The sequence below is a fragment of the Falco peregrinus genome, chromosome 2, assembly GCF_023634155.1.
Source record: "Falco peregrinus isolate bFalPer1 chromosome 2, bFalPer1.pri, whole genome shotgun sequence".
In the NCBI taxonomy this organism is placed as follows: domain Eukaryota; kingdom Metazoa; phylum Chordata; class Aves; order Falconiformes; family Falconidae; genus Falco; species Falco peregrinus.
In genome coordinates this window covers 14,285,149-14,409,821 of record NC_073722.1, presented here as the reverse complement: position 1 = coordinate 14,409,821, position 124,673 = coordinate 14,285,149, and the positions used below count along the sequence as shown (strand labels likewise).

Here is a 124,673-nt window from a genome sequence, read left to right as displayed (position 1 = left end):
GTTAGCTCTTTCAGACTCTCCTCATATGACAGATGTTCCAGTCCCCTAATAATCTTTGTGGCCTTGTGCTGGACTTGCTCAGCAAGTCCAGATCTTTCTTGTACCAAGGAGCCCTGAATGAGGCACAGCACTCCAGATGTAGCCTCACCAGGGCTAAGCAGAGGTGTAGGATCAGCCACTTAGGCCTGCTAGCAGCAGTCTTCTGATGGCTGGCCTTCTTGGCTGCAAGGGATCTACCAGGATCCCAATGTCCTTCTTGGCAAAGCTGCTTTTCAGCTGGTAGGCACCCAGGATGTGATGGTGCCTGGGGCTATTCCTCCCTAGATGCAGGACTTTGCATTTCCTGTTTTGAACGTCATGAGATTCCTCTCTGCCCACTTCTCCCGACTGTCAAGGTAGTACTTCTGAAAGGTGGCACAACTGTCTGGTGTATCAGCCAGTCCTTCCAGTATTATATCATCTGCAAACTTGTTGAGAGTGCATTCCTCAGCTTTTTTTGTGTGGAAACATAAGCTGCTTCCCTCCAGGCATTACCTCTTCTCCTTTCTTCACATTCAGGAAGTTTTGTGCTACTCTGTGTAATTTTTCACTGTTGTTAGGCTACTTCTTATGGACAAATAATTTACTTACTGTAAACTACAAACTTGAAAACACTGGGTGGCCTTAATGTTCCTGAGAAGTAGGGACTAGAAACAGTATTTTCATCAGTGTCAGCAGGGGCTGAGGAAGCTAGACTTTATTCCTAGTATCTCAAAAGGCAAATAACCTTTTCTTCTGTGCTGCCTGGTACAATGGGGAAGTGCCAATGCAAGAAGATATTCCTTACAGGAGGGGACTGGCCACATGACTTCATGCTCAGCAGGCAGTGGTGACAGCAGGCTGACTTGTAGCCCAGACCCTTCTGCTTGCCAGTAGGTGAGGGCTGATTATTGAGGACATGCAGCATGGTGAAGCATAGCTGAATGCCACGTGAAATTCATTGCACCAGGCAGGTGAAGTCTGCTAGAAGCTTGATCTCCACATACTCCTCCTCTCCCTTACCTTTATGTGTTTCGTTTCCCTGGCAATGTAAAATCTCAGCAACACCATGTTTTGTTGTGTCCCAATTGCCCTTCTATTCTAACTTACCCTTCTCTAAGATGTTAAAGTATTGCGAAGAGGGCATAGTTGGCATCAGTACTGCTAACACCTGCTTCTGTGCCTGCCTTCTTCCTGCTGTATTTCTGGTAAGGTGCTATGTCAGAGAGATGAGTTGGGAAAATGCACAGTCCTAGATGGTAGATGAGCTCCTTGGGATCCTGTAGTTCTTCTGGTCCAAAGCAGTTTCAAGTAGTACTCTAGTGTTTTAACAGAAAACTAGCTAGTTAATTGAGAAACCAGAATTGATTTCCCTGAGGAATTTGCCACCTCGCTGGTGCAGCAGAGACTCTGCCTCTCAACGTGTATGTAACAAGGTGTTTAAGAACTTAGACACACTTTCATTTAGCAGACAGCTGTGGCTTAAAATGCTATTGCCTTGCTACTTTACTAAACTGAAAGACTTCACAGTGAAGCAGATGAGGAGGCCAAATGTATTCTGTTTTGCCAGTTTGGGGGCAGAAGCAGTTAACTTCTCCAGGAGGACAGTAATGTCTTAAACCTTGGCAGATGTTTGCTAATGAGTATGTGCCTAAACCTTCAATTAACCAGTGACTAACAAAATGTTAAGCGGAAGCAAAATGATGGAGGGACTGCTCTGGGTCTTACTCTGATTTAACTTAAATCAGTCTTAGGATGGGGTAAAGTTACTGATTTCAGTGCATTGAAATGGATAATGGAAAATGGTGCAAAAAGGTCAGGATGGGAGCAGATATTTATCCTTTTTTATTTCCACATTTGTAACTGTAATAGCCCTGAGCTAAGTCTTCCAGTCCTCAGTCGACTAAACAGATTTTTTCTCATCAGTTCAGAAATTGCTTAGTATTTTATGTTGTAAAATATTAATTTATTTTTTCTATATTTAATCTGTGCTGGGTAGGATGTTGCTGGCTGAGATTTGGGGGAGAAATTTTGCCTGTCAAGTATCTGTAGACTTGAGTCTAATAGTCATAGGCTCAAGTGAGTGTTTTTTCAAAACGTGCTTATGGAAAAGGGATGTGAAAGAGATGGTATAGTGAATTACAGAACTGAAAAGCCAGCTGCACATACGGTAAGATAAGAATCACAGGACATCCTTGGTAAACCTGAAAAAACATCCCATAGGATTTGAGTAGTGACAAAAAGATGTGGACTCTAATGTATTTCCTCTCCAGACCTGTAGACAGCGCATTTCTGGCCTACAATATCTAGGATTATATATCAGCATGGGTTTAAGGCTAGCAGCCTTTTTAATTGAAATTAGCAGCTATATCACCTTTCCTAGGTAGTACACTGTGCTAACAGTGGGAAGATACAAACATCATGGTTCTTCTGAGGAAGTATTAACGTGTTAAATTTGCATTTCAACTAGAAGCATCTTGTCTTTAAATTACTATAAAATGATTATGGCTAGTTTGTTTGCCAGGATTTAGACAAGGTTCTTAGAAAAGCAGTTGTGGTTTAGCTAAGAGATGCAGGATATATTGAACTCCTGTTTCTTGATGCCTTTGCACTCTGAGGCTGCAAGATTGTATTGGAGTTCACAAGAATCTTGGTCTTGAAGAATATTCCCGATTCAATCTGCTCTCTGTTCACAAGCATGGCATAGGCAGCTAAAGAGTTGGGAGAGCACTGCCAGTGATTTGCAAAAGAAGTTCTCATCTAGGTTGCTGGGTAGTTCACTGACTGTGGTCATTTCATTTTCCTTTCATTTTAAGAAGGAAGAGGTTAAGGACTTTGGGGAAGGAGAACTTGGTTGCCTTTTACAAAAGCTAAAGCCTGTCTGTCATTTAGGATCCACTAGTTGTGCAACTCCACCTCCCACTTTCTAATTGTTATCTGTCCCAAGATAATAATTGTCAGATAGTAATGACTTCTGATCATTGTTTATTGGCCTTTGTGAAACTGGTTGGTCGCTTTGCCAGTCACTAACTTGTCGTTATTTATTTATATTACAAATCCATTACTTAATGTTATATGCTTACAGAGCATTTGCAAACATGGATGGAGGTATCCATGAGCTTTTATCCTATGGATTTGTTCATCCCCTTGTATCTGCCTCTTAAATGCTTTAGAACAAAGATAAGTTTGTATTCAAAACTTGTTTACATGATTGATTCATAGTTACTGCTGAGCATAGAGGTATTGACATCATTAAAATAGAAAAGAGGAGTTTAGGCCATTAAGGGTATCCCTCCAAGAGATGTGAGAAGGAGAGCATAATTTTGATGAAAAAGTGTGCCTTGTATTAGATACTGAAGATACAGAGGCTATAGGCAAGTGTCTTCTATGTTCAACAGAAAACTAATCTGAAGATAGTACCATTAAAGAGAGCCCATGGAGCCTGAGTAGCTCTTCTCTGCGTGCTCACAGGCACACAGCTGACCTGACCATCATTTTGGTAGGCTGTATTTAAGCAGAGGTGGCCTAATAACGTAGTTTGGTTTGATGCCCAAGAACTGGTTAAAATGGTCCTGTTTGTCCACTCAGTATGCTTTTTTTAAAAAAATCTGAGCCTGGGAACGGAACTCTTTAAAATTTCAAAGAATAGTGCAAGGATGTCAGCTAATTTTTAAGTTTCTGTTTAGCAACCTTTTCAAGTATTTGCTACATTACATAAAGATAGTTTGGATGCTAGACATCCTGCAAAGGTTTTAAGAATGTTACATCATTTATTACTGTGTAAAATCTTATTTACTCAACTTGTTTCATTTTTCTCATGTGTAAGTGAAAAAAATATTTACTTTGTTCAAAAGCAGTTTCTGAGGCTGAACTTAATTCATATGTGTAACTAGGTTTGGTGTTTGGAAGGTGCCATACAATCATTACTTATTAATAGCGAGACCTGCAGAAGCAATGCATTATTTATATTATGTTATCTCTGGAAGACCCGCAACTATTTTCTTGTGTTTGGACTAGAAATGTTCAAAAGTATGGTCAGCTGACTTCATTCTTTTTTGTACTATACCATGAAACATATAATGGAAGATTATTTAAAAAATGGCATTATACCCTTAGTCATCTTCCTTAAACCAATCTATAAAAACATGTAAAGTTAGGGCTGATGTGTCTTTGATTTTGATGTGATGGCTGGATACGATCTGCTGATGAGGACAGTATGTGGAGTAATGCAATTGTTAAGGATAGGTATGAGGAATCAAGTTCTTCCCATATAGTGCGTTTTCAGGCGTGAGATTAGAAACTTTTCAAAACCACAGTATATAAAGTTTCTCCCTGGTAATTCATTCAGCCATTGGGATTTCTTTCACTGCAGAAAAGGCTTAAGTCTTGGCCCACTAAACTCTTAGGCAAACTGTTGGGATGTCTATCTAAGCCAAGGTCACCCTCGGAGAGATTTAGTGCTGCTCTATTGCTTGCCAGTCCCCATGGCCTTTTCAAAGAGCTGTGTTCCTGTAGTGTCTTTGCTGCAGCCACCTCAACTCCCCTAAAGACGGTTTCGAATGATGGAGGGGGGAAAAAAACGACACAGCATGTTGTAAATTAATGCTGACAGTGTCAACATTAATTTATGCCAGAAATGCATGAGGAATAGAGGGTGGAAAGAATGATGATGCAGAACACTATTTCCTACAACCCATTCTCCTGGAGCACCTGAAGGAGGGCTGCCACAGCAGCGGTGGATCAGAGCACAGAGCCAGTATTCTTTCCCCTTCTGAAGTGGCTACTTTGCGGCCACCTGCACAGATAGGATCATTCTGACAGGCAGAAAGCTACTGCTCACAAAGCTGGCTTAGTTCAACACAATTGCCATTAAACCATATTTAAAAAATAATTAAGGGGTTTAGCACTGCAACTCTTACTAGGGAACGAAGTTCTGTTGCTAGTCCCAGGCATGCCAAAAATTGAGGTTTGTGAGCAACAGTAGAGAATGCCTCTGATACTTTTGTTTATAGTTATTAATGCTATACAAATCTCTAAACCCAACATAATCTGGAGAACTCAAGGAAAAGGCTGGACCTAAATATACTGAGGGAATTCTGACTCTAGTCTTCTTGATCATCAGTAAGAGTAAGCTGTTTGGATACATCTCCACCCCCAAAAATCTCCAGTCCTGTTTCTGTCCATTATACGCTTTGATTTTTACTTCTGGATTAAACGTAAGTAAACCTCTCCATGAAAATGAATTATTTTACCTGTGTTGTGAGATGATAGACTAGCTGAAGTCAGAGGGAGTCTGTCTCAGCAGAAGTGTACTTTGTACACATGGTTTTAAAACTCAGACTTGCACATGCATGCTTGTGAACCTGAGATTCTCATATATGTAATCTTTTAAATCTTATTTATGATTTTTGCACACATCCCCTCCCCCCCTAAAATATAGTCGTGGCTGTAAAATGGTTATCATATTATTTGAAAACATTGTAACTTGAGGTGATTAATAGTATAAGTTGACTCTTTTAAAGATTTTAGGTTGTAAATCTGCAGTTTTGTGTTTTCCTAGACAGTTGGTTTTTTTGGTTTTGTGATTGTTTTTTTTTTTAAAGTATTTTGAAGTTAGGATAAAAAATTATGTGATAAAATGATCAGCCAGGCTGTCAAAAGCAAAAAAAAAAAAAAAATTCTAACAGGTATACATGCTAGAATAATGCATTTTTTTATTATTGCAACATCTGACTGATGATTTAGATTATGTATTCTGCTAAGTTCAAAGTTTCCTTACACAAAGAGAGAGCTATATGAAACAACCATGCTTCAAACCATTTTACTTCAATTGTAATAACAGGTTTTAGAGTTTAAATCATTAACAACCTCTGTGTGAACTTTTATCCAAATGACTGCAAGTCACAAAGAGAGCACTTCTCTCTCACGAAGTACCTTTTGTGCTTTAGTGAGACCCAATCCCTCTTTTTCTTTTTTTCCCCCACCTTCATGTCTGTCTTTGAAGAAAGATGTGTGATTTGTGAAGTAATGGAAGTGTGTATCAGTTAATGAAAACTGCTATCCTGGCTTCATAATGCACGCCAGAATTGCTTCAGGATAAAGCTTCATATACCTGCATTACAGCAGGAAAAAAGTAAATTTCAGAAGTCCAGATTGCTGTGTGCACTGTAGAAGTATCATGTAGCAGTTAAATCAACCATTAGGGGTGACCTAATCTTGATTTCCTCCCCCCCTCCACACACACACACACACACACACTTCTCAAGGAGTTGTGATGTTCATACTGCTTGCATTCTTTCCACTTTTTAAAACCTACGCTAGAAATTGTCAGAACCTGGTACTGAAACAGCCTATCCACATCCTGACTTGCCCACCTTCCCTTCTGGCTTATTTTGTACACTGAATCTGACAGGAGGGAGTTGTGTATGACCACCCTCGCCCCCCCCATACTGAAGTTCAGTTCCAGTAAGCCCCCCGGCCCCTGTGCTTTGTGAAGGAATAGCTGAACACATGCAAGAAATTCTATGGGGTTAGCTTTGCGCTGCTGGTACAATTTATCTTTTCTTTCTAACACAGGATGACAAAACGTCTTAATTTAAAAAAAAAAAAGCTTCTTGTTATTATTTTCTTTCCCACCAGAAATAAGGCAGTTACGCTGCGAATGGTCGAGACAACACCCCCACCCCCCTTTTTTTTTTTAAGAGCGAATTAGGAGCGGGTGCAGGACTGGGGCAGCGCATCCTCCTCCCGCACCCCGCCGGCGCGCAGCGGGGGCACCTTCCCCTTTGCTCTGCCCGGCCGCGCGTGTGTGTGTGCGTGTGTGCGCGTGTGCCCGTGCCCGCCCGCCGGGGTGTGTGTGTGTGCCCGTGCCCGTGTCCCTGCCTGCCTCCCGCCGCCTGCCTGCCTGCCGCCCGCGGGCGAGCCGTGAGCGCCGCCGCCGCCGCCCTTTGATCCCGCCGTTAGTGTTAGTTAGGGGCCGGGAGGCGCGCGGGGCGCAGCCCTCGGCACCGCCGCGCCAGCCCTCGCCCCGGCCCGGCGCCCGGCGCCCGCCCGCCCGCCGGGAACACATCCCCGGCCGCTGAGGGATACTGCGACCGGGGACAAGCCAGGTGCACGACCGGGTTGGGGGGGGGGGGGAGGGGGGGGGGAGAGAGAGGAAAAAGAAAGAGGGGGAGAGGGAGCCCTTCGCGGTGGCTCCGGGAAAGCTGGCTTCAGCCCCCTTTACCCCGGCGAAGAGGGAAAACCCGCCCCGGTTAGCAGCTCCCCCGGGGGGCCCGGCTTTGTGCCTGTCTGTGCCCCCCCCCTCCCGGTCTTATTTGATCTCCCGTTAAACCAAGGAGGAGAATGTGAAAAAAGGGGGAAAATGCCCAGGAGGAAGCAGGAGCAGCCCAAGCGCCTCTCTTCACGTAAGTGCCCCCTCTTTTTGCCATTTTCTCCTTCCTCCTCTCCCCGTCTCCTTCCCCTCTGCAGCCGCCTCCGTCGTTTCGTGCATTAGTTTAGGGTTACAGAGGTGAAACTGACAAAGACACAGCCTGGGTTATTCCCTTTTAGGTCTGAGCTAAGGCAGCCATGTTGGTGATGAACAGCCTTGTGCCCTTTTAATTTTTCCTCTCTCTCCTTTCCCCCCTTCTTTCTTCGCGTCTCTCGCCCTTTCCTCCCTCTCCCTCCCCTCGCCCGTGATTGTGCATTTGTGTTGGGGGGGGCGGTGTGGGGGGGGGGGGCGGTGTGGGTTTCTCTTTGGGGCCGGAGGGGGGGGTGTCTGTTTTATTGGGGTGGGGAGGGGGGCTAGCACCGGAGGGGAGGGCGGCGAGAGGGGAAGCGGCTGCTGGCGTCTTGTGCGGAACCAGCCGAGAGGTCCGTCCCCGGCTAAAGGTTGCGGCGGGGCTGGGCGGCCCGGGAGCGGGGGGAGGCGGGCAGCAGCCGCGGCGGGGGCCGGCAGCGGCGGGGGCGCCCCACACCGACCCCACGGCCACCCCGCAGGGGGCTGGGGCCGCCGGCGGCGGCGGGGGAGGGGGCGGCGGAGAGGCAGACCGTGGCAGGCGAGGTCCCTGCAGAGCAGGGAGAGGCGGCGGCGGGCTCCGGGCTCCTCCTGGCCGCAGTGAAATGAAGGGTCAGGCGAGCCAGGCGAGACTCGGGCTTCGGCGGCGCTGCCCCAGACGAGAGCAGCAGAGCACAGGGCTAAAGTGCATCCCGATCCTCCGCCTGCGGGCACCCCGTGCGCACACGCACACATCCCCTGACACAGCTCACCCTGCCCTGCTCCTTCGCGCTCCCTCCCCCCTCCCTGCCTATTTTCTCCCCTCTTTGCAAAACAGTTAACTTTTCTCCCGCTCGCCCCCCCGCCCCCTCCCCCTTGTATTAAGTGCGAGGCAGCTGTTGAGAGGGAGGCGGAGGGGAGGGGTAGGGACCTAAAAATACCCTGCCCCTGCTTGGCCCCAGGGTTGGTTTAAGGAGAGCGGGGGGTGGATGGAGGGGTCATTTGTCTGTCTCCGGCACATCTGCTCCGAGCGTGCCTGCAGCCCCTCCGCGCTGGGCTCGGGGCAGGGCGAGAGCTGAGCCGCCGGTGCCGGAGCCGTGCTCGGTCACCGGGAGTTCACCAGGGCAGCCCCGGCCTCTGCCCCCGCGGGGGGGGGGGGGGGACACACCACCGCTGCAGGCGGAGCGCAGCCCGGCTCCCCCCCCGCTCCGCTATGCGGGCGAAGGGGCTGAGGCAGCGCTCCCCCCCGCCCTTCCAGCACCGCCACACGGGCCGGGGATGGGGGGACGGCGCGGGGGGGCGGCACTTGCAGACCCGCAGATATTTCTCTCTCCTTTTCCTTTCCGCCGGAGTCAAGGGCCTGAGTTGCGGTGGGGTTTGGGGGGGGGGGGGGGGGGGGTGTCGATGGTGGGTTTTTTGGTTTGTTTTTTGCCCGCCTTCCCCCCCCCCCCTTCCCCTTTCCTTTGCTCTCGCCGTTTGCCCCCGCTCAGCCCTTTCGCAGTCCGCCCGCTAGAGGAGACGAGCCGGCCGCCCCGGCGCTCCTTCCCCGCGCAGGGCGCCGGCCGGGGCGGCTGGCACAGGGAAGGCGGCGGGAGCGCGGCGGCCGCCTCTGCAGCGCCCCGGCCCCGGCGCGGCGGGCGGGGGCAGGGGCCAAGCCCGGGCGCGCAGGGCCTTGCGTGGCCGTGGAGGGGCGCTTCGGGGCGGGAGGGGGGGCGAGCGCCGCCGCCCCGGTTTGGCAGGAGCCCTGCGGGAGCGGGGAGGCGAAAAGGGGCTGGCGGGGCGGGAGGAGGCGGTGGGGCGGGCGCTGCGGCCGGCCCGGCGGCTGACCTTGCCCTCGCCCCCGCCCCGGTGCGGCTGCCCTCCGCCTGCCTCTCGGGCTGACATCAAACCTGGGTTCCATTTTAGCTCGGTCGGGCGTGCCGCTCCGGGCTGGGCTTCGGGGGCTGGGCTCCGGGGGCTCGGCTCCGGCGCCGGGCTCCCGCCTGCCCCTGCCTCCGGGTTGCGGCCGAGGCTCCCCTCGGCCCCGACCTCCTGACCGCCCGCGCCGGGGGAAGTCACGGCTTCTCCTGGGCTAAGGAACAATTGCCTTCATTGTGCAAATGGAGTTGTGCATGTGCTGGTGGGGGGTGTTGTTTTGGGGTTTTTTGTTTGTTTGGTTTTCGTGGTTTTTTTTTCTTTTTTTTTTTTCCTTTTTTTTTTTTTTTAATTTTTAAACGCACGGCCTAATTTGCAGTTCTTTTGGATAATTTTTAAGTTCAATTCATGGGATTGTTTTTCCCTGATGTGCAAAACATGCACATGCTATATGTCCCACACGAATGCTACTTTTTAATGGGATTTGTTTATTTTAATTTCTTGTACAACTAGATTGCACTAGATCAAAAAAGCTATTATTTGACAACAATAATATATTAAATAATTCAGGAAGAATTGCAGGAATAGTGTTCTAGTCTGCAGTCCTGCAGATTCAGAAAATGCCTTGGAATCCATTGTATTCAGTGTACAAACGCTATAAATAGTGATTTGGATTTTTTTTAGCGACATGTTGCTTTAATGGGTACTCAGTATCAAATACATTTTTATTCTACGGTTCTTGCTGATTTTAGCAGTACGTTTCTTAGAGGCACAGTGTGTGTATTTTTTTTTTTTGTATTAATGATGGCAGAAGAATGTAAAGTGCACCATACGCAACTGGGAAGAAGATGGCTAATACTGTATTCACCTTTAACTCTGCCCTGTTGTGGGTATGGCGCTGTGCTTTGCCCCTAAGTTACACTACAGGTTGCTGCTGGTGCCTGGATGCTCTCCAGTACACCTAAATGATGTAGCATCTTCCTGAACCACCCTGTGATATTTTGGATTCTGTTGCAATTGTTTGGGAAATAAGTAGCAAGATGTTGATATACAGAATCATTTACCAGTGTTACATTGTAACTGAGCAAACTTAAGTTAGTCTGGCAAGTCCCGTGGAGCCTAGCATAGCTTAGGCAGGAAGCTGTGTTCTCAGGATCACTAGGCCTTAATTAGTTTCTTCTAAATTGTTACATACCCTGAAACACACCTGAAGAACACTGTCATGCTATTTGACGTAACAGTATGCAGCTGCTGCTTGGCACCCTGATTTTATACTTCTGTTTGTTGACTTCATTGGATAAGCCCTAGTGTAAATTTAGAGATCATTTCAGAAGAGAAGACTGTGCCACCAAAATGCATGCTGTGGTGAAGAAGTTATTTGTCCAAGAGTTTGCTAGAGATATATCAGGCTGTTGCAACACTTCAGTTTCAAGGGAGTTGCTAGATACTGATACTTCAGCGACTGAAGAAAGAAAGGCTTGATATTATTAGATGCAACAATACTGTGTTTTGGTGGCATCTGCTTAAAAGGGCAGAGCTAAGGTTGAGCTTTTAGTCGTTGGATTTGTTTACAACATAATATGGTTTGGAAGGGTCCTTTGGAGGTCCACTGGCCTGGCCCCCTGCTCAAAACAGGATGAACTTCAGGACTGAGTCAGATGGATGGGCCCTTGAGACTCCAGCGTTAACATGTATTGTAAATGGAGTTTCTGTGTAAAGAAGTTAGGTTTTGAGAACTGTTTAGCACAGATGTCAGTAGAATGTCTTCTTTCACACTTGGTGAAATACAAGAGAAAGTGCGTTCTTTTAAATTTAAGATATGAGTGAATGAGGAAAGGCCTTCAGGAGTTCCTGGATAGACAGTGGGTAATCCATATCCAGACTAAATACTGTGGCAGTGTAGACTCAGTTTACGATGACAGAGTTAGGTCCATAAGTTAAAAAATTGGCCAGTGCACATGTGACTTATGACTACTTTTGGATGTGACTGACTCAGACAAATCAATTCATTTTCACTGGAATGTTTAAAGGAATTTTGCTAATTCCTTAGCGTGTGTGTGTGTTAGGGGTTTTTTTCCCCCTTCCAGCTACTTAAAAATTTCATTTTTTTCCCTCATCTATTCAGTTATCATCAGAATCTTTAAAAATACATGTATAAATACAGTTTTACTCTGTTTTTCTTCTTGTTGTTGCCTTACTTTCTATCCCACTTCACACTATTATTTTCTTTTCTGAGAATTCCTGAAAGTCTGTTTCCTCTGAACTGCACAAATGTGACTTGGAAGAGTTCAGCCTGAAAAGTAAAGGTTTTGGGGAGTTTTGAGGCATTTAAATAGAAGTTTAAAACTTAGACCACTGCATTGCCTTAAGTGTAGCAATCAATACTACTTGGGGTTTGATTCTGTCTCAGAGGCTTGTAAGCAATGCAGTTTGTGAATGAATGCCACAATACCATTTATACAAAGCTTGCATTTGTTATAGAGTATCAGGCAGAATTAGATGCTACACTGAGAAGTTTGAACTACTACCGCTTTCTGAAGAATGTGTTTAATGCAGGACAAACTGCAGTGTTTTTTTCTGTTGGATTTATTTTGTTAAAGGAGATGCAGAATTGATAGAATATTAGTTTCAGTATCAAAAACTAGATATGTGATAATGAGGAGGGCGTAACTCTTCTTGCTTTCATGGTCAGGTATAGGGTTAGAAATTCCAGATACTGTGTTGGCATGTTTAGCTGTTTCTATACAGTAAAAAAACCAAACCACACACCAACAAAAAACCACCACCACAAAAAAAAAATCACCCTTAAACTTTGTGACTCTTTTTATTATTTTGGGTTTTATTGCTGGATTATATCATCAGAGTGTAAAGAAAATAATGTCAAACAGGTAAATTAACAGTGATTCAGAGCTTCCTTCTTTTTTTTTATTTTTGCAGCTTGCTTCATTTGATACTTTCTGATAGGAAGACAGGATGTGTTGGATGGTTTTTCCAAAAATTTTCCCAATGTTAGAAAGCCCTTTACTATCATTTGGTATTGAAGAGTTGCCTTCAAGACAAAAGGCTTTTGCCAGGAACAGGAATCTTTCTCTTTTAGTAGAGTTTATTACCTTACTAGCAGACATTGCATGTACAAGGGGAAGCTTTTAACATATTTTCTATTTACTATTTTTAACCTCTTACCACTGCAGGGATCATGATATAGCTCATTGTAGACAAGAGGATCCACGTAGGGAAAATGACTATTCTTAGTATGATTAGGTTAATAATTTCATTGCTATCATCATGGTTGTCCTGGTGGTTCTGTAATGTACTCTCAAACGAACAGCAGCCTTTTGGTGGATGGAGTAACATCCACATTACTCCACCTGAAAACACTGTTCTTATTTTGTCCCTCTCATGATAGTGAGTCCTCGTAGGCTTTTCAGAGACACCTTCTCCCTTGCTGGGGATTCTCACTGACATGTAAAGTCTCTGTCTCTTTAATATTCCAAACCCCCTTATATAGACTAAGTCACTTGTATAAAATCATTTAATGATCAATGTCTAAAGCTATTCAATGGTAGGCTAAGTCTTAGTGTTGTCTGGTAGTACAAAATATGAATAAATCACAATGGGGTATAAATTGGACTACTGAAGAGTCCGTGTTGTGCTCATTAAGCTATTTAAGTCTTTAGGATCTTATGAATTAGATTTTAGAGGGGGTGGGGGTACAAAAGAATATAGAGCAAACCCACAAACTTTTTAGCTGGCCAAACAGGAAAACCTGCAGGTAGAGCAATGGAATGGGTAATGTGAGAACATGCAGACAGAATGCATTTTTACTTTTAAATTTTAAAATGGATGAAGAAAGAGTATGATTTAATCTTTGTAACAGAGTAGTTGTTGTCTTTTTCATATGTAAGAAGGCAGGAGGAGGAGGAATTAAGTTTGGGGAAGAAAAAAAAAGAAAAGCCAGGAGGAGCTGGCTGTTCAAAGTGAAGTATTAGTAATTTCCTATAATTTAATCAGACCAGATCCCAGAGCAAGATAATGAGAGCATGACCTACAAAAGAGGACTTTTTGGAAGTTAAAAGGATTTCTAACATGTAGCTTCACAAGGCATGTGATTTGTCATGAAGCACCATATAGAGAGGACTTTTTTTTTTTTTCTTTCAAATTGCTAAGAAATCATAATATAGGCATTAGTTCAGATGGTTAGGGAGAGCTAATGTGGCTTGTGCCTGGAATCCTGTTACTGTTACAGCTGTTAAAGTACTCCAGGGTCGTGCTTGAAGAGTGTATCTTCTAAAGAATATTTTGTCCTGGTTTGTAGTATACCATTTTTTGTTGGTTAGTTTGCCTGCAGGATGTATGGAGGCTGAAGTATTGTGTCTTTTACAAAAAAATAATATGCAAAAAATCTGCACCACAAAGTAGCTAGCAGTATGTAATAGAATCCAGTTTTCAAGGGGGTTGGGGGAATTCTCTTCCTCTCTCTTTCTGCCCCCCCAAAGTAAAACTTTATTTTTATTCTACTTAAAAAAAATATTTTCTATGAAGAATAATAAATTATATGGGCTGATATAGGCTTGAAGAATAATAAGTGATATTGGGTTGAATGAAAAAAAACCCACAACCTTCAGAAAGGTGGATAATATCCCTTTCTTTAAGCATTATTATTTTTTTTAATGTAGGTAAATAATAAAAACTGTGACTTGACCCATACTTCAGTTGAAACGATCAATGCCTCAGGGTGCAGTCAGCATTGGTTCTACACATATACACTGCATTGTGGCTACTTTAATGAAGGATTCAGCAACATGTATCCATAAGCTCACATGAGAGCTTGTCTTTCAGTTTTTCTTTTTTACAGACTAACTTAGGGTCACAATTATGGAAGGCTATGGTCCCAAAGACAATTTCTCTTTTCCTCACACACCTTCAGTAGCGTTTACAGGCTGGTATACTCTTTGGTCTAGACTCCAAATATTTTGACTGTTCAGTCTGAACCTGTTGGCTTAGTAGTTAGTTATTCCTTAAAGTTTCTCCTGCCTTTCAAGGGATTTCCTGCTTGTGGTGTAATTACACTGAGTAGTAGAATCCCAAGTTAAGCCTAACAGTAAGATAAGCCTGTTCCGTTTTGCAAGTGAAGAATTTGCACAGCACCCAAGTTTCATTAATTTGGAATCATGAAAGAGTTACGAGGGACATTTTTTCAGAGGCGTGCAGTAAGGAGAGAAAAACTGGACTGCAGAAATAGTCCTTTCCTTCATTCTTTTCAGTCCTTTCCTTCATTTAGGCAGCAGAGATGGAAGCTAGGGGGAAAGAATGACTAGTACTGATGGTACAGTAGACCAAGAGAGAGAAGTTTTTATACAAGACTGATGATTTAGCTGCTGTTTAGAACAAATTGTGTTAAAAATGAAAGGGTTACCAAGTGGTCTTGTAATGAATAGTTTAATCAGCCATTTCAGAAAGTGAAATTAAGTTCCAAACATCTGCACTGTTTGGTTTCTTTTATATGGGACGCTCTCTCACTAGGGTAGAAATAACATTTTTTAAGCAACTCAAAGCGAGCTATTGTCGTCATCCCTTTGAATTCTGCGTGGTCCTACCTCTAGGGATTCCTTTCCTCAAGGAAGGTTTATAGCTCTGCTGGCCCTCATCTGGGGTTTGCTGCTTGGATGTGTTTTTCCTCTGTTGGGGAGCTTTCTATGCAGGTACAAAGAATTCTTCCCTGCATGTTCTTAAGTTTTTTTCTGAAAGATTCTGTAAGGAAGGAGATTTGGCACAAGCTTACTTTAAAATTACAACTTCCTATTTTAAGTGAAAGTTTTGGACGTATCCTGAATCTTGGTGCCTGTTAGAATTTGTAAGATGCTGTATCGGGGCAAAAAGGAGAATTCTGGTAAATTCTTAAAAATAAATGGCAAGTAGCTTTTAGAAAAACACAGTAAAAAAAATCAATGGCTTTAACAAGTATGTATTTAGCTTAATGAGTGATCCCCATGTGTGACTTCATTAATGAACACAGATGCTTTGGAAGATACTTCTAGACTTCACTTTGACTTGTGTAGTAGTACAAATAATTACTTATAAAAAAAAATAAAAATAAACCACCCTCAAAAGTTAAGATAAGAACAGATCTTCAGATAATCATGTAGTGAAAAGTAGGTAAGGAATAGAGGTGGTGGCAGGCAAGCGGATTTAGATAGCAGTTGGTGGTCGTGGCTGTTTGTTTGCTTACTTTCCTGAAGCACAGCCAGAGTCTCTCCCCTTATAGACCACTGTGCCAAATCAAGACCTGGCAACTAATGACTAAGGATGCGTTTCTTTATCTGTGTTTGGAGCAGAACTTCCCCTTATCTACCTCTATATTTCTAGCACTTTGAGTCCATGAAGAGCCCTTCTCAGGTACCAGTGTAAGCGTAACAGCCTAGAGCTGCTCTAATTTCTGCTGTCTCTAGGCTCTCACCCTGCTCCTTGTTCTGGAAAGGAAGGGCTGACATAATCCTTTTGTCAATTCTGCATTGCCAAAGGGAGTTCTTTGTACAGCGAATAACTCTGAAGGGAGCTCTTCTGCCCACCTTGAGGTACTTTTACATTGCCCATAAGGTCTAAATAGACTTCACCATAATTGCTTATATTGTCTTCCTGCACAGTGCTGGGCCACATTGAGATAACAAAGCAAGCTCTAAATAAGCTACCTTGTGTACGGGAGGCAGTTATCACAGCAGTCTACCCAGGTTAATTCAGCTATAATACTTGTGGGTATACTCAAACTGGCTCAGATATCACTACATAGCATTGCGTTATTTAGTATAGACATAATCTCATGAGAATCAGAGTTGTTGTCTTTGAAAGCATTTACTGGCCTGCATAAAAAGTGTTGGTAAAGCCCAGAGTTTTCAGCCAGGAAATGCACTTTGGAAAAATAAAATCAAATCCTACTGCCATTGGCACACTTTGTTTGTTCAACAGAAAAGCCAGCAATGGACATGAACACAAAACTTCCTCTTAGTGTCTAGCTATTTCTCTGCATCTGGATTTTAGGTGAATTTTTAGGCAGAATGTAGAAATAGGTTGCTGCCATTTATGCTGTGTCTGTGCCCTAAGTAGCCATAGCATTAGTTTCTTGTACCAGGAGCTTGGCACAGAATCCTAAATCTCTTTAAAATAAGATAAGGTTTGAGGAATGTCCACTTTTTATTCAGTACTTGCACATTAATTATATGACCTCTGACTTTCCTCAAGGTTGAAAGCTGAGGCAGTGCCTTAAGCGGTGTGTCTAGGAGAGAGGAGTGCCTGTTCCACATGGAAAGGTCTGCTTCTGTGTGTTCACCTACCACTACGAGTAGCTTCCTAATCCTCTCTCATTTGGCTTTGCTTGTTAACCCCAAGCAATCCTCTCAGGGACAGAGAAAGCTGCTGTCTTTGGTAGCAAACACAGCATGACAAAACAAACACTTCTTGAAGCTTCCCTTAGATGCGTTACTGTAATATCGTCCTTGTGGGAGAAATTAGAAACACAGAGAATATAATTTGCCATGTTTTAATCTGAATTTGGGAGAGAAAAAAAATACATTATAGGGAACTAGATTCCTGTGACACAGGAAGGAATAATTTCAGTATCTGAAACCTAAACCTTTTGTTTCTGAACCAGTCGGGAAGCTAATGTGCATAAAGCACCTCAGGTGAGTAACAGGGCATGGTAAATCAAGAGCACATTATTTACCAAAAATAGAACAGGAGAAGCTGCATGTAGCAAAAATAAATAGAAAGTAGTAAAAAACAAAGGAGACCTTTGTTAAAGCAGGTATGTTGGTCTGATGTCACTTGCTGTGGTTGAATATTGTCCCACATAAGGTTTGTGAGCTCTTCCCTTCTTGATAGAGGTTGTAAACACAGTTGGGATAATTAAAGGCACCGTAGCGGCTTGATCTGAGGCTTCCTATGTTTTGTTTATTGCATCCTACAAACTAAGGCAACAGGAATTTCTGGTTGATTTTGTGGTTTCTTTTGCTTTATTGATCACTGGAACAACCTTCATAAATGTGTTCTAAAGTGGCAATTCCATATATTTTAAGTCTTTTTCTATGAGTCAATGTTTTGAGTGGTTAGTGTTGGGTTTTCTCTTTCCGTATGTTAATAAAAGGGAAAGTTCACAGTATTTGCTGTCACTACCTTTCCAACTTCAATATTTAGAATAATTTAAGGTGATTTCACTGAGTTCCACTTGACATTATTTTTAAACCAGGACTTAATGTTTATTGTCATCAATGGGCCAATTTTGCAGCCATCCTCTGATCTCCCTTGTGCTGCTAGGGTGATGCAAATATTATGGAAGCTGCCTTGGCCTTCCCAGACAGGGATTCTCATTGCATGGGGATTCTAGGAGAGAAATAATACTGTTGTTTAATACATCTTCATATCACTGCAACTTAGAATAGACTCTGCATCAGAAATGGAAAGGGTCAGAGATGAAGCCACAGCTGGAATGCACTTGGATCTACTTCTTGCTAGTTAACAGCCATTTCCAGCTGCTATTGATAAGCCAGTCTCCAGGCTGAGTCTACATTAGAAAACACAAGGGAGAACCGGAGCACTGTAAAGGTTCATGCTGTGTTCGTCCTTTGCCAAGCACTCATATCACACAGGAGAGAACATGTAAACTGAACAGAAGTTCTGGATTATTTGAATATGTAGCGGTAGTGATTCGTCTGAGTGAAGTGAACCAAATTGCTTTTGCCAGAATGCCACTGGGGCTATTGGGAAGTTGAGATGTCTTATTTGTGCTCAGAGAAGGAAATAATGAGTTGACCAAAAAAGTCAATGTAAGCATAAGTCAGAATGTACAACAGTACATCATATCATCAAGGCAGGCAAATGAAGCCACTTCTTTGACAGGTTTTCAAACTCCTCCAGTGTGTCCTTTATATGAAAAACAGCCAGCCAGCCTCCTGCAGCAATAAAGAGATAGAGACACGGAGGGAGAAGCTGTGTTCTTCCTTCCTTCCTTAGAAGCTAGCTGGGCTAACTTTGTGCTCAGGAGATGAAAACCTCTCTTTGGCAAGGAAGAATTTTTCTTTTACTATTTTACTGGTGCTGTAAGTTATAATTGTTCCTTGGAACAGTTTTTGTGTGCGAGAGTTCTAGATTGCAATGGCAGAGCTATTGAGTTGTATGATATTTGTGGAGGTGTTTGGAGGCTTGGCAGGACAGTTTACAGACATGAAATCTCCCAGCTTTTTTGGGTTCTTTTTTCCTGTGGCTCAACAGGAACTTCTCTTCAGAGATTCTTCACACCTATTGGGAGAGCTTCGCACAGCTTTTTTTCCAGCTTTAATCATTGTGTAGTGCTACTATACTGAAGACTAGTTTTCTTCCTTTTTCTCCAAAACCACTTGTGATATAATCACTGCTTTTATCACTGATAATTCTTCTCTTTTTTCACTCTTTGCCAGTCAATATTTGTGGTAATTTTTCTGACCAGCTGGAGAAAATAATTAGGAAAGGTAGGAAAGTAGAGTAATACCTGTTTTTCATTTTGGTGACATCACTGCTTTATCAGTGTCACTCCCTGAAGACTACTGGCAGTTTCAGAAGTTGATAGAATGAGAAGTTATTTGGAACTGGTTCAAGAGAAGACACAGCATGTCTTTAATCCATTGGAGAGAAGAGGAAAAGTGAAGGTTGCCATTTTATCCTCAACATTGTTGGCCTGGCTTGGGAAATTAGAGCCGGTACATCAGAAATGCCATGTTCTTCTGTAGGATTTCTGATTACCCTTTCAGCTGAATGTCTCCGGGACTTCTGTTTTCTACAGTAGTGATTAGACATCAGAAAGTGCTCTCAAGGATTAACTTGTGCATGAGGGAAACAAGGAAATATTGTTTCTATCTCCTTTGTTATATTTGTATAGTGCATAGGAGTACAAGCCAGGAAGTCAGCCTGCTGTCTTAGGCACGTGTGATCCAACAAAAGATAGTTTCGGCCTGAAAAAGAGCCTATATTCTGATTAGATGTCCTGTAGGAAAGATGGACTTGGCAGTTTCTCAGGGAAACCAAGGTAACAGTGGTTGAGGTTGTGCATCTGTAGTGCAGTTGTCCCTTGGAAGAACAGAGGTAAGTGCGGAAAGAGATGGAAAACATGCTTCTTGAAATGACTAGATATGTTCTGGATGTTGCTGTACGTTTTTACAGTGCTGCTGAAACCTTCTTAAGAGCTTTCCTCGAGTACTGATGCTATGTTGGGCTTACATTAGTCTGCCCCTGTACAAACCTTGGTGGGAGTTCTCTGCTTCTCAGTTCCAAAGTTTGACTATACCTTTGAAGAGATACAGGAAACCAGGTCTATTGCACAGTCTTTCGTATTTAATAATTTCTGTGTGTAGAGGAAGCATGATGATACATCATTATCCTTTTGGTTTCAGCTTCTGTGTCATCAGTCAGGTATTTTCTGGAAATCCTTTGCTATTACCAGTGAGAGAAGTATGGAAAGGGAGATCTTACCTGAGATCACGTGCATCGACCATGCCATAGATTTAATGTTCCATTTTGAGCCCAAACCAGCTTGCTGGCAAGGACAATGGCCACTGTGGTTTTCCCATATTCTCTTGGCATCTGTGAGGATTGGACTGTTCTTTAGATTCTCACCAGCAGTACTAAAGCATCTGTGCTTTGAAGATGAAGTAAGTAACTGCAGTGCTTCAGTAATATTTGCTTATCTTATCTTATTCTGTATGTTATTTTTTTCTATTTTATAGGAGTTGGGGGAGTGTGTGGCTTGGGGAGGAAGGTGGTTTGGACTTGATAGGAGAAGCTGAGGGTAGACTGGGAACTTCAGGCCCAGCGTATATGCTTGGCCATGCAGGTGGTATCGATGGAGAGAGAGCAGGTGCTCTTGCTGTGGCATTCAGGTAGGCTGAGGGAGCACTGAGAGTCATGCATGGAGTAGGAGTAAACATGGAGACAGCATCCTCAAATAGTGACAGCAAGGGAGCTTTATCTTCTGGAGTTATCACTTTGGTGTTTAGAAACCTTTTTTAAATAAGCCTGCTGTAATCTTGTTTATAGTAATTAAGGATTTGCTAGTAATTTAAATAGTTGGTTTTGGCAACATACAGACTGTCTTCTCATAGGTACTGGTAATGTAAGCATGAAAACATTTACACAAGAATAAAAGTCAAGGAAGCAGGTAATTGACTGATTTATCAACCTTAGCAGACAATTTTTTCTGATACATCGTGGTAGCTATAGTAAATTTACTCTGGATTGCTTAAGGGCATGATCCTATACAGTGTGTGCAACACATGAGGGCAACTTCTTGAAATGAATGGATGAAGGAGGAAGTAATCAGCCAATGTGGTTTTGGTGCCTTGGTTAGCCTTTTGGTCAATGCTTTGTCCCCTAGGAAAGTTTGGAATTGCCCTGCATAGCACAGCTCACAGTATAGGTGATTTATGGCATTTTCCTGGAGCTTTTAGATCAATTGTAGTGTTTCAGGTAATATAAGAACTTTTTGTAAACTTATGGCTGTTCCCAGGCCATAACGCTAAATTGCAGTTGTGATCAGGGAGTTATTTATTTTAATTGCAAATTGTTTGTATGCAACAATGTAGCATGTTTGAACACTTTTCTCACTTTAGTCAGCCCCTTTTGCCAGCTGAATTGACACTTGCAACTTCTCATCCGCTTCCTTTCCGAGTGTAAGGGTGACTAAAATCATGTTTCTGTGGTGACCCTGTCAGTTTTAAATGGCTGGCCACACTAAAATGAGTTGTGTGTGTTGAGGGTAAATCAGTGTTACAATAATCTATAGCATAAACAGATCACTTTATTCTTGGCTGCTGTAAATTGTGAGGAACATGTGAGGATTCTTGTGCCTACTTTTTACTGTTGGGATTGTGACTGTGGCTTGCAGTGCATTTTTGGCAATTAAGATGCTTTTTTTTCTCAGTAAAGAATTGAGACAGTTATCACTGCAGCCAGTTCTGGGGAGGTGGCATGTCAGGTGCAGGCCTTAATTAGGATGTTAGCTGATGAAGGCACTAAGTATGAGCAGGCAGTTTATAGATGTAGCTCAAAACCAGAGAACGTAGGTAGGCAAAATAGAGAGTGGACCACCAATTTTATTTGTTACCAAGTTAAATAAAGATTAGAAAGCAAAGCTTTCCTGCATTTTTTGGCACCTAGATCATACAAAATGTGATGTAACAGACTGAACTATTCATGTGTAATGCCTTCAGTTTTGCGATTGAGGCTTCTTTTCTTTCAAAGTGCTTGCTATATAGAAGTGATATCATTAAGCGTGCTTCTCCCAGTTTTCTTCCGGTGTCTTCCAAAGCCTTGTGGATACCACTGACAGCCAAAAAGCAGATAATCACTTTAAAATGCCTTGAACCACCCGGTCAGCAAATAGATTCTCTAAACCTTGTCTTATGCTTAGTCTTTGTCTTGGAGACTGGTCATCACAGCACCAAAAACAATTGCAGGGTATGCAGAAGGAAATTCTGCTTGTCTTGCTTGAGCTGTTCAAGGCATAGGCTTACCTCTCTGAAAATGGAAACATTTCCTTTATTTGTGAGCCTTTTATTCCAGGTCATAGGTCAAGTTTTTGTCTAGTTCCATGATCATTCACGTGTGCCAGCCTCCTTTCTTGAAATCCGTTGCTTTTTAAGGGATGAAAGGTATAAAGAACTGACGTTGGTTTTTTTCTTTTAGATATCTTAATAACATTGTATGATCTTTCCATTTTCTCAAGTAGAATTGTCCAAGTGAATAGATCTTGTCTTCCATAACACCTGAACAGAACCATATGATGATGGATTGAGAGTGCTGAGTTACTTCATTGCTTGAGCTCATAGTGATTGTAGTCTGACCATGGTTTTCCTTCCATCTCTTTTTCTTTTGTAAGTCAGGGATAATTGCAGTCTGAGATTTCATTAGAAAAAAAAATCTGTATTTTTAAGTCTTCTACCTCAGATATACGATAGAAGACTATGACCTAGAATCCAACTACTACAAAGCAACTAGCCATTTGGAAATGAGTAACCGAGCCTCTGGTTTGCAGATAGAGGATGTTTAAGATAAGGCAGTTTTGTGTTTCTGCTTTGAATTTCCTAATAGAGACATTAGTTCTGTGTTCCAGCCATTTTTCAAAGAAGACTTCATTAATGACATGCCAAAGGAATAAAATCTCCTCTCATTCATGGAGTTAATTGTAATTCAAGGATGACTTTGAAATATTATGGATTCCTATATTGACCATTTGACATTCATGTGATTATCTTCCACAACAATTTGATCTTTAGTGGAAACTTAGTTCTCTCATTTAGGTATCTTCTGGTTGTAGCCAGCTTTTCCAAATTGTTTGCTAGAATTGTTTGGGGTTTCCTTTCTAATGAAGGCCCATGGTGGGAAATCTTGAAATATTTCCCCTCCTTTATGAAGCAGATGGAGATGAAAGGTCTTGACTCTGTATGCTAAGGATAATAGAAGTCTTGAGAATAATGTTTAACTCTTCTTATTTTTGGAGATGCCAGCATCCCTTTTTGGCATTTGATGCTTTTTACTGCATCAGCCTATTGCCATAGACATCTATCTAGAGCAAAACAAGTGAACAATGAAAGTGAATTTTGGCTAACTAGGAATAATCTTAAGGAGTTTCTAAACTTCCTTATAACTAAGAAAAAGTAGAATTTCTAATCACTGCACTGAACTTAACATGTTAAGTGAGGTCACAGTGGTAAATGTGCATTGATGTAAATGATACACTGCCACTCCAGGTAGAAGTTACAGAAGAAGGTGCAGGGAATCTCTTTGGGTTGACTTGCACGTGGACCACTTGAACCATCAACGTTTGATAAAGTTGATTCCTATTTCAAATAGAGCTGTAGGAATAATGGTTGAGCTCCCACATACTTAGTTTAGCCTCAAATTTATAATACTCTATCAGAGTCTTAATGTGATATTATAGCTAGTTTTAAAAGACCCAGGGAAGCCTGAAATTCCTGGTAAGAGATCTAGCTCAGAAGCTGCTGCTTTAAAAAGTGTTTAGTTTTATAGCAAGTAGTTTATCACATTCATTGTTTTCATCAGGCAAAAGAGGTGTACACCTTTGATATGTTAATGTACAGACTTGAAGTTTTCAGTTGGCCATATTCCTTTAGTGTCAGTCTGATCACCATCTTGTGCTTTGTGAAAGGTATGCCCAAACTCAGCTATAGGTCATTATAGGATGTTCACAAGGGCCTGTAGGAAGAACTTTCAATAAGGCTGGCTGTGGTGTTTTGCTAAGTCTCTGTTAAAGTCTTACAAGAGCAACATTGGTACCATAAAATACGTCCTGTAAGGAACATGATTTTCTATTGTTACACTGACACTTTGTGCGCTTTATGAATCTGTCATGGGGCTACTAGTCAACCTTTGCAGCATAAGCCGACCAGAAATATCCGTTTATTCTGAAAACCTCAAACACAAAAATTAACTGCCTTTGTCTATCTTCTCTCCAGGAATTTTAGGTAAGTCAGCTGATGAAAGCTTTTTGTGTAGGATGCTCTTTTGTGGCATACTAGTTGAGACATGGTCTTCAAAAATATTCTCCTCCTCTAAGGCCGTGTGTGTTCCATTTTTTCATGTGCATACCTCAAGTACTTCACCTCACTGAGCTTCAGATAGTGGCAAAATCTAGCTAGAACAAAGTAATTCTAAATTGTAGTGAGATAAATATTATACATGTATTATTATACACATATATGCGTACCTATGTATGTATATCTAACATTGTTATACATAAGTATTATGTATTAAATGTAATAGTACATATTACAATATTATCTGTATTACACTATAAGACATACTGCTCTGCCCATCTACTTTTCACAGTTGTTGATTACTGGGCCTCACTGGTAAGGTATTATTTCTGGGTCTTTAGGGCTTTTCCTCTCCCATGAAGACACTGACAATCAATTCTAGAGGAGATTTTTTTTTTTTTTTTAATTAGCATCAAAAGAGTTGATGGTGTCCAACCCAGCTGCAGATGTCCCAGATAAGGCTTCTAAAGTAGCCTGCATGATACTGACTGTGTGGCCATCCTGACTGCACAGACCAGCTCTTCTGTGAGAGGTGTAGTACATTGTTGAGATTTGGGATGGGAGGGGAGAATCCTCTGGTCTTTTTCATTGACAAGACATGATATATTTTGCACCCTAGAAGACCTCAGGAGATAGGTGGCTCAGATTGTTGACTCCTCCTTGTGCTTCCCCATTCCTGCCTCTTTCGCATCAGTTTTGTTCTGATTTCTTGGCAGAGTGAGTAGTTTTATGCCAGATGAGCAAGTTGAAATTGGCTCACCAAGCAGTCAAACAAACAACAGAGCAAATGTAAGGGAGGGCACAGGACCACCACTTCCGTCAGTCTTGAGCTTTGAGCTTAACAGTGTCTTCTGACTGCGCTTTAAGGCAACACCTGTTTGTTTGGTGCTCAAGATCTCTGAGTCATAGTGGAAGCAACACTCCTCAAACACTGATTCCACAGCTACTAACTATAACCTCTTGCCTAGAACAGAAGAACAGTTAATCCTTCTTGGAGGCAAGATGTCCAACATCCATCGTACTAGAATTTATCTTTTGAAGAACTTGTTTTGGGGAAGATCAGACTTGTTGCTATAAGGTCCTATCTTGTGATCTTTCAATGGCCCTGATAACCTTCATCAAGTAGTGACTGCTCATCTCAGGAGAAACCATGTATTTCAGTCCTCTTAGCTAGTAAAGGAAGGGTCTTTTTGGCAGGTAATGAAACCTACTTGACACATTTATTCTGGGGCTTGTGGCTGAAAGAAAAAGGCCACTGTCTCTGTTTCTTATCTACCAAAAAATTCTTGTCCTTTGAGGGAAAGGAAATAAAGGCAGATCTGTGGTGTCTGTGACAAGCTTTTTCAGTAATCTATCCTGCTTCCCTTCTTCCTCAGAAGAGTCCATCACACCTGGATTCTGCCTTTGAGAGGAAACGGAGGTGCTGTACATGCATTTTGACCTTCTATGGTTGTCTAGCAGTTGGCTCACCTGAATGCATGGTACTTCTGCACATTCACAGTTGCCTGTGTATATGGGCAAAGCATCTTGAAGAGTTCTAGTTATTGCAAGGTAATTAACTTTCTCTAATCTTGTTAGACTTGGAGCCCTTTTTTAAAAAAACAGTATTAGAGAGATTGCTGGGTGAATATTCTGGGGGTTTCTTGTAAGTGGATTTTTTTCAAAGTCACTTTAAGTTAGGGATAAAAGTAGAGGATATATGGCTTGTCTTTAAAAGCTGTGTCTTTCCTTTCCCCTCTCCTCCTTCCCTCCAGTTAGGAAAATCATTATTTTAGAAGATGTGGAGATGAAATACCGAGTCCTACCTAGGGCTTCTTTTCCTGTCTAATTGTGTGAGTACTTTCACACATCTTAAACACAGGGGAGAAGGACAGAACAGAAGAGCTATGGCTTTTTGGCAGTTCCTTTTTGCAGCTGTGCTGCTCTCTCTAGGTCAGCCTGCAGTACAGAAATTTGGTTCAAGCACCAGCAACACTGCTAAACCATTTTGTGAAGAGGTCAAGAGTTGAATAATCATCCCGTTGATAAGTGAGCGAGCCAGAAATTCTATTCAAAGAGGACAGTGACTTCCTGTGCTGCTTACCTATTATAGGTCACAGAAATCATGAAGGGAAAATGGGGGATTGAGAGTTCTCTAGCACATGACTGTTTATGTAACTGTGACTTTTAAGTTTTATTTGCTGCTATTGGTATAATAAAAGGAGTTAAGGCAGGCATTCGTGTCTTTATTAAAATTATTTTTTTACAAGCATCCCTATTGGAAAATCAACATAGTTGCTGCTATGGGTATATAGTCTAATTGGATGTGGCTGTAGGTGCTTTTTAGTGGTGGACCCTGTGGGGTGTCAGCGGTCAGTGTGCCCGGCTTCTCAGAGGTAGTCATACAGCACACACATCCGTGTGGCGCTGTGGGCGTGGGAACCCATGGAAGTTGTTCAGCCCAAAGAAAGGGCTCAGCCCAAACATTCACTCTTTTTTATTTGAAATGCTTAAAACCCAGCCTGAATACAAAACAGATAGTTTGTAGGCAGCTAGACTGAGCAGTTTATATAGGATACCACAGAATAGACTTTCCAGATATGACTGCCATTTTTAGGCCTGTGCATGTTGCTTTCTGTAGTGCCTCATGAAATCAGCAAGGGCTTATGTGAAGCTGACACCCAGAGACAGTGTGAATTAGAAAGTGATGTGATATTAGCAAGTGATCTTTTGTAATTATTTTTTACCATTGCTGAAATGATGCACTTACACAGTGTACATAGTTTACCTAAAGGTATCTACTGTATTCAGTCCTTAGCTCCTTCATTATTTTCTCCTCTGTATTATGGTCAGCACTAAATTCTGATGTGACACTCTTGTGGCTGGTAATTCTCACTGAATGTGCCATTTGCAGTTAGGACTTCAAGTTCCTTTCCTCTAATTTCATCATGGAGCTTCTCCAGTATGGCTTCTGCTTTCCTTGTTCCACTAAGACTGTTCTGCCCAGAGTGGCTAGCAACCAGTGTCTGGAAAGTTTCAAGGCTTCTGTGCCAGTGGTACTTATGGGGCTCAGCTGAAGGAAGTGAGCATCCTTCCATATTGCATTTCTAAAGGGTGTAAGTTGACTCACTGTTGCTGAGCTAAGACGGAGACATTGTGGGCCTGTGTTCTTTTCCTGGATGCACAGCCATTGGCGGTGATGGGAAGCTCCTCTTACCTGGATATGATGCTGATGGTAATAGCCATGATGGAACCTGGATTACAGCACCTGTAAAGAGAGAGTATTCTGAAATGAACTGCCACAAAAGCAAATTTTGGCTGTGGCCTGATCCCTAACGTCGTTTGAGGGTTCTGAGAAAGCAGGCAGGAGGGAGTAGGACATGAGAAGCCACCCTGGAGGCCAAATATGAGCACACCTCTTCCTTGTCCATGACATTGAATGCCTTTATAATTGTCCATGCCTTCTTGGTTAATGCCTTTGTAGTTGTCCATGCCTTCTCAGTTGTCAGCTGCTGCTTCTTCTCATTCACTTGCCTTGTCTTACAAGTCTTGCTAAAAGTCACACAAGGCTAAGTTCTAGGTTGCTCAGGTGTTGTCTCTGCCTTAGTTTTGATGCATCTGCCTATTTACTTGGCCTTAAACTGATGGCTGCTCTGAGTCAGTCTGTGTTTCCTCGGAACTTATGGGTGGCTTACTGCTTCATTTAAGTTTAATGCATCTTTTTAAATTCTTTAGGTATCTTTGCAGAGCTCCTCAGTTCCATAGCGTAAACATATTACTTAATCCTAGCTCTTTCAGTAGCCCTAGGTATAGTGTTTAGTATCAGATAATACAGAGAGAATTGTTTATGGTGGGCATTAGAGATGGAATAAGATAAGCTGTTGGGACAACAAATTAGGAAGATGACCTGGGTGCCAAATAGTCAACAAATGCAACTGTAACTTTATTTAGATTGACACAAACTTGAATGATCATATCTGAAATCCTTATATAGATGAAATAATTTGATATCAAGATAATAAAAATGAGGTTTGCTCTCCTATCCCTTTAAATCCTGGTACTGTAGATTCCCAGATTTTTCTTGAAATGTAACTGCTGAGGTTAGGGTAATCTTACTTAATTCATCTCATCAGCAATTTTTCTGTATGCATTTCTTTGATATTATTTGACTTCTACCTGCTTTATATTTGTTTCAGTTTTCATTCTGTAATCCCATAATTACAACTTCCCTATGTTTCATATCAATGTAGCATATGGATTTGCAATGTTAATTTTGTATTGAAGTTCTTTAATTATTACAGTGAATGATTAAAGTGAAATTTTATCCCTCTTAGTATGAAAATTCGGTCTCTTTAGGGTGGGTTCATTAGTTGTAGCCTCTTCTCAGACAGTCTCTGGTGATCCAAATGGTGTTCTTTCAACCATGTTCTCATTGTCTATGTCTGTCACTCAGTGCCACAATTTGGAGACTTCCCTTTTATATGTGCTGCACAGGCTGTTTCTAGATCTAGCCTGCTACATTCCTGTTTCTCCACTCCAAGTCCTATGAAGTGGAACTGTGGATCATTTCACACTTGCCGCTTTGAGGAATAGCATGTGTACATTATTTTGCGTACAGTTAAAGTTTCCAGCATCTGAATTGGGTGGCTCAGTATATGAATCAACAAACATGTTAGTCCTTTTCAGTTTTCAGATATAAGTAGTTTGGGCAAGTTAATATTTACATTTCTATTGATATCAGGGTCAAATTCTAATCACCACTCCTAGTAAAAGGGCAGATGCTCGCAAAGTGAAATAACATACTTTGGGATCAATAAACTTTGTCTGCCAAACTGATCTCTTGAAGAGGAAAGAGAACTTTTCCATATTTGAAAACAAGCAGATGAGTGGGTGAGCAAGGGAAACTGGCGCTTCTTTGAACAGTGCTTCTGCACACATTTGGGACTTTGCCAGAGATTGTCTGCTACTGGACTACATCAGTGGCAGCAATCACCCAACAGTACCTTGGTGCCTTTTGTCATTGCTGACAAGAGCAGGTAGTGCTTGTGTGAGGCTCCTGGATGTGTGTGGTGGGGCAGTCCCAGATCATGCAGGGCACCTGTAACTTCCACCAGCATCTGCCAGTGGCAAATGGTTTGGGAAGCTGTTCTCCTTCTAGAACTGCCAAGGAAATCAGGGAAGTGCTGACAGGTCTTGACCCTTGAATCATGTTGAGAAGAGGCAATGTGATGAGTGGGTACTCAGTAAAAGCTGGTGAAATTTCCAGCCAGGTCTTGTTCCAGATGAAGTCAGTGATAATTTGCCTCGAACTCTGAAGTTACCTTTTCCTGCTTTGCAACTTCCACGTTGTTTCTTACCCATGTTTAGCATTTTGGACCATAATAGAAATGAAATGCCGGTAGCTTAGTGTTCATAAATAATTCTGCAATAACAAACTATGGTATGTTTATGGTGGAGAGAAGAAATTTAAATGTGGCATTACGTTTCTGTTCCTAGCTTTCAAGGGCTTCTCACTGGAGCTTCTTAGCTGTATTGCAAGAGAAAGGAAAAACATGTCATGCGGATCTTCTGCCACAGATGTGAAATACAGCTGAAGCTTCTTGACAGACATGGAGGTTGACTCCTGTTTCTGACAAACCTGATCTGGGTGTCCCATGAACCATAAGAGTTGTGAGGGAAGGTTTTATTTAATTCAAAATCATAAGGAAGTTGGTGGATTGGGCTGATTTCTTCTGGAGTTCTCAAGCTTGTTCAAACTCACAGGCTCACAAATCAATGGGAATTAAAGTCCTGCCTTGAAGGCTTTGGATGGCAGCTTAGCTTAGAAATGAAATTGCCAGGCTTCACCATTATGCTTCTAAACCAATTCACCACTGTTTAAAAGGATGCTTGACTGAGCACATGATAAGACACTGATGCTGCTTTTTTTGGCATTAACCTTACAGCCTGCAAATACAGTGGGCTTGATACTGCAGCAACTGAGGGAATTACTGAGAAGAGGAAAATTAGAACTGTGTCAGCAGTTAAAGGTCTGGTTTCTAGTTACAGAAAGAAACTGCACTGGTGGGGGAAAAAAATCCAGCTGGCTTTTGGGATAGAGATGCTGCAAAGGAAATTTGCCCTTTGTCATGGAGACTGCTTGGAGATTTGAGCATCTGAGTGGTTACAGGTAGACTAATAACAGGAGGGGGAGCTCTCACTGCATTACCCAAAGAGACGGGAACTTCTGGACTTGGTTGCAAGCCTTTAAATGAAGAATACTGCACTTCTGCTGCTCCCTGTCAATAAAATGTCGTGACTGCTCTTCATATAGGCAAGACCAATGGAGAGTGTGCATGTCTGGAAAAAGAAAGGCAATTTGTGTCCTGTCCCTATTTCTTCTTCTATTGCTACCTTATTTTTTTTGGTTCTGTGCATAATATAGTTGAGCTGTGTTACTTTCAAAGAAAGCTGTATTGCAGTTCTGCCACAGCAGATGTAGTTCCTTTCCCTGCATCCTTACCATCAACTTCGAATACTAGCGACCTGTTCCTCAGCTACTGTGAGTGTTCCCTGAGATGTCAGCTTTAGAGAGGAGGGATACATAGTGGAAATATATGTGGGACATAACTTTTATGGTTAGAGCAAAAACTGGTTCAGGTGAGAATGAAGACTCCATTTCCAGTGCAAGTAGGATGAACAAGATTGAGAGATTTGTAAAACAGTGTTGTTTAACTGGTGTTTTAAAGGCCAGTTACAACTAGGAAACATATCAACATTAAGAAATTGAGGTACATGGCAAGGAACAGAGAAGTTTGGGGGTTTAGTAAGCTGGAGATTTCTCTAAAACAGAAACCCACTTCCTTTTGTAACCATTTACACTTAAATATCTCTCAAACTGTAATTTTTGGATGACATGCTGACTGAAGGGCAATGCAATTCTCACTCCCAATTTATGGATGGGGAGCAGACACTCAGAGAGAGAGTAGGATTTGGGGGGTGGGGTGCGGGAGGAGGGGTTGTTTAACACAAAGAGATGTCAACAGACATATGGATGTAAGTGGTAGGATGCAGGCTAGCTGTGGCTCAGGAGCTGTATTGTGGTGTCAACTCTAGGCTGTGTCCCAGAGGGTGTTCACTGCTCTTGGTGTATTGGTTTGGGCAAAATGCCAGCAAGACGCTTTGTTGGCTTCCAATCTAGAACTTGCTTGCATCTGGGATGAGTGGACGGATCTCTCATCTGAGTGCACCCAACTGTACAGATATGCCTCAAGTTACTTTTTAATGTTCAAGGGTGAAAAGGGAATACATTCAGTTCTCCTTTAACCTGCGTAAGTGCTGGTTCAACTGATAAGCACCTATCTTCTTTATTTGAATGTGCATGGTATTGGCCTTTATGCACATGTTATTGTTAATAACTGTGTCTATGATGTTAACTTTGATAACGTAAAAATAATTCTAGGTAAGTGCTTTGGGTTTTGCTTGGCTTTTGTTTGTTTTGAATAGGAAAGATGAAAGATGCTAGCCCTCTTCTGCTTGAATTACTAATCTAAATTAGCTGAGTGGTTTTACTGTGGGCTCTTAAAACATTGGTGAATTCTTTTCTGAAGGGTTTTGAGTAAAAGGAACTTACTGTGACAGACTATTCCTCATATTCTGTACAACATTAAAGAAATAAATCTTTGCTTTCAGTGTATGTTGGTATCTCTACACTCATGATACATTTGGCTGTGTTTTTCCTCCTTAAATTCATTGGATCAAAGCAATAATATAAATCTAAGTTTTTATTCATCAACTTCTCTCCAGGTTTTGTAATTTGCTGGAATTAAATAGGGAACCTGGGAATAATACATTATTATAGATACAATACATATCATGCAGCCTTATTTCCAGAATGTCAGTGGAGGGTTATATTAAATCCTTTTGTTTTGCTGTAGTATGATTACAAAGATTCTTTTGTAGCTTGGGACATGGAGTCTAAAAGCAAGAAATGTGAGAGGTATCTGTCAAGTGAAGATAACATGACCTTAATTTGAGCATTGCTGCTGCTGTTAACTACGTTCTGGTTGGTCAGCAAGATCTGCAAAAAAAGTCTTGGTCATGTCTGTATGACTCTGAATACCTATCAGGAAGAAGAGCAATGCAGGGTCACAGTGCTTTAAACACTGTAAGTTAGGTCTCGGGAGAGACTAAGACGTGTTGCAGTTACTGGAGAGGAGAAAACATAACTAACTGCATTGAGAACAACACTTTTTTTTTTTTTTTTTTTTTCCTGCTGAACTAAGTTCAATTTAGGATGGTCTTTAAAACTTTAACGAAGAGTGACAAGCAAATGACAAGCTAGTAGTGTCTATATAAGAAGAAAAAAACCCCAAAGTTTAGTGCTGTGTGTATATTCCTTTCCCAAATAGCTGGAGAGATGAGAGCTTTAGCCTGCATTAATGTATTAGTCGTTTCAGCTGTTCAGGAATGAATTGTGTATTATTGGTGCAAATTTTATTTTATTTTAGATAGGGGTTACTGCAGGACTGGGCTGAGATTTGAAGTGACTGGAAGAAACTACTTTGAGTAGCTACCCACCTGACTGAATTTTGAAGCATGCCTGTGCTAGCTGTACAAAGACACAAGTATCCAGTAATTTTTGGGCCTGTTAAATCTCTGCTCTACACTACAGAGTTTGTAATATTTTGCAGGTGTACAGACTATACCAATAATGAAATATTTTCAATATATGAACATGTGTTATGTATATTTCTATTGTTGCAGTTTTAGCTGTTTTAGTTATGCTGAAAGATGACAGGCCTGTCATGATTTTGTCTTCAAAGAAAGACTGACTTATGCTCCAAAAACTCTTTCCTGGTCGTTCAATCCAGGCTGATGCCAAGTCTGTGCACTTTAGAGAGATGTTAGGTGACTGTTCAGGAGGGTCTCACAGATTTACACAAATTTGGGAATAATACTGTTGTTCTTGGTTCCACACAGATGGTACCAGACAGGAAGAAGTGGAAGGTGAACTTAGTGAAGAAGAACGCTGGTTTGGAAATTCTTCAGAAACTCCTTCAGAAGCATCATATGGAGAAGTCCAGGAGAACTTTAAGTTGTCTCTTGAGGACAGAATCCAAGAGCAGTCCACTTCCCCAGATACTTCTTTGGGAAGTGCGACTCCTAGCAGCAACACAGCAGAGCTGGGATCCATTGAAAGTGAGGCGCAAAGAGACACATTACAGAGCAAAGAGCACCTTTCTCCTGATGTGTCATCTCTGTGTGAAGAAGAACCTCCTGGTCCAAATAAGCCACTGAGTAGTAACCTGAGGCGGCTGCTGGAGGCTGGCTCCCTCAAGCTGGATGCTGCTGTTACAGTCAATGGCAGAGTCGAGTCCCCTGTAAATCTTGGCTCAAACCTCTCCTTCTCTCCACCTGCTCATCATGCCCAGCAGCTAAGTGTTCTTGCCAGAAAGCTTGCTGAGAAACAGGAACAAAGTGACCAATACAATGCAGGTAGTCACTTTATATGGAATCAAGGTAAGTGGTTGCCAAACTCAACCGCTACCTGTGGTTTGTCCCCTGATTCAGCTATCCTGAAACTGAAAGCTGCAGCCAATGCCGTTCTGCAGGACAAATCTCTCTCAAGGACTGAAGACAGTATAAGGTTTGAATCCTTTTCCTCACCTTTTAGTTCTCAGTCAGCCAGCTCCACGTTAGCAGCTTTATCTAAGAAAGTGAGTGAAAGAAGCATGACTCCTGGGCAGGAGCACCCACCTCCGGCTAGTTCTTTCCTTTCTCTGGCTTCCATGACCTCTTCAGCTGCCCTTCTCAAGGAAGTTGCTGCAAGGGCTGCAGGCACCCTGTTGGCTGAGAAAAAGAAATCGCTGGTTGCTGAGGATCCCCTGCAGCTTTCAGAGATGAAGCAAGAGAAAGCAACTCCACCACAGTCTTTGGAATTATTGTTACTTCCAGTCCCTAAGGGAAGAGCATCCAAACCCACTAGTACAGGTATGGGTAAAGTTTAAGTCACTAAGTAGAATGTATTTGTTTTGCTACAGGCTTATATAACATCTCTTCAATGGATCTGGATTTGGTTTGATTCCATGTGTTATGTGAATAAGAAATAGGTACTTTAGGTAAATAATAGAAAAGCTTCTTAAAATACCACTTGAAGACCAAACCATCACAATTGTTTCCATATTTGAAAGATATGGGTGTGTACAGTTCAGTGCTTTTTTTTTTTTTGTTCCATACAATGATATTTCCCCCTCTTACCAAGTTCAGAATAAGTCCACAAAAAATATTTAATGGAGAAGATCAAACAATCTCTGTTAGGAAGCTCACAGTATCAGTGAGCCTGTACAAAACTAGTGCTTTTGAAATATTGGACAAGGGAGAATTCTCCTTCCTGCTGTCTCTGTCACAAATAGACTTTTGTATAATCGCTTACTACCCTGTCCTAATTTACTAGAGTATGTTATTATGTTGTCACTTTTCATTAAATTTTTTTGCAGCAGTTTGGTATTTTACAATCCTTTGTCATTAAAAAAAAAAAAAAAGTGAACTGAATTTCTCTAATTTCCTCAACAAGAGCCATTTTACACTTCTGACTTCCCTCCACCAGTTCCAGCTGTTGGCAGTCAGGGAATCAGGCTTATAGGGAATAAGAAGAAATAGTCTTGGTAACAAAAGCTTTCAAAAGCAGGCAAGCCATGCAGGGAAATTTAAATGATCCATCTTCAAAATAAGGAAAAATAAGGTTTCTTTCATCTATTTCTATACAAAGTTCTCATCATGGATTCTTATTTCTGGTAGAACGTACAGCTTCAGGTGTTGTCAGTGTTCTCCCTTGAGTGGCATTCTGATGCAGAGGGGAAGGACATGTCAGCTATCCTCACAATACACACAAAGTCTTTCAGTATATTAGAGCTGAGTTTTTACATTAGTTTTTGAGTATTTTATCAGGAATAGTAGCTTGACTGTACAGGTGTAGCAAGCCAGTGTACAGATATGAAGCCTGACATGTTGTATAATTGCACTGCTGTCTTTCTGACCTAACCTTTTTGTTTAGGGATATTATGAGGTCTGATCTGTCCCTGTGCAGCTTTTGGTAAAAGCTCATAGGGTAGAAGCTATTAGATGGACAGCAATACTCATTCCTCCCTTGGAGGAGGAGGGAGAGGGATGTGATGAGATGCAGCCAGTAGCAGTTTTTTTGCTCTGAGTTACATGTGTTCTACAAATGCTTTGCTGGTGTGTTTTGCAAAGGCAATTAAAGTGGCAAACAATTCTTGGCATGTGTCTGGCCTAAGGTTTTCATTAGTTCAGATAAAGTCCTTTTTGGAGAAGCATAAGCTAAACCAAAAAAAAGGTCCTTTTGTTTGGGAAAGGAGTACCCACACTGGTTATGCCAGTGTGACTGTGGGCATTAATTTAATCTAACTTTCCCCGTGAAGACTGGCTTTCACATAAGAAAAGCAGCAATGTATAGAAAAGGAGTAAGATTAAAATTTATTTGAAGTTATTAGTTTATTTTCTGCTAGAGGAAAAGCTGTTCACATCATAAGTTTTTACTGGGGAAAGGTTGTAGTAAAGTCCAGGTTCTGTGTTTTACCAACAAACTGTGGGGATTTTTCTGTGTAGCTTGTACTAGGGGAGTGCTCTGTACCAGCGTGAGAGTGTGCTGGTAATACTGGCACTTTATAAACTAGCTCTCATGCAGCAAATTTCTAGCAACTATTCTCTTTGCTGAAGGCTCAAGCATAGTGTGCTGCTAAAAGATAACAATGGAGGCCGACTGCCTCAGGTCCTTGGTAACCAAGGAACAAGTATTCATTTTTTGTAATATATGAGACTAGTATCCCAAGAGGAAGGGTGTTTCCTTTCAGTTTATACGCGCTGGGCCAATGCCAGTTGGCATCCAAATAAACTTTATAGTGTAATGTTCATAACAAAAGTTACTTTAAGTCCATTTTCTGATATACTATTAAGCTTTATTATTATTTATTTATTATTAACTGACTGAAAATAAAAAGCAAGCTGTTGGTTAGCATATCTGGATGTTGATTATGGAAAGCCAGACTCCTTGGTTCCTTCAGCCATGGAGAAAAGCAGCTTACAAAAACAGGTCACTGTTTAGTGACCTTTGATTGAAGACTTCACTTTTGTAAAAGTTGAGTAGGGCAGCTGAGTGTGTATATTTGCCATGAAAATAAATGTCACACATTCCTGATTCCTTTTGCACATACAACCTTATGGCACTAAAAGCAAAAAGCAGTATTTCATTTGATAATGTTTTATCTTTTTATGTCTGTGTGATTGCTCCTTGAGTCATGGGTTTTTTTCTGTCTTGTTCCTGGAGAGAGACACATTTTCCCAGTAGGCGCAGCTTGAGAAGTGGGGTGTTTTATTTCCCCTCTCATACTTTGAACTTTTAAAGACACTGGTGAGTTTACTTTATTGTTAGGAATCTGATTCACCCACCAACAACATCTAGCTTTGGTTATGAGATCAATACTCTGTGAGATTAATTAGATGTCGACAAGTAAGGAACAGCAAAGATGGAGTCTATTTAAAGAGGAATAAGTTAATAACAAGAGTATGCCTCAGCTCTTTTGTCCACCATGCTGAACTATTTGCTCAGAATTATTTCAGGCAAGAAGCTGGAGCCATGGCTTATCTGAACAGTCACCTCTGAAACTGCATGTCAGGTTTGGTGGACCTAATCATTACTTGCATAGGTTATAGTAAAGTGATACAGAGAAGATTAACTTTTCTAGCAATCTGTTAATAATGCCAGTTTTATACAGAGCTCATGTGTTTGGAATGAAATTTAGAAGGAAGCCTGGAATCTCTGTTAAGCTTCTGATGTCGTTTTTGAAAGCGTGTGGTGGCAGACCCTTCTTTTACTGACTAAATGCTTGTTTGGTGTAACTTTTTTGCCTGTGATGCTTGCAGTTTTGTTCCTGGAGCTTCTTTGGGAAACACTGGCTGATTCCTTGCTGAAGTCGCTCTTTCCAACTAATTGACATCATGTGACATAAAATAGACATCAATATAAATGAAGGAAAGCTGAAGCCCATGATTTTGTGGGCTGAGGTTTATGTAGTATAGTAAAGAGCTAACATGTTTCAGCTTTGGAGAGCGCTGACAAATTCCTGTGTACCATTCATTGTCATTGTTACTGGTGAAGTCACATGTGTTCAGTCCAGTTCTTTGCATATTTTTTAATGTGCTAAATTACTGTTGATCCATCTTGTTTGCAGATTTATTTTTAATGGGGCAGAAAACGGGTAATAGCTTGGTTACATGTTACTTTTCTGGATCCTTTGTGATGATAACCAGAGACTGGAGAAAAGCTGTGATAGAAGGAAAAGAAATGATATGTAAAAATACTACCAGTATTTTTTTTCTGTGGTTTATCTTTCTCCTGCCTTTTGTGAAGAAGTAAGTAAAGATATTTAAAAACTGGAACACAAGCAAATAGAGCGTCTTAGAGGTACAGAGGGGAACAATTCGATAATACATATAATACATTAAGTGTGATAGAATATTTCACAAGGAGAATTTCTGAACTTGCAGAAGTGCATGCTTTGACAATGTGTCCTTTTTTGTACTTACAAAATGACTACATAATCAGTTGAATTACGGTGGTTTTGTTTCCTATCTAATAACAAGAAATATATTTTAGGATATGACAAATATTTCTGGAGGTTTTTATCATTTAGTTCCTCATCAAGGGAATTTGATGTTTGCTATATCCTTATCAGTAGGAAATACCTGATAATAATGAGATTAAATATTCTGAGAATTTCTAAGTAGCAGGATGCACATTGCTGAGGTCTGGATATTTGAAAATAGTCTGTCTTTTACAGTGAGGAGGAAGGCTTCCAGTTTCACAGTAACACTAGGCCTGTCTTTATAATAAGCAGAAGAAATCCTGGTGAGAGGATGGATGGATGGATGGATGGATGGTTAGTTGTTTAAAGTCAGCAGCAAGGAATTTCTCTTTTCTTCACCCTTATGATGATTCCACGCTCAGCAGACTAACCATATTTGCTTGATAAATGCATCAAATCCTTTTCTTTTCTTAGGTGAATTGGGCAGTAAAGCAGAGTGCAAACATTTAGGAAGGCAGTAGATTTAAAGCCCTGGCAGCTAGAGGAGCAGAAGGAAATCCATGACCCAAAGACCCCTGATGGCTGAAGTTGCAGCAGCATCTGCTTAAGCCATAACTAAACAGTTTCAGCAGCAGGGGTTCTGAAGTCATTCACTTCTGGAGTTAAATATATCTGATACACAATACTAGCATGCTTTTCAGTTAAGCTGTGGATTGTTCTATGCTTTATATCCTGCTTCTCTGCTTGCTAACTATCAGAATACAGGACCAACAGATACAGGAAATGTATCATTTTTTCAACAGTTTAGCTTATTTTCCATACCCTGCTACAACTGGCCTTTGATAGGAAATGAAGCTGTGAAGTGATGATTATGAGAGACATCCATCTCAGTTCAGTTAAATTATGAGGAACATTAGAACCAGGTGAGATAGAGTACCATCCCCTACTGATTAGCCAAAGGATGTTTGGGACATTAACCTTTATAAATTATGGTGACCTTTCTCAAAGGGAGAGTAACTAGATTAAGGGGAAAAGGGATATGCAGAGGGGAGGAACTGAAATTTCTGGTACATGTTGTTTAACTGATGTGTCTCTTTGCAGATTAAATTCTAGCACTGAAAAATGGTATCTTGAGTGTGTTTACAAGGGGAAAGTATTCAACAACTAGCTATAAAGGATCCTCTCTTTTTCTTCCCTCTTCTGCAAAGCTTCAGAAGAAGAAGGAGGAAAACCTTTCCAGTGTCCGATCTGTGGTTTGGTTATCAAGAGGAAGAGTTACTGGAAACGGCACATGGTGATTCATACAGGTTTAAAAAGTCATCAGTGTCCACTCTGTCCATTTCGCTGTGCACGCAAGGACAATCTCAAATCACACATGAAGGTAAGGGAAGTGTCTACTGACAACCAAAACACTTTAATCATCAATCAGAAAATGATAGTATAACAAACCTATTTACTTGCAAGAACAAAATTTCCTTAGTTGTACTACCAGTGATGCCTCTATTTAAATAAAGAGACCGTAAAAAGAGAAAGAAGAAGCTTTTTTCCCTTTGCTTCCTTTTCCATTTTATACAATGTGGAAACTACCTTGGGTTGTGTCAACTTAATGCAGCACAAGCTGTCTGTGACTGGTCTAGTTCTAGACCTGGAACCACCAAAGCAGGGATGTTAGCTGAGATGTGACATCATGCAAACACAGCAGTGCTGCTTTTCAGGGTGCCAGCTAGTGTCACTGCATCACACTAAGTGGGCATACCAACGTGGCCAGCACTAGCAGGGGATGTCTCCATTAATTTCTGCAGATAGGCCTGCAGTTTTAACTCTTCTTGCTTTAGTTTTTAACTGCAGCACCTCAGCGGTGAAGCATCCAAACCAAAATGAATGACACATTATACTGTAATGTTTCATTTTCAAGTGTTTCCATTAATTTTAAAGTGTGCTTTTAACTCACCCTAAGTTTTAGGCTCAAATTGAAGATGACCTTTTGAAGGAAGCAACATCTGTGTTGATACAGAAAAATATATGAATGTAAAGAAACTCTTTGCTTAGCTAAAGTGCTACATGGTTACATCATACAAAGTGCCTGGTTTTGCAAGCTGTAGAACATACTTGAAGTAAAAATGGTACCTGTCCCATTAGCCCATGGATGAAGAAGCTGAAGTGCAAAAAGTTTCCCTTGTTAATGCAGTTGAGTTTTATAATAACAGTGAAATATTTGATTATAGTTAGTATTTTGTCTATTTTAGACAGATGTGTGTAAGAGTACCAGACTGGTGTGGAGGGGGACAGAATGCCTGTTCAGCTTTTATGTGTGCTATTGCAGAATTGGAGATCGCTAGACAGGAGTCTAACATTGCTTCTTATACCCAAGTAGCTATTTGCTTCACTGTAAATGATTCAGATGATTCCACTGATCACAACAGCAGATCTTGCTGTATTTCAGGTCTTTGCTAGGTCTGAAATCATCCCCTTAAAGTCTGAAGGCTCATCCCTTAATGCTCCTACTGTGGATCAATGCGCTATTCCCAGGCATCCTTGGTGTATCATGCTAATCCTTATCAGGTACAAGTAGGTTTGGTGTATATGGCTCCCGCTTTTAAGATTTGGTGTTCCATGTTGACTGCGGGGCACAGATTGCCATTTCCAAGCAGAAGATGAGTAGAAAGAATTGGAACACAGCACGCTAAGAATGGTTTTTAGTTTTCAGTTGTTGACAGCCTGCACAGAAGCATGCATCACCTAAAAACTTGCTATTCCTTGGCGAAGACCTGTTGTCATCCCCTGCTTTGTAAAGGACATCCCTATTATTCCCTGCAGAAATTCTTGCTGTCTGCTTTTTTTGCTTTTTTGGAAGAATTATTTGCAGGTTGAGGGCCTATCTCTTCCTTTTTGGCATGGTGATTTCCATAGGTGGCCACAGGTAGGATATTGGAGAAAATTAGGGACTTTTTCACTGTCTCTGTGTGCTATCAGGCTGATGGTTATCTGAAGCCATTGTGCTCTTTTTTGCTCCTCACTTAACGTAAACCCCTTCCTTAACTGAGCCCATGTAATCTCAAAAACAGACTCCTTGTACAAACGTAATATGTAGTGTTAATTATTTGGTAATATACTAATTATTATCAAGTAATGCTCATTTAGACATCACTGAGATCAGAGTCAGGCCCAGAGCTGCTTGACACAGTGTAAGAGATTGCAGCCTCCTTTAGCCTATGGAGATAAGATTTGATGTCTCCCCAGTCAATGCAGCCCAGTCATGCAGGTCATGATGGACTTGGTTGGTAGCGTTTGCTGGTAAAGCTGCTGCCTATTTAAGATGAAGGCAATTGTCTTACAAAATTAGATGGCCAGTATTTGGTCTTTTGCCCTTGTTATAGTCTTATGGACAGATGTAAAGAATCACAAGCATGAGAATCTGAAAGATAACGTTTTACCTTAATTTCAATGGGTTTCATATATTTTTCTCAATTGAGTAAGCCATATGTAAGAATACTTTCTATCACATAAAATTGAAGCAGGTGAATAAGGGGGTGTGTTAGTCATGTGTCCAACAGTATCAGACATAATCAGAATTCCCTTTCGTGAAAGTATAAATTGATAACAAGATTAAAAATAAAAACCATCAGATTTCTAATTATAGAAAAGCGCTGCTTTTAAATCTGTGTGTAAGTAAGTATGAGATTATAATAACTGACACATACACAAGCCAACAGTGTTCGAGTTGGAATGAATATACATCAGAAATGATACTGCACAGCTGGGACTTACTTAGGATGCAGCATTCTGGTTATGCCAGTTGGATGTTTCAGTTCTCTTCATTGTCCTAGGATCCTTTGGGAGCTACCTGGCCATATCTGCTTCCTGGTGGGCAACCCACGTAGGTAGAGCTGCTCTAGCTCTCCACCCCTCTCTTACTCCCTGTGAGTCAGCTGTGGCTACAGGTGAAGACATGTCTTTTAAAGCTAAAAATGCTACTCAAAATTAGGGTACTAGGCTGGTGTTTGTCATTCATTATAAACCAATTTTTATTCTAGGATATTATCACAAGCCAAGCTTTTTTCCTTTTATGCTGCTGGTGCTCTTTGGTTTTCATGTTTTAAGTTCTATTGGTAAGGATCACAGACAAAACCTGTTGGGGTGTTTTGTCCAGCTGCAGTCCTCAAAATCTAATAGTGTTGCCTTTTTTCCTCCTAGGCAACATAGCTGTGAGCTGAAGCACCTCCTCTTTTTTTTCTCTAGGTTCTTGTACACATTTTCCATTGAAACTGGTCATTTAGAGAATTAATTTCCATGACTGGTTTGTGTGTGTCCATATGGATCTTCCTTATTGTGTGTATCTTTAGGTTAATGAATAATAACTATATAATACAAATAATGTGTAATTTTATGGTAATTATAACATGTCAAACTGATTGACCCAGAACGCAACATTGCCAGCATTTTTGGTGTCTTGTCCTCCCCTGCTAGATAAAATCTTTAGAGAGCTGGATTAATTCCAGCCCTGACCCATATTCAGATCTACATGTGCTACCCACCATGTTGATGAAGCATTCTTCCAGTAAGGGCACTTTGCCAGGACCAACTCACAACTGGAGGCAAGGAAGTGAAAGGCAAGAAGGGAAGCAGAAGGAAAGTTTCCACACAGGCACACAATGAACAAGGGAGGCTGAGTAGACTGCCTTTTAAGGCACGCAGTGTTATCTATAATTGTTACATTGCGTTTAGATTTCACAGTGGTAGGCACCTTATAAAAATCCTAAAATAGACACAGTATGGAGTTTTATTATTCTGGTTTGGAGACAAATTATAGTACATGCATAACCACAAGTTTTGGCCCTTATTCCCAGGACTCTGGGGGTACCATTTCAGGACTTTATTCTGGTATCATAGCTTGGTTTCCAAGGGTGCTGAGAATACTGAAAATGAAGCTGGACAAAATGAATGGGTAACTGAGACAGGTGTCCTGTCCAAGCAGGCAGCAAGGGTTGTGCCTGAGTCCTTCTCTGTGTTTATCTAAACATACATTCAGTTGGAATATGTTGGTTTCTTCTTGAGCGGGAGAGTCTCTTACGTACTACTTCTGCAGAAAGCAACAGAAAGGGGTGGTATAATCCAGTAAGATGTATTCAGGCTTTCCTATTTTTCCTGCTAGGGAGGTAGGGATTGGAGCAATACCACAAGCATCAGTCAGATATGGCCAATTGGTGTCTTTGGATCATGCACATATATTCCTCAGCAATCGGTGGACGGCTAGGCTGTGAGATCATACAGATATGTTCCAAGAAAGCAACAGGATATTAGCCTGAGCGCTTGGAAGGGGGAATGAGGAAGAGGAGCATATGGCCAAAAATAATATCTATAAATGTTCCTTGTGCTGCTATATAGACATAAGGCAGAAATGGGTGAGCCAGCTTTTCTAGCAGTGGAAAAGTTTGGCATTGTGAACACATGCTGAAGCATGATGGTATGACAGAAAATGAGGAAAGGGAAGATTAAGCTTAGCAGAAAAGTTAGATGCAATGGCAGACAGGTCATGTGATGGGCAACCATAGGACCTTCCTGCTTCTATTGCTTACGAAGAGCAACCATGTAGCGAGATCTCAGGGTAATGTTCCTCTGTAATATGAAGAGTGTTATAATCAGCCTCCTGATTAGGGAGAGGCTATTAATTACGTGACAGTGGGAATAAAGAAGGGGCTTGAAGAATGTAGCCTGGTGCTTGCTACCTCTTATGATTTGCTTTTCCCTCTTTCTTCCTCAGCTAGGGTCAGACAACAGAATAAGCATTCCTAATCCATTTTGGTGAAGTACAAGACAGGTTATTTTAAAGCATCTTCACCATATTGGGAGAAGGAGGTTGACTGTATTTTATGGGAGGGGTTTTTATTTAGTTTGGTTTAAGCTAACCCTTAAGAGCCCTGGGAGGCACCTGTGATTCCATTCTCTCTTCTCAGCGGAGGGGAGGTAATGCAAACTTGCACAGCTTTTCAACAAGTGAAATCTGTACCCTGCATCTAAAGACAGGTACCACAAGTGACTTCAAGTATCTGCCTTTTAATCTTGTCACTTTTCACATATGAGACAAGGATAATAAGGGCTATGCATTGATACCTTAAATCTTAAAGAAAAAAGAAAAAAATATTTTTTTTGGAACACTAGTCCAGTCCAGCCCTGCAGAGAGGCTTTTTTTCCTCTTTGCTTTCAAGCAAAGCAAGGAAATAGTTTCAAAAAGAAAATACTATATAAATAATGTATGTATCCTGAGGGTGAGGATCATATCAAAACTAGCACTGTAGCACTAAACTTTTGAAAGTGCAGTATTTTAAAAATGAGGGAACTTGTAAGAAAAGAGCATGGAATAAAAAAGCAAAGGGCACAAAATAGGTGCAAAATGGAGACTTCTCAAGTGTGCTCAAATGCAGTTGCAGAAGAAGGCATTTTACTTAGAGATTTAAAAAACAACAACAAAACAAAAGCCACATCAAACCAAAACCCAGAAATTAGTGGCTACACAGGTTTGACACAGGTATGCCTAAGTGGCCAGGTTGTAGTAGTGGTTGATTGTAGTAGTTGCTTAAACAGATGCCCCTCATGGAAATGTTAATCTACTTGAAAGTTGGTGAGAAAAATAAAACCTACAGTAGGCAAAGAAAAAAGTGATAATTAGGTCATAGAAAGTAAGTAAAGAGTGAGTAGCCAGAGGCAAATTAGCAGTGAATGGATTCAGCACTCTAACCCTCTTATGTTCTGATTTTGCTTAGGGATGAAGTTTCTCAGAAAAAAAACACAAACAAAACGAACAACTTTCCTCTTATTTTGAGTGTTTAAAAAATAATAGCAAAAAACCCCTGCTAAGCCCCACAAAAGAAAGGTGAATGCCAGTCCTTCCTTTCCTGTGCCTCATAACTGGAAGGAAGAGTCTGTGCAAAGCATTACCCCAACTTTAAGGGAGGGGAAAAGAAAAGACCTACCTTAACAGTACTACAAAATTGCAGGACGTACCTGTATCACTGTTGCCCTCACCCTACTCTCCATTGTATCCTGTTAGGTGAGATCACGTGTATTTGTAACTGTGGTACATCTGTACGGGCCAGTGTGTACTTCCCATAACTTAAATTTCCTGGTAAATAAGCAGAGATGTTACTTTTAAGTATGAAATGTTGATTTAAGAAACTGATTATGATACCAGAAATGTTAGTATGTCAATACAAAACATAACAGAAAAAAAATGCAATGATACAAATTATGTGGTATGATAGGGACGTGTGGTTTCTGTAAAAGAAAATCATGTGTTCTTCGACTAAGATGTTTTGAGCATGTCAGGAAAATCATGGACTTAAGAATCAGTTTAAATTTATTTGGTCTTTAAAAAAGCCTTTGGCAAAGCTTCTCACTGAGAAGCTGCCAAATAAATTAAGCAATGTGATGTACTATGGCACATTAGAAATTCACCAAGAGACAGTAAAACAAAGGGTAGGATGGAATTAGCAATTTTAAGCATGACAAAAGGCTAACAGAGGAGTGTTCCATTACTAAGGGTAGAATTGTGTATGTTTTAGCAAATACAATCTGCACAAAATGATGACTGTACGTAAGAAAGTTGTAGATGATACAACCTTATGTGCGTGAATTGAGATTAGAAAAGGCAAAGCTTGAAAGGGAATAAAAAGACGCTGGCTGACAGGTAAACAAGGGGGCAAATGAAGTTATTGTTGACAAATGCAAGGTACTGCACTTTGGAAACAGGAGTCTAATAATAATAAAGCACCTGGCTGTCTGATATAATGAACTGTAACTACTCAGGGAAAATATCTGGGTATCATTGAAGACAGTTAAATGAAAACCTTTACTTGGCACGTGCAGCAGTGATTAAAAAGTACAATTAGATACTTGAATGTCTGTAGAATAAAACAGTGATAATACTGAAAATATTACAATGCTTTTATTAACATATGGTATGCTGCCAGTTATGATAGTCACTTCTGGTCACTGCATCAAAAAAGGTGTATCAGAAATAGAAGGGATTTTAAAAGCTGGCAATGAAAATGATTAGTGGGATGGCAAGAACTCCCTTTGAAGAAAGAAGCTGTAAAGAATGGGACTGCCAGATATAGAAAGGAGGTGTGATCAAAATAATGTATGTGATAGAGAACATAAATTGAATGGCCTCTTTTTTTCTTTCTTGTAATGTAAGAATGAGGAGGCAGTAAGAGAAACTGAAAGAAACAAGTAAAAAAATAAATAAATTTGACCAATAGATAATTTGTATGCAAGTCCTCAAACTAGGCCTAAGGTTTCTAAGTATTATGTAGTTCTATTGAAAATTATTGTGTACGTCATATCAAGCACACACTGAAAAGAAACTGTAGAACCACAAAATACTATGAGACTGGGAAGACTGTATGGTTAAGAGAAAGGTGTTACAAGCACTTTGCACAGTCAAGGAGAACATCCACAGTTAAATGAAATAACTCAGAAGGCAGAAGTCCTTAGTGTTTCTGACATAAGTCAAACAGTAATTTTGTAAGATTTTGAAAGAACCGTTCGGTATGAGCAGGTTATGTGCTGTGTTTGGTTGCAGCATAATTCAGAGATACCTGAATCTGGCAGCAGCTGGGCTCAGACTAGGACTTTGGAGAAAACTGGTTAGCTGTCCTCTTATCTCTTCCTGCCTGTGGTTCCTGCAGGAACATCCTAGCAGAGTCTGAAGAGGGCATCTGCCAGTTTCGGTAGCATTAGCACAGTGTAAGAGCCATTCTCTGTCTCATGGAGGGAGAAGGCAGCTTTTTGGACTGCAACATTGCATGATCTGGATTTACCCTGTGGCTTTCTGTGTAGCTCTACAGGGTTTCTTGTTTCTTATTCTGTGCAAATAGTTGCTGCCTTGACTTTCCCTCCAAACATCATAGAATGGCAATTCTTGGCCCTTTTAGCTGCTGTCAAGTGAGAAAACAAGGGATAGTTTTCCCTTTAAAGGGACTTTAATTCTTAGCTTCTATTTCTAATAGTGTTCAAATTTTAAAATAAATATTATTATTTATTTATGTGAATTAAAAAAATATTAATAATCTTGTGGTGAAACTGGACCCAGGATTTTGGGGGGGCTAAGTACTAGGCTTGATGTTGTTTCATATGGATTTTTTGTAGGTCTAAAATTCTTCTTTTCAAAACTGTAAATATTTGGGTTTGAATTCTATCATTTCTTGGTTGCAAGTTATAAGTGTACTTTATTTTGTGAGAAATCTATTGGTGATTCTGCTATTGTCTTTGGGCAGGAGAAGAATCCAAACCAGGTGAATCACACCACACACACCCCTTCTCATCCATTCTCAAAAGATATTACAGGGGTGGCAATATCTCTTCTGGGGAGAGAAGGGTTCACACACAGACTTTGCCACCTGACTGCAGCAGTGACAGCCTTCAGAAGGCATCGTATTGATGATTGTGATAAGGGGCTTCTAGAAGAGATGGTTAAATATGTAGGCAGGGAAGTGTTGATTGAAGGGGATCCTGGAGAGAAACCCTGGCACACAGAATCTCGGTGGGTGTAAGAGATAAAGTTGCCATGGTGAGAGTGCTTGCTACCATTAGTACATCTCAGTGCTCTTCATGAAGAAGAGTGCTTACATACTGCTGTGCTCACAGACCATCCTGTTTCCAGTAACGTAGACAGGCAATCTGGTTGGCATTTTTGTTGTAACCTCTTAATATTTAGAATTTATTGGGCTGCTATTCTTCTGCAAGTTTGTTGCTTTAAAACTGTCTTAGGTTAGCATTAGCTTCTAATGTTTTTTGTCATAAGGTGCAATTATAAGATTCCAGGATTGCTTTGTCTGCAAATATCATATTTATATGATACTGAGAATGTCATTCTGTAAAGCAGCTGAGCAAGAGAAATTCTTTCTTGCTATCTGTTTGTTTAGTAACTGATCTCCAGAACCCTTGAAGAATGACTGAATGAGAAGTTATACAGCACTAATGAAATGAGTCTTCACTGAATGCAAAATGAACTAAAAGAGGGACATCTCCCATCTTCACATTTTAGCAGACCTGAATTCAGGTCCTGTGTATGTAGAGCTGGGAATGCTGATATGAGCTTGTGACTGAATTCCTCTTACTATATAGAAAACTAATTAGACCAAATCTACAATCATGGGAAACCCCAACCTGAATTTTGACAGAGCTGTGTTTGGGAAATGCCACTGTTATCCTAGAGCTTTGCAGTGTCTGCACCAGGACTCTCAGGATCTAGATCTCAGCTCTGCAGGAAACTGGAAAGTGCTGAAAGCCTTAGCTAAATCTAGTTTTTCCAGGCTCCCTGGTGTAGAGCTGAGCTTTGATTAGAGCTGGAGCTCTCAGGGCTTTTGGACTCCCAGGCTGTAGCAGTGAGCCTTGGATCCCTAGCACAGCTGGCTGCTTCTGAGCCAAGCCCAGGGAGCAGGGGGTAGAATGCCACTCAGTAGGGTAGGGGAGTCACACCTCGTTTGCCAAGAGTTCATCAAACCTCTCCATGTTTCAGGTGAAATGTTTTGTGTTCAACAAATTGCCTTTTTCCAACAAAAATCTGTCTCACTGAAATGTTTCCAACCAACTTGAGTCACAAGTGAAAGCGAATGTGTGGAGCTCAGTCTGGTTCCAGTTTGTCCTGATCACATGTTCATCAATTAGTAAGGAGCAAATGTATGTATTTGCCAGTCTTTCTACAGGGAGTAGCCTGGGGTGCTACTGTCAGGATTTAAAAATCATTTGTGAAGCTACAGCAAAATATTTTTCAATATATCTGTCACTATTATGCTAAAGCTCAATTATTCCTCCTCTTTCACGAGTATTGTGTTAAACAAGAAATTGTATAGTTATAAGTATAGAGTTCATATTAATGAATGTTTCTGTTCAAATAATTGTAAACCATTAGATATGGATGGATAGTAGAGTTCTTTTTTTAAAAGTAATCAGAATTGGGCCTGAACATGCTAGGCGTTGTAGTCATACTGGACCATACCATCTCTATGAGAAAGAGCCTGCAGGCAAAATACGAGAGTACAGTAACTATGATCATTAATTCACTGATGAAATAGAATAAATGGCAACACCATCTCTCATGTTTGTATTTTATTGTAATGGAACTGTTTATTTTCTGGTAGAATTAATTTGCAACAAGCTGTTTCAATAGTGCCTTGGTATTGCCAGGTGCTGTGTTTTTACTCTAATGATACTTGAATCAATGCAGTTTGGTGTTTTGCTGGGTTGCTCTAAACGATTGTTATTTATGAGGTTGCACAGAATGATGATGCTTAGTAGATCATGTAATAGATGGGGGGGGTGTGTGTGCTTGTTTTTTTAATCAAGCAAGCTACTAGTTATAGCTTGGAAGTCTTTTTATGCACTGGCAGGTCATCAGGATCTGGTTGTAAGGACTGTTTGATCCAAAGCAGGCTTCATTATTTCCATGATGTAGAAACTGATTTTCCTGATACTTCTTTTTTCTGTAGTTGAGTCGGATGTTTATGTTCTTTGACTTATGTGTGAAAGAATCTGACTGCCCTTAGTGTCTGACCTCTTTCCAAGTGGTCAGAATGAAGAGTTCACTCATTAGTTAACATTTTTTTTAAAACGGTGTGAGAAGTGTGGAGTTGGAATTTCTATAATGCTGGTAGACTGTTTTGCTTAATACGTGCTTTTGTCTTTCACTTCCTCAACCAGGTTCATCAGCACCAAGACAGGGGTGAGACCTTTCAATGCCAGCTATGCCCTTTTACCTCCTCCCGCCACTTCAGCCTGAAACTCCATATGCGTTGCCATCAACATTTCCTCAGGACAGAATCCAAAGTGAAGGAGGAAATACCAGAAACTGATGTGAAGGGGTCACCACAGCTAAATAGTGACTCCTGCCCAGGACCACAGAGGGAAGGAGGTGGACCTGACCTTACGGGATCAGCATCTGTATCTAAAACACCTGATGCAGCTGGGCAGCCTAGTGGAGGCATTCCACCTTTACTAGTGAAAGAAGAGCCCAAAGATGACAATGGCATTTCAGCTGCACCTTTTGCTCTTAGCACTGTTGACAGAGCCCCCAACAACACAAAGCTGAAAGACTCCTCTGACTTTGTGGCCAGTACAGCATCAGCCCTATTCAACCAAGACATCTCTGTCAAGATGGCATCAGATTTTCTTATGAAGCTGTCAGGTAATTGAACAGCAAGCAGCAGCTGCTCCTTTCTGGGCTAAGAAATGTTTTGCTTTGGGTTTGCTAAGTCATGGAATTGCAGGGAGAAAAGCGTTGCAACTTCCTTAACTTGTCATTTCTTGTTTGTTTTGATAAGGAGAGGTGCACGATGGAGGGAAGAGAGGAAATGGTGAGAGAAGAGAGGGATTTTGCTGTTTAATTGCTGTAATTGGGAGTGAGAACCTTTTCTGCAGGCTTTCATGTTCATTGACAATTACTTTGGCAAATCCCATTTGGTGTTTTTTTCAGGTATGCTGAATACCTGTAGTTCTGGTTTGAAATCACTGAGGGTCACAAGAGCATAGCAAGTTAGACAATTCAGTTCTTAAGTTCTCTGCCTTAACTCTTCTATTAAATAGGACCAATAAAGTATTGGTCACCTTCCTTTCAGAGTAGTATTTGAGGTCCAACTAGTAGATACATGTGAAGTATGAATGTTACTGCATTTCTTGATTATTAACACTTAAAAAAAGGTAGTCCTGGAGATTCATGAACAGCTTTTGAATTGTTTTACTATTTTAATGGAAATCCATATCTAATGCAAAGCATGTGTGTGTTGTGATTTCTTTCATTGTGAGATTGTTGCTGTAAGAATGGTATTTGTATGTGAGACTGAAGCAGATGATGTGTTTAGGGTGAATCTATTATATTTTATGTGCTTTTCTATTGAGTTGACTGAACGCTTCAGAATTGTGGACGTGCTGAAGGAATGTTGTATACTAAATGTTTTCAAAATTGACCTTAATTTTTAAAGATAAAGAAGCCAGGAAAAATTTCACTTAAGAAACTTCTGTTTCACAAGGACTTGGCAGTTCCTATGGCAAGTTTTAGACTTTGGAGATAGTGCATACTCTTTTCAAAAGAGAATAATTGGTCACCTTTTTCCTTTAAATGGAATGTAAGTTGCATTTTAGCAAATTTTATTGTCAGTTAAACTAAGGAATTAGCTCTATCCTAATGCCATTGCCTCAGTGTAACCACAGCCATTTATTTTGAAAAGGCTTGTGGTCCCCGTCTGCCCAGGCCTTTATACCTCTGGGATTGCAGTTCTGTGGGGAGTCAAGTAGAATGGGTAAAGGCAAGAAGTCATGTCTGAGGGTTCATGGAGCCAACCAGTTAAACGGAAGAGAACTGAGGGCAAGCAGGAGATGAAATGGGCTGGCATAAATGGTTTGCTGTGTGGGCTGGAAGAAGCCACAGAAATCTCCTCTTTTAAAAATAATCTGTTGATACAAGTTGTTATTATGCTCAATGAAAAAATGAACAACATTGAAGGTTGAGTCTGTTTTGATTTGCTTGTACTTTTTTTAAATTGGGTTTCAAATTTGGACTCAATATGAAATCCATTTTTTTTTATGTTGCCTGACAGCTGTCCCATACGTGTTGTCATTCTGATGTCTATCTTAAATTTGCGTTGCTGCGATCTAAGTGGCTCTACACATCAACTGTACTGACCCATAGATGGTAGCGCTCAGGATGGCTGCATGTAGCAGAATGAGAGCAGAAAGCAGGAGGTGGGGAAAGGCTGAAAGCTGAAAAAACAAATAACATTTTGATGTGTTGTTTTCATGTAGCAGTTGATGGGGAACTGTTTATAGTTTGGCAGACGGTCATGTTGTCAATGTCTAATCTATTGGCATCAGAAAAAGGATACAAATGTACATTATTCATGCAAAAGGCCTATGCAGTTATTTTATGGTGACTTACTAAAGGTCTTGAAACCTGACTTGTATGCACTGTTACCTAGCAACATGTTATAAAGTCACTGGGGGAGTGAGATGTATCTGTAATTTTGTATGTGTGCATATTTGGATGAAAATGTGCTGCCAGTCACCAAGTTTACTACACAAGAAAGGCAACGTTAGAAGGAAAGGAATTTCTTTTCTCCTGAGATTTATATTGTGTTATATACATTTAGCTCATGCTTTCCTCCATACACCGTGCATAAATTTAGAGTAGAAGTAGTTCTCTTTTAGCAAGTTGGCTAAGTATTAGCTGCGTTTTTTGACTGCTTGCTGTGCTGAACCCAGTTCCTTTGAGTGATTTCTTTATTATGACACTCTCGTTAGGCCCATTGGAACTTCAATTATTGGCCCTACCTTTTCAAGGATATAAAACTTTTGACATCTCAAATTGTATATGCCAATTGTAACAGCCAACACAGATTTGTTGAGACCAAATTATGTCAAAATAATCTAATTTTCTTCTCTGATGGGCCTTGTGGCTAAGAAAGAAGCAATAGATAGATATATAGACTTAGAATTTGGCATTTATTCTTATTGAATATTGATGGTTTAAATGAACATTTATTTTTGCTTGCCAATGTTTATTGCTCGTCTTCTTCTTGGTTGGTATCAGTTTGTATGCCTCCAGTTTCATAGTAGACCTCAGAGCCTGTTGGTTTTCACTTCTGTGCAGTTTCAGCCTTTTGTTTTTCCATGTGTGGAACTCAAAGAAGTGCTTCAGACCTAAGAGTTATAGTGTCCAAAGTTTAACTGGTGCACCTAGGGTGAAAGGTGGTACAAAATTGGTGGTTATTAACTATTATGAATTTGAAAATGGAATCTTAATAAGCATGTTATATAATCTGGGCTCTCAGCATTATTTCTCATTGTGCAGTGCAGTACCTTTCTAGTCTAGATGAAGTGGATATCAGATGGTTGGAAAAGAGTACATTGAAAGTAGTTCACAGTCAAAAGAGAAGAGTTGCAGTCAAAGGAGATCTGTAAAAAATGTGCAAATGTTCAACAAACAGTTGCACAAATACAAACCCAGGAACAACTAGCTGTATACAGAGAGAAATGGCCTCAAGGAAGGGGGAAACAATCCTGCTGTTCTCAGTTTTGCTGAAGTCCAAGATTTTGGCACTATAGTTTATGAAGAGTGTGGACAGTTGGAAAGACTTTGAAGGAGGAGAGCAGCAGAAATGACCAGAGGTTTAGAAAACATGTCCAGTGAGGATGGATAAAAGGGGTGAGGTTGTGAAGGCTATACAGAAGACTAAGGTGAGTCATTAATAAGTGTTTAATGCATTAAAAGGTTTGCCTTGGGGAGAAGGAAATAAACTCTGGTTGTTCATTGTAATTAGGCCAAAAAATAACAGGTTTATATTGCTGTAGGGTTTAAGTTGGCATTAGGAAAACCTTTCCAAAAGTTGGGGTCGTTAAACCTCTATGATAGTATGGCTGGAGAGATTGTGGCATCTCTGCCACTGGACAATTTTAAAAACGGATTAGATAACTACCTGTCAGATGTGGTTGTTCACATATTAGACAGTAGGATGGACTAGATCTGTCTATCTCAGTCAGTGAACCATAGGACATGAGAAGCAGTTGAAAGAAATTTCAGCTGAACAAAAAAAAGCAGCCAGCTGTAAAGAAGCAAAGTGGGGAAAAAATTTATAGGTGTTCAAAGTTAGACCTGATTTTGACTGGGCCAGGCATGAATTGTGATGACGCTGCTCAAAGTGGCCTCCGAATTTTTTCAGAAAGGCTTAGGGAGGCCTTAGATTTAAAAAGGATGAGAAATACTGGTGTGGGTGACTTTTTGAGATCCATTCAGCCCTAATTCTGTGCCATTGCTTGCCAGAAAGATTTTTAGTTACGTGTTTTATGAAATAAAGCATAACACAAATCGCCCAATATAAATCTAAAAATAAGAACAAATCTTGAATTTTTTTCCAGATTCCATTCTCTAGACCCTAGTTTAAGGTAGGAGATGCTTTTAAATTCATAAGAAATTCAAAAGGATTCTCCAAAATGCTATTTAAATTTGGAAAGGGCTATTGTTTGTAAAGTTAGTTAGCAGATGTCTCTTTAACATATAAACAGAAGAATATTTAAGCATTGGCATGTTTTTACCTTCAGATCTTCCCCCTCTTACTTCAGTAGGACTGTTTGTATGCTTCAAGTTGCAGAGTACTTTGCTGGATCTGTGCTTTGCCAGAATGTTTTCTTCCCCCAGTCCTTTATTTTTGCTTTGAAACTTTATAACTGCATTCATATCTTAATTTGCAGAGTATTTGCTTTTCCTGTTTCAGTGGCAGACATTATACAATGCATCTTTTTAAATACTAATGGCCTTCCACCCACTTCTAAGCCTTGCTTTCTTTTGTAATAAAACCCGAATTTCACAGTGGTCCAAATTACAATGGCTGGTGTTACTCTAGTGAAGTTATTACTGTGGCTGTGTTATGTGCTGCAGTTACTTTTCATAACATTCGAAAATAAATTAATCCCATCAAAATGAATGGGATTCTTGCACTATTGATCTCAAAGGAATTCTGCGCAGGAACAGTAATTGTAAAGTGTAATTCAGTGCTGGCCTCTCTCCCCTACCTCTCTGTGTTCACCAAGTGCATTACTCTAGAAAGCATCTCTTCATCTTGTGACAGTGTATATTACCACGTGTGCCCTGCTTCTGCAGTTCTTTTTATGTCCCCCAAGTTACTTGCATGGAAAAACTTTAAAATAGAGAGGAGGAATGAAAGAGAATGTACTGAGGGTTTGGGGCTGGCCATGTTAAATAAATGAGAAACTATGTTTCTCCCAGTTGAAGTCCTATCTGTTGTCACTATCACATGAGGAGTCAAATCTTTGTTTTGGAAAATAATGCCACCATGGGATTCTGGTGACTGTCCAAAGTACTTGGACTTTGCATTCATGTTTTATTAGCTGATTCCATTAATGGAATAATGACATAGTAAATCATCAGACAGCTACATACAAAATATTAGTAGATAAGCTAAGTAATCACTTAGATTATTTGTTCTGTTTGGCTCTTGAAAATTACTACACTCCTTAAAGGTAACACAAGTAATTTGAAATGTTTTAGCATTTGCCATTGACAGTACTAAACTGACTGGCTTGAAGTCTTCAAACAGCTATTTTTAATAAAATAAAAGCATGTCCAATTAAATTGTCATAATTGATGTATTTGTATAGCAAGTTCCAAAGAAAAGACCTTGCTGCCTATATTTAGGATTCATTGCTTATGCAGAATGTAAAATTTCAATTAGAAGATGTAAATGCACAGGACTAGCAATTATTGAGCCATATCCTTAGTTTTCAAATACTGTGAATTCCGTAGTGCTTCTGTCGGTGTAAATACCCTGATGTCATCAAGATCTCCATTTGAAGTGTCTATCCAGAGTCACGTTTTCGTAATTTCGTTATAGACCTTTAATTTAAAATAAAACTGAAAAGGGGCAATAGCATGGCTAATTAAAACCTGGGCAAATAAAAGCCTGTACTAATCTTTGCCACTGATTTATCACCACCCTTACAATCTTTTTTCAGCAATTGCTAGTCTTACATCCACAATTATCTGACATCCTTAAAATCATATCCATCATGTTTTAAACCTTGAAAGAATATGGAGAATTTAGCAAGATAAAACAGTGTAGACTCTGTTTTAATTCAGTCATTTAAAATGCAAGATAACAAACTGCTTTTTTGTGTACTCAACCCAATACAACTTAAAAGAAGACATGAATATGATTCTGGACCAGCTCTCTGCTTACTATTTAGCTTTAATACTTGCATGAACGCTTACATTTGGAGTATAAGACTAGACTAGACTGATGGCTCTTTTGCGTCCCTGATTACACCATTACTCTGGGCAGAAGTCCTAGCTCATGAGCCTTCTCTCACATCTGTCCAAAATGGGAATTGAACACATTGGTAGTTCAATCATCTCTGATTGTTTGTTTTGGTTTTTGTTTTCTTAAACAAATACAGAGGTCAGTCTGGTCCTGTTTCTGTTCCTTTGTAGAGAGAAGAAATTTCTATACTGCAAACAATTATTTCCTATCAGCAACAAATTTCCCTTTGCTCCTCTCACTCTCCTCCCCCTCTTTGCTCCAGCTTCCCCAGAGTTTTACCTATGCTGTTGTTTTGATTTTTACCCTGAAAGGAGAAGATGGTCTTGGGAGACAGTGCAACCTTGTTTAGCAGGTGGGACTTTGGCTGTATAACAGACATCTTGGGGTGTGTGTGGATGTATGGTCCTACAGGTGCCCTAGTAATTTGCCTAATTCCTCCATTTCACTTGAACTGGAACATTGTGATTTTTGAGAGAACAGTGGCAGGACTGTGCTGTGTCTCATTTTGCTTGACTACAGCTCCTTAAAAGCAAAGCGGCTTTAGAGACGATCAGGATAGTTAACTGGACTTTTCTTAACCTCTGCTTACACACTTTTAATGTACTTCAGCAAGATGGTTTGGAAGCCCTCATATTTTAAGTGATCTTTGGAAGCCCACTGGTGGCAAGTCTTGGCATCATCATACTTTTCATGATTGTATATCCTGCCATTCCACTGCTTTGATAAAAAAGAAACATTTCAATTCTGAGCACCCTTGAGTCATAGGTAGCTTTTTACGTTGATAGTTCCCATCCTCTTCCTTGTAGCCCTATAGGTTGGTTTATTTGGTTGAGGGCAGGGTAGAGGACTTTGAAAATGAGATGTAATTGAGTTAGCACTCCCAGGAGGGTTAGGTAACATGAGGTGCTCTGGGACAGATTAATACTCCAGGGCAGAAGGTGCTAAAAAAAACCTGAGACACCAGCTAGACTGTCCTGCCAGAACAACAGTATTTCTCCTTTTGGGCCACTTACAGTGTAGACAGCTTCTGTGTTTTATAAGTTGGACATAATTTATCAGACCAATTGGATTTTAATCTGGAGATTCTCCGATAGGTTCCAGTGGCATAGATTTTTCTTGCAAGCAATTAGCTCACCAGTGGTGGCTTGTGCGGTGTTTGTACCCCTTACTTAGCTCTTGAATGTCACCAGATTCAAGCCATTGTCGCTGTGCAGGACACCAACACCTACCTGCACGTTTCAATTACTAGAGCGAAAACAGTGGATGACTCAATGCATACCCTTCACTGACCGCAGCTGCCTTCAGGACGATGAAGCTCAGTGTTGGGGAAACGTGTCTTCCAAATACTGTAGAACTGATCTGGCAAAGGTCCTTGGTTTCTTTTAACTACGCCAGCTCACAACTTACCACCTGGAATGGAAGGCTCCCTGTGTCATTCAGGTGCTCTTGCTCCAGTAGGACCTGGATAAAACACTGTCCATTCTTCCTTAGGTAAAAGTCATACTAGGGTTCTCTTACCGTGGTGGCTCTGAGGAGAATCGCAAGGAGGTTCTCCTGCAAGATCTCAAGGACACCAGTTCAATTTGCAGTGCCTTTTTGGAATGTGTCCTTACTTTCCCTTTTTCCTTCAGCCTTGACTGGCTTGCTCTTTCTCATCTTTGAAGCTGTAGTCAGGTATCACTTGTAAAATAATAAGATGGTGCAGCGGTGTACTGCAGCATTTTCAGCACAGTTCCTTTTGACTCAAACTCTGTAGATGCTTTTTCTTATGGCCTGTTTCATGGCAGCATTTTTGTGGTGGATTCTTTTTTCTTTCTCACGTTCTTTGCTCATGAAGATGGAATGGTGACCAACTCCTTGCAGATGGTGACTTGTAACATTGAGCTTGGTTTGAAGCAATCGGCCCATTTTTCCTTTTTTAATTATAAACATTATGAGCATTTGGAAAACCTTGTAAGTGGACTGGTGCAGTTAGCAGCTTCTATCAGAGTGTTTCAGATTAGTGGCAGATGCCCAAAGCTTTTCTTGTGGCATTTGGCAGCTTGAGGAAAGTGTTATAACTTTCATCATCTACTTTCACCAAATGGATCAAATGATTCCAGTTGCCAGAAAGATAAAAATCAGCAGTCTGGAATCTTCTTTGATATGTTTTGTTGGGTTTTTTTCTGGATATGGAATGGAACAAATGGAGAATTATCAACCCTGCTTGAGAGACTGCTGCCTGTTGGTTGCGTTTGCTGGGTGGGTTTTTGTGTTGTTTGTTTGGGTTTTTTTCTTTGCTGTATATTTCAAAATTTATTTGCTGGGGTTTTTTTTTGATTCAGTCTGCAGGCAACACATCCTTCAGTCTGTTCTCATTGCAGTTCAGAATGAATGTAAATTAAATATAAATTAAGTATATGTATGTTTATCTATTTTTGTATGTAGATAGATGTTATTCCTTCTGGGGACTAATAATTTGTTGTTCAAGTAGACTGTGATAGATGTCAACACCATCTTTTTAATCCTTGTCTAGTTATAATTTTTCAAAGATTTTTCAATCATAGGTTTTAAAAACTGGTCTCAGTCAACTTTTTTTTCACCTTATTTGAAAAGTTATTTCTTACATCTGTTTATTGTTCTCCCTAATATGACTAGTGGACACGTCATTGTTGCTATTTCCCATGTGTTAGCAATTTTACCCATGATTGTGGATCCAAAATGGGACAGAGGCAAGTGATGAGGATTATTTTTGGGTGGGGTTTTTTTCCCCCTGTAGTTTTAATGCATGCATCTGATAGACTGGACAGCCTCCTCTTTTTTTTAATTCGTCCTTCTATTTAGGCTAAATTTATACTGGTATCTGCTTTACTATATTTCAATAAAAAGTGAAAGCCCTATTAATTGAAGCAGTAGGGTTAAAACTGACCCAGTAGTTGTCTGATTTTAATTGGTTTTGTTTTCTAGGGGAAGAAAATGAAGATAAATAACTCTTCCATTTTTGTGATATGCCTACAATTAAAATGTTTGATTTTTTGAAAGTATGGTTGGTTCAAAGGATGTGCTGTCTGTTAAAGAAAGAAAACTTTAATTAATATATTAATTCTATCTCCTGTCCAAAGCAAAGCAGCTAGAGTAGGCAGAACCAGCAACATAGGTAAGAACAGTAGTCTGGGTTTCTTTTCTGCTTGATGTAATACCGCCAAATGCATGTCTTCAGGACTTCCTCTGGATTGTGGGACCCCAACCATGTTTTATATTTCTCATAGGTGATGTCTTGTAGACACACAGGGACAAACTGAGTATACTGATCTCATGAAGAGCTTGTTTAGATTATGTCTGATGTTGTGCTCATGGATTTGTTCTCAACATAGTTTTGGCATTGTTATCCCATGTGGCAGCTCTGAAGTGTGAGGGAGCAACGGCTTATAGCAGCATGTGCTGTCACAGTAGGAGAGTTAATGTGTGAGGTAGGGAAAGAAAGGGAAAGTGAGACATAAGAAAGAAGGGAAACTTGACGGATACCCTGTTCAACTCATTCTGGATGTGTCGCTGTCATGAAGCTATTTAAACTCTGATGTGACCTACCTTGCATTTTTAGTTCTCTGAGCTATTAGAACTTGGCTTCATCTCAGTAGAGTTTGAGAATATCCTGAGATGAAGAGCACAGAGGTGCTGCTTAACACCTGCCCTTGGATTAGGTCAAATTGACTGCTGAGTTTTGGCATGGTGATAAAAGCGTTTAATAAATGCTAATTTCTTCTAAAAGCACCCCTTTTGATCCTCCTCTTTGTGGTAGGGGAATCCATAAGGCATCTCCCACTGCATACTGTAGCGTCTGACTCTGAAAAAAGTTCATAGTTTGACTGTGATATTACATGGATTCTGTTACAGTGCTTCTATTTGTTTATGGATGTTCTTACATTGTTCTTTATCTGGTTTATCATGGACCATGGTGTATGGTAGCAAGCTTACACTGATCTGTGTATGTGAGTTTAATATCACTCTATCTTAAATGGTAAAAGTGTATGCTGGACCTTGTTGATAGTGCTTCTTCTACCTGGTTCATTTTCTGCCCTCGTTCATCGGCAGAAACATAGCTGGCTTCACAGCTTAATGATTGTTTTCAGTGGATCATCTTTACCTCTTCACTCAGACTCATGTTTCCTTTATTTTCTGGGACAATTTGAATTAATACCTTCTTGAAATTAATAAATAAGAAAGATTATTTTAATTATTTATTTATTCTCCTCCAGGTTCTCTGAAAGTTCAGGCAGAATGTTCTGTATCAGTTGTACTCAGCTCCTGGTGAAAGTATTTTTCATATCAGTAGCAGCTAGAGCGGCATGTTTTAAAAGAGAAGGAATGTAGAAGGTAGTGTGGCATAGAAGGTATGGGCTTTTTTTATGGTTTTTTTTTTGGCTGACCATTCATCACCTCAGGTCAAACCTCAGAATAGACTGAGGTAGAAAGATGTAGACCTGGATAAAGAAGACAGATGGAAGTTTTTTTCGAAGTACCTTGGTAAAGTTAAGATTGGTTTGAGAGCCTTAACCTGTATTTTGATGAATTAAAACGTGCTTTAATGTTTCATTTTTCTGCTTTTACTCTTTTTTGTAAAAAGGAAAAAGCAACTCCTGATACTTATAAAAGTGCTTATAGGTCATATTAAAAATTACACATATAAGCTAATTTAATTTCTGAAGTAGTGAAAAGCACCAATGTGTATGTACATGCTGCTTATGTGTACACTGTTTATACCACTTGCTTTAATCTTGTTCTTTGGTAATGGCTTGCCAACCAATAAGAAAGGAGAAAAATCAAACAACCCTGGAATATAAACTGAAAAGATGCAAGTATTGTGTTACAGGGTAATGTAGTAACTTTAAAAAATAAAAAGAAAACCACAAACCAGTGGACTGTGTGAAAATGAACAAAGCTCAAAGTAGCAAATGGAAACATCTGTGGTAAAGATGACAGTTGTACCCTGTATTTTAGGGCTGAAGTCTCTGGGAGATGGTGAGCTCACAGTGGGATGCAGGAATTCACATTCTTTAGGAGTCAGATTTTGAGGGAATTGCTGAGGAGAATATCTGTTGTCAACATTGTTTTTAGCATTGTTATCCTGGGTGGCAGCTCTGAAGTGTGAGGGAGCAATGGCTCCCTGTGACGTGCTGGTTCCTTGGCTTTTCCTGTTTGTGTAATGGGTTTGTAAAGCAGTTCTCTGCAGCAGGCAAGGCACATCAGCTTCTAATGCTGATTCTTATGCATGATTCTTATGGGGTCCGAATGAGATTTGACAGAGCTCATCTGCAAGAGTCATGAGGGTAGGCAGGGGATTGTCATGTGGAAGGAGGAAAATATGTAGGAGAGGTAGTGAGGTAAATGGTGAGGGAGCTCAGAAAGATAACTAAATGGGGACAAGGCTCTATCTTTCATATTTGTGGAGACAGAGGTTTAGAGAGGTAAGAAAGATGTAAACTCATCAAAGTTTAGGGCACTGAACGAGTCATCTGCTGTGTGTTACTGGGAATTTAAAGTGAAATTTTGAACAAGAAAAAGCCGCTAAGAGACAGGGAAGGAACTATGTCTTACTGGACCAACCTAAAAAATTACAAGAAGAGCTGCTGAAAAATAGTTTGTCGTGTAGTCTGCCTGTGGAATTATATTGCTTGGGGTTTGGAAGTGTTGTTTAAGAGGTGTTCTTGGTTTTATCCCTTCAACCAAATGCAGTGCCAAGGATCTACTGCTGTCAAGGGGTATTGGAAAGACCATTCAAGAACAGCATTTTTCAGTGCGTAAATTTTAAGCAGCCCCAAGGTCACTGTACCCTTCTCTGAGGCTGTGCAGCTGCTTACATGGAGTATTTGAAAGGATTATTTTAAACTTTCTTTTTTATGGGTGTTGAACCTGAAATGGTGTCTTCTGAAAATACCAACTTTTAGGACCTAAGAATTTGCTGTCTTATCCCTTTTACTCCTTTCTTAGTTTCCTCTTTCTAGTCTTCATCTCTTGCTTCTTTTCCATGCTCAAAGAACTCAGTATGTAGTACCCACGGCTTTGCCAAATTTGCCCTTACGTGAAATGATGTTTTAAACTTCTGTCGAGCCTATAGAAGACCTACAAACCAATGATCAGGGTAATGCTCTTAGGAGGAGTAGAGGCAAAAACGTAAGAGAAGGACGGTTTCTTGAGCTCTGGTACATGCAGGTTTTGTGTTTCAAAACTGTCCCTTTGTACAAAAGATGGAGAAGTTTGTTTACTTCTTGAAGCATCTTTGAATGCTGTTTGACATGCTCACTTTCAGTACCTGCTCTAACATTTCTTGGGTTATGGTTTCTTCCTGTTACTAGCTGCTCTATGATTATATATTACATACCTCATTAAGTCTCACTTCTTTCCTTCTCTTGACAGCTGCAAATCAAAAAGAGCCCTTGACTCCTAAATTTAAAGTGAAAGAGGAGCCTAAGGATGAAGAAGCTGCAAGTTCAGCCTTGTCTCAGTCCAGCTATGTGTTCAGCCACGAATCCGAAGCCTCAGCTCCAAACATCCCTGAGGAGAAACTCAAGCCACCGGAAGTGCAGGCAAATGTGATGAGGCAGGACATGTCAGTCAAGGCAGCATCTGAGCTCCTCATGAAGCTCTCAGGTAGATATTTAATAATATTAAACTTTTTTTTTTTTTTTTTTTTTTTTGTGTCTGCTAGCAAGGTTACCTTGCAGAGGGAATGTTTAGCTTTAGTAGCAAGTGAAGGAACAATTGAAAAGGTCTGTCTGCACAGGTTCATATATGTAATACATCTCAGTTTGGTCTGTTGCCATAGTATCTAATTGTCTGTGCTCTGGTTTTCAAATTAATGACTGTAGGATAAGTCAAAAGAAATGATGCCTTAAAGCTTTTAGATGTTGTCATTTTTAAAATCTACCAAACTATGTTAATACCGATTTATTGATGTGTCACTTCATTAACATCATAAGAAAGTGTGTCTGTACTGAACTACACCTGATACAACTTTAGAAATGACGACTTTTAAAACCTTTTATTTTTTCTGACAGTATCACAAAATTATAGGATACACTATTAAACAAATAATGTAAACTGTGTCAACTTTCTGCTGTTAGGGAGATCACTTGAACTCGCCCACATTGGCTTAGTGATACATCCTTCTGCCAGAGAAGTAGACAGTGTGCATGTGTATACACATATGTACTGTTACTACTGGAGGGAGTCAAATAAAAATGTAGGTTCTGCTAATTATTCTTTGCCTGTCAGAATTAGGGTTTAACTTTAAGGGAAAGTAAAAGGGTTGAATTCTCCCTGCTGGGAACAGTTTGAGTGACGAAAAGGCTTTGAACTTTATTTAATGGACTTCAGTTTTTAGGACCAAGGCGTGAAAGTAAGTCTGAGTTTTGTACTTCCACGCCTGAAGTGAATCATTTCATTTTTAAGTCTTCTCCAAAACTGGACAAGACTTCTTTTTTTAAGTATGCCAAAGTCACACAAGAGGTGCCATTTGAAATGCTTAGAAGTCTTCTGAAATTCCTGCCAGACTATCTGAAATTATTTGGCTTGATTGGATACTGTCAAAATTGAATTTGAGCTCAAATTTCTACTTCAAAGACTTCAACTGGCTGGGATCTCTCCCATAAATTCTAACGTGTAATTGATTTCTTTTCATACCTGCACAGTTTAATTTGCAGAAGAATTTGAATTATTGTTTTGCAAGCCTTCCATGTTAATGGTGCAAAAAGTGCTTCCCAGGTACAAGAGTTGATCAGAGCAGTTTTCCAGTTTTTCACAGGCTCCCAAATACTAAACATTTGGTTATTGATATAGTGCACTGTTGCTGCTGGTAACTGATACAAGTATGGTGTTCTAGTAACAGAACTTTACAGCCTAGTGAATATTAACCCGTGACTTTATTTTTCTTGGTGCATATAAATGGATATAGCTATTTTCATAAAGAAAAAGCTCTGTAACTTAATGATTTCTCGTGTACTTCAGAAACACTAGGGTTATTGTTTGTGAATCTTGAGTTCAGCGCCAGCAGTCTGTGTTTAAATAGTTTTATTGAAGACTATTATATTAGAATATTTGTGCCTTAAGTATCTGTTTATACGAGTAAAATCTGGTATGTATAAAATCTTGGTCAAGTCTTCAGTCACTGTTGTTGGGAATTACCAGTCTTTGAAGGCTGTAGTAAGAAATACACTAGTTTAACATTTCCCTTGTGACTCCTAGTGATTGAGCAGTTTTTGCTGGTAGTGGTCTTTTTGGTTAATCTGTACATTAGAAGGCAAAGAATTACTCTAGGATTTACTTAGCCAGAATTGCTGCAGGTGGTATTCCTGAATCAGCCAGTGGGTGGGGTTATACCAAGTTTATCACATAGGCTATTTTCAACTTGCACTTTTCTGGTTTATCAACTAAGGCAGAAACTATAAAGGAGAAAAACACAAAGGTACAGTTTAATGTAGGACAAATATAGGAGGAATATCAAAGTTCAGTAGCCTCTAGTGTTTTTGAATGTTTACTTTATCTGGTAGAATACTCTGAGATCACTATTGACTTCCCAACTTACCTTAAGCAATTCTGTGCTCTGGTTTTGGTGATTTAGAACTTAAACAGTTAAGCCACTTATTCAGAATAAAGTAAAAAGAAGACCAAACTTGCTCCTTTTTTCCTAGTACTGAAAGGAGAAGAAAAAAAAAAAAAGGAAAGGGATGAGTAGTCTGGATGTTGTACCGTCTGAGGGAAATCTTCAGTCAAGTGCCCTTATTAGATTTGATATATTATATAATTGGGTTTAAGTCAGGTCCTTCCGGGCTCTATATATTCTTGGTAAAGACTGAATGGATTACATCCTCACTTCCCCGCCCCCCCCCAACCCCTTACTTCTGTGTAATACTAATTACCAAAACCTGTACTGCATACAAATTCAGCAAGGGATTTCCGGCATAATAATATTTTGCTTTTTGCATTCTTGACATACATGCTTCTGTTATTCCCCGAGCAATAATATTGCTGATTGTTGCAGCTCATGGGAACCTCTTGGGATTTAGGCCTAGACCTTGCTGTCTCCTTTCATGTGAAGGATACACTGGTTTATATTTTTCACTGGGAAATCTCTTTTCCCAAATGGAGATGCTGTGTTGCTAGCTCTTAGCTGAGCCTGTATAGTGTAGCAGAAGGCCTTTCCATCTCTGCAGCCTAGCTTGCACTGGTGCATACTGAGAGACTTACTGCAAATCACCAGCCCTTATAATGGAGGGACTTCTCAGCCACTCAGAAACTAAACCTAGGAAAATTAGAAGAATAAATATATTTTACTGTAGTAGAGCATTAACATTTACTAGTTGTCATGGTAAAGACAGATGTATAAAACCAAGAGAAAATCACATGCAGCTGTCTATTTTAGTTCTGCTGTGCAAGGTGTGCTCTTTTCTCACTAGGTTAAAAAGTTGTCAGGACACTTGCATGCTTTTAGCAGCACTCACCCAGTCTTGAAGATAAGGCCCTTACCTTGCATATTACTTTGGTGGAGCTGGACCTTACCTGGAGATGCTAAGCCCTTTTATACCATTTTTTCTCTCCACTGCGTTCCACTTGGATTCAGATCTTCCACCTCTCAGTACACAAACTTGATACCTAGTCACTTGATACCTAGTTGTACTTCTTCCAGAGAATTATTCAAGCTAAGAAGCTCAATGTCTCTTGGGCACATTTAGGTGGAACCCATTTCCATCCAGACAGTCAAAACAAAACTTCCTAACAAGTGATCTGCTATTTAAAAATAAATGAAACTCCCATTTGGAAGGTATGGTCTTTGGGGGTTAATGGGCAAAGTTCAAGCATCAGTGCAGACTTTCAACCTACATTTTACGGAACTCAAAATGACTATCATGATTTATATGAATGTACAAAGGTGAGTTGTGAATTCTGTCCATTACTAAGACTTGACTGAAACAAGGTCCAACGGTAAGCAAACAGATTTGAGGAGATAATGGAGTGGGCCAGATCACTCTCATCTCTGTCTGGAAGGGTGCCATACGTGCAAGATTTTAAATTCCTGTTAAATATTGCATGGAATTACTTGTAAGAAGTAGAAGTAATATTCCAAATACACCTGTACCAGTTTTCTACATTCTTACTAGTTCTTTTTCATGGAAAAGCTAATTTCATTCTCAAATTGTTTAATTAAGTGTGCACCCAGTGATCCCTGGTCAGTTTTACACACTCAGTCTTGTAAATTGAAAGGTAGGTTTCAGAGGAGACTGAAATTTAAAATAAATGTTTGCATTTACATGCTAATTTTTGAATCTAAACCCTCATTTTCTACTGACATAGTCATGCTGCTAATATGTTTGGGGCATGTATTATCTTTCAGAAGTGTACAGTGTTTTGCCGCCTTGTCCAACAATGAATACATAGCTGGAGGTGTATAAAATCTATTCCAGATACTAGCATTTTAAAAGTAGTGTTTTACCCTGGTGCCTTGAACTATGACATTAATATGTCCCTGTCTTTCCTAGAAATGTTGTCTGAATCACGTTTGCCTTTATTTCAGCTATATCTTATTTGTGAAATGTAGTCATTTTGCATTTCAGTAGTAACTCAGGTTGTTTTCCCTCTCTCTTTTTTCAGTGGATTGATTCCCCTTGTATTGCGCATATCCTTGTTATGACTAGCAAATGCATGACCTTTGTACTATTTGGTTCCTTTGGATTTTTTTTACTTCAATCCTCAGGTCACAGTGCTTCTTGTAATACGCCGATTCCCCAGTACCAGCAATGTATCATAATTTAGGGTTATCAGCAGATGCAATTAGTGCATACTTACTTTTTGTGCCAAGGTCATGAAGTAAAATGTTGCATACAATTGATTCCAAAAGCATTCTTGATCAACTCCATTTATTATCACCTAATTACATGACAATTTCTCTTCCAGCACAGCTGGTTATTACAGGGTTTGGGTTTTTTTTTTCCTTTTTTGATTAAGTCTTTATCCACTTGAAAATGTTGATACTAATTTCCTATTTCATACCTTGTAGTTAATTTTTTTGACACTGTATCTTACATTTTAACTGATGCCACATGGATTACAACTTCTATTTAAAAAGAGGAGGAAAAGGAAAAAAAGAATTATAGTAGAATTCTAGCATAAGATGAAGGCCAGAATACCTCAGTGCTACTCCTATTCCAAAAACGGCACATCGTGCATTAGGGAACGGCGAGAGGAAGGGCTATCTGAGAAGGCTTTAAATTACCTCATACCAAAACCAGTCCAGTCACAACAGCATAGACTTCCAGAGGAACTGAATAACAGTATCAGTTAAAAAAGTTTGCTAACTAGGAGTGCTATCTGTGTGTGTGTGGCTGGACAGCTGTTGTCAGATTTACCTCATTTTAAGGCTGGGGTGGCTTTAGGTTTGGCTGTCATCAGCAGTGTGAATTGACAACAAAAACAAGTCCATGGTTAGTAAGCTATTATTCTTGGCAGTCACAAAATATTTTCAGGTTTAGCGGGTTGTGTTAGCGTTAGCAGACTTTTTAGTTTATTGTTACTATGGTGAAGAAAAAGTACATTACTACGTTCTTTGAGTGAGGTGGGGGACAGAGAAACTAACCTTCCTACGTATTTTTTTTTTCGTAACATCGTGGACTGTTCTGGGAAGAGCTTGTATGGATCCAGGCTGCTGTCGTTGCAGGTTGCTGTTGTCAGGACCTCATAAGAGTCTCTGTACCTAGATTGCAGGGGAGCTGTCAAGTTCTTTCATCCCTGCTTAAAGAGCCTTGATAATGGGCAGAGGAGTGAAAATACAGGGAAGTCTTTTGTTCCTTGGTCTCTAAATAGCTCATTAGAAAGCTCTGGGCAGCAGCAGGTGCTTCTGTAGAAGCTCAGGAAAGTAAGTGGGGAAGTGTAGGACTCAAAATAAGACTCTCTTGAAGGGAACTGAAGAGATAGCAAGCCATGGCAAGTCACATAACCAGATTAAATCCTGCTATTAGCCAAGTGGTTTTTGTTTTTTTAACCATCAGAAATGTGAAATTGATTGTGAATGGATAGAGTGAAGCTGTGATTTAATTACATATAGAAAAAGATACAAACTTCTAGATAGCTAGATTTACTATTGCAATGTGTCAGCTTCCAGATTTGGAAAAAAAAAATCTTGAGGAAAAAAAAGACTCTGAGACTCATCTGCCAATGCTGTACTACATGAAGTTCCTGTCAGGCCATAGTATGTTCATTCAGTTTAATAAGCTTTTCCATGACATCTGCAAAGTAACATAATCCAAAAGAACTCAACTAGTAATGGATTTGTAGCTACTGATAGTTTTTACCATGTTTCAAGACAACACTTAATGTCTAAACCCAGAAGCAGTGGAAATGTAAAAAAATTCTGCCCATTCACAGAGAAATATAGGGTGGGGATTATAGAAGTCTGCAAAGTCTTTTTCAATTATAGATCTTAAAAAACCCTCACAAAACAACAAAAATCACAGAAAAACAAGTACCTTACAACAGAGCCTAGCTTTTAGTTCAGTTGATGCTATACTGTACCTTTAAGTTATTGCAGATCACCTTTTTCCTTTTTTCCATGTCAGGGTGATCTTGACATTTAATGAAAACCATGTTAATTTAAAAGATTAGGAAATCTGCAATAATAAGAAATCATAATGCCTGTGGCTCAAATGTGTTTCTTTTGGTGTTCTGGATTTATTTTATTTTATTTTATTTAGGAATTGTCACCAAAGATTTTAAACAACCCCGATCCTTTGCTTTACCGCTGTTCCTTGATGATATTCAGCCAGGTGGGAGTTGCCACAGAGCTATGGAAAGTGGGCAGTGTCAAGTTTTTTCCGCGTGTCAGGGCCTTGTGGATGCACAATATTTGCAGAGGGGCCTCTTGCAGTCCCCCTTGCCTTTAGAGAGCCAGCTTGTAAAGACAGGAGAACTGGAGTCAGGCTCTCTGCAAAGGTACAGCTTGCTGCAGAAATGCTAGACTAGAATTTTCTTGAACTGGGAGACTTACATGGACTTAGATGGAATATATTGTAAAATAACAATTCCCTGCACGTGTAGACTTTTTATCAAATTCTTCTTGATCTGTTTTGAGGGATTGGCTGTGTTCTGCAAGTAGGGTCTTTCAGGTAAGCATGATAATCCTACCATTTAAAAGGAGGGAGTAGCAGATGTGTATCATAACTCAAATTAGTCTATTGCTTTAATTTGCTCTTTTTTTCTGTTGTTGGTGTTTGCATTTTTATGAAACTAAACCTGCAGTTGCAAAATTCTGTAACATGGGAGTTCAGATGTTCCACTACAACAAATATAAGCCATTTTATGATTTATTTTTTTTTTTACGTGCAGGATCCTGTTACATTGATTCAAGGCCCATTGACATTGTCTTATATAAAACAGCAGTTTGAAAAAAATACTAGCAAAATAAAGCATCAAGCACAGGGCCCTAGGGAACATCAGATGTTACTTGTTGTGTCTGTAGCAGAACCTTCAGGGCTTGCCAACTGTTCACTACCTCTGAGATTTTATTTAAGCTGTTTTAGGGCATGTTTATTTCTAGCAAATCAAAACAATTAGCATAACAAAATGCCTGATTCTCCATACTGAAAGCTTTTGAAGTCAGTACAAGTTGACCCACTAGTTAGCCCTGTCTACTTGATTGTGAAAACTAGTGCATGAGTCCAATTTATGAGACATATGGGAAAGGCTTTATTTTCTATGTTGATTCATAAAGTTGATCTGTAAAGCTGATGGGCATTTCAGCAAATATGAGCAACTTAGAATTTTAGTTGCAGGATGAAGTTTTAAATAAAATGGTGGTAAGAAGTTTGAGTAATTTAACAAGAATTCATTTGATTTCAGCAATGGAAGGTCACTGGACAGTTACTGTATCAGAAAAGCAGTATATTTACTACATGACTTATACTTTTTATTAAATCTATGCACTTGATTTTGACTTTCATCTCAAATAAAGTGAAAAGTAGACTGTGCTCTATTAGAAGAGCGTGTTCAGTGTGTCCCCTCTAGAGCAGGCAAGTGCTTCATAAAATCATAGAATGGTTTGGCTTGGAAGGGACCTTTAAAGGTCATCTAGTCCAACCCCCCAGCAATGAGCAGGGACATCTTCAACTAGATCAGGTTGCTCAGAGCCCCGTCTAACTTGACCTTGAATGTTTCCAGGGATGGGGCATTTACCACTGATCTGTGCAACCTGTTCCAGTGTGTCACCACCCTCATTGTAAAATATTTCTGCCTTATGTCTAGTCTAAGTCTGCCCTCTTTCAGTTTAGAACCATTACCCTTTGTCCTATTACAACAGGCCCTGCTAAAAGTTTGTCCTCATCTTTCTTACAAGCCCTCTTTAAGTGCTGGAAGGCCGCTATAAGGTTCTTCCTGGAGCTTTCTCTTCTCCAGGCTGAGCAATTCTCAACTCTCTCAGCCTTTCTTCATAAGACAGGTGTTCCAGCCCTCTGAACATTTTTGTGTCTCTCCTCTGGACCCGCTCCAACAGGTCCTTTAGTTCCTTTGAGGAATTCCATTGGTGTTTCCCCCTCATCTCCTGTTACCTCAGGACCCCCTGGCTCACCTTGGTAAGACCTGAAGTGTGCTGCAGGGTAGCCAGCATGTCTCACAGAAACGGGCTGAGGGCCCTCACTGGCACCCCGTCTTGGCAATCTCTGTCCTAGGCTGTAGAGAGGCATTGTCTAAGATTAAATTACACTCTTAGTGTTACACCTTCTGGAGGTGACACTGTCAGTCCTTCAGGGCTGAATGCTGTACCCTGTGCTTTTAGGTAGCATGAGTATTGTTCTTCTGTAATGTTTGGGGTTTTTTTTTTTAGCAAGTGCCACTACTTTGCAGTTCCTTGAACTTGTGAATGCCAGAGAACCTGAAAGCTGTGGAAGAAACTGCTTTCTCCTGGAACAAGCCTGTCCGATGCTGCATTTTTCATATCTGATGTGGAAAATTGTCTCACTTGATGTGAACAGAATGTAATTGAGGCTTTTATAGATCAGCTGATTAAAAGTTATACTGCCCTGTAAAGAAAAAAACAGTATCTCTGTGGCTTGATGATAGTACATCTGTGTATGCAATAATTTTCTTTTGTTTTGTTAAGCTGTTTCCATATCACAAAGTTAACAGCAGGAAAAGGCATATTAGGTGATTTAGTTCATTTTCTGCCAGATGAGCAATGTTCACTGCTGTGCTGTTGTTCTGAGCTTCATCCAGATTAGTTTGGAATGAAGAGCAGCCCATGCTCAGGAGATCACAGCATACTTTAGAGCTACTTGAGTCTTTATCCCCTACTGATTTTTGCTAGGAATTAGATGTCTGGACTTCTATAAAAATCTGATATGAAGAAAATTACTCTCGTATACTAACTTTGTGTTCTGATATGTTGCAGTTTATTTAACCTAGCTCACCTACTGAAGGAGAAATGAAAAATTGAAAAAAACCTAAAGCTATTATGATTTTAATTATTTGAACTAGGAGACCTTTTGGTGTACCAGTCCTTCCTTGACTTGAAAAACTTCAGCTACGCTATGACCATGTGAGATACCTACGTAAGGAAATAAGGGATATCACCTTACTCCACAAATGAATAGTTTGTAGCACAGAAAGGAAAATAAATCTTCAAGAAATTACAGTTTGACTGCTGGTATGGTGAGATGGCTGTGGGTACAACCTTAACTGCTTTAACTGCTGTCTTTTACCAGCCCAAGATCTGTTACAGATGGGTTGTGTGTCTGTGGTTGCTGCTCATGGGACACACTTGACTGTGTTTCCCTGTCGTTACCTCTTGTAAAATTATTATAGGGACCTTCCTTCAGTCTTCTGTGTGTGTTTGCTTTTGGCAGTCGGAGTATGACAGGATTCACATTTGCAGGGACATTCTGTCAGATCATAGGGTGCAGCTGTGGTGATAAAGGTCAAAGGAAATGATCAAATATGTAAATTTAGTTAGGACAATTTGCCTGCCAGCTGATTGTGAGGAAGAGAAGGTCATCGGTATTGCTTGACTCTTGCCTTAGTTGGGGTCATATCAGTCTGTCTGATTCAAAAGCATCTGCTGGACAGGGAATTAAACTGTGTGGAGCAGGAACAGAAATAGAAAGAATATTTTAAAAGCAGAGAGAGCAGCAAAGGTCAGCTTGACTCTGCACCTAAATTTGGCAGTTGGGTGCAGAGCTCGGTCTGTCAGACATCTGAAGAACTCATTTGTTTGCAGTTACCTGAGCTTTTGATTGACAGTGTTACCTGATGTGTTCCTTTGCTGTTCTGTGTTCACTTTCAATGCACAGCATGCTATTTTTACACTTTTCAACACAGATGCAACATTCTGTGGTTTTATAATACAAGGATAATGGAAGCTTTAAATAAAAAAAAATTAAAAAAAATCTGCTTAACAGGACAAAAAAGGCATTATATGGTACTTCTAACTTGTCTTCAGTTGAGAAGGCACTATGAAATTTTCCAAAGTCTGAAAAGTATCTTGTAGATCATAAAGATTTTTATCAATGTTTATATATTTCTTTTAAAGTTCAAGAAATGTCATAAGAAAAGATTGAAAGCACTTCATGTAAATTGTTCCTGGAACATATCCAAGTGGCTTTTATCTTTTGGCTTTGATTTTTTATTTATTTTTATTTTAAAGACCTGTAGGCAGCAAAGCCACTTTTTTTCCACTTAAGAACAGGAATGTGGGGAGAGGGAGAAACCAGGGGAATGAAAAAGGACTTCATGACACATACCAGTTTAATTTTAGGTGGAATGCTTATGTCTTCTTGCTAAAGGGATTCTGTTCATCTTGGCTAGAGACTACAGGATGACACCAACCAGTTGACTAGCTTAAGGATGCTACCAGGGATGACCAAACCTCTGACATTCATTGTAATATTGGGTAATGGAAAACAAAAGGCCTGGTGGTGTTTGAAACATTCACACTTGGAATAAAATCTGTGAGGCTGACACAATCATATGTGAGTTAGAAAGGAGGAGAGCAGCAACAGATTAATTTATCAAGTGAAGTTAGTGGATCCCCCCATCCCCCATTTTTTTTCCTCTCTGACCTGAATTTAATAGAAAGTATTGTTTGTGTTTGGGCTTTTTCTTATGAACTGGTATTCATTTATTTATTTTAAACATCAGAGTCTTCCAAGTAGTAAAATTTGACAAATGGCAAAAAGAAACTTCCATGTGAGGAAACTCATTGCGCAGTGCCTCCATCTCCACCTAATGCTATCAGGATGGCCAGCCTCCATCTGTACCAGTTAGCATGCTGTCCCACAGTCACAGATCTGATCATGTTCCCCCAGTCTGGACAAGGGCCAGACTACTCTCTCAGTTCCTAATCCACTCAGCATCTAAGCTTTCTGCTTCTCTGGCTCTGTGTGCTGCAGTGTGCCTGTCCCTGACCTCTACCATGGCCTCTTGCTGGGTGCTAGGGTGGCCTTTTCCTCCTTTGGCTCATGAGCAATTCAAACTCATGCTTTCCCTTGACTCCAGCTGTGGAGGATACATAGGTGACAATTTGGGGCATGTGCTAAATATCTTGCAGTATCTTGGCTAGTACCAGAAGTATGTGTACAGGTTTAGGCAAAATTAATAAAACCCATGTACCTTGTTGTTGTTGGAATGATTCCTTACCTGGATGGCACTGCTGATATTTAACTGTGTCATGCATTTATTTATTTTCTTGATTCTCCTAGGCATATTGCCCATCTTAGGCTGCCTGTTTCTGGAGTCAGCATCCAGCCAGCAGAGGCAACACCTAGTTGGGCAGTTCTGCTATGATACCAGTGTCTTTTCAGGAGTGCTCTTGAATGAAAATCTTTACAAAAACCTCATTGTCATTCTCTGAAACTAAATTGAGAATAAATTCTACAGGTCTTTAACTTCTCTTTTCACAGCAGAAAGTCTGAATCAAAAAGGCTGTATAGGTATTTGGGGTGTGGTAGGGAAACCACCTTGGGGCCTTGATTTTGAGGTTTCAGAGCTTTTACTCTAAAGGAAAAATGATCACTTACCTTGCAGCCAAATCAGAGCATTCAGTAACACCCAGGGCATCTGAAGTGTAGAGAGTGAACTACAAATCAGGTTCTAGACTACGTTTTTGTTTGCTAGACCTAGGACACTGGAGAAGGCAGCAGGGAAGGAAGGATAGGGGCTTATGGAAACTGGTTATTAAGGTCACTGGATCTTGTAACGTATGAGGGAATATCTATGCTTGTTACAAAATCAGACTTCAGAAGAGCATGGGCCCCAGAATACTCCTCTCATCTGGAAAGCATATGCAGATATAACAAACTGGTTCTTCACGTAGTTGTCTCCATAAAAGAGAAAGTGCAGGAGAGGAGCAGATGAGGTTTTCTCCCCCACCCCTAGCCCCATACCAATACTTCTGACTGACTGTGCTGTTACTTCTGCTGATAGAGTAATTTAGAGTTTGTAAGAGGTCTTCCGTGCCCACCTTTGGAGAGCTGGTGTGTAGTTGCAAGTTCTATTTAATAAAACTTCACTAACTGATGTGTGATCACCCAGTATTCATAGAAAGTGATGTAACTCTTATATTTACAAATTTGCAACTATTTTCTGCTCTGTAGTTTGAAAAATTATTTTCAAGAGATTGCCTTCTATTTATAACCCCCAGGAGAATACCGTAGCAGTCAGGTGCTCGCTTCCCTTACCATTTGCAGTGATATGGTATACAAATTATAACTTTGTAATTGTGATTCCTGCTTTGAGTACTCTGAAAAATCGTAGCCTAATTAAATAACTGTGATGGTTGTTTATTTTTTTCAATACATATTTGCAGCTGAGAGTTACAAGGATACCCAGATGGTAAAGATAAAGGAAGAACCAATGGAAGTTGACATTCATGATTCGCAGGCTTCAGTGTCACCCAGCCAACCCAGCCAAAATGTTGGCTACAGCACTTTATTAGGGCGAGACATTAGTGAACACATACAGAAGACACCAGAAGGTCGTGTGCTCCCAGAAAGAAATCTATTCAGCCAAGATATATCGGTGAAGATGGCATCTGAGCTGCTCTTCCAGTTATCAGGTAAAAGCAGTGGAAATAGTTGATAGTTGAATTTAAAGAACAAAAAGAGATTGTGTATAAACTGTTAAAGTGCTATGAAAGTGTGAAATTGCTAAGGCTGAAAAATAATAGGAGTTAGAGCCCTTCTACCCTCACATTTGGAACACAAAAGCTTTACCAAACATCCTGCATAGTTAGCATATGCTTTAGAGCACTGTGACAGTCAGGTCAGGTTCACAATATTTGAACTGAATTGGAAAAGCCGGAGTTCAACTCTCGTGTTTTTGAAGGCTAATTAAATAATTTGTGCCAATGGGTTGATCCAGGCCTTGGAGTATAGGGGAACTTATAGCTACTGGCATTAAGTGGCCAGTGGCTGCAGCATGCTGTGCTCCTGGGGCTGCAATGTCCATTTCTCTTGACAAAGAAGGTGAACCTCAGCTATTACATAAAGACAACGATATCAGAACTGTGTTTAATGAATGCTTGTATTGCACACTTTACACGGAGCACTAACACTGAAATATGAGCCTCAAAAAATTTGTTGGGTGTTAGTTTAAATAGTCATGCCCATTTGCTAATCATGCTGTAATTTACCCCAAATTACTCCATATTACATATCAGAAAGCACTAAAATAGTTCTGCTGAATAAAACCTGATAGGGAAAATGTGATATATGCTAATCACAAAAAAACCCCATGTATATTCCTCTGCAGAAAAGGTGAGCAAAGAGCACAACCACAATAAAGATAATGCCCTCAGAACGACAGCCAGGTAAGTACAGTCCATTGTTATCTACAAAGCTGTAGCGTAAATGGCATTGCTTCATTTTGCCTTGTGAACTCAAACGTGTCTGCCTCCTGCAAATGTGACCAGATATTACAAGTGTAAGATATTTTCATGAGTAACTAACCCATATCTGAAAAATTACACCTATAGATCTGATTGCTTAGAGTTCATGAGACAAAAGGCCTTTGGGCCAAAATGACTGTTCTCTGATGATGTATTCACACATCATTTTAAGAATTTTTTTTCTACAAAAACTGAAATGTAAAAGAAACTGCATAGTACATGCGGTGCTTGGGGGAAGAACAGGCTGACAACTGGATTTTAAGAAGTGGACCAATGTAAGAAGAGGTGATTTTGATTCAGTGTTCTGTCAAACTTGGGTTTCTTTAATAAATTTTCAGTTTAGTATTTCTATCATCTCAATGCCTTCTAGAGGTGAATTTTTAAGTCAGACTGAGATAATGCTAATGAAACATTTAGTCTCATTAGTACAATGAATGAAATTATCCAGGAATTAAAAATATGATCCAGTTACAGCATGTGCTGTTAGAGATACGCACTTTACAGTACTGTGGCTGAGAACAAGCCCACAAGTTGTTTACATACATATGACCCCCCTATGGGGGCTCTTCAAAGCTCTTCCGTAATAAGTGGTAGCTAGACTTGGTAAAACCTTAGGAGCCCGTGGTGAGGGGAAGGTAAGAATTGGCAAGGGTACATTTATTTCCTACTTGAAAGTTCCCTATCGGTGTGGATGGGTTGGAGACTGAGCACACTGAAGTGACAGAGATTTCCTTCAAAGACAGAGTAAAACCTGTGATTCTGCAGCCCCTTCTGCAGAAGTTCCCAGCATGTTCAGTGCCTGCTAGCTAAGACAGCTTTGCCCAGACAGAAAATGAAAAGCATTTCATTTGCAGAAGAGGAGATCTCTAAAGTATGTTGTTCTTAAATTCCTAGGCCTATCCCATTCATTCATGGTAACTGTAATAAGTAAATAATTTGTTTTTAATAAACTGACCAGCTCAGTAAATGTACATTAGGGACCTTTTGGTGTTACAAGTTGAAAGATAATTAAATTCAGCTTTTAACTTCTGGCTACTGTGAATGCTTCCCATGTTTGCTAGTTTGGGAATTTGTGGGATATGCAGCCTGCATAGCCTTCCTGTGACTACTTTAAAAGCATAAGCCTGAGAGATACATATGGAGATAAATGCACATATATTGCCCAACTACTCATTAACCATCCAGCGAGCACAGCAGGGAGGGGGTGACAAACAGTCAGTTGAAAATAGATTTCAGTGTTCTCATGACGTTACCGGCAGGACTGGCGTGAGAATCCAGAGCTACTTTTGGATCTATCAAAGATACTCAAACTGGAAAAGTTGAGGCCAGTTCAAAGATAACTTCCCCTTCTTCTGGCTGCCAACTTTTAAGAGGATAGGACAATTGGCCGTTGTCAAAGTTGCAGTGAGTTTTACTGAGAAGTCCTGATAATGACTGCTACCCATCAGGGCATGAAATGCTGAGTGCCTGGTTCAGTTCTTCCGGGTGCTTTTCTTATCTTACCTCTCTATCAACAGAAGAAGACATGAATGAGAAGAGCTTCTTAAGGGGAAGTGAGTCAGTCTACTAAATCCTGCGAGTTCGAACAGATTGACTTGAAAGAACCTTGCAAAAAAAACCCCACCCAAAACCAAACAAACAGCTGGAAGTCTTTACTGGTAAGGGTATGATGCCTTCTCAAAAATAGAATGTGATGGAGCAGCCAGTGGAGGATAGAGGCACTCAGACTGCATTAAGAAAACGTGTGGTGTTGCAGTTTGGCTCACCAGCCTACATCTGGAGCACTGACAGAAAGGCATTTGAATCACAATTGTTATGTGAAGTTTGCCGACAGCTGCAGAGAGCCAAGGTGAGGTCAGTATTGTCCACCTGTGAGTAGCTGGGGAGCAAAGACATTAAGCTGTGTCATTGGTGAGAATTTTAAATCAGCAAAGCCCAGCAAGGTGGGGTACGCAGGCACTTTTTGCTGTCTTATTCCATATTAACATTTCTAACTGTCGCGTATCTGTTGCCATTTCTCCTGTGAGTATTCCTGGACTTTTATACTTCCATATGACTTTGCTTAAGTAGCTGAAACTGGCAAGGATTCCTCACAGTTCAATGGCTGAGTGAGATGGTACAGCCTGCCATCTGTGATATGAAGACAAAAAGTGGAGAAGCAAATGATCTGGAAGTGAGTACGCCAACATAAGATGCCAAGATAAGTTTCTTTCATCTAGAGAACTGTGTAGCCATAAAACTGGAGAAAGTGCAGCCAGAAAAAAAAAAATAATCCTAAAGCTTTATCTTCATCAGAAGGGGCTTTGCACGGCGATTGAGAACAATTTATGTAATTTCTTACTATGAAGCAGGAGCTCCTCCCTCCATACTTTGCACTGGAAACTGGAGGATGCATCTGCTGAAATAAAAATATTAATAGGGCCAACACTGAAGAGACTCAGCTGCCATTCTAGAGGAAGGCAGAAAAAAAGGTATCCAAGGATGGTTCTGTAATTCACTGGAGGATGATGACGGAGAGGGGAATCCTTGGGACACAATACAATGCAGTCTTCAACAGCAGCCTGCTCATGATAGATGGCCTAGCCTGAAATAGATAAGCTCTGCATCATCCATTTTGCTTAGAACCAGCAATAAGCAGTGTTCCAGTGACTGAATCTAAGGCACAAGCAGGAAGGCCAATGTGGAAACCAGAGCGGATTACAAGATTTTGAAGAGTTTCAACAGTAATAAAACTTTTTTTATTGGTGTTTTTCTTTCAAATCGTTATTAAACCAGTGAGAGGAATGTTGCAATAAACGATGCCATATTTTTATACAGCGTCAGTCTGTTTTATATTATGTCACCCCTGAGTGGAAATGTGAGTCTTGGAAAAAGTTGTTTTGCACATGTGGGCCAGAGCTGGTTTGCTTTATCCTGATTGCTTGTTTTCTTGAGCATTACACATTGTTCAGCCACCTGCATACATTGAACTGTTCAGGTTTGAGGCAGCTTCATGCCTTACCCTTCAGCACAACTGAATGTTGACAGTGTTTAAGGTTATGTTCAAACTTCTGTAGTAATACCAAAATATGCCATTAACTGTCACATATGGAACAGCACAAAATGAATAATGGCCAAAAAACTTGGTGAGAAGCTAAATGATTACCAAAAGTGTTACCAGTGTCTCAGTGGAGAACACCTTGTTCACTCTCTGCAGAAAAACTGTATGAGGGAACACGTACACAACTGCTGTTGTTTAGACTGACACGCTGGGTATCTGGACTGGTAGGGTCAACTTGGTTGGTGCTGCTGGCACGTACTTTCTGGGTATGGACTACCCACTGTGCAAGGCTTTGTGAGATCTCATGGTATATTCTTTATCCTGAAAAGGTTCTTGGATTTTATCACTGAATAAGAACAGGCTGCAGAAACGAGCTGGTCTCCCGTTCTGCACCTTTGAAACACGTACTACCAGTCTGTTAAGGATTCTCAATATGAGAGAGATCAGATTTAATGTAATTCTCATTTGGTTTGTAAGAAATCAATAGTTTGCATGCAAATGGAATACACCACCTTAGAAAAGTTTTCCAATGAAGACTGTCCTTTTCCATTTTGAATTTTTTTATGTACCTCTTACTGATAACTGTGTTGTAGACAAGGAATTCTTGTTTCTGTTATGATCTTTAATTAAGCAGAAAACAAAGTATGTTGGCAGAAATGCCAATTCACTATTGGAATTGACTTTTTACTGCCTATTAATTAAAACCAAAGCATGACTTTTTGGAGTCAAGTAGCTGATAATTTTTGCACTTAATAAATACTCTTTGAGAAGTAGCCATTCATTAGCTTATATGAATTGTTTCCTGCTTTAAAAATCGAATTCCTGGAGTCAATTTCAGTCATGAAATTCCATGTCAAAAGAGAACTATTTAGCATCTTAACCTACATTTTGAAAAAGTTTAGTTTAAAAAACAATTACAATATACCTTATTATTAAATAATAATATTTTCCACCTTTCCTGATTGTCCTCTCCAGATGTGACAGTAGAATATGATTTTTTAAAGTATCAATATTAATGATCCATATAGTATTGTGATATAGCAAATCTGAGATGTTGAAATGTACTTTAAAGCCATTTGGGAAGAAGGACTTCAGTTTTCACTCTGAGATGCAGTTTTACCAAAGTATGTCTCTTGTGCACACCTTGTCTTATGGTCTGCATATCTTTCAACATGAATTCTGTAAATGAAATAGGGTTTTTAACAAGATGGTATTTGTTACAATGTTAAGATGATAGGGTCAAAACTCATATTTACTTCTTCCATTAACTGCTATTTTGTTTACAAAAAGACATCTTATTTTTTCCTATAGCCCTTTCTTTTCTGAAGACACATTTAGACAATCACCATTCACTTCCAACTCAAAAGATCTCCTGCCTAATGAAACTACTCTTCATGGAAGGACATCTGCACCAGGTCAGATACCTTTCTATTTCATTACTTCCCATTAATATATCTGTTTAAAATTTTCTTACTGACTCCGCCACCTGACAAATGCTCTTAAAATGTAGTTTGCTTTGTGAAAAGGCAGCTATCTCTCCATCACAGTAAGTGCTTATTAAGAAGGGAAAGAAAAAAGTTAAATATTACTGAAGCATTTGTATTAATAGCTTTTAAACTACTGTTTCTGTGAATTGTACAAGAGTGCTTAACAGATAGAACTCAGCAGTATTAACAGAGGTGTGTTTTTCTCTGCATGTCTCTCCCATATGTAAAGGAACTTTACTGATGTCAGATTAACATCTGCTATTTTCCTGTTACTGGCCATTTCCATCTCTCGGGGTACAGATGAAATGTTTGCAGTACGTGTATCGGAGTGGAGTAGTTGAGCTGGCTTGGCAATACAATTTTCCTGCCTTTAACAGTAACTAAGTAATTTAGAAATCCTTTTGGAAGGATGCAGAGTTCTTATACTGAAAGGCCTCAGCATCTGTGGGTACACTTGCACTGACCTTCTGAACTACTTGATAGGTATTTGATGTCCAGATGTAGCTTGGGTTATATTCTGCGTTAAAATAAAAAAAATAGGCATGTAACAATACTGTTAAAAGGCACTGAACATGTGCAAAAACTTGATACGTGCCTTTACTGTCCTACTGCAAAATAACTCACTTGCTAGTTCACTGCTATCTGTTCTTAAATTAATAGCTCTTGGGTTCTAAAGGTCAGTAATTACACAGCCAGCTGTAGGGGGGGGTTATTCACCTTTTCTTAGCAATCAATAAAGTTTTGGGTACGTTACTGCTAATTTTCAGCTATAGACTGTCATTTAATTTACAACTTAACAGACCCTTCATTCTTTTTAATGCTTGAGTAGTCATTTGACAGCTTGTGAAGTGGCAGATAAGGGTAAGAGCTAGATGTTGTCTAAGGTTAATATGCATAGCAGGAAGAAGAAGAAAATTTGCAGCGTAAGGACAAGGGTCTTTAGGCTAGCCTCAGCCACACTTCTGCAAGCAAGTAGTGGATTTTGTAACTCTGAGCAAGGAGAACAAGATCAGGTGTGGTGCTTTAAAGTATTAAAATGTAAACCAGGTTAGCACTTCAGTCCTGGCTTTTGACCTTGGCATAACATGGAATATTCATATACCCAGATGAAAGATGAGAACTCTCAGACTCCTCAGGCAGTCCTCAGTACCTCAGAGGACATGGCCTCTAGCAGCAATACTCTTACATCATACCTAGATTAATATATAAGAATTTTAATTCTCTGTAAGGCCTCATTTTAAGTGAGGCCACTAGAACTATAGACGGGTTTTGGTGACATGTTTCATCTTCTGCTTAAAAGATGTAAAGTATCTAGTTGGTTAGGACATCCTGGAGTGTTACGATGACTTCTGAGGATCTGGGATTTGTATGTTCATGCTGCCCCGTATTCTGCCTTATGGAATAAGTATTATTTTGATAGGTCTGTGTGTTGTAATACATATTGTTCTGTGGTTATAAGACTCTGATATGTAATAGCAGCACGTACACTGAAATAAAAAATGTCGGTGTCTGCTTCAATTTTATTTTTGGAACAACCCTATCATTCAAAATATGTTGATTTTTCTCAGCTTCATAATAAATTCTTGGACCTGAAGCACAACTTCACAGTAGCACCAGGAATGTGATTTAAATTTTTAATCCATTACAAATGTGATATTCATGTAAAAGAACAGCAGAATACCCACAGGTAGATTTCCTGCTAGTTTCAGCCTTGTGAGAAGAAATAGTCTATGTAGTGCTATGGATAGCTCAGAAGAAACTTCATCCCTGCAGAGAGTAGCATAAAGGAACAGTAACAAACCAATGTAAAGGTCAACAGGATGTAACAGAAAATGGTGTGGAAATGTGTATGTGGTGTCCCATGGATAAATGGTATTTATGCTTTCACTTGAGATTTGTTTTGGGTTACTTCATCCTCGAAACAGGATAGTAAGAAGTAGAAAAGAACAGCATAAGAAAATGACAGGAAATTCCCAGTCCAGTCTCATCTTCAAGAGATCAACTAAAATCCAAGCAGATGAACTGCTAATGGTCAAGAGTGTTCATTAAGCAGTGCCAATATCCAAAAATGTGATTACGTGCCACTGCCACCACAGTTAGCAGGGTCTGATTGATGGACAGGCATGGGGTCTGAGCTGCTGCTCTGTGCTGGCTCTCTGCAACCAGGCTTGACTCAGGCAGACAAAGTGGCATGAGGATGCCTTCACTGCCAGTTGGTTTGGGTGGCCTTGGTGGAACCCGATGTACATAGTGCTTCTTTCCAAAAGAACACCAATATGGGCTGTTGTATCCCCAGACTCCTGCCAACTTTCTGTCTGCAAGGCTTCTTGGCACCCTAGCTGCAGAAGAATTGGGAAGAGTGACAGGAACATAGGACAGTAAGATACCTCATGTGTCAAATTCAATTCTTTTCTATAATAGGTAACCACATTATGTAATCTCATTCGTTAACAAGATTTATCTTAAACCTGTCATCCTTATTATTTGTATGAGGACACTGTTTGAGAAACTCACCCCTTTGAAGGGCTGAGACCACTCTCTTTTCACCCCGGATTTATTCACAGCAAGTTCTACTTCTGTTGTTTCACCAATGCTGTTCTTCATCTTTGATAATTCTTCCTTGTGATGTTCACCATCTAAATGTGCCACCTTACATCCCCCTAATTCTGTCTTCATTTTGGGAAAGTAAGCCAGTTAACATCTCTTAGTCTCTTTTAGTGTGATAAGGTTTCCATTTCCTGACCAATATCGTAGCCTTTTTCTGCTTCTGTTCAGGGAGATCAATTTCTGCAAATACAAGTAGTCAGAACTATATATGCTATTTTACAGGTCTTACCAATGAGTTTTTCAGCAGCATGCAATGTTCCAATATATATATATTGGAAATACACATATATTGTCTCTCCTGATTAATCACTATCTTTGTAACTACAGCATGATGATGACTCTCAGTTCATTTACTAATCAAATAGTAACATGTTTTTGCTTTTCCTTTACAATTTCAGCTAATGATTTCAGCATGCAACAGAAATTCTTGTTCCTACTTTCTAGACCATCTGACCTTGTAATTTCAATTGTTTCACTTGTTACTCTAGCTTTCAAGATAATTTTTTTAATACTCTGAAATTTCTGCATATGGATGATATTGCTTTCATTAATGCAGTGCTGGGATTTTTTTTTGTGTTGAAGGTATTAAAGATGATTAAGTAATGGTTGATCCAAAGTTCAGTCCTTGAGACTTCAGCTTAGTGGCCTCCTCAGCACAAAACACTTCTCCTCATAGCCAGTTTATAAGAAAATTGCAAGATCAGGTATTTAAGAGGAAGAACATTTTGTAGGATATCAAGTATGTAAGTTCTCTAAGGAGCACGAAATAATTAGGAAAGATGTATTAAAAATGTGTGAGAGCGGTGCACTTGATTGGGGCATTAATTGGGGGAAAAAAAACCCAAACCAAAACTAAATAATGACATAGTGATGGATTTGGTCTGAAATAAAGGTGAAGGAATCCTGATCAGCAGCAGTACCACAGGCAGAAGAGGTTCTCATGTAGCAGCTTTTAAGTCTGGTACCCAAGGAAATAACAATGAAATCGCCAACAGCAATCAGAAGGGGACGCAACAGCCCTGCACAAGTCATGGTAACTCCCTGGTAAATCTGTGGTGAATTAATATTCTGAGAAGGGAAGAAAATAATTTCCTATAGTATGTAGTTCAAAAGTGTTGGATAGATTTGGGGAACTATTTCCCTTCCTTTTTTAAGGTATTTTGTGCATTAATAACCACACCAAGTTAATTGTAGTTACATTACACTTTTCGTTATCTATTACAAATAGTCCAACTAAGCTCATTTACTGAAAAATGGAAATAAAATAAAACAGTATTGATGTCCACATCAAACACACTTCACTCAAAAATTACCATAGCATCAAAGTCATATCTAAGACAAAGTCATATCCAAAACAATAATTTCGGCTTTCCCCCATAAGAATAGCAAAATGACCTTTTTTGGCCTAGCAAAAGGTAGGGAGAAGAAATAAAAAATTTCATTTCAAACAGTCACTTTAAAAGTGCATTTTTGTCTTCTGTTTTGTAAGACTCTTCTTTTGACAGAACAGAGTTTTATGTCAGACTATGTAGTTCAGTCCAGATCACTAGATAAATTAAAAACTTGATATTATGCTCGTGTTCCTGACCCTCAGCCAATCTTTAATGTGTTTTAATAGTTTTCCACTATCTCACTGACTCATTCTGTAAATCAAACTTGCCTTCATGAAACGCAGATGAGTGATATCCACTGTTCCTCTTCTGGTCAGTTCATTAATATCGGTGAAGACCTCAGCCATGGGGTTTTGGGAGTATTTTTTCTACATGCGTATCTGTGTGTAGTATAATAATAGTTCATTATTTTTCCTCCTGTTCACTAAGGACCTGGTATTCTCCTTCATTTACATTGACAGTGTCAAATACTGAAACACTTTTATCTGTAGAGGATTAAGTTTAAAAAAAGATAAAAATCCATCTTTTTGTGAAAATGTACTACTTCCTGCAAAACTGTGATTTTGATTGTGATAAGTGAAATTTTACATGGCTAAAATAGACCTTTGGAACTGGAGGATGTAGGGTTTGGGGAGTTGTACTCCATGAATAGCCCTGGCTTTTTAAATTTTGTCCATTGGTGCCAGAGCTAAATTTACCGGTGTTACTTATTTCAGTGAAATAAAGCCAATAAAGCTTCTGCCCTCAAGTACCTTTTCGAAAATGCATCAGAGCCTCTCCTGTCACTGTGTCTCTACACCCTTTACTGACCTGTAAGGTGACAGGCAGGCCATGCTTCCTCTCCAGAAGTGTCCAGAAGCCAATGTTGAATCAGTAGTGTGATACTTAGTTCAGTAGAAAACTCGAAACATAGTGCAAAAATTTTGGGTCTTGGTACCATTAGTAGTATTTTTATTGACAACGAAATCAGTGGCATTTCCCATATTTATGTTTATCAAACTAAGGTAATATTTGTAACAGATTCTTGTATGTTTGGAACTACAGAACTATTCAGGAGACGTACATGTTTGTTCTGTTACTGTTCATACGCCCTCCTTCGAATTCTTCTCTTTAAAGCAGTAATTCCACTGTAACTTTAATATACTTGAATAGGAAAATCTGCCGGCTCCCTGGGCCTCATCTTTGCACGTTCTCCAACACAACAGTACCAACATTTGTGTGGCCACATTTTAAACCAGATCAGGGGAAGCAGTGAACTAATTTTATTTTATTTTTTTCCTAATAGTTTGTAGGAATGTTGGGATGTGAGTAGGCTAAAGGCAAGGCTGTATCTTTCGGCCATGTGAAATTTCAGCATTTGTGTGAGACTGATGTGGCTGTGGCCACACATAATTTGGTTTACTTTCTTCTGTGACTGCAGTTGAAAAATACCTCCTGATGGTTTAGAGTTTTAACTTGGAACCTGATAAATGATCAAGCTGTTCATGTTGCACAGATACCACACACTTCAGTATGAAGTATTTTGCATGTGTCTTCTCCTTCCCAATCTGTTTTTAAAGACACTTTAAGGTCAATACACCTCTTGATGTTGTAATTTTGTATGGCTTAAAGCATCTTAAAGCATCTGGTCCAACCTGCAGATGTGCTCATTCATATACACTTTTTTCCGGCAGTATTTCTGCTTGATTCTGATCTCCTGTGCTCCACAGCAAACTAAACATCTGCAACCAGCTCTGAATTGTGGGGCATCACTAGGTTAGTTAAGAAAGTCAGGACCTTAATAAATTGAATATGAGGTTAGAGTAAATCCAACTATAGTTTCTGTTTCTTCACAAGTTGCCAGTGACAATTTTCCTTCTTTCCTCTTTCAGCCTGCTGCCAGACTTGCTACTTTTAACGTACCTTACACTGACCCTGAGACCGCTGTTACTGCACTGCAGAAATGCAGGGACACCTTGAGGGTTTGATTTCTGTGTAGGGGACTGTTGGCACTCTTGTCACCCTGGAAAATGTCCTTAGGCCTTAAGGGACTGTGAAAGCACAAGCCCCGAGGATTTCTGCTAAACTGATCAGCGATGAAATGTTGGCATTTAAATTGCCCTTGTATAGCTTCCCAGCTATGTACCCATGGAGTTAATTAGAACAATTCACACCTTACTGTGGTTGTTGTTTGCTTACACCTGCCAAAACCCCTTCAACTTCACATTGTGGGTAATCCTCTGTTTACTTTAGGAAGACTTTCTTCACAGTCCTAAATGCTAGAAAGCTGGGATTTAAGAGCACAGTTACAAGCAACTGATTTCTAATTCATTCAGGACACCAGAACCTGTGGATTATTATTTTTGAGAGAGTTTCAGAATGGTTGATATAGGAAGTCTAGTTCCACCCCCTTCCTCAGAGCAGAGTCAAGCTTGTTGCTGAAGACTTCGTCCAGTCAGGTTTTGACTATCTTCAGGGATGGAGAGTCTCTGGGCAACCTGCGCCAGTGCCAGACCACACTCAACAGTAAAAAAAGCATTTTCTTATATTTAAATGGAATTTCCTGTGTGTTAATTTGTTCCCTTGCCTCCTCTCTGTTGGGCATCACTGAAAAGACCCTGGTTTCATCTCATTCCTGCCCCCATCAGGTATTTATGCAGATTGGAAAGATCCCATCAAGCCTTCTCTTCTCCAGGCTGAACAGTCCTAGCTCTCTCAGGCTCTCCTTCTATGAAGCTCCACTCCCTTAATTATGTTTGTGGGACTTCAGACTTCTTTAAAAGTCTAAAATAATATTTCAAGATCCTGGCAGCTTTTCTGTCCCTGTGGTGGAACAGCAATTTTTATTGCCAATATAGTTGCCGAGGGAGTGCATGTGCATGTGAATTGACTTTTATATACTGCATTTTCCCCATCCCTCCACTTTATCCCATTATTAGCGTGTTTGGTCATTTTATTTTCTTTCAGTTTTGGTCGGAGTTATGAGCTCTGCCCACCCAGGACATTAGATAACCCCTTCAGTTTCTTGATGATGAGAGTGCCTGACCCCTATTGGCTTCCGGGCAGGGTAGAAAAGCGTAGTGGCACTTAATTCAGCACGCAAGGCATGCTCCATCAGGAACTTGGTCCTGTTTATTTCTATTTTAGTATTTCTGTGGAATGTGCTTGTTGAAAGCAGAGCTGGAGGTGGGTGCCACACTGCTGTAACTGCTGCCTGGAGAACTCAATGGTAGGTACTCACTAAGCCCTGCAGTGTCTGGTTCTCTTGGTCCTTAAAAACACCCATTTAATTTTATTCCTCTTCTGATACCTGTCTGGGGTAGGATTCAGCAGATACTCTTCTTTTTGTGTATGTGTATGCATGTGTGTGCATATGTGTTTGTGTAAAAATCCATGCAGATGCATGAAAAAGAATACTGGAGAGATCCCTCTGACAAATCCAACCTGTATGACAGCTTCATAGATGGTTGGAAAATTTCTGTGACAGAGTGGCAGATTGATTTGAGTAACTGATTTTAGTTCCTTAACTCCAACGTGCATTTTTCTTTCATTCTTCACACAAAAAGAATGTCTTTTGGGTACACATTGACTGGTTTACACTCTGTCTTTGCACTCTCTAGAAGGCTAAGGACTGTAAGTCACCGTGGTTGCTCTCTGAAGTCTGATAACAAGAGACGGATAGCTGGCAAGTGGTGGGAAGTGATTCTAGGAAGGAGAGTGAGTTGGACAGCTATAGAAGTGGGCTGTGCTTGGCATAGTTCTCCAAACCAAGGCAGACATTGCAGAATTTGTTCAACATAATTCAGTGCTAAACTGTGTGACAGTGGCTCTGGCTCTAGGATGGTTTTTATCTATTGCACCCTGTCTTCAGATTCCCATGATTGTCTGCCTGGATGCAGCCTTCTTTCGTTACACACCCAGCTGCCTTGACAACCACTTTGCACTACGGTCATCAAGCAGAGGGTTCCAAATTTCTGATTCATTTAATGGGATCGTGACCAACACAGTTGCAACCGATTACAGCATCACATTTCCCTTGCAGCTTTTTCTGGGTCTGTTGCCAAACAGGTTTGCATCTAGTGCATGTGTGTTGCAGATCTGTGATAGAGTAATAGCGACTGTTCTGAGCAGCCACGCAGTCTTCATAACTAACCAAGTCCCTCTCAGAACTGAAAATATTATTCTGCAGAACAGACCATTTCAAATCAGCAAATCGCCTTTTGCTCAAACATGCATGGTGCATTCTTTGGCTAAAGTAGGACAAGTGAAACGTGCAGCATGTGCATAGTTGTACATGTTTTAATTTTTCTCAACAAGCTGTATTTATCGGCCATTCCCACAGCAACTAAGGTGAATGTGATCAGATCCTTCTGAAGCACACATGAAACTCCTGCTGAATCAGCCAGTCCCCCTCTCAATACAACACATCCTAAATAGCAGGACTTTGCATGAATTGTTATGGGCACACAGAGTTCACTTCTTTTCCTTGTGAAGTTACTGCACTAATTATTTTGTCAATTATTTACAGGACCTTTGAGATGAAAGGTGTTAATTAAAATAGACAAACAGAAAGCTACACATTCAGGCTCATGTCTAGTGGCTGTCCTGAAAAGACACCACCTGACAATTTGTGATCCTTGTTTTATGATGGGCTACCTTTATACAGAGTAACTTTTTTCCCCTCTAATACTGTGCAGTCTTTTCATAGAGGCAAAAATATTTATTTTTATTTCATTTCCCTTTTATGTTTGTTCCTCCTAGAGTAGGATCAACCTCATGGTAAAAGACAGAAGAACAAAGTAACTTCGCTCAGAATTAACTCAAACTAGACCCCATTCATTAAACCCAGCAAACCAAAAGCTGTTAAGAAATATCATCAACATCAAAATCCAAAGCAAAATGACCAAAGGTAACTGTTTGATCCCACATGGAAACCCAAAACTTAGCAACTGGGTTTTATACTTTTTCAAACAGGGCAGGTTTTGGCATCTCTTAGCATTATTTTTTTATATATATGTCTTCGGAGTCTCATAGTTACTCAACAGCAAGTGATTTTTTAAAAAACTAAAATAATTGTCACTATCAGTATTTTAAAATAAATGCGTAGCACAAGTGGAGGTCAAATTTGAGAAGGGCTTCCTGAGCAATTGCACTCATCCAAAGTACAGGATGAGATGTGGGATTTTATCTACCTTGTCTTCTGCTGGCAAGTGAATTCAGGACAACACAAGGCTGTCCAGCAAGTTCTTGGGACCTGTGTTTTGATGCAGGTGATGGAAAGCAGCTCGGTGAAGAATGACCATGAAGTGATAGAATATGTTTTTCGGGAAAGGAAGAAGGGAAAACAGCCAAATAACAGCAGTTGACTTCAAGAAGGACAACTGTAACCAAATAGGAAATTTGTATGGAAAGAAGCCTAACAATAGCTGTTACCAGTCCTTAAAGAGACTTGACCTCTTGAGTTGAGTGAGGCTTTTGGCACTGCTTCCTACCACATGCTCATAGTAAGCAGGGAAACCGAGAGTAGGTCTACCTGTAATTAAGTGGTTAAGTGTAGCTGTAAAACCCCAAGGACCATGTGTGGTTCTGCAGGGGTCTGTGCTTGCTCTGGCATTAATTAGTTCTTTTATTAATGTTGTGGATGATGGAAGAGAAAGCGTGTTTATTGCATGTCCTGGTGACCATGCATGGACATGCTGTAAGCACTTCAGAGGACAAAATTAAGAGTTCAGTCTTATCTGGATGAACTGAAGAAAATGTCTGGAAAATGGTAACCAGTTCAGTGAGGACAAAATTCTGTGTCTGGAGTGGAGGGATGAATGCCCAGGCAGTGCAGCTTAAGGGGGGGATCTGGATTAGTCCTGGTCAGATATTATGTAGAGCTGACATTGTACGCATTGAAGAAAGGGCAAACAGCCAGCTGAGATATTGGGAATGTTGTCTGTAAGGCACACGTGGCAATTCTGCTCTACAGCTGGAGCCCTAAATTCCGTTTTGGCCTCTGTAATCCAAAAGCAATGTGGAGGACAGTGGTGATCAGAGGTTTAGAAAACATGAGCTGTGCATAAAAGTTGAAGAATTCATGTTTATTTAGTTTGGAGGAGAAAAGAGGGGAGACAAGATAATGATATTCAAATATGTAAAATGACAGATTTGAGAGAAAAAGAATAAACCTTGCCTATGTTCACATGAGCAGAATAGGGAATGACAGGCTTAAATGACAGCAGAGGAGATTTAAGCTAAGCACCAAGTAAAACTTTCTAGCAGTGGGATGGTTTTGCACTGGCACAACTGTCACAGGAGGCTGTGGAACCTCTCTCACAGGAGGGTTTTTTAAAAAGTTAGACAAGCACCTCTTGGGACTGACAGGTATGTTTGGTGTGCCTCTGGGTGAGAGAGATGATGGCCTCCTGAGGTCCCTTCCAGCTCTTATTCTGTGATATAAACGCCGTAGCAAAGCTATAGTGTTGATAAAATAACCTCTTGAAGGAGACCTGGTAGATGAGGCATTTGGTTTATAAATACTCAGCATGGTGTGGTTTAGACTCTGCATCTTACTCGATACTTTCATATCCTCCTTTGCCTCTCTTAATATCGGAATCTTTTGTGAAAGTGAACATCAACCCTGAGTCAGACTGTTTCCTGAATATGAATTTTTTCCAAATACAAGCTCAACATGAAACAGAAAGATAGGTTTTAAAATTACTTTTCTCACACTCCAAAGAGAATTGGAACACATCATTCCTGACATCTCTTTTTAGAGTTACCTTGGGACTCACCAGTCCTCACCTATCTTATCTTGGACAAGGTTGTCTTCTATAATATTTGTCTGCCTAAGAGTAAATTAAATGCAAAATTCATCAGGCTGCTTGCACAGTTAATATTAAAAAAGAGACCACTGCTTAAAAATAGTCTAAGCAAAGCTGAAGAGGGGTTCTTTTTTCTTCTACAGGATGATTTCAGTCTGGGTACACATTTGCCCTGCTGGTTGCTGGGTGTTTTAGTTGAGTTTGGGGCAGTTGTGGTGCTGACTAGTGCCCTGCAAATGCAACCTGAGCAGAAGACAGATGGGAGAGCAATGCAGAAGGAAGAGAGGATGGTTTGCAGGTAGATGCATGCGGTTGTGATGACAGAGAGCAAGGAGAGAGGTACATCTTTAGAAGAGTGAGTTTCTGTACAAGGAAATGGCAGATTCGCTGCTTATCACTTGGTGAATCTCCAATAAAAGCAGTAAGAACGTTTTCTTTTACAGCAGCCACTTACTGTGAAGGGTGGTGCCCTTCCCTGTCAGCTTACTGAAACATGGAAAGGTGGATCTGGCCGAATGTTCCCAGTTGCTTTCATCTAGTTTTGACTCTTTTGTGTTAAGTCAGTTCAGCTCAGGAAGAGGGATTCCGTCAGGCTTTATTTTGCATTCTCCCACTGAGGTTGCTGGTCACTAGCTTACAGTTTCTCTAGTACAGCAGCATTTGCTTCACTAAAAAGGATGCAGAAGGCTGAAAAGAAAAATGTAGTCTAAAGGCCGATTTGTCTTTAATTTGTATCAGAATTCTGGATGGGGAGTACTACTGTTAGCCTCTGCAAAGTGCCCTAGATGTGTCATTACCTTCTCTCTATGAAAGAAAAAACCCTATTTCAGGTGGACTTGCAAGTAGAAACTGGCATAGTGACAAAAACAAAAGAAAAAAAGGAAAATTTATACACACACCATAATGGTCCTTAGGAAGTGTGTCTTAAGCAGAAATGTAGGAAAGAAATTAAAAGGGTAGCAACATATCAGCATTGTGGAAATTAATTTGTTGTGGTTTAAAAATAACAATATGAACAAATCATAGTTTCATAAATTCATAGGAGCTCAGTGTTGTAAAACCCAAACTGAATGTTACAAGCAGTGTAAATGGTTGAGCTAAATGTGAGAGCCACCTGCTTGGCAGTGAATTAGAGGCAGCTTATGTAAATTCATTATGGCACACCTTACGGTTATCCTGAAGGTATTTACAGGAGGATATTCCAGCCTTATATTGAAATAAAATATATTGTACATATATAAAGATAACAGAGAGCATAGTATCAGGTTTTTCTCTGACAACAGATGCAGAACTTAACTTTTATTTGCAATAGCTATTATTTCTAAACAAGTAAAAAAAGTGAAGTTACGATGATGGAGCTCTTTCCTACTAAAAGGACTGATTGATTATTCACTTGGCTGACAAAGATCAGGTAAGCTTTTAAAAACACTTTGGGGGGAGCGGATTTGTTGGTGCTTCCTTCCTATCCCTTTCTTGCAATGTCTCAACTCCCTCAGTGAAAAAAATTAACCCGTTTCCATCTGGGCCATATTGCATTACTTCATCTATAGTCACGAAACCCAACTGACCTTCTTCACTGTGGTTGTCATGTGAATGATTGAGGAAATCACTGTGCAGCGAGCTACAGGGGCTTTTCCAGGACTCCTCCTCTCTGGCCAGTAAATTCACAGCTCAGGGCCTTACTTTGCTATATGTCAGGAATTTTATATTGTTCTATTCTTTCTTATTGTGTAAGGAATGAAGTTACCACCGAGACAATCCTGTTCATGCTTTATGCTAAAGCAGTACAGTGGGTAATACAAGTTGGGGAGAATAGAGGGTGTTGTCCAGTGTTATCCTCAACTTGATGTCACAGTGTAAATGTTGTAAAAATAATTTTCAAGAAATGACTGCAATGTTATTGCAGCTTTAGGGTTCCTTAAAAATCTACAACTCCAGCCATCTTGCACAGAATTTACATAGGCTGATTTAAGTTTTGAACTGGGGATTTTCTCTCTTGGATGTTTCTTACATTTTGAGCTTAATACAGACACTAAAAGCAAGTTTAAAGGCTTTATAATGCAGATGAAGGTTATCTTGGTGTTTACTCAGAAGTCTTGGGTTTTGAGTGAAGTTAAAATAGGTGTTAAGTTTTGATACAAAGGTGCAAGGTTGGGATTTGCCTTGTGTTTTGAAGTCAGTGTGTCCCTTCCTTGTCTTTGCCCTGACTCAGGTTTTGCTTTTCTCACCCAGCTTCTGACTCTCCTTTTTTGAGCAATGGGCTCAGTCTTGGCAGTGAAGTGAGCTTCACTGTTTTGCCCATGTTCCTCTATGGAGGCACCTTTAAAGTTCATCTTTTATTTGTTTTTATTCTTTTCACAAACCTGAACATCTTTATCATTTCTCGGTGACCTTTTTGAGTGTTGTTGCCTATCATTGCATACTTGGAGAACTTCCCGCACAATACTAATGTTTCTTTTTGTGGGTTATTCAAGCTCTTTATTGAAATATTTCCAGCTTTCATGGTTGATGTTTTTAGACAGAGCAACTTAAGCACCATGCTACTGATACCTAAAATCACTTGGGTTATATTTTCTTCCATGTCAAGGATTTTAAATGATCATAACATTACTGCTTTTTACCATACTCTGTAGTAATATTAGATATTGGCAAAAGTATTTGAGAAAAAAATTAAGAGCATTAGTTGGCAAAGCTTTTATTTAGCAAGGAGACTTTCTCTGCTTCCTCTGTGCTCTGTTGTTCTGTCATTCAGACTGTCTATTTGATAAAGTGCAGTTTTTCAAGACATAAGAAACCAAAAGTACATGCCCCCTTCACAAGCGGAACTTGGGTTCTGTTATTTGAGCATTAATTAATCTTTTTAAAAAAAATTATTACAGCATTATTAAATCCCTTCTAATAACTTCTCATACCAGACACATGTTGTGACTGAGAGCATGGCTACGTAGACCTTTCCTTTGTTCATGCTTCAAACATGCTAGCTTGGGCACAGGGCTCTGCTTACAGTCCTTTTACAGGACTTGGGTTTGTCTGAACAGATGTCCCGGAATTGATATTAGAGGGGATAGCACTGACTGCTTTTAATAGCTGCAAAAAGGCATTAAAAAAACACCACAAAGGGGTCAGGCAAAAAGAGCCTCAAAGGTCAGCTTGCAATTTCAGCTGAGCTTGAGTTTATCTTACTTCTTTTTATTTTTGTGAGGAATATAGAAAATTTTTATGGCAAAAAAGCAGTGGCTTGTCACTGCCTAATAGTGAATGAGTCTGCTCTCAGTAAAAGATACATCCTAAAATAAGACCGGACAGGTTGCCGTGATGCTGGCAGTGACAAATGAAGACTGCAGGACCACTCAGGATCACAGATACCTTGGGTAAGTCACAAGACCTATCTTATTTGGGAACTACAGTATCTAGAAGGATTCCACCGTTTATTTTAACTGACTTACTAGAAATAAGAATTCTGGTGCTACAGATAAAACCTTTGTGAAAGTAAGTTAGGAAGGGAGTAAGATATATAGTATTTGGAGCACTGCAATCTCATAGAGTCAATGTATTTTTGAGCTTGTGAGCTTTTCGCAGGCTTTTGGCAAACAAGCTTGCAGCAAAGCCTTAATCACATATTTCACAAATACGTTCTCATATTGTGAAAAAGGAGTTCTCAATTTTTAGATACAGGGTGCTTGCCAGAGCTGATAGATGAACATGTAAGTGGAAGGCTCCAAAGCATTAAAATGTATCTTAGATGATGGGGACACTCCAGAAAGTAGGAAGACATTATAATAACATAGATGAATGCAGACAGAAGCAGGGGGCGGGGGGGGGGGGAACTTGACCAACTGACTTTCTAAAGCAGTGTTTGCAGGATTGCCTGACCTGAATACCTTGTTTCTGAACAGATTGTTTCTTGAACTTTTTTGCTTTTAGACATAACAAAATAGAGATAACCTCACAAATGGAATAATCTTTTATGACATTCATATAGAGCTGCATACAGTATATTTACCTCTTGGGTAAATATACTTGGTTGCAAAAGGACAGGCTAGCGGCAGCCCACTTCAGGCTGTAAATCTGATGACTGTTTAATGTCCCAAGCCTTTCTGAGCAAAGGGAGGTGCCTTGCTGTGGGATGTCTGCACTACTGGTGGTGTTCATCCTCTTGCCATAAGCTCACACAAACCTGGTTACCTCATTCATTTTCTGGTTTGGTGGAATTTTTTTAGATGCATTCTCCCATGGGAGCTTCCTTCTGCATCTTGTATTCTTTGCATCAAGTTTTATCCCCTGGAATATGAGGGAGGTACTGCAAACATTCTTTCCACCTTTTTCTACATCAGCTATCCTCTACCTTTACCCAGTTCACCTCCTGTTCTAAGTTTGGACACCCCTCCTTCTTAGCTCTCAGCCTGACACCGGGTGGCTGTTCTGTCATCAGATCCTCTAGACATCTAACTTCATCGCATTTGGCTTGCAAGCAGGAGCAATTGAAAATAGTCTAACACCACTCTCTGTTTTCTGCCTTCACAGGATTTCTGTTCATTTCATTTTCAAAATTACTTACCTAATTTCTTCTTGACCATCTGTGTGGTGTCAAACTGTCTAAATAACCCAATGTATAAATATGACACACACTTCCAGAAGAATGGAGATAATAAATTTTGACCTTCCTTGTTAAGGCTCATCAGCACCTCTCACTTCCACCCCTGTAAGGAATACTTATTGCAAAGGACAATCTATTTAATTTGTATTTGTAGGATTCTCTGTGACCATAAGGATTTGCCCTTGTGGATTTTGTTGCTTCCAAGGTCTATGGAGGTCTGAAGATGAAACAGAGAAGCAGCTGTTTAAGTGAGTTATAGGATGTGAGAGCAGTCAGTAAATCAGCAAAGGTTATAAACACGAATTATCTTCTTTGAATGACACTTTGGCATGCTTTTTGTTTGTTTTCTTAGCTTTGTCTTTTTCAGTTAAATAGTGGTTTAATTCTTTCAGTTATTAGTAGAAAGATATAAAGGTAAGCATGGTATTGAACAACAGATTAAAACATAATGTAGTATAAACCACCATGAAGCAGTAATGGAAAAATGTGTAAGCTAGGTAAAAAAAAAAAGTTATCAGAGTACCACATGTCAGAGTCCACAGCCAGTCCCGGAGGAACTTTTTGTGCATGACAGCTACTAGCAGTCACAAGGCTGATGTGGTGACTCTGGGCAGTTACTCATGTATTCAGGTCACACTCTTCTCTTCTTCAGTTACAGCTTCAACCAGATATACGGTATCCTCTCTAAACATTTCTTGACAAAAGTTAGGCTGAAGGCTTTTTAGAAGGGGTGGTTAAAGCACTTTCCATGTTGATATTACCAGTTTGAGAATGAGAGAAAAAAAATTAATCGCTAAATGTGAAAACTGAGAATACATACATGTTCAGAATTATGCCCGACAGCTTAGGAAAGGGGTAAATAGTAACTGTCTCAAGCTGCTGCGCTTTGTTTGCCAGGAATTAATCTATTTGGAGGGGCAAGAGGAGGACAAAATATTTGTGCAGTTGATGTCCACTTTATTCTCACCTCAGGGGAAATACAGATGGTGATGGTCCCAGCAGTTTCTAACCCCAGCCTGGATGATCAGCTTTACACAGCTACTTGTTATGACGTTGACTTGGGGTTAGTAGGGAAATGACACCAGGTGACACAGAAGGGCAGGAAAGGTGTCCCTAAAGATATATTTCACTAATTTTCATGGAGAATTAAGTTTTACGTTTGCATAGAATTTTTAGCTCTTAAGACTTCTATGCTAAATGATTTCAAAATAAGTTTATAACTAGCCTGTGATAGACTGAGTCTTAATCTATTAGCTTTTAATGATGTACTGGAGAACTTAGAGGCTTTCCATTTTACTAAGCTTATTTGGTTTTAAACTCCAGAACCCACACAGAAATGCGGTCTATTACTTAATAATTTCAATATTATTTTGTCATGTATGCTAACATAGAAGTTTTGGAATTTAGTGTGGAGTATTTGTTTAAAGCAGAAGTCTTATATCAAGTCTTTTTTTTTTTTTTTCTTCTTCTTCTTAATTTTAGTATAAGGATGTCATAGTGAAAGATGGATTTCTATGGGACATCTCTCACAATGGTGATTTATTACTTAACATTAGATGGTCTCAGTCCAACTTCTTCCTGGCCATTGTGTAAAGTGTTCTTAAAGGATAACGGTGCTGACTGTCTTGGTAGCACGCTTTGGGATACGCAGAGAACACCGTGCACAAACCAATATTACAGTCTCAGAGTCGCTGGACTCGTACTCACTTTGCAGAAAACACCATTCCCTGGCATTCCTTAGAGACAGAGCCCAAAGATTGAATGTGGATGTTGACTCACCTGATTCTTCAGGTCACGGGCGAGGTCAGTTGCTGGGTATATTCTGGGAAGATTTCTGGACCAGGGACGCAGACAAAGCTGGCCAGAGGGTAAGGTGGGTGGACGTAGGTAGTTTCCCTAGGGGTTGAGAAGTCTCTCAGAAGGTGCTGAGGGTCGTTGCATCAGAGACCAGCTCTGGTTTGCCACTGAACAAGGTAAGAAGCTTGCTGAATAGAAAAAGCTCTTCGCTACACAGAAAAGACTCAGCTGAAAGAGAAGAAAGAAGCACTGTAGTTAGGACTCCAGGAATAAATCTTTAAATAGAAGTACTTTCGAAACACCTATGGTACCCTCTTCTGCATCAATGAAAGATACGCAGCTGCTTTGCAAGGGGCTGGCTTTCACCAGGTCAATATAATCAGAAAGCTGATATTTTTCCAGCTTCCCATGAGCTTCCCAGAACTGATAGCTATAAATTCACCATAGGGAAAGGGATATCATATTTCTTCTTAAGAGATAAAAGAAGGCTGATGACTAATGCTGAAGTGAATTGTTAAGAGACTTATTTACTTAATTGGGCCTGCTTGTTTGGTATGTGTCACAATTAATTCATTTTTGTTGTGACCGTATTGAAGCAACCTACACCCTTGTGACCTTCTCTTACAATTATTACCATATTCCTCTTTTGAAGCACTGTTTTGATGATGTACTCAAAAAGCTCTGCTAAAACATCTGTAGCATTAGTAGAGAGTCAGATTTTTCCATTGTTTTGAACTCAAAGATAGTAACACTGAAAGAATCATTCTTTATTGAAGTTCTTGGAGGCTGTGGGTCACTTACAGCCCTAGGGTATGGGGGGTCTTCCTTTTTAATTTCACAAAATTACTATTTTGAGTAGGCAGAACTTGTTCTCTAACTAGAAATTCTTTTAAGAAAAATGTGTCGTTGGGTGGTAGCACTCAGAGGCGCCTTGTAATTCCTCTGGTGTGCTGAATACTGTACATATTACAGGGTCACAGGAGAAAGTAAGCAGCTGAAAAGGGGCTGGCAAGTATGACCATTCCTAAACTTGCTGAGATTGCTAGGTGGAATCTCTGCCCCAAATAAGGCATTTTTTTTATTATTGCTTGAATTAGCTACAATATTTGACAGCTTTTTGCCTAAACCCCAATGGAGCCGTCTGGACACCTATCTGTGAAGGAGAGACCCTTTCAGACATGGCGGTCAGATTTGCAGTGGTAAGTGACTCTGTCAGTGGGGGGCTGCCTGTACAACGGGGGTTTTTATTCCTCAGTGCTCGATCGGATGAAGACTTTGCTGAATGCTAGCCTCCATGATAGTAACATACACTCAATAACCATTTTTGTACTCCTGTCCTCGGCTCCTTTCCCCTGTTTACCTGAAAATCCCAGCCAAATGGTTTTCCTCCGTCACGGTATGCACACAGGCACTGGTGGCACTAGTTCTGGGCAGCAGTCCCAGAGGCGGTGTTCGTTTGGAGGAAGGCGCTCTGCGTGGTGCATCTTTCATTCCAGTGAAAACAGAAGATCTTTTACCAGAAGTAAGTTTTAAACCAAGCCCCCTCAACACTGGTTATTGTATTTGGAAAGCTGCTGAGTGCGCTTCCAGTTTTGTGCACCTCTTACAACAGCGGTGCCTTCTCCTCAGGGAACAGGACCCTTGTGGAGAGTATTTCTTTACACAGGGCTTGCCGATACTGTTTCTCTTGAGCTGAGTAGTACTACTGCTATCCCCAGTCTCCATCGGCTGTCTGCTCCCTTCTGTCCAGATCAAAACTGGCCATGCTTTTAACTTCTTGAAGTACCATGTACCTTTTTTCCTCTTCCTTATTCCCAGTCCTTTTCTCTCTACTTCCGTACAGAGTGCCTTCATGTCTGTGTTTTATGCTGCGGGGAGTTTCTCTTTTGTATGGCAGACTCTCTCAGTTCTCAAAACAATTAAACCCACTTTTTTAAAGATAACGGCTTGCTCTGGGTCTCAGGTTTTTCAGTGGGTAGCCCCGTAAGCTGCTGGGGATTGTAATGCCTGAGGACAGCAGGTGCTGGGTAGAGCTTATCCCAGATGCCAGCCACTCACTGGCGTGCTGCGTCCTCTTGGTTTAACGTTTGTCTGAGCAATCTTCTGTTCTCCTTCAATGTATTAGTGCTCATGTAGCAAAAATTCCTGTGTCAGTAGAAAAGAAAAGGTTTGGAAATCTTCCTTCAGCCGTGATAATAATAATAATCCAGTATAAAACAGACCACCATCTCAGACCAGGCCTTATTCATGCACCATGCAAAGCTGGGTGATTGAAAAAGCCAAAGGAACGGTCTCTCCACAAAAAGAGAATTAGAGGTTAATGCTTTGCCTTGCTCACTCCTGACTTTCTTTACATAATTTGGTTTAACTCCTTGACTATGTCTATGTCTAGAACACTTTGATAAGTGTTCTGCTTTAGAGTACGTATGAAAGATGCTGTATGAAAGATTAATTTCCTTTCCTATCATTGGAGTTTCCTTTCCACATGAACTCATGTGCCAGATCACACAGCATGCAGCCGAGAGGTTGCATTTTATGTGACACCTACAGGACTCTCTTAATGAAATCTGCAAGTCTTCAGAGTTCTTAAACTGTTACTTTCTTGTTTATATGTTTTTTGGCATAGAAACAGAAAAGCTGGGGCTGGAGGTGGGAAATGGATTGCCCTCTTGGAAATTTAATGACCAGCTCTTTCCCTGTGACGTGTGTGGAAAAGTGTTTGGTCGACAGCAGACTCTGTCCCGGCATCTCTCACTGCACACAGGTAAGCCAATTGCTTGTTACAGCACTGAGGAAATCTGTGTGCTTGTCATGGTTTGTTTAAGTGGAGGGGGAAGAAGGTAAGCAGAAGAGTGTGTGAGCCATCCTCAGCTCCTTGCACTTAGAGCAGAGCCAAGCACGGAAACAGGAAAGAATGTCAGACTGGTGTTCAGGGAGTTAACTAACTTCTGGTTCCTTTACAGCCTACTTGTAATTTATTTTTACAAAATGTGTAATTTCAAGTTTGTCCAGTTTCTGGTAGACCAGCCTGTAGATACCAACCGGTTAACTAAGCCTGTGAATGGAGTTCTGAAGAGAAGGCACAGCCTTTCTTACACTCCCCTGATAAGCTTTTTAAACGTCACTAACAACACAAGATTTGGCCTTGGTGTTTCAGATCTGGTAAAACTGAAAGGATTGAATATCTGTCATTCGGCTTTACTCTCATCATCCAGTTCTGAGAGGAACAGGGGCTGTTCTACCCCACACCAACTTAAAGTGAACCAGCTTCAAATCAACTGAGACTAACAGAGTTTTTATATAGAAGATACACCTTGTCAGCCTGCTGAGGTGCACTGCACGAAATAACACTTGAAAGCAAGAATTTCTGATGCAGTGCTGAAAAATATTGTTGGTATAATGCCAGTGTATGTTGTACCATCTAGTAAAGCCATGCTGAAAAGGCTCAAAATGCTCTGATCTGTGGTGGTGTGGGGTTTTCCTACTCCTCAGCTGCTCTACTGAATGCCTTTCCCTTAACACTTGTACCGTTATATTTCAGATTTAGAGCAGCTCCTCAGAGGGAAAGGTTGTAAAAGCTGATGTAATGTTTGGTTATTTTAATCAACTCTTTGCAAAATAAAGCCAGGCATGTACAAAAATGTGCTGCCAGGATTTAGAAATGTTTAATTTAAAACAAAATCATTTTTACTTTAAGTTGTTTTAAGTTGTGTAGCATCAGAAATGTGTGACGAATTTCTTTAATTTCTTCAACTGTTCTCTGAGTGAGGTTTTTTCCTTAGTTTGTGTTCGGAACTGGCCTAATGATACAGCATTCCCTTTCCTCCCCATCGTCAGATTTTAATACAAAATCATCAACCATCAACTCTCTGCAAGTGTGATCACATGGGCAACCTCAAGAATAACTGGGCCCAAAACTCAAGTCAAGGAAGTAGTTGTAGATTATTGACCTGTTTCTCTCCTGGCTCTGCTGCAGCTCTCAGAGTAGCAGTTACCCCAGTTTTCCAGTTTATAAAGTTTTATATTATCTGACTACAAATGGTAGAGCAAGTTAAAACTACCCCTAAACTACCTCCAACTTAGTTTCTTTCTGAGTAATTGCTGTGAGCTCCTTTAAGTTTCCAAAATGTCGAGCTTCCAAGGTACCTCATTCTGAAAGCTGCTGAGAGAAACCCAAAGGAATGCATACTTGCTTATTGGCAGCTTTAAAAATAGCTTGCTTCAAAATGAAGTATACATTTAAGGTTTCCTGTTTCATTTTCAGAAGAAAGAAAATACAAATGCCACTTGTGCCCCTATGCTGCTAAGTGCCGTGCTAATCTGAACCAGCACCTGACCGTCCATTCTGTGAAGCTGGTGAGTACAGACACTGAGGACATTGTCAGTGCTGTCACTTCTGAAGGCAGCGATGGAAAGAAGCACCCTTATTACTACAGGTGAGGACCCAGACAAGGGCTGTGCACCAGGCACTGGAATCTGAATGTCTTATCTGCCTGCTAAGGACGTGTTACAGAACCACCCTTCTGGTGTTGCAGGGTGGAACTGCCATGAAAGTATTTGCCTTGCCCTATCTGACTTAAGCTAAGCAGCAAAACCCAGCTAGCTGCCTCATGCTGTTTGACTTGGCTAGCCGTTGGGAAAAGCTCTGGTGTTTGGTGTGGGGTTGTTTTTTTAAAATGGCTTTGTGAGGCAGCTGGGCTCTTAGAAGCCTCTCTACCTTTTTATGCAGTGTTCATTTCAGTTTCGTGTTTGAAAACATCCCATCACGTAGAGAGATTCACAGCAAATCTAAAGCGCTGTGCTTCCAGTTGCCTCCGACAGCTCCGTTGTTTTCAGCCAAATCTATGAAATCAAATAGTGAAGTGTAATAAGAATTGTTATATCGATGTAAGTTTCCTCCATTTGCTAGGGGTATATACATTCAGTGAACAACATGATCAAAGAAGGAAAACCTTTAGGAGAATCTACCTGAAAAATTAAAAGGAATTCCCCAGATAAAATGGTTATTTGGACATTCTCCTTGTCGTATGCACTGCTGTGCGCTCTGCAAACTGATATGCACTCTAGTGGCCAAGCAGATTAGCAAATCACTCTTAGTTTTATTCAAAGTGTCAAGAGCAGATTTAATTACAAAATCATAGAAGTAAGAAATAAATGAGACCTGCTGGATTAGATTATCTAGTCCATCCTCCTGGGAAAGCAAAATAGTGCCCTAGAGTATATGCCTTTTAAAATGTTTTTGGCTTGTTTTAAATGTTAATGGCCTAATCAAAGCAAGAGGAGGGACTCTGTAAAGAAAGTTAAATTAAAGGGCCCTTTCCATTGCCTCTCAATATCACTCTGTTTATGCACTGGCTGTGAAATCTGTATCGCTGCTAATTATTTGCATAGCTGATGACTGCTGTTTTGCAGTCAAGCATAAGAAATGTTTGAAGCCATTTTTACTTGCTTACACTGAAACTGCCAGGCAGTTTTGCACAAGATCCCAGTTTGGCATGGGAACCATTCCAGGGCTTGAAAATAACTCCTGGAGTGTGCAGCAAGCTCTCCGTTTGTCAGTGTATCAGCCGTACTAAACATCTTGGCAAAGCTGCAATGCCTTTTATTGCCCAAAGGAATCAGCTAGGTGATGCGCAGCATCTGGAATCTGTAGTTTTTAATTAACTTTATGATTATTTAGCATCATTATAGCATGTACGGGATTGTTGCATTGTGCCTGCCCTTAATCACATTGGCATGGCCACCAGTTCAAAGGCAGTTCAGCAGACAAAAGTGAACGCGCAACAGTGAGGAAGAGAAGAAATCTGTGTAGTGAGTTTTTCTTGCAAATTCAGGGAAAGGCAATACGCTTATGTTTGTGGTTTGTCTATTAATGTTTCTTACTCTTGAATTCCCTTCTGCCTGCAGCTGTCACGTGTGTGGGTTTGAGACGGAGATGAATGTCCAGTTTGTCAGTCATATGTCCCTCCATGTGGATAAAGAGCAGTGGATGTTCTCCATCTGCTGCACAGCATGTGACTTCGTCACTATGGAAGAGGCAGATATGAAGGCTCATGTCAACAGCAAGCACACAGGTGATGATCCCTCTCTCCCAGCTGCAACGATCTCTCTCTTCCTTGCTTTTTAGGTGCAACCTTCACACTTCCCATTAGCACTCTACTTTCACTGAAATGCTTGCTAATTAAGGCCTGATCTCTCAAAGTTGAAGTGAACTGGACTCCAGCCAGGCAAATAATCTGGTAGTGCAGATCAATTTTCAAGCTTAGCAAAATAAATGAAGGACTGCTTGGTCCTCCTCCTTCCTATTTTCCCCTTATCCCCCAAATACCCTCCCCTCTTGAAGTCAGCATACTTTGTTTTTTTCTGACTGGTTTACTGTTTCATCAAAACCCTGGCTTGACTTCAGCACTGATAAGGTGACTTTTGAGTGCTAATTGTGCATACCTGGCTATAAGTTTGAAATACACAGTACGCTGAGCTTTGCTCTTCAGTATGTTTGCCTCCACAGGCTATCAGTTTGGAATTTCACGCTGATGTTTAGTTGACACTGTGATTCAGCAATACCATAAAAGTAATTTTATATTAAATAACTGAACAAGTCATGTGTTCTCTCCCTGGTCCTGTTCACTTAATAGCCAAAGATAAGAGCAATAGCAGTTTTCAAACAAGTGCCATATGCTTAGTCCGACTAATGAAGTCTGGCATAATTTAAAGAGAAGAAAATGAGAATCCTAATTAATTTCTCTTATAACACCAGAAGCATTTTGCTGCCACAAACTACTAACAATTGTGTTGACAATACTGAACCTGAACTGCATCCAGCACAATTTTTCCATTGCTAAATTGCTTTTCCTGTCCTACCAGGAATAAAATTGGGAAAACAGGGAGGGGCGAAGGAGGAGAAAGGAGAAGAAGAATACAGTTGTTTGTGCTCATAGATAGAGAAGTTAAATGTAACTACAGAAATACAAACTACTGGAAAGTTCTCAAGGGATTTTATGCTAGCGTAACTCTCAGCACTACTCCACATTATCTGAGGTGTTTGCATCTAATTGCACTTCAGTCAAGGCAAATGAGCCACGTGAAAAGCTTGCACCGGAGCTGAAAACTGAGGTGTACTCTACTATATCTTCCTATTGTGGCTGCTACTTGTCTTTTAAAGACAAAAATACCCCTTGTTCTTCCTTCACCCTGTTAAACTAAGCCGTTCAGCTGGTGATTCAGCCAAATGCTTACACATATGGCAAATACAGAGAGTAAAAAATAGAATGGATCTTCTGGGTCGCTTGACTCCAGTCCCTTATCCTGTGATGTTACCAAGTCATAAAAGGCCTGTTTGTAAGGATGTTGGTGTATGTCTTCAAACAAGTGTAATTGTTTTAAACCCACTACTTCTACAGCCAGGCAGCTGCAGCTTTTCCTGTATTAAAGATTAGGGACCTTTTTAAAATCTCCAGCCTGTCTTACTGACAGTCAGAATACGCATACATTGTTCTTGTGCCAGAACTGTCCTTTATCTGAAACAGCAACCCACCTCTTGCTCCCTCCACCTTTCTTCCCTCCTTCCACTGTATTTATTCCCTTAGTGTATTTGTGAGAACAGCCCTCTCCCCTCTACACGTACATTGAGCCTCTTCTTATACAAAACATAGTTTTCCCACTGTACCAATCCCTTACTGCATATGTTCTTGCTAGAACCCCTGCTCTTGACATATGCAATCACCGCTGTACATGGTGAAATGAAATAAGTAGTGGTGGCAGTGTAAAACAGCAGCAGCTACTGGGAATAGCTCACACAATAACATTCTGTGCTCATATTCACCTTCCTTGAAGGCTCCCACACACCGTGATTGCTCATATTCATCCCATGTTCTGCTCAAATTCCTCTTTTGTTTTCCTTGACTGTTTCCAACTTAAGCGCTCCTCATTCGTAGCAAAAATTCTTGTTACTGGCCTTTCAGGTCATAACCTTTTAGTCTGTACTATTAAATTTCATTCCATTTCTATTACTCTGGTCCCCAAGGTCAGTGAATCTTTCTGTATGATATCCTAGTCATCCTCCCGATTGACAGCTTCAGTCATCAGATTAGCGCACCCCTACGTTTTTACCTTAGGCTTAAAGGTGCTGCTCCTCAGTTTAAAGCTAGGCACACAGGTCCCGGTATCTGCAGAGGCCTTGATCAGGGCCTTTATCACACAGAGAATATGCAGTTTTAGTAAAGTTTCTTGTAATGATTTGCCCATCCTTGCTTCATTGGCTCACGGCAGTTCTCATACGAGAACTCTCACTCTTGTTCATTTCTAGTGTGTGACAGAGTTTGGGATTTGAATTTCACACATTTATTGCACACATAAGGAAACTCTAATGGGCTTCAGCTTTAGATCCCGTTAAACAACGTCTTTTTAAATCAATTACCTTCAATAAGTTCCTAATAAAAATGGTAAGTTTTGAGACTACGCTGTCACCTCTTACAGTCATTCCTGAGGGTGCTCCTCAGTACAATGAGTGAGATTATTGCCCTTCCTGCCAATTTTACCACCAGAAAGGTGGGGGAACTTTAGCCTGGACCAGTAGGCACTTTTGGTTTCCGCAACCCAAACCTACAGAAGCTCTGTTTCCTTTTTAAGTGACAAGTTCTTAATTATTTTTGAACCCTGAGCTAATCAAGGTGTTTTCTTGGGATTTTTTCAGCCTGGGAATGAGGTACAGCTGCACGCTTACTTCCTGCTGCCGTTACAGACACACACAATTCTAGGATAAACTGAGAGATGTACTGTTGTAAATACTAGTAAAAAGGAAGGAGGTGCAACTATGATTTCTCAACAGATCAATTAATTTCAGACTTGTTCATAAGCATGTTTTAATTAAATTTGAATACAGGTATTTTTTCCTGAAATCTAAACCAGGATCATTGAGATTCCATCTAATCTGCTGTACTAGTTATTGCTGTTTATTCCTGTTTTTCAGCTGAAGAGAGGAAGACACCCAGTGAATCTAACAGTCCATCTTCATCTTCGCTGTCAGCACTAAGCGACTCCGCCAACAGCAAAGAAGATGCAGATATAACCCCAAAAAACAAGGGTTCAAACAACCTGCTAGTCATTTCTGTAGTGCCTGGTACTCAGACCTCAGTGAACACTGAAGAGAAGTCAGAGAAAGGTATGACGCTTAAATAAATACAGACTGTGACCTTCTACGCAGTCGATCTGGCCACGATGTAAGGAATATGTTTTCCTGTTTTATTTTTCAGGCTTTGAATGTGTTTTCTGTAACTTTGTCTGCAAAACAAAAAATATGTTTGAGCGCCATCTGCAAATCCACCTGATCACACGGATGTTCGAGTGTGATGTGTGCCACAAGTTCATGAAGACACCTGAACAATTACTGGAGCACAAGAAATGCCACACAGTCCCCACCGGTGGGCTCAAGTAAGGAAAGCAAGTACACAAACTTTTACTGTGTTAAGTACCTCTAATACTGTAGGGGTAGGACAAAAGGAAGTCAGTTAGAAAGGGTTAGTTAAATGTCTGATAATCCAGATTTGGGGCTTCCCTCTATTTAGATGACTCAAGCCCAGTCCTTTAGTGTAGGCTTGCATCATGATAGCAGACCAGTAAAACCTGGCAGCAATTGTAGTATCCACTGGTTTTAGAGCTGTAACAAACTATGATCCTTTCCCTTTTCAAGTCAAATAGGAGGCACTATGTGATAGGTCCTACAGGGAATAAGGCAGCACTACACAGAGGTGCTGGCAAACTAAGAGGGGGTTTTCTCAAGGCATCAGAGCAAAGGAGAGCACACAGCACAGGCTCTGGTCTGCACCTGGCTCAAAGAAACTTAAACCCTGTACAGTCCCTGCAACTAGGTATGACATTATAAAAGTTATAACCTTTGTAGACTCTAATGCAAAGTCAGTCCCCTTCAAGAATTAGTAACTTCAGTGCTTTCTGCTTTGGTTTGCACACCCCAGAACGATCACTTGTATAAACTGGCATGTAATGAGTAATACACTCTTTTAAGGAAAAAGCCCTTTGGCTTTGGCTAAGGTGGTGTCCTTTAAGGTCTGTTGGTGCAGAGCAGTGTTTCTAGAGAATGAACAAGCCCTTCTGTCAAAGTTGGACCCCTGAGGGAAGGAGTGACTGCTGGGGCCATATGCTTGCTCTCTGTGGGCGGGCAATGTGACATTATGCAAGATGTACGTACATCCCTGGTCTCTGTTTGTTCCAGCTGCTGCAGGAAAAGAGGCTGGAACCACTTTGAGCCTCGCTAGGGTTCAGCACAGGACTCCTGCTTCTGTTGCTCTTGCTAAGCAAACTAGTGTTTTCAGTGACAAGCACACCATGTTTAACGTTATCACGAGCAGCATTATCAGACAGTTTGCACTGCAGTTTTTTAAAACTGGTTCTGTTTGCCAGGCAGCGTCTGGTCTCCAGCTCAGTAGTTCCATGAACTGGCATCTGTGGTCACTTGAGATGCGACGACTGAATCTGGGAAGAAGACCAGACTGAGACACAAGTAGTGTGCCAGAACGACGGGATGTCTGTCTTGGACGTACAGACTGAGTTGTCTAACACATTTGGGTTTAAGCTGCACAGAATCTGTTCTATTTACCAAGGAAAAACCATGACCTATGACTCAGGCCTTCCTGACAGAATAGCTTTCTCAGTCTGCATAAGTTATTCCTGTTCAACTCAAGTAATAATTAGGCACCTTGAAAGCTGCACCTAAGAAAAAGCTCTGATTTATCTTTTTTTTAAGGCATCCAGAAAAGCCTGAAGATATCTAAGTAAATTGTATTTTTCTGTTTCCTGTTTGCTGTGGGGGAAGAGAAAAAAACATGATTCCTCCAGCTCCAGGTCAAAACTTGAGATTCTGATCCAAAGAGCACCCAGCCCAGGAGAGGTATGTGTGCACAGACAGCCGAGTCCTCTGTTGCGATAGAGCTAATCACATTAGTGGCCTCAGTGCCAGGCTCCCTCTCTGGATCAGAGTACTTGATGAGCATCAGTAAAAGTGTCTGGATGTTTTAGTATCCGCTTGTCCTCCTGTATTACTCACTGTGCTCAAAAGTCTCGTCATTAGCAGGTATACTAACGTTAAACCTGTATGTGCAACCAGTTGTAGCAAGGGAAAACGCACAGGGAGAGAAAGGCTCTCTGCTTAGAAATTATCTGAAAGCTGGAACACAATCGGCAGACCTGCTAAACGGTGAACGCAGGTCAGTGGCACGTGGAGACGTCTGTAAGGCAGTGGCCACGTGCCTTGGTCGTATCTGTTTGTCTAGACCCGCTCTTTTAGCTGCCCGGTTCCATCCGGAAGGGAGTGTGCTTTGCTTCATGCAGCAGAGGTTGCTGGCACGTAGCTGTCCTCACCAGCTTCCTCTCAGCTACATAAAAGCAAAAGCGGGTGTGTTTTGGGGTTGTTAGTGGCCAGGCTTGTTCAGCTCAGGCTTCCTTCCAAGCTTTCACGATTCCCTCCTCCAGCCTTCTCAGCCCTTTCAGGTCCAGGAACCGGGGGTGAGGGCCTTTGCCATGTCCACCCCGGTCCGGACGCTTGCCGCTGTGAGTAAGCGGAGCCCACATCCTGTTCCCACACAGGAACAATTCCTGCTGCGGCAGAGGCGGCTGTAGGCAAACGCTGCCAAACACACGCCCCCTTGGAGCATGGCTAGCTCATCTCCCAGAAACGGGAATCCCTACAAATCTTCCTAACGCTGGCTTTCAGCTGCTGCTAGCAGGATACCCAGCAAGCTTGTTGTTCAGGGTCACATAAAAGGAATTTCCTAAGCTTTTGCTGTACATGTGGTATTACAAGTTTATTCCATCTTTACTTAAACAGCTGTTTCATACTCAACTGTAAACACTCACTTTAAACTACTTCTTAATGGAAAAAATGGCCAAAGCGACTTCGTGCAAACACTAGGAATGTCGTTACACAAAGTACCTGTGAATCAGTCACCCACTCTGCACTACCCAGCCTGCTTTGCAGAATCTTCCCCGTCAAGGTAAGCCAGAAGATTACAGAGATGCTCCTTCAGAGGGAATCAGTGTTTTCCTAGGAATGCGTGAGCTCTACTGCCACTAAATGGGCAACCCTCCTCTAAGTAGAGACGTGTCAAGGTGAACCAAGTATTCGACAGAGGCTTCACAGGGAGAACTAAGTGCCTTTTTCTCCTCTTTAAGTAGGTGAGAGAGGGGTTGAATGACAGGGTTAAACCAGGTCTGCAGGTCTTCCAGCCGAGTGACTTCTCTTTCCTCTGTCCCTGCCTTTCCTTGCTGTGTTACCAGGTGCCCGTTCTGCATCTACTCCACTAACCGCCCCGCAGCAATGGAGTGCCACCTGAAGACTCACTACAAGATGGAGTACAAGTGCCGGATCTGCCAGACAGTGAAAGCGAATCAGCTGGAGCTGGAGATGCACATCCGAGAACACCGCCTTGGCAACCATTACAAGTGTGACCAGTGTGGCTACCTGTCCAAGACCGCCAACAAGCTGATCGAACATGTGCGTGTCCACACTGGTGAGCGCCCTTTTCACTGTGACCAGTGCAGCTACAGCTGCAAACGCAAAGACAATCTCAACTTGCACAAGAAACTGAAGCATGCTCCACGCCAGACTTTCAGCTGCGATGAGTGCCTGTTCAAGACTACCCACCCTTTTGTCTTCAGCCGCCATGTGAAGAAGCACCAGAACGGGGACTGCTCTGAAGAGGAGAAGAAGGGCCAGTATTCAACCTCCAAGGAAGCCAGTCCGCTCCTACCCGTGAACAGCTCCAGAAACCTCCTGTCACCCCTCTCAGTTATGTCTGCCTCCCAGGCTCTGCAAACAGTGGCTATGTCAGCTGCACACGGCGGCGGGGCAGAGCCAAACTTGGCAGTGAAAGCCTTGGCCATCAACGGCACTTCCCTGTGCTTTGATAAATACTGGAACTCAGAGTTTGCCCATCTTATTCCTTTAACAATGTTTTTCCCAAAAAACCACTACGATCTCACATTCCATCCACCCAGACCTCAGACTGCACCGGGAGGTGCCTCTTCACCTAAACACTCCTTCCTTGCCTACCTTGGACTAACAGAAAGGGCAGAAACTGTCTGAGGGCAGTTACATTCTGTACCAAAAATACCCCAACAAACCCAGCAGGTATACATTGCTGCAACACGTAGACCGAAGAAGTAACGAACACTTGTACTATATCATTAGTAAGGTTTAGAAAATGGCTCTGTGTGTATACTTATTGCATTGACATGAAAGCTGCTTTATTAAATCTTCAAGAGGTGACCTACTGCATACTTCTACCTTCAGAGGCATGTTCCCAGTACTCTTATCTAAGAAACTATTTTGTCTTGTTAAGCTGAAAAAGAGTGTCCTTAACGGCAATCAGCACTTGTAAGATTACATATTGATGCATTTTATTTTTGGGCTTTGTGTGCGTGCGGGTGCGTGAAAGAGAGTCTGCCTGTAGCGTGCCATGACATTGCTTTTGCACATCCCTTGTATTGGCTTATTTAATTATTATTCCTTTCCCTTTTTCACACATTTGCTCCCTCCTTTCCCTCCATCTCCCTCTGAACTTTAGAGCTGTGGAAGGAGTAACGCTTGGTTCAGGGTGGACCGGTGTATTATTTCAGTGCCGTTTGCAGCTTCCTTTAATTGTTTGATGCCTTGCACTCAGTTGTCAAGGTTTGAGGATTTGGGGTAGAACTGATGAGGAAAAGGTTGCTTTCAGCACTGCAGGATGAGAGTATGACAATGAGAAGCGTGTGTATGTACACACACACACACACGCAGTGTGTGCAGTCTACACACCCACGCAGCAGGCCCAAGGCTTAACTGTTACACAGGTGTAACAAACACCTGCATCTGGGCCATAGCATACATCTTTTGTTTTAAAAGGGCATATATATATATATATACACACACACACTTTTTTTTTTTATATATATATATACTGTATTATGCAGCGGTTACCTTTTAGTTTGCAGGAACAACTTGTGTAACTAGAATGCTATGGTGGAAAAAAAAAAATCCGACAAGGGGATTAAAAAAAGGGTATGGATAAATTCTGGGTATAAATACTCAGACTAAAAAAAAAAAAAAAGGCAGTTTTGCACAGTGCTTTAGTCTTGCACTAGTTTGTTTCTCACTTGCAAAAAAAAAAAAAAGAAAAAAACCAAACTGTGGGCTGAAGGTAAGACGACTGTTTATTTGAAAAGGTACTAGTAACTTCTTTGAAATAGAAAGCTATAAAAAGATGCTGTTTGAACCATACAGTTCTCTTTTATACCCTCAGTATTTAAATTGTACTTGCAAATTCTACAGTCCTATTGATAACCTCCATGTTATTAGTAATACTTTATTCCTTTTTGTTAATGGCGGATAGAGCATACACTGCTAGGAAGCTAACTTTATACTTATTTAACGCTCCTACTTGTGGTCATTAAAATGACATGTTATATGTAGCACTTTATTGCAGGAAGAAGCAAAAGCGGATTGGTTGTGTAACCTTTGTTAATCTCAAAATGCCAAGAGTGATCTTAATTTAAGAGAAGCTAACTGACTGTTAATTGCATTGTGTTTCTTAGATGATGTAATATCCAGGAAGAAAGATCAGGAGTAAAAGTACGATGCATTAAAATTGGAAGTATAAAATATGAAACATTTCAAAATTATCATTGACTTACAGGAATGCTTTCTTACTGGATTGTTTTCCACAGTGTCTCTTCAATTCGGATCTTGCTGTCTTTCACCAGGTATTAGAAATGTCTGACCTAGTTTTTGTCAGTCCCCTCTCTGTCCCTTGGCCAAGCCACTGTAGGAGGTGCCCTGAGTCACATCTAACTTACTATCCACCCACCATCATGCTATCCTGAAGGAGCAACTTCTGCAGGTTGTTGGGAGGTGGGGGGATCCGACCGGCCAGTTGGAGCCAAGCCCTTGTGAGTGACAGCACTAAAGCAACACCCAGGTCAGGAAGGCATTTCTGGTCCACAAGGGCTCTTCGCCATATGCACAACTAGAAACATAACTCAGTCTTCATTAGTTCTTAAATGAAGCTTGTGTAGAAATACTTTTTTGATGCAAAACCTGCATCATTGAACATAGTTGCAGATTCCTACATTTGTTCTGCACTGAGATGGCCAAACATTCTCCACTGTCATGACCAAACTCTTCCTGTTCGTGTTGGGGGATGATATCCTAATCTGTGCACTCCTGTTAACATACTGGAAGCTATTTACAAGGGGGAAATATCCAAAACAGTAGCAGGTTCTCATTGCAAATTATCAATTGACAGAGAAGTCCCACCATTTTGTTTACATTCCAGCAGACAGTTTTGGTTCTAATGGGCATGTGGCAGTTCTGTCTGTCTATGCAGTAAAGAAAAGCCATCTGTTCCAAAGTATGTAGAAACCTTTGTAAACAACCTACGTAACTCAGGGCCCTGTTTGCCATGCTTTACTCCGTCAGAACTCCGGGTAACACCACCACACACACCCCCTGCCTGGAGTACAGACAAAATAGGAAATGCTGTATTAGCAAATACTCAAAGCATAAAGAATTGAGTATCCCAACAGCATGAAATACGCAATCTGCATCCACAAACTGTATCGGTTCTTTAAAATAGACTCAATGCATGTATCTCCGACCCCACCATAGATGAGCAAACACTCCCAAATTAAAAAGCTTGTTTTTCAGACCGACAGGTAAAGCACAGCTGTCTAAGGAGGAAGAAATAGGAATATTAGTAGGACACTATGTAAGCCAAATGGCAGTTTAAATAGGGCTGGAACTTCCAAGGATGAGCTGTCAGCATGCGAACTCCATGTGTTCGACGACGTTCCACTGTACCAGTATCTGACATAGTAATGTTTAATGTACCTGGGAAATTTATTTAGCACTTTGGAAAGGATAAATTAATTCTTTCTGGCAAGTTATAGAAGTTTTCTCTGTAAGGAAAGGTGTGTTAGGAGGTTTTTATTTTTTTAAGAAAAAAATACAGTATTTATCAGAGCTCATGCATATTAAGATGATTGGTTTGCAGTTCAAGGCTAAAGAAAGGAATGTTCTCCAGAGGTTTCCCAGACTGACTAATGACCAACAGTTCTGATAAATTCCGCCCCCCCTCCCCCCTCAAAGGTAATTTCATACTGGTTTTCACTATGCATTCTTTAATGAAAGCTACCATGTTTTTCCATTTGGTAATTCAGTTAAAGTTCTCAGCAGTTTTTTTCTTTCTCCTGTCTTTTTTTTTTTTTTAACTTGTATTTTGTTCAAATATCATTCTGTCAAGGTTTGTGTACATTAATAAAAATTTGTATTGTATAAAGCTTTTTGCATTATAAGGCTGTACAGGGTCATTTTGACAGTAACTGGTATATTTCTTTGCATCTTATGTTGCATTGCCAATTTCTAGTGTATCCAGTTTGGAAGTACAATATACTCTAATTAAAAAGGTTGGCTATATTCTTGTTTCTTTTTGGTTTTCCTTCCTCTCTTTATTTTTTACCTTAAATATATTTAGGCTTGATTTGGAGGGACAGCAAAAGAGTTCTCCAACAAGAGGAGAAGATAGAAACTAAAAAGGGAAGATGTTATCAATGGTTGAAATGGAAAAGGAAAGCTCTGGTTATTACTGCTGATGAAAAAATACAGCAAATGCTCCTAGGATGGCTGCAGGACTTCTCTCTGCGGGCTCTGGACAGGTACCACCCCTCCAGGGCAATTCTGCAAGGGGGATAACGCCTCTTCTGAGGGGTCTGCTCAGTTGTGAGGATGGTGGAGCGCCCTGGCCCTACTCTCCTCAGCCCTGCAGGTCAAAACTCAGACCCTTAAGCAGTAGTTTGATGAACCTGACCTTGCCTGACAGCAGCCCCAATGAAATCAGGTGAACTTGTAAAAAGGAGTTACACAGTGAGTAAAGGAACATCGTGCATTAAGAGATTCTAACGGAAATCTATGTTTTTAAATTGTAAAAATACCATGTACGCATTTTGTCAGCATTTTAGAAAAAGCTATTGTTTTTCACCAAAGATTAATGAAATAATTAAAATGCACAGAGGAGGCTAAAGATGGATAGCCTAAGAGCAGACAGATTTCCAAGAAGCAAAGATATTATTGGTTCCACTCAACAAGAAAAGATACTTAACATCCTAAAAAGAAGTTGGAGTATTTAAACACTAGCCAAGAAAAAAAAAAATCCGGGTATTCATTAGATGAAAATTATCCTCAGATAAATTAATGTTAACATTAAATACAGCTGGATTGCCCTGTGCCCTCAGTTAGACAGTGTTAAGGTCTAATCAACTGAAAAATAGTTATGGTTATCTCTGCTGGGGTATGGACACTTAATTTTCAGAGCCTTTGTCAGTACCTTGTTGAAGTACATGGTGCTCTTAACAGCTCGTGTGTTGAACCCACTACTCCTTTCGCCGGTGACTAGTTAGGTGAAGGGAAGGCAGCCTGAGCTTTGCCATAGGGTTGGTAAGTCATGTTCAAGAAGATGTGGTCTTCCTCTCCTCTTGCACAGTATCTGTAATGGAAAATACACAGTGATCGTCTATGTGGTGGGGTTTTGGGTTGGTTTTTTGGTTTGGTTTTTTTTGCCAGACACAAATAGTTATCCTAGCAATTAAAAGACAGTCATGCAAATATTCTAATTTTGAATGATATTTCAGAGGTTGATCTACCAAGCCCTGATTATTTCTTGATGGTTTTAAAACAGACCTCTGCTGCGTAAATTGCTTCAGTTCTGTTGTAAATTATTATAAGCATTCGCTTAATTGAGGTAATGGTTTAAGATGTAGGTTCAAATGTTCAGTCAAAACAAGCAGAGACAGTGCAGAGGGTGAGCCGAAGAGCACCTTGGCTGGCAAAGTGGCCGTGGCTGCCTCTGCACGAGGAAGAAGCACTGTGCCCTATTTCACAGCGCTGCAATGGCCCTAGGAGGGGGCTGAGCAGAGGGCTGAAGTATCCCACCCGCGTAAGCAGTCAGCTAGCAGTTAAGAGCAAGTCTTGTAGCAGCTCCAGACCTGGAGTCTTACTCTAAGCTTTTGTCTAAAAGCTCAGACTCAATGTCAACTGAAGGACCAACCATCCTCCTGTACTCCCCTCTCTAGCTTTACCAAAACCGTACGTCTGACAGCAGAACCCCATGCGTACCCATGTAGGCGTATTACTGCCACATGCTGATGTGTGATAAAGAGCCACTGTCCTTTGCAGCAGGCGGCCGTAACACGCTAATTGTAGACCTGCACAATTTTAGCCAATTAACTCAACCTTCCCTAACCTGTCCTTTCCCTAATCTGTCTTTTCTGACACGTACACCAATACACAGGTGTGGTGATGGAAAACATCTCGGTTTGTGTATTGACCCTCAGGACAGCAAGAACTGCCCTGCTCTCACTGCGCATGTGCCATATATGTTAAAAAAAAAATTACCTTAAAAGTGGACATTTCTTCAAGCAGAATTATTCTTATACTCCTACACCTGCCACAGTGATCATGAGCCCAGCAGAACAAGGCCTTGGGAAAAAACCCAACCCTGAAGTTTTCTGTAATACTTGACTGTAGAGTGACATTCTTCTGCAGGGTATGGCATCATTTATGGAGAGCCAAGTTTTAAAATACAAGTTTTATGCGTTAGAAATTTATCAGTCCTGCTCCTAACAAACAGGCGTCTGCATTATATCATCCACCCTTCTATCTGTTGCTAATTGGCCTCCTTGTTGACAAGTCTCAGCAGCAAGGTTAAGTACTGGCTGTAAAAGCAATCTAGCCTCTTGCCCGAGGGGGTCAGAGCTCAGGCAGACCGTGCAGGAGCCCGCACAGCCTCTTCTCTGCTATATATTTTCTGGGAGCTAATAAAACACCAGCGCAATCACTCCTACCCGGAGGTCTGCCAACCGCTACAACGTCTGCGGAGCTGCACTGAGCGGTATGTCAGCTTCTCATCGCAGAGGCACTCAAGCAGTCCGCACGGGAAAAGGCATCATCTTTTGCGTCGAAGTTTTGCAGACTACCAGTGAAGCAGCTAAAACTTCCAGAAGCGACAGCCAACCTTGGGCGCGGGGTAGCCGAGGCCCAACTGCCCAGCAGGAGCCCCTGGAGAAGGGATGGGGCTCTGCTTAGTGCCCCGAGTTCAATGCCCACTGAAAGGGGAGTGTCTTCAAGGTGATTCATCTTGATCTAACAAATCCACTAGCTGCTTTTTAAAATCTTGGCCAAAAACTCCCGGTGGGAGGCCACAGGGATCAACCAGCTGCCTGTTTCCCAGGAGCGTGCACCAGCTGGTGTACGGCACCGCTGGCATCGAGCCCAGCGGGGCAGCTCAGATGTCGCACGTGTCATGGCAGATCCAGGCGCGGTTAACAGGTTACATCAGAGCCAAAGACCAGAACTTGGATGGTGGGCTTGTGGCACAGTGCTCGGGAACACGCTGCTGTGTGCACTAGGAAGCCATCCAGTTGCTAGGTACCAGGCAGTGCATCAGAAGTGCAGCTGTTGTGCTTTCACATGTGCACAACAGCTGTCTGACCAGCGCAGCAGTGGCTATATCTACATGTACGACTCTCTTAAGTATCCACCATCTTAAAAAGGAAAAGGGGTAGGGGGGTGAGGGGGGAAGAAAGAAAAGGAAAAAAAAGGTAATTCAGAGCTGGAGCTGAGTAGTAGCAGGGGTGGAGGACAGGGACACACATGAACTCAAAATGTGTTATTAAGTTAAAAAAACCAAAAAAAAAAAACCCAACGAAGGAAAAAACCCAACACACACGCACCCACTTCCAAATAAAAACCCAACAACTGTACAGCAGAAGAGCACAAAGTGACACTCTGGCACTGCTTTGCAGCCTTGTGAAGCCTCTCTGACCTGCTTCCCTACCTTTAAGATGGGTAGGGAGGGCATTCCAGGCTAGGAGGTGGGTTTGCTTTGTTTTGTTTTGTTTTTCAGTTGCTCCATTTCCCTCCCCCTCAACTGTAATTAAAACGCAACATATGGCACAACTCTGAAAAAACCCTCACAAAACCAACAGGTTTTCCAATTTAGGCAATAGTCAATGAAAAGAAGCTTTGAGTTCCTGTACTGTCCTCTGTTGTTTGCATGTAGTTCTGCTCTACTTTCCTTTTCAAATCTCTACATTCTATCACATACCTTTTTTTTTCTCCAGCGCTTCTCAGACAGCATTTCACTGGAACTGCAGACTTTGGATTGTTACTGTTCCGGAAGGTGCCTGTTTAAATAGAGAACAGAAACACGGTCTCTACCACTGGGCCCCTAGACCTTCGTGCCAGTGTTCGCAGCGCAGCCTCCTGTGATCAAACCCCAAACCAGGCCCCGCTTTCTGGCCGGGCGACAAAATAGCAAATACTTTGTTGGTTCTGTCCCTGTTACTGCATGTTCATTCACATGCCAGGACTTAAGAATTTGCTTTTTAACAGATTCAACAGGAAGCCAGTTGGGAGGGTCAAAGCTCGTAAGTGATGTGCTCACGCGTAGCAGAGTAGGACTTCAGACCCTATTTATGCATAACTGCGGGAATGACTACGAGCACGCTCTCCCCAGCTTGCTCTCGCTGCCTCCTTAAGCATTTTGCCCCAGATAACCATGTGAGCCCGGTCTAGCCCCTACTCAGGAAAGGCTGGCTTCTCTCTGCCCGAACACCCACAACAGCAGCACTACCACTGCAATGCCCAACACCGACTCATTTGCCAAAAACGGCAGACCTAAGGGCTGGAGCACAGCCCTGCCCGGCCAGCAGTGCTGGGGTGCTGTGCAGCGTCACGCACACATGGTTTGTCTGGGTACTGACAGCGAGTGTTGCTTGAGGAGAAAGCAAAAAAGTCATTTGGCTTCCTTGTAGGACTAACTTTGTTAAAACTATGTGGGTAGATTAATGCAGAACTTCTTGCTAGAACCAGAAAAATAAATTATGATAAACTATAAATGTCTTTTATTTCTTGTATTGCAGGGATGAATGCTTTCCTGATACCCAGACTTTCCAGTACACAGTGTGCAACTGCGTTCCATTACAGTCAGAGGCACTAGTTATTTTAGCAAGAAAATCATAGTGGTTTTTTGTCCAGAAATTGAGAAAAAAAGTTTAAAAGGCACAGGAATATAAGTAAAGGTAAACAGTTGCAGGAGTGCCGTCTCCATATGATTCTGAAATAATATGCATACATTGGTGGCTGTCACGCATGCCAGTGACACTTTTAAGACATACCAGAATAGCTCTAGTTGCAGGTGTTATCAGAGCAATGCCTGTTTGCACTCTGAATATTTAGTAAGCAAGCACTAAGACTTCATGGCTTTATACCTAGCTACCTATTTTAGCAGGACTGCGCACCTAGAACTTAAAGGAAAGGTCTAAATATAATGTTAATGTGATTTAAAAGTACATACTGCATCTTTTAAATTGACATTTCGATTAAAAATAAGTGAGATCCAGTTGTTTAGTGACACTGTGACTAAGATTGCATTTTTACCAGTCAAGTTTCATTCTTATTCAGTGACAGATTTCTCTTAAGATAGACAGAGTCAGGAAGAACAGTTCTCCAGTCACTCAAACCAGGAATATATAATTAAGGGTGCACTTAATCACTTCCCAAAATTGGGAAATCACATCTTATGGATAAACACATTTACAATAGACATGTTTCATGATAAACACATTGTTACTTTCCTGTGGCTCGTCATTAAAGTGAGTAATGGTGTAATAAAATTTCATTCACATGTGATTTTAACAGGAAAACAACGCCATGTGTGCTGCAACAGGTTATTATGTACATCTACGCGTGCATACCTGCCATCTCTAAAGCTCTCCCAAGTACTTCTTCAGCTTGGTTTCGGCAGCTCTGCTGCACGGCAGTGAGCCCATCGGCACGTACAGGTTTGGCAGTGCTCAGCTGCGGGGGCATGGTCGCAGCACGCCCCACACATCACCTACTGGCCCAACGCTCGTTTGGTGCTGAGCTCCAGCTGCTTGGCAGGCGTGCTGCAGTCATGGTAGCGTCTGTACCTGGAACGGCACCCCTTCCACGGCATTCCCAGTGTGCTGTCCCGGCTCAACTGATGTAACAAGGAATTAAACCGGGAAAAAAAAGAATCCACTCATGTTTTCTTCTAAACTCTGTTTAATTAACCAAGGTCCCTTCGGTGCTGCCATAGTAAATCACACCTGACATACTCCTAACGCGACTGCCCAAGACGTGAGTACTTAAATACAGAGGCAGAGCTGACCTGCTGCCACCAAACCGGGTCCTTTCTTTAAACCTATTTGTATCTCCGGCACCGCGTTGTTCCCCAAGTTACATGTAACGACACTATGTAAAAAAGCACTTTCTTTGCTGCTGTGACACACTAAATACCCGCTCACTACTTACACTGCAAAGCAGCCCCTGAGTAGCCTTCCCCAAGCACTGCTATGGCCCGCAGCAGGCCCCTGAGCTGGACAGAGTCCCACGCTGCTCTCGCCACAAGCAGGGGCCACTCTGTACTGGTGACCATTGTGTCACCCTCCTCTGGCCCTCTCCGCTGACATGAAAAGCTCATTCTGCTCACGGCTCACGCCCATACGTGGTAAAAGGACTGACCCTGCCAGACTGGCCCACTCATTCCTCAGTTCCAGCCAGTGTCCTGCTTCAGGGTAAATGCAACTGGCCAATGCTGCAGAAAGAAGAATTACAAAACAACAACAAAAAAATAGCCAGAAGTTGGGATCGCTCAGAGGTTTCTTCCAGTGGAATGTTTTCCTGTCAGACAAGTTTTAAAAGAAGTTTCTTGTGGAGAATTTGTGGCTCCTGGCAGTGAACGCTACTGTCCATGTTCTGACCCGCTGCCTCCGGATCTGTAAATCCTTTACAAAGAGGCTCTCCCGAGCATTCTTTAGAAACTGGATGTTTTCCATCAGGATTTTTGGTTCTGTCACTCTGACAGCCAGTTCCTCAACTTTTACATTTGCCATTGGCAGCACAAGTCATGTGAGTAATGCCGTTGGTTTTTTGTCACCTGATCAGTAGCTTGGTGAGATCCAGGCTCTTATCTGGTGGTAAAGACCAAGAATCCTCCACCTTTCAGGAGCCAAAATGAAATGGGTGGGTGGTTTTTTTCTGTAATTCAGAAAATTTGTTTCCTGTGCAATCTTTTTTAGACTAGACTAGGGCTAGACTAACAGACGAACTGAGACACCTAACTTACTTTTAATAACCAAATAAAGCAGATCACCAAAATCATCACTGGCAGCGAAAGCAAGGCCAGGACTCTGAAGTCTCTCATGTGAACATTCCCTAGCTGCCAAAAGCTTGCATGGTTCAAAGCTCGCTCTTGGCACTGCCAAATGACCAGGGACTACCTCCTCCCAAGTCATCTGTTGGTTTGTGACAGGCCAAAAATTCAAAGAAATCCCACAGCTCTGTAGCTCTTTCTAGAAACCTCAAAAAGAAAGGCAATTTACCTCTCCTCTGAGATCTGCTGTCTTTACTTATGTTGACATTGAATTTACAGCGTAAACACTGAAAGCCAGAGAACTTCCACCCCAGCAGTACTCACAGCAGTGCACGTACTTGGCTCCTCTCACTCTATCCTTGCAGAGGGTGGCCCACTCGTCGGAACGAGTTGCAGCGTCCGAACGTATTATTTATCCTTATTCTACAGTAAGATTGCAAAGTCCCTCCAATCTTCTCATCACAGGCCCAGTGACGCAAGGGGTCTTTCTGAAGACTGCTTTCCTGTTAACATAAAAGGAAAAATCACCTGCAAACACCCCATAACACAACACATATTGTCATTCAAGTGAAATCTGAAAACTTACGCCATCCCAAGGAAGCACTTGGCTTGAATTCTGACGGGAGCCTTGCTCCCCCTCTCCTTCCTGGCAATAAATAGCACAGCCAACAAAGAAAGCAACCTTCAAGGAAAGATCCCTTCCCACCTATTCAAAGGTCTTTGGAAGATCTCCTGGGAAGGTGGGAGAAAACAGAGAAACCTCCCACCCACGGCCACAGCCCGCAGGCAGCTGCTCCGTACTCTGAGGCTGCAGGGAAGAAAGCCTCAGCCTTTCCAGACCCAGCAGGCACTCTGGGGCGCTGGGAAGGCACGGCCCGTGAGAGGGCAGCGGCCTGTCCACACACTGTCCATTTGCCCGCGCTGCTACATCTCACCGTGCTCTTGACAGTAACCACCGTTTCTTTTACCGATGGACAATCCAGCACGTGCCAGACCCCCCCGGTCGGCAGGTCACTGAAGGGAGGACCTAAGGCTTGGGTGGCAACACCTGAGGTTGGCAATACAGCCCTCCAGGAACGCAGGGGCAGGAGGCCAAGGCTCTAACCAAGGAGCTGCAGGAAGGCCCGAAACCAACACTTTGTCACCGGCAGGCCCCAGGTGGCTGTGCTCCGAGCGAGCCTGCGGGTTACCCTGGACAGGAGAGGTGCCAGGAAAGAGATTCATGCAGCTTAACTTGCTCTTTGGGGGGGATGCATCCACCATCGCTCACAGGCTGGCCCTGAAACAAAACAACTGTTTTTTCTTAATTTATAAGGCATGGAAGTTAACCTTGAGGTACTTCCACAGTTCAAAACGTGGCTCTTTTTTCCCTGTTTACGATCAAACAGTACAGTGTAATTCAAACCCACGTCCTGGCAAGGTGAACCGCAGCCAGCCATACCAGCTGCTCAGGGCACCCGCTTCCAATGATCTACCCTCTTTCCTGCTCAAATAATGTCAGAAGATTAAGTCACCTGACTTAAGTAATTACCCATCCTCAACCCCTGGCTGCACATGTTTCCTTGCCTGTGTTGCCACTATGTCACATGTCCCTTCAACTATACAAGATTTCTTTTACAGAAAATGTGAAATAATGCAAACACACTAAATACCACAGTGCAGTGACTTTTTTTGAACACTTTAGATACAGTATTTTCTGTACCACAGTGCAGTGACTTTTTTTGAACACTTTAGATACAGTACTTTGTTTTCTGTTCGAGTTTTGTGGTTGGTTTTTTTCAGGAAGAAACTGCAGACAATCCACGTCAGCAGCCAAATTAAAACAAACAAGTCTTTCTGAACAAAAGGTGCTCTTTCTAGAGACTCAGGCTCACTCATTAACTCCAGAGTTAATGGACTGCAGATTCTTCAGCTTTTGGAACATACAATTTGACAATTTTTAGAGGAAGATTGACCTTTATTTATATACATCTATAAATAAAGACTTCATACTGTGACACCAGCCACTGAGATGCACGATAGGAGTTCAGCGTCTTTTGAAGAGAAACAGTCGGGATTTTGGGCAAGGGACTACAAGCGTGGATCCTCTTCTAACTCCAGCTGCAAAATGCATTTTCCCTTTTCAAATCCCTTGCTGGTGAAGAGGGCTGCATCTGTCAGGTGCCTCTTACTGCCAGGATTGCCACCTGCCCTCTCAGGCTAGAGAAGGGTCTGTCAGCCTCTGCCAAATGAATCAGAAGACAGTGATGCAAAGATACGGCGTGGAAGGAAATGACAGAGAAGAGCTTTGCAAAACTGGGATTTTGCTCTTAGTAACAATAAGTAGCACGAATTTCACACTGGCTCTAGCAGCTTGCCATCTATGAACAGAAGCAAGGAAAAAGGGAACAATACACAGTGCAATCCACTGCCATAAAGATTGCTGAAATACACCTTCATGGGAATCTTAAAATATGAAGAGAAGGAAAACTTGAGGGATGGATAGTTTTAGGAAGGCCAAACCATGTAAACAAAAGGTATCAAGAACAAATACGGGGGTGGGAGCGGCAAGGATCCAAACGGAGTGGAATGTGTTTGGGCTACAGAACCCAGGTATCCTGACTAGGAGCGATGCCTTGAACTACTTAACCACAAACAGGTCTCTTGAAAAATGTTATGCCCCTAAAGGTATTTACACAACAGCTGGGGGTCCTGATCTCTCCATCAGCTGCAAAACATTTCATACCCTCAGCAGTTCTGGCCCATCACAAAGCAGTGAAAAAGCCCTGGTCAGAAACAAGTCAGAAATGCAAAAACCCAGAAGGAAATGAGACCAGAGGCAACTGATTTAGGACTGTTCGCTGTTTTCTTTAGCATGTTTTCCCTGGGTCTGAGTAGTCCGATACACTTCTGAAGGCGCATGGAGCAATTTGACATATTGAAGAGCGGGAAAAAAATAAAAAGACAGTAACAAGTGGTTGTTCCTTTTACCTTAGCTGTAAATCTGAGAACAACACCCAGTCTGCTGCATCAATCCCAAACAAGCGCAGGCAGATATACAGCATGCTGCTTGCCCTGACCAAGCCATAGAGCAGCAGAGAGAAAAATAAGGCTCTCTAGCAAGACATAAAAACACTCCAATCTGTTGTAAATAAGAGTCCAGTTTGAAGGAGGTCTGAACTCTCCTAATTCCAGAAAAACACCGCTACTGCCTAGACAGAAGGAGCCTACGCACAGAGGCCCAACAGCCCTGTAGCAGATGCAGATTTCAGCTGGTAGTGTGAACGCTTTCAGGGAGCAGTGTGGTGCAAGAACACTATTCACCGGGATTAAAAAAAACAAAACCAAAACCAAACCCCAAACATTTCAATCAGCTCAAACTAAATCTTTGACAGGGGCAAGCACCATCTTGGTGGGTTTTCTAGGGGGAGATAAAGAATTTCTGAGGAAGTACAACTACCCTTAGGGGAGGCAATCTGATCACCAATGCCACGACCACCTTGCTGTAAGTCCAGCGGATCTGCTGATGGGTCACAAAATCTCTAGGTTGTTTCACGTCATGCCTGGTGTTAAAATACTATATGTTTTGACAGGTTTGTAGGAAGAAAATTAAAGACCGACAGCAGTTCCTCTAGCTTCTGGAAAGGATTCATACCAAGAGGAACCACTAAGCCATCTGGTGCCAGAAACACAAGCCACACAGCTGCTGGAACCTCCCTTTCTGCTACAAGGGCTCAAGCTTTGCACTGCCCAAAAGGCGAGCCCATGAGCATGAACTGAGAGACTCTCTAAAGAGAGAATTTGTCTTTTTTTTTTGTAGGATGTTTTACTCTGGTCTCTCTGGAGCTCCCTAGTAGGGAAGGCAGATGTACTCAATGCTGAGATCATGTAGCTATCACCATTTACCATGAATCATTCAGCATCAATTACAAGAGACTATTTATTTTGTCTCCCTTGCTGAACCTACGCTGTTTTTCCTATGTGGGACTGTTTGACTATGTCTGGCTGACTTGATCACCAGGAAGAATGAAAGCAGGACGCCTGATCAAGTACCAAAACGTCACTCAAAACCACTAACATTTACAGTTCAATCTCTGATCAGTTATTTAACCAACTTCAGTTGTGAAAACTTATTTGTGGTTTTAAAAAAAACAAGCCTCAAAAAGTCTGAATCCACTTCAAAATAGTTGAAGAGATGAATTAGTAAAAAAAAAAAACCAACCAAGAAAACAACAAAACAAACACCACCAAAAAACCCCACACTGCTATTCAGTACAAACAACAAACTAGATAGAGGCAGGGAACATCTACAGTGTTTTTTAAAAGCATAACTATTATGACTGGTACTTCTGAGAACTAAACAGAGCAAGCTCTCCAGTGTTTTGACCTCCAGAAGGTCACGTTCACAAGTCAGTGACCATCAGAGACAAGCTGGCATTTCCAGTGCCCACAACAATAGATCCAATTACTTCAACCAACAAGCATTAAAAAGCAAATGCAGCACATAAAGCTCCTATTGCTTTGTTAATTCAAATACACATATCCACAGATACAAAGAT

At 40.9% G+C, this 124,673-nt stretch overlaps 1 protein-coding gene across 5 annotated transcripts; it reads left to right on the top strand.

Annotated features, from left to right (window-relative positions):
• The first annotated feature begins 6,952 nt into the window (after window positions 1-6,952).
• Window positions 6,953-113,378, top strand: ZNF827 (zinc finger protein 827). Of its 5 annotated transcripts, none has more exons than XR_008745786.1 (15): window positions 6,953-7,424; window positions 32,866-33,876; window positions 38,696-38,868; window positions 49,188-49,671; window positions 61,706-61,939; window positions 74,130-74,378; window positions 75,074-75,131; window positions 79,561-79,664; window positions 99,543-99,680; window positions 101,181-101,352; window positions 102,824-102,990; window positions 105,885-106,076; window positions 106,168-106,345; window positions 107,333-107,819; window positions 108,756-109,339. XR_008745786.1 is itself a non-coding variant. In XM_055795868.1 (14 exons), exons 1-14 carry the CDS (start codon window positions 7,382-7,384, stop codon window positions 107,364-107,366), a joined length of 3,237 nt encoding a protein of 1,078 aa, XP_055651843.1. In that variant the 5' UTR covers window positions 6,953-7,381; the 3' UTR covers window positions 107,367-109,339. The 5 variants fall into 5 exon arrangements, 2 of the variants coding, with proteins under 2 accessions (XP_055651843.1, XP_027650997.2); XR_008745787.1 differs by having other exon boundaries at window positions 107,333-109,102; window positions 109,205-109,301; XR_008745788.1 differs by having other exon boundaries at window positions 107,333-108,921; window positions 109,205-109,292.
• The last annotated feature ends 11,295 nt before the right edge of the window (window positions 113,379-124,673 follow it).

Bases quoted from the DNA above. Each gene is read 5' to 3' on its own strand.
- ZNF827 (XM_027795196.2), top strand. From the start codon at position 7,382: ATGCCCAGGAGGAAGCAGGAGCAGCCCAAGCGCCTCTCTTCAC. The intron at 7,425-32,865 runs GTAAGTGCCCCC...GGTTCCACACAG, and splicing joins GCCCAAGCGCCTCTCTTCAC to ATGGTACCAGACAGGAAGAA. The intron at 33,877-38,695 runs GTATGGGTAAAG...TCTTCTGCAAAG, and splicing joins ATCCAAACCCACTAGTACAG to CTTCAGAAGAAGAAGGAGGA.